Consider the following 144,179-nt stretch of genomic DNA (forward strand, 5'->3'; position numbering starts at 1 on the left):
ATTTCAGAAGGTAGCCAATGATATAGGTCTAATAATTGTTTTGGTTTAATTTCATGTACTAAAACAATTTAAATAGTTTAAAAAAATATAAAAAATGATAAAAGGCGTCACGGTGGCGCAGTGAGTAGCACGATCGCCTCACAGCAAGAAGTGTTCTCTCCATGTTTGTGTGGGTTTCAAAGACGTGGTACAGGTGAATTGAGTAAGCTAAACTGTCTGTCGTGTATGTGTGTGAACGAGTGTGTATGTGTTTCCTAGTGATGGGTTGCAGTTGGAAGGACATCCGCTGCGTGAAACATTTGCTGGATAAGTTGGCTGTTCATTCCGCTGTGGCAACCCCAGTTTAATAAAGGGACTGAGCTAAAAAGAAAATGAATGAATGAATGAAAATGATAAAACAATTACTAAATCTTAAAAAGGATTTTAAAAACAAATGTTTTTCATGTAAATGACTGGCCTAAATATACCAATTCATCACTATAAATAATGTTATATTCACTCCACATATTGTTTCAATGTAAATAGATTCTCACTTTATTATTTTTGTAATAAACCTACAAATGCTAAATTGTAATATTATTGTAAATTAACTATACATTTTTAATTATATATTTAAATATATGTATATACAGTGCTCAGCATTTATAAGTACACCCCTCACAAATATTTTATATTCATATTTTTAATAGGAAGCTCTACAATATTATATTTGTGCATATACATTATATTAGTCAGTACTGAAGCCAAATCTGGAACTTATCTGACAAAATTACTCACGATCACAGTCCAAAAACGAGTACACCCAAATTTATATGTTATAGAAAAATATGAAATACAAATGAAAAAAAAAGGACAAATCAAGAGAAGCAAAGAAATTGAATTTTTTGTAGGTAGTAATTTATTTTTGCAATAATTTGCTTGAATTTAATTGTATTATCTTTCAATTTCTAAATATTTTTGGTGACTAAAATATAATTTTAATAAATATACCTGTTTAATAAATCTGTTTTGTTTAAATGCACCCAAATACATTCACTATATTGAATGAGAATTCACTGAGAAATGGATCAAAATATTCATTTTCATTTTCAAAATGGGCTGTACTTAATTATGCTGAACACTGTATCTAAATGTAAACCGTAAACCTGTGCTTTACACATTTACAGTGAAATAAAGCAACACCAAGTAAAAAAACCTATAGAGAAGCATTATACACACTACTGAGGGAGCTATACGAGGACAACAAAGCTCAGCAGGTGCTGCGTGTGCCAAACCACATGTGGCCAGTAACATAAGGAGTCTGACAGACGGGTGACAGCAGATGCCTCTGATTGGATAAGAGCCAAGTAGAGTGCATTGCCATGGTAATACCGAAACGTTTCACCTAGTTAGAACTGTGTCAAGAGGTGTCAATGAATTCCTCACACCCCAGACAGAAATGAAGATGTGTCACCAGAGTCTTCCTCATCAGCCAGTCTGCAGGATTTACCACAGGAGACTCCAGGATGATTCCAGTTATTCATGTTCAAGTGTTAACTTGAAATAAAACAACTGTTAACTAAAATAATCTAAAGGTGTCTTTAAATGTATGGATTTTCCTGTTTTTAAGGGATAGTTCAGCCAAAATATACCATCTGTCATTTACACACCTTTCACTAGTTCCAAATGTGTTTTGTTTCTTGCTTCTTTTAAACACAAAAGAAGATATTCTGAAGAATGTTTTGAATGTAGGCCAGAGCCGGCCCTCCCTATAAACGAACTAAGCGACTGCTTAAGCTCCCGCAGCTAGGGGGCCCCCCACAATCCGCTAGTTGTCCGAGCCGTTTCCTTGCTGAAATCGTTTTATTTGTATTTTACAAATGATCTTCATCGCTTTAATACTTAAATAGTTAAACCTTTACACTGAAAAGAAAAAAAAACATAAAATGTTTTCGCACGAAGGTCATGTGATCAACAGGAAGCTCGCACCATCTCATTTTTCATATGGGTTCTGTGTTCTCATGGTTTAGGTTTTTCTTTCAAGTTAACCTGTAAGACCAGCTGGTCAGAGAGAAGGCGAATCTGTGCACAGACACAGCCATGGCCTTTGTTTTATTGCCTGCCCCATTATATACTTGATTTATTTTACATATTGGACCACGAAAATGAAACAAATCTAACGTTATTCTTCAGCTGGAGAAAAACTGAGGGAAAAAATGGTGATGAGAAGAGACAAAATCAATGATAATGCTAAAGACATAACCTAGTGGACATTTAGGAAAATATATAATTACAGATTAATAAACATCATTTACTTGTAAGAAATATTTTATTTGTTCTCGGTTTTAAGGACCTGGTTATTTAAACTTAGTCTAAAACACATTTTACTGAAATGCAATGACGTAAAGTGTCTTTCACTGACATATTTTGCACACTGGTAATATTTTTCCTGAGACGTGTTTATAAAGGTTATGTCCTAATTGAATTAATCACAGTTTAACTAAGCTCTGGACCCTGCATCTCAAAAATCTAATTCGACACTAATTCTTTTATATTTGAATTCTTTATATATATATATAATCATATATTATATATATATATATAATCATATATATATATATATATATATATATATATACACACACACACACAAGGAGACTGAAGGGAATAATACACTTTGTTCGGGTTTAACCCAGTATTTGTTGCTTCCCTTTTCTTATATGTATTTTATAAAAAAATTTTGTTCAAATTTAGGCCTACTTATTTGCTTATTGATTTTATTATATTATTTATGAATCAATCTTTGCATTGTATAATGCTAAATGCCCAGTTGGTGGAATGAACTCCCTAACTACATCAGAACAGCAGAGTCACTTGCTGTCTTCAAGAAACGACTAAAAACGCAACTGTTTAGTCTCCACTTTCCTTCCTAATCTGCAACTGCCTCCCTGGCTATACCACTGTGCCCTCTTTCTCTCTCTCTCTCTCAAAAAAAAATAAAAAAAATAAAAAAAATAAAATAAAAAAATTCTACTAATGTTTTGCTCTTAGACTTTTACACACCTGAAACTTGTCTATAGCGCTTGTTCACTGCTGCTCTTATAGTTGTGTAAATTGCTTCCTTGTCCTCATTTGTAAGTCGCTTTGGATAAAAGCGTCTGCTAAATGACTAAATGTAAATGTAAATGTAAATGTTATGTTGTTGTTGTTTTTTTGTATATTTTCTTACTAAGTAATGCATTTTCACTTTTGGCTAATTATTGTTCACTGTCATTTCATTGCTGGGTTTTTGCTTTTGGATTTTCTATAATTATATTATATTAATATTATAATTATATGATTTTGCTAAATTAATAGAATAAGCTTTAAACACTCCAGAAGAATGTAAAGTAGGAATCACTGGTCCCTTTATTAAAGATTGTTTAATCCTTCATTTAGGAAGCTGGTAGTTGACAAAACTAGTGCTGTTTTAAAATGTCCAAGTCATTCAGACAGTTATTAAGTAGAAGAAATCAGGCTTTACTTTTCTGTTTGATTGATTGTAATAAGCAATAAAATCATTATGGCACGTTTAGCAATGGCAATACTCCACTATTTAGAGAAAGAGAGTGCCTCAAAATTATCCAGCTTAGAGCCCCCAAATGTACAGGGCCGGCCCTGATGTAGGCACTGACTTCCATGTATATTTTTCCACTACTATGGAAGTCAAGACTGATTGATTCTTCAACGTATCTTCTTTTGTTTTCAAAAGAAAAAGAATTAGGTGAGTAAATTTCCTTTCAAGTGCTTGCAACAAAACAAATCCATGGCCACCTAGAGTGTCTATTAAAGCCTGATTTTATTGTGCACAATTTAATGTGGGAAAATCAAAAAGGTGTGATGTTTACATTGTGTCTGTACCAATTCGGATCAAAGTTTATTTATAAAGTACTTTCTAAGAAACAACAAGTGTTCATCAATGTGCTGCCGTGAGTTTGATAAAATCCCCAGAACATAAAAAACATTCTGAAATATTATGAAATAGTATAAATCACAATGAAATGAATGATTACAGTATATTAAAGTCTACACAAAATCAAAATTCCCATTTTGTTTTGCAAGTACACATTGTTAATCTTAAGTTCATTGCACACCGAGTCTGGCATAAAAATACTTGGACCAGGTTTGATTTTTAACATTTTTTCACATCTGTAGAAAGCATTTTGAAAGGCGTTTAATGTGCACATTATGACAAACAAAGTGTGTAATATAAAGAAAGAATGATGTGGATGGTTGAGAACCACTGCTGTAGCCTATACTGTATGCTGGTTTCAGTGCCAGGCGAACACCTTTACTGTATGGCAAGCGCAAGCATGTGCCTACTACAGGTGCCTTCAAGCATTTTGCTTAGATCTAGCTGTTACTCAAGTGACCACACAGACTTACTATAACTCAATATAAATGAAATGGATGGGTTGTTATTTAAATGTTATTTTAAAAAAATCACCCCCCTCACAGTTGTCATGAAGGGTAATATTAGCTATATGCACCAAAACCATCTTTTGTACCAGGCTGTAAACATGTTTTTATCAGCTGTAAAAATGGGCAATTTATCATAGCAGTCAGTGAACATCTGGAGTTCCTGGAGCCAGCTCCCAAAGGTGAGTCGATGAATTGCAGTTTCTTATGTTATGCCAGTCTCTGTTCAGGATTTGTTTATGGAAATTTATGTTTTGTGGCTGCAATTTTACAAAGTATCAAACTGCCACTGATTTATTGAAATAAACTTTGAATTTCAGGATAATCCCGCATAGATCTTTGATAAGGTGCTAAACTCTACTTCCTCTCCACGCATTGAATTGGATGAGATAAATGGATAAATTTCCTCTTTCTTTCAAAAACAAAAGGGAAAAAAAATGCTTGAAATAAATCTGCAATAGGCATCAGATTGTGTGTGACAGGTAATCTTTAAAATATAAACATTTTTTGGAAGGACAGTCCTTCTCGGATGTCAGTTTGCCGGATTGAGTGAAAAATGCTTAGCCAAGACCCACCAAACATTTGCTTTGAGTGAGAAAAGGAACACAAAAATAAAAACCTGCCCCTACTCAATATTTCATTTCAGTTAGAAGTACGTCATCATACTGGAGTCACCATACATGCCTTTAGCAATGGACTTTAAAACTGACTGCGTCAAACAAGCATTAGCACACGATCTCAAGCAGAGTTTCACTTCTGCAAAGATGTGTTCCTGTTTACTGTTTGAGAAAGCATTTACTGCAGTTATCCAGCTTAAAATAGTCTTTAAGACAACTATCAAGAATGACTAAAAAAACCAGCTTAGACCAGCTAGAAAACAGTTCTGATGTTTAAAAAAACCCACAGCAACCATCTTAAACAGGTCAGACGTGAATGAAGATGGAAATGAATTTGTTGATTTTAGTTTTTAAATCTTCATTTAAAGAATTCAGATGCAAAAACATCTAAGTGCCGTCTGAATTTCCATTGAAAACGAACATTTATTCAACCTCCTATGTTTATGTTGATATATTTCACTTTAAAGACCAGGAAAAGGCCTTATTCTTTGCCATAAAAGTGATATTACAGAACATACACACAGGAGCCTGATGAAAATGCTCATTTTAGAGCACAATTTCACATGGCATTTAGAGGTTTTTGCATCTAAACTCTTTATTTATTTATTTAGAAAAAGAAAATAATTGGATTACACTTGATGAGATAATAGAAGATATGTAGGTGAAGAATTTTTGCAATCGGAGGCCCTTATTTCTTAATTTTTTATTCAATTTAATTTAATTATTTAGTTTTTATGCGTATGTGCGTATTTGTGTCTATATAAATACGTGTGCATATATACAGCAGGTATATATTGTTTATTTATTTGTTTTTATTTTCTTTGATATTTTAGTTTTCTCCTTTTTAATCTGTTGTCTACTGAATATGTGTGTATGAGAACATTTATGCTGTAAGTGTGTTTCAGCAAGGTGTGCACAAGAATGTTATGCTTTAGGGCAGTTATGTTTTTGACACTTAATAATTTATTTATGCCTTATTATTATTATTATTTTATTATTCACTTTTTTGAATGCCCATCATAATCCTGTCCTTGGGCAACCGGACTTAGAACAAAACAGAATCATGTGTGTTTTGTAACTAATAGTTTTTTTGTTATAAAGAGTTAAATTCAATGACTGAAAGCAAATCCTCATTTATCAGCATGCCGTACTAAGATATAAGACTTATTATGCAATAATCTCTTTTATAAGGGGTTTAAAGACAATTGTGTGGCATCAGTATATAAATATAGTCAGCCTCTGACAGTAAAAAATAATTAATTCTCTTTTTTATATTCACACTTCATAAAAACAGTCTGTATTCTGAAATGATTGATATTTCAAAGACTTATAAAACATTATTTGTGGGGTATTTTGAGCTGAAACTTCAAACTTTTTTGTATAAAGGTCCAAAAGCCGAATATCATTGAGAGCTGTGGGCCGATGGTAAATATACCAAACTATACCACATTGAAGTTGTCATGGGTAATTTCCTAATTTATTAGGAAACATTGCTTCAATCATATTAACTAATGCAGTATAACATTTAAAATGATAACTTACTGCAATAAAAGCATAAACAATCACATTTATAACACAGTGGAGTTCAATGCTGAATACAGCAGTCAAGCTGAATCTGTTTTTGCCTTGATTTGTCCTCAATCTGTCGGGTGACAGTATGTATATTAAAATTAAATCTGATTAATTTACATCATTTAATGTAAACATTTCATTCCGGTTAGCTTTTATTTTCAATACTTTTATTGCATTCTTTCCAGATAATAACCAAACTCATAAATGTATATGAAAAAGTCCTTTCAGCAAAGAGATCACATCAAATATATGGCAACAAAAACAAGAAAACTGTAGAAGTCTTAAATTAATCCCTCCCATCTTCCACCCCTCCCTATTTTCTGAGGCCTTCAATAAAGACGCAAAGATGAATCAAGACACAGATAAATAAATGATAAGCCAATTGAAAAAATAATAAATAAATAATTAAGTATTCAATTAATAAATAAAAAGATATAATAAATATATGGGTAAATATAGAAGAAGTAAATGTAAAGTAAATACTAAAAGTCTCTCTTTTTCCCTTTTGAAATTCTAGTCAGCAGGTCCTGAAATGTTAAGGTTCTCAATGACAGACAGTATGGGACTTCAGTAAGTTCAGTGATCCTTTAAAACAATGTCTCAGTTTTTCAAGATAGATGCAGTGTAGAACCTCTTTAATCCAGTGTTCTAATGATGGAGGGGACACATGTTTCCATTTGAGGAGAATTGCATGCCTGTGAAGCAAGGTGGTAAAGGCAGCGTGTTGATGTTTGTGTAGTTGGGGTTGGAAGATAAACGAAAAGGGCAGTCAGAGGGTCAGGAGTGATGATTAGGGCTTGAGAGGAATTTTAAAAATATTAGACCAGCAGCTTGTTAATTTTGAACATGACCAAAACATGTGAAGGTAATCGGCCGGTGACTGCTTACATCTGTTTCAGGCATCGCTTCTGTCCGGAGATATTCTAGAAAGTTTGGAATTAGTGAAATGGATCCTATGTAGTACTTTACATTGTAATAGAGTGTGTCTGGGACAAATAGATGAAGAGTGAACTAATCTGAGAATGTCCTTCCATTGGTCCTCTGAAATCTCAATACCCAGATCTTGCTCCCATGTTTGTTTAAGTAAACCAATTGTAGATGGAAGCAAAGTAGTTATTCTAATATAAATTGTAGATATCAGTCGTCTTTGACTTGGATTTAGCTTAAGAATTTGACCAAACTCTGATTTGGAAAATGGGGGAACGGTTTTTGAACAAAAAGTCTCTCTTGAAAAAAACAGAAAAGATGGTTATTAGGGGAGAACAAATTTTGTTTATAGGAGTGAAAAGGAGGAAAAAAACATTGTTATCATACAAATCGTTTAAAGTGGATAGACCTTTCATACACCCAGTATCAAAAACAGGATTTAATATAGAGGCAGGAAATAAATGGTTATTGGAAATTTGCATATGAATTGAGGCACTATGAAGACCAACATGTTTTCTAAACTGCTGCCAGATTTTCATAGTGTTAATAACTATTGGGCTGCTTGATTCAGTTAGCGTTTAACAATAAAACAAACAAACAAAAGGGTTACATTAGATTTGAAATGACAATCTCTAAACCATCTCCATCATATTTCCTCTCTCATATAGGATTGTGGGCCAAATCAAAGGTTACCATGAGACATCAGAGACTTATTTTACACCATGTAAAAAGGGGCATGATAGGTTCTCTTTAAAACTTTAAAGCTTAGTGAAAAATTACAATAAATAATAGGCAATAATATTGAGCGCATAACAGCGGGGGCAGCTATTGGAGTCTTATTGGCTCCAGACTTCCAGTCGCATTAACTTCCATTGATTTTTTTGTCATAACAAACAGCTTGTTATGTTGCTTGGTGTAGCAATCTGCCATTTTTTATTATGTTATTTTTATGTATAGCCATAAACAGACAGCAAGTAGTTTGATCAGCTTTCACTGCTATGCAGATGATACTCAATTATATATTTCAACTAAACCTGACGAGACGTCTAATCTGTCCAAGCTAACTGAGTGTATTAAAGATGTTAAAGACTGGATGACCAACAATTATCTTCTCTTAAACTCAGACAAAACAGAATTATTACTTATTGGGCCTAAATCCTGTACACAGCAGATCTCACAACTCGATCTACAATTAGAGGGATACAAAGTTAGCGTTAGTTCTACTATAAAAGATCTGGGTGTCATATTAGACAGCAATTTAACTTTTAAAAATCATATTTCCCATGTCACAAAAACTGCTTTCTTTCATCTGAGAAATATAGCTAAGTTACGAAGTATGCTATCCATCTCAGATGCAGAAAAGCTAGTCCATGCTTTTATGACTTCTAGGCTGGACTACTGTAATGCTCTGTTTGCTGGCTGCCCAGCATCCTCTATTAACAAACTTCAATTAGTACAAAATGCAGCTGCCAGAGTTCTAACCAGGTCTAGAAAATTTGATCACATCACCCCAATTTTATCCTCCTTACACTGGCTGCCTGTTAAGTTTCGTATTGAATTTAAAATATTGCTTCTTACATATAAAGCTCTAAATAATCTAGCTCCTGCTTATCTAACCAATCTTCTGTCTCGCTACAATCCAACTCGCTCTTTAAGATCTCAAAACTCAGGACTTCTGGTAGTACCTCGAATAGCAAAGTCGAGTAAAGGAGGTCGAGCCTTCTCATTTATAGCTCCTAAACTCTGGAATAGCCTTCCTGATAACGTCCGAGGCTCAGACACACTCTCCCAATTCAAAACTAGATTAAAGACCTATCTGTTCAGTAAAGCATACACTTAGTGCACCACTTAGGGGGCTTCCACACAGGTTATGCATCTTGCTGATATACACTGTGAACATCAGCTACGCTAATTATTTTCTTTATTCTCCATTTCCACCTGGGGATACTCTTCCCGAGGCCCTCAGACTATGCAGAGTCACTGATTCGATCCAAGACCAACGACGAGATGATCCCAAGGTTTCCATATCCTGGACCTGGCCGAATCCTGAACAACTACTGCGATGGTCATGGAAGAGTGGAGAACATGAGACTGTTTCCTATGACGCTCCAGAGACAGACGAGTCTTCGCTGAGGCCAGCTTCCAGCCTCCGCCACTGAGACTGCAGCTCTGCACAAGACGTTTGGCCAGCGGAGAAATTAAAATGGTCGTGCCCAACTGAGCCTGGTTTCTCTCAAGGTTTTTTTTCTTCACTTCCGCCTTTAGTGAAGTTTTTTTTCCCTCTCCGCTGTCGCCACTGGCTTGCATGGTTCAGGATCTGTAGAGCCGCGCATCGTTGGATTTGCTCTTCAGTGTTTGGACTCTCAGTAGTGATTATTAAACCACACTGAACTGAGCTAAACTGAACTGAACTTAAACACTACAAACTTAACTACACTGTTCCTATTTACTGTGACCTTTTATGTGAAGCTGCTTTGACACAATCTACATTGTATAAGCGCTATACAAATAAAGGTGAATTGAATTGAATTGAATTGACCGTTTAATGCCGTTTGTTATTCCTATTGATTTCCCCATAGAAGCACTTCCGCATTGCAGAATAAGGTAAATAATAATGTACTCATTTACAGAACTTCACCACCAAAACTGGCACAAGAAGGGTTTCCATGGTGACTTGCATGGGAAGGGATGCGTTGGTGATAGCAAGCAATAATTAATCTCAAGGGTCTAGCAGGGGCGAGCCCCACAGCTGTTGAGCCAGTCCATATGCTCACATAATACACTATAGTGAGGAGGAATGATGGGGGGACAGAAACACGCACTTAAAGGAACAGTACCCCTCAAAAATGAAAAATCACTATTAATTTAGAACCCGTAAGTGACTTTTTTTTCTTGAGCAGAACGTTAAAAAGACGTTTTTAGCTTAAATGGTGATACAAAAACGTGTCAAGTGTCTAATGAAGTGAAATGATCAATTATAAACATTATTTACAAAGTTATTAGCTTTAATTTACATCCTTAGCAAAAATATTAACAGTAAGTCTACCAAATTTTCCACATTAGAGGTTGTTGCATTTATATTAATGCATGAAAAATACAATTCTGGAAATCTGGAAAGGTCCAATCTAGACACATTGACTAAGCAATGACCACTGGATTACAAAATTGAGCGTTAATATAAAAATTGGTGGTATTTACTATTTAATTAGTGCTATTTGCTATATAATTGGTGCTATTTGCTATATAATTGCTGCTATGTGCTATATAATTGGTGCTATTTGCTATATAATTGGTGCTATTTGCTATATAATTGGTGCTATGTGCTATATAATTGGTGTTGTTTGCTATATTATTGGTGCTATTTGCTATATTATTGATGCTATTTGCTATAACATTGGTGCTATTTGCTATATTATTGGTGCTATTTGCTATAACATTGGTGCTATTTGCTATATTATTGGTGCTATTTGTTACATTATTGATGCTGTTTGCTATATTATTGGTGCTATTTGCTATATAAACTACATTAATTTTATTAAAAACATTATAAAGCAAAAACAGAGAATGGTAAACAAATGATAAATTAGAGATAACTGAAACTAAACAAACACTTTCTCCTCCTCAGTTAACCATATAAGGAGTGAACTCACCGGAGCGTTCTGATTTGCTGATGCAAACTGAGAGGGCGGAGTCACAAGGGACCTGATGTCCATGCTAGCACACATGTCATATGCTTCATGTATTCATGTATTTTTCATCCCTCTGTCCTTGCATATCTAATATAAAATGGGGGATAATATGTATGAGTATCAGGAAACAAGCACTTTTGAGAAATGCTGCATACAGTTGAAGTCAGAGTTATTAGCCCCCCTGAATTATTAGCTCCCCCTGTTTATTTACCCCCCCAGTTTCTGTATAACGGAAAGATTTTTTCAACACATTTCTAAACATGATAGTTTTAATAACTCATCTCTAATAACTGATTTCTTTTATCTTTGCCATGATGACAGTAAATAATATTTGACTAGATATTTTTCAAGACACTTCTATGCAGCTTAAAGTGACATTTAAAGGCATAACTAGGTTAATTAGGTTAACTAGGCAGGATAAAAAAATATGGGCTAATAATTTTGACCTTAAAATGTTTTATTAAAAATTTAAAACTGCTTTTATTATAGCTGAAATAAAACAAATGACTTTCTCCAGACGAAAAAATATTATCAAACATACTGTGAAAATTTCCTTGCTCTGTTACACATCATTTGGGAAATATTGAAAAAATAAATAAATAAAAAAAATCAAAGGATGGCCAATAATTCTGACTTCAAATGTATATTGCTTCACTCACAACACTACAAATGACCCTTATCATAGTAAGAATTGAGAAGATTTAAACATCTAAGTTTAGCGTGTGCATGATGATGATGCATCAGCCAATGTTTTGTAACGGAACATAAATAGAAATATTTGCTAATAGAAACATTAGCTGCTTTAGGACAAAATGTGAAATGTTAAAGGAGCGGAAAGATGCACTCCACTTCCTCTTTTTGCATAAATGTAGAAAAGACACTTTTTCAATTTCGTATTAATATTTATGCACTTTCTACAAATTCATTAATGGAAAGAGCTAAGTCAACTGTTCAATTAAATCTTCTTTTAATAATAATTTAATATCCAAGCACAAACCCAAGAGATTGATTTGATAAATTTATTCTCTGACTTAAATCCAGGGATATGAATATTTACATGCAAATTTAATGATTTTACTCAATTACCCTGTATATGAAAGAGAAGATTCATGAAATTCTAATAATTCTTAAGTTAAAAGATCTATAGATGATAAGCTATTTATTTAAAAATAGACATTACTGTTTTTTAATTATTTGACAAACAAAATTAAAAGAAAAAAAAGAGATGTTGATATTCAGATTATTTACAAAATCAGAAATACTAATAGACTTTTTTGAACTGTCTCCAGTTAAGAGAAAGAGAAATAAAGGTGGGAGTTATCTTACCCTATAATAAAAGTCAGGCAGACTGATGGTATGTGTATGTGAGAAGGCTGGGTCAGCATTCAATATCTGACTGCAGAATCTAACAGAATAACTCCAGCACCACTTCTGGGACCCGCAATGCCCTGTTGACCAATAACATAAACAAATGTTTATAATGTCAGTTCTGTTGAGTGTGAGTGTTGGTAAAGCTACAGGAAAAAGTAGCTAAAATGAACAATATAAGACAGCTAAAATGAGTTTACGTTAAGGCAATGTATTGCTTCAAATCTGGCATCAAATCCGGCAAATTTAACAAATTCCAAGTTAACATAACATAAAATGTAAATAACGATTAGCCTACATGCTCTTTGCACCCTGAAGGCCTTATACAACAGTACCACAGATCAGCAGTGATACACAAAACGCACCTTTCTACTTCCGTGTATCTGTATCATCAGGTATCTGTATCCAAGGAAGTCTCTGTATCCCTGCATGTGTATGCGATGCAGGTCAGGAAATGTAAATTCCGTGCTACTTCTTTAGTTGCTCTTTTTTCTGTTCTGAACGAGATGGTTCAAAATGACAAGAATCGATGCTTAAGTGACGTTCGTCAAAAGCATGTAGGTTTATAGTAGAAATGTAGAAAAAACAAATTTTTTAATTAGTCGATTATTTAGGCTATATAATCTGTTTTACTATAAGTATAAGGTTAAAAATTATGGAATGTAACATAATTATGGTTCATTTGAGGTTACACAACTTATATAGTTTGCATAATTAAGTGATTCATTTGGATCAGGCATTGTTTTAAACAACAGATAGACTAATGTACGTTATCAACTTGTCCTCATGAAAACTGTGGTAGATTGTGTCAACAAAACAGGGTAAAGTCGCTACTGACTTTATGATTTAAAAATGTGCAAAGCTGCTTGTAAGAGTGGTTAAATCCCTACGCCATTGTGTTTCTGTATCATCACTTCAACCTGTTTTAAAATCTGTTTTAAGATGATAAAACATTTTGTGATTTTGAGGGGAAAAAACCTGTAGCCTACAAAGTTGTGTATGTTTAGCAAGACTGAAAGACGTTTAGCGCCATCTTGTGGATTTTGTGCACTAAAAGAGTCAAGTTATGAAATAACCAGCTAAAACCAGTTTGGTTTTAGTTGGTCATCTACCAGACTGACCAGCTAAGACCAGCCTGGAAATAGCCAAAATCCCTCTAAAACCAGGCTGGTCAACCAGCTAAAACCAGCCACGCTGCTTTTTTTTTAGCAGGGTGTGCACCAGACAGACTATGCTTTAGGGGCCGTTTTGGATATTTATTTATTTTGGATTTTTATTAGAACATTGAGCAACTGCTTTTAAATGCCTGCCATCATCCTGTCCTGGGGCAAACAAACTTGGAACAAAAGGGAATCACCGTATGAAACTTGCTCAGTCAGCAAGGCTAGTCTGCATTCTTTGAGGTATTTAAATGAACTCCATCACGACCCGAAGTCTTTTTTGGTAAGTATAAGTGGTGGCTTCAAGATATTTGTTAGAACTTGTCCCATAATAATGTCTTGGATGCTATTGGTTAGCAGGTTCACCTTTTAACTGCTCACAGCTATAAATCTTGAAAAAAATAAAGCGCAAGGGATTGCAACGACATTATTTCAATAGACAGACTTTGAGTAATATAAAGCTACAGTACAGCTGTATTTTAAATATAAACCTGACCAAGAGATTGAAACTTAAGAAACTACGATCAGAAAAAAAATAGTGAGATCATGAAAAATAATCCTTACAAAGAAATACATTTGCTAAAAATCCATCTTAGAGCCTTCTCACTTTCCCATAATCATTTGTTTTCATTCCAACCACATAAACGTAATGCCAAAGATGTCACTTTCAGTCCATTAAATGCGTGAAAGCACATTTCAATCAAGCGGAACATGTCATGATCAAACCACAGATAATGTCTAAAGCATGTTTGGATTTGTCAGTGTGTGAACTTCAGTTTCATATTCTTTAAAATCTCTCGAGACACTAAAACAGCTGAAAGTATTAAAACTTTGACACACCGATAAATAATTTTTAAGCATGTAGCTAATATCCAAAAGAAAAACATCAGAGAGAAAAAAAAACTAAGCCAAAACTAAAACTTGGGGTTAAAATATTGCGCAACTAAAAACGACCAGACTTGCAATACTTGAGATGTTGCTCAGAAGCTTTCCGGTAACTGTTCAATCCCTCCCCATGCAGTCTCCTCTCCCACCCTTCACATCATCAGCTCATGCATATAAATATAGTAAGAGACAAAAAGCAGGATCTGCTCTCAGATCTCCGTCTCTCCTCCAGCATGTTCACACGGCTGCTCTCTCTCTGGGTGACTGGGGCTTTGCTGATGCCCCTGATCTGGGGTAAGTACGAAACCACCCCCCTTAACCTGTCACCGAACTGGAGGACTTACACTGTCTGTACTTGTCTTCTACACAGCAAAATAGGTCTTGGATAAGGGTTTCCCTTAGTGATGTTTAAACTTTATTTGTTTTTCATTCTGAATGGTTTTGCTTTAAGCCTGAGCACTTGGGTTTATTTAGTAAAAACAAAAAAGTAGGCAAATGAAAAAATGGCAGAATGTTTTTACGCTGTTTCTCTTGGCAGTTTGAGGAAGAAAAATTGTGATGGTTGTGAAAATTGTGAAACTGTCTGACGCTAACATTTAAGGAAATAAAATTGATCTGGTTCAATTTTTTTATTGACAGTAGGAATAAAATAAGAATCTATTTTGATTGCAGACTGAAAAGTGAAAATAGGCTAAAAACTTTTGCATTGTTGCAGATAATTCTTGGCATAAATGCAGTTATTTTTAACTTTATATCCATCAAAGAATCCTGAAAACAGCATCACGGGTTTCTCCCCAAAAAATCTTAAGTAGCTCAACGGTTTTTACCATGTTCAAAGGTTTCTTGAGCAAGAAATTAGCAAATGATTTCTGAGAGATCATGTGACAGTGGAGTAATGATGCTGATAATTCAGCTTTTCTATCACAATAATCAGGGTATCCACGGGGTCTTAAAAAGTCTTAAAATGTTTTGAATGTAAAAAACAAACTAAATTCACTGAAATATTGTGTTGTAGGTCTTAATTTTCCTATGTCCATGTAAAGCTACCTAATCAGGCCAACACCTATCCAATCAGACATTCCATCTCAATAAAAGTTTTAACATAAGTTTATTTATTAACTCTATTTACCAATGTGGCTTGATTATCTTCCTTACAATAACATTTTAATGTTCTAACTGGGCCATTATAAAAAAATCCTTGGTGTTTAGAGTATGAAACTTGTAGAAACCCTGATAATAAATTATATTTCAGACCCGCATGGGGTCAGGTGGTTCGAAAGACCCACTGACAAAGGTCCAGAATTTGTCATTTGTCACAAGTTCATTTGTCCTATTTTGACTGCTATGCCATTATGAATTGTGAAATAACCATTGAAGAAGGCTTTAAGACCAAGCAGAATCCTCTTTTGGCTGTTGCTTTAGCATGACTGAGGAAAGCTGAATATGCTGGCCAATTTGTGTTTGCCTAATAAATGACAATAGGCTAGATTTTAATTTAAAACTTGAACAGCATCTTTTTTTTCTCATAATATAATACATTTTTATTTGAAAACGAAGTATTATTTTCATGTTTTTGTTTTCTTAAATCTTTAGGAAATGTTTTTGGTACATCAAAAGTGTGGTTGATCATCATCCTACATGTTAATCCAGCAAAAAACAGTGCTTAGAAAGTATTTAAACCTCAAATAAATAGAAAATGCAAAAAAAGTCCACATTTGAAGGAAAAAGAACCATCCCTTTCACCAGGCTGGCTACGGGCTTTCCTGCACTTTCAAAAATACTTGAAGACAGAAATCAGTCACTTTAAATTTGAATAATATTTCTGAATATTACAACTTTTGAACAAATTATTTCCACCTTGGTGAGAATTTAAAACATCTTGGTAACACTTTATAATAACTGCACATGATAAATCATTTATCAAGCATTAACAAATAGTTTATTCATAATTTATTTTTTAAGCATTAACTCTACATTAGTAAGCAGTTTATAACTACAGCTACAAATGTTGTATTCCTGACATATTTTAATATATTTAAATAAATTATGCATTATTTACAAACTATTTGTATTTAAGAGTAGTAACTTGAATACAAATGATTTGTAAATTTGTAAATTAATTTAGTGGTAAAAAAGTATGAAAACACCTTAATTGAGCATTTGTAGCAGCATTTGTAGCTGTAGTTAGTAATGTTTATTAATGTAGGGTTAATTCTTAAAAAATAATGAATTACTATTTGCTAATGCTAAGTAAATGGTTTATAGTGTGCAGTCATTATCAACAGCACTTTATAAATAAATATAAAATATGATTACTTTTATGTACTACCGTTCGGTATCTAAATGTTGATGCCTGTCTGAGGGGTAACAAAAATAATCCAGTATTGGGCCTTATCTGTGGTGGGGGGCATGACTGACATTGTTCACATAGATGGCATTTGCCGGGAAATTCCACTGCAATATTGCAAACACTATCTTCATCCTGAAGAATCACGCAAGAATTTGAGAACGCTTGAACCCTGTTCCTGGCACATCCAAAATAGAAGTGCAGCCAATATGCCAACAGCAATCATATGATGGCCAAGCATAACAAATATGATGTTTAAAGGTGCAGCAACCTTACAAATGACAACTACAGCATTTATTTCTCAACCTCATGTTGTTCTAAAACTATATGACTTTAATAGTTTGCGATTCTGTTTATTTACACTTTCAAAGTGCATTATGGGACCTTGATTAATGGCATGAAAATTCTGTCATCATTCACTCCTCCTTTATTTGGCTGTTGAAGTTACTTTATTCTGTTGTACACAAAAGAAGATATTTTGAAAAATGCTGAAAAACCTGCAAATGACTTCCATATTATTAATTTTACTTCTATGGAAGTGCTTAGGTTACAGGTTTCTAACATCATTCAGAATAACTTATATAGTATTCAACAGAAAAAATAAACTTATAAAGGGTTGGAACCACTCGTGAAGCTTCAAGTCCTCGTGAACTGGAAGCTGCGACCGTTATCCTTTTCGTAATGTGACGCTGTTCCTAGAGAAACGGAGATTTAAAGAGCATACAGTGGGCGTGACTTGTTTTTTATATCGTGACCTGATTGGACGTTGTGAAGTAGGCATTTAATTCAGAAAGATCGGAAAAGAGGTTTTGGAATAGTTATTACAACCTTACAGACACTTCCTGCTCACCATTTCTGTTTGTTGTCAAAACTGGAGCAGCGTTAGCCATGCTCATTACCTCAAAATCAAGTAATCTGATCAATGAACTGAAAACAAGCAGGAAGTGCATTTTCAGATTTCAATTTTAGATTAGAAGGGCAAACTATTATTATTTTTTAATGACATGCACAGATGAATTGTTCACCACAAAACTAGCCATGTGAGCTAAAAAAAAATCATGATTAGTTTTGGTTGCTTGGGGACTTTAAGGGAGAGTAAATATTTTGGCGAGCTTCCTATTTAAACTGCAGAAAAAATATAAATAACATATTATTCCCCACTGTCATATAGCACACAGTGAAGAACCAAAGAGAACACTTCAGTTTTCTACATTTTGTGGTCACAGTTCTCCGAACAGGAGTAAAAGAGCAGTTTTTAAGCATATTTCATGAGTTATACATGTATTCTGAAACGGACTGATCTGAAAAAGAACACTGATTAAAAGTAGACTGCTAAAACTTTTTAAAGCTTAAACTGCTTATAGATGTTAATCTGGCACCTGATGGTAAATTTCGTAATTACATCTAACCATTTTTAACCAAACTTTCCAGTTTTTACTGACTTAGCAAGCTGTGTAAATTTCTAAAGAGATGGAAACCCAGCAGGTTGTTCAGATGAAGGTCAAAGAGAGACCTTTTCAGCCATGCACAGCAAGAGAAACTGGTCATTACTAATCTGTAACTTCTAAAATATTTTATCTTTACAATGACACAAACTCAAGTCTACCAAACAGATTAATGACCAAACCTCATCAACAGAACAATAAGAATCAAAAGACTATACTAACCCTTGCTGAGGAAAATGGTTCAAAAATCTCTTTAGTGATTAGAGCAAGTTACATTTATTTGGGTCTAATGTTCACACATATGATGATCTGTGGTGTAAAGTAACAAATTACAAATACTTAAACTACTATAATGAGTAGTTTTCTCAGGAATTGTTATTTACAAAGCAGTTTTAAAAATGTGTACTTTTACTTTCCATTAAGTACATTTTTAGTGCTGTATTGGTACTTTTACTCCATTACTTTCCTTCAACCTGCAGTCCCTTCTTTATTTTTTCTTGTCTATGGGGATTAGAAAAATCTGTCCTGATCAGTCCAGATTCCTGTCCAATCAAATCGCACATAGAAGGTAAATCGCACCATAATGAACTACCTCAAGCCATGGGCGACTTATAATTGCAGCAAACTGAATGCATTAAACGTGTCCAAGAAGATGTCAAAAATCTTTACATGCATTGACCCAGAGACTGATTAGATAGACGTCACTGATGAGAAGATGACAGGTGTTTACTGTATGATGACCGAAATGGCCTTAAACAACCAGCAGGCACAAGACGTCAACATGATTGACATTGTACCTCAACGGGGACGTTGCATTTTGTTAGGAAATGAAAATCAGTTTGACGTCAGAACTCAACGTCAAGTATCAATGTCTAACATCCAACCTAAAATCAGCCAAATATCAATCTAATGATGTTACAGCTTGACATTGTGTAGACGTTACCAATATGACATCTATCAGACGTTGGATTTTGGTTGCCATACCTGACGAATAAATGTCAGTTTTTGACGTCAATATGATATAAGATGTTGGCTTGATGTTGGATTTTAGTCACTTTCAAACACAACCTAAAAATAAAGTAAATACAGGGTTCATACACATTTTTACTACTAAAATTCCATGACTTTTCCAAGACTTTTCCAGAACTTTGAAGTACATTTTCATGATGTAATGTTTCATGTAATGTCTACATATACATGGTAAATAATAAGAAAAACAATGACGTTCAAATTTATTACATATCATATCATAGAACATGCAACAATCTATTCTGTTTAAATTTGTTTTTATATCTTTGTAAAATTGATTTTGATAATGCTTACACAGCACTAACAATGTGAGAGCAAGTTTTTGGCCAAGGACAGAAAAGTAGAGACAACCAACCTATATTCAAGTTAGGGCTGCACAATATATCGTTTCAGCATCGATAACAGAATGTGTGCACCCGCAATAGTCACATCGCAGTATATGCAATGTTGGGATTATAGTTTATTATAGAGTTCAATCATAATGAAGTAAAAGTTTATCATCTGCATGCATTTTTAAAAAGATAGTTCACCCAAAAATTACTTACATTTTCATTACACCCTTCACTTGTTTCAAACATTTATGAGTTTTCTTTTTTTTAAATGAACACAAAAAGGTTATAATTATTTATAACTTCTATAGTATTGAAACAAGTGAAGTGTGAGTAAATAGTGAGTAATTTTAATCTTTGAGTAAACTGTGCCTTTAAGGCCCGTGGACTGTGTGAACATTTCAATATTTCAAATTTTAAAACATCCGGCCACAAGAAATGTTTTTTAACTTTAATAAAGATTAAATAATATACACTGAAGACTATGCAGTGTTGATTATTCAACATCTGTACCCGAATAGTGAATACCTGAAAACTATCATTCACTTTTATCTTTACTATATTTTTTTATCCATGCTTGAAATTGTCTTGTTATATATTATTCGAGATTCACTCTCCTACAAAATCCACACAATCAATCCAAATAAACCTGTTAAATCATCTGGTGAAATTGTATTCACATCGCAATATATATCACAGAAATACAAAATACCGTAATGTTCGATTTTTCCAATATCGTGCAGCCCTAATTCAACTATACAGATATTTGTTCAACTAATTTCCATGACTTTTCCAAAACTTTGTGGGTTTTTCTGCTTTTCCAAAACTTTTCCAGGCCTGAAAAATGCCATGTCAAAATTCCATGACTTTTCCAGGTTTTCCAACACCGTATGAACTCTGCAAATATCAACGTCAGTTGACGTTATTAGTGATCAAAATAACATTGTCCTTGAACACTGGCTAGACATTGAATTTTGAATTTAAATGCATCAGCTTTTTACAGCGTAAGACTCACTACTCTTGAGTACTTTTAAAAGGTCTACTAGGTCTAATGCTTTGAGTAATATTAACAACAGATACTTTTCTCTACACAAACATGCACAAACAAAATGCGCATACAAATAAGTAGATGGAAACATAGGAAATGAGCCCGTCACACAGCAAACTAAAATTGTATTGGAATTATTGTCTGGAATTCCATACGTGTTCAATATAAAATTCAGGAGAGGATGTTAAATGTCAAAACAACACTTGAAATACTGAAATGGCAGCCCAGAGTCCTGATCTAAACCTGATTGAAAATCCTTGGCAACAGTCTTATCGCTTCCACTTCTTTTCTATTTGCTGTAACCTTTAAGAAATCTTAGTTGCAATCTATCTCCATACAGCAATCATTTCTGTTGTCTATTATTTAATGATTTTTCCACAACAAGATTTTATTGACGATTTTGTAAAACACTGTTCTATATACACACACTGGCCATTTTATTAGGTACACCTGTCCAACTGTTCGTTAATGCAAATTTCTAATCAGCCAGTTACATGACAGCAACATTTAGGCATGTAGATATGGTCAAGACGTTCTGCTGCAGTTCAAACAGAGCATCAGAAGGGGAAGAAAGGTGATTTAAGTGACTTTGAACTTGGCATGGTTGTTGGTGCCAGACGGGCTGGTCTGAGTATTTCAGAAACTGCTGATCTACTGGGATTTTCACACACAACCATCTCTAGGGTTTACAGAGAATGGTCCGAAAAAGAGAAGATATCCAGTGAGCGGCAGTTCTGTGAGCACAAATGCCTTGTTGATTCCAGAGGTCAGAGGAGAATGGCCAGACTGGTTCAAGCTGATAGAAAGGCAATAGTAACTCAAATAACCACTCGTTACAACCGAGGTATGCAGAGGAGCATCTCTGAATGCACAAGATGTAAAACCTTGAGGCAGATGGGCTACAGCAGCAGAAGACCACACCGGGTGCCCTGTGAGCTAAGAACAGGAAACTGAGACTACAATTCACACAGGCTCACCAATTTTGGATAATAGAAGATTGGAAAAATGTTGCCTGGTCTGACGAGTCTCAATTTCTGCTGAGACATTCGGATGGTAGGGTCAGAATTTAGCGTCAACAACATGAAAGCATGGATCCATCCTGCTGTGTATCAATGGTTCAGGCTGCTGCTGGTGGTGTAATGGTGTGGGGGATATTTTCTTGGCACACTTTGGGCCCATTAGTACCAATTGAGCATCGTGTCAACACCACAGCCTACCTGAATATTGTTGCTGACCATGTCAATCCTTTTATGATCACAGTGTACCCATCATCTGACGGCTACTTCCAGCAGGATAACACGTCATATCAATGCGTGAATCATCTCAGACTGGTTTCTTATACATGACAATGAGTTCACTGTTCTCAAATGGCCTCCACAGTCACCAGAGCTCAATCCAAAAGATCACCTTTGGGATGTAGTGGAACAAGAGATTCATCATGGATGTGCAGCTGACAAATCTGCAGCAACTGCATGATGCAATCATGTCAATATGGATCAAAATCTCTGAGGAATATTTCCAGTACCTTGTTGAATCGATGCCACGAAGGATTAAGGCAGTTCTGAAGGCAAAAAGGGGGTCCAACCTGGTACTAGTAAGGTGTACCTAATAAAGTGGCCAGTGAGTACTTAAATACCTTAAAAAATACTCAAAATCCTTAACAGTTTAAAGAAAGTAGATTACTGTATATCTAAACAAAGGAATAAATAAATGGTTGATCTCAACTGTCTATTATTTACAGTGCTTGGGAGAAGTTTTATCAATTAAATGAATAAAAAAACAAATGATGAAGGGCTAAGTGAAAATAATATGAGTTTGGAGCAACATGAGGGTGAGTCAGTTAAGACAGACAGATTAAATAAACAGAGTTTTGCAATGCCTGTTCTTGCAGTATATTACAGCGCCCGTGATTTAACCAAGAAAACATGAAGAAACATATCCCCGCTGGTTTCATCTTACACTCAACAAACTATAGCCCAAGGTAGCGAGTCTCAATAACAAAAGGAAAGTAAAAGGGAGGGAGATAAGGATGAGTGCTTAATCTTCTTTAAGGTAAGAGCACATCTATATCGTGTTTCTGCCTGTTGTAAAATGCCATCAAGAGTCTTCCAAAATGAGTTTCCAAGGCCAGTTTCATTTGTTACTGGTGGGACAGATGGTATTCAGATGTCTTCTCTGGAACCCTGTGAAGGTCTCACTACAATAAAACCCATTCAAGTAAGATAGTATTTGTCCTTCCCCGAATATTGGACTTTGTGTAGCAAAGTGTTCTCATAGCTTGAAATGCAACAGGAAATAAAAACACATTTTTGATTGATTTATTGTAGTGTGTGTTTGAGGATGATCGAATTGGAAACAGCTTGCAATGACATGCTCAAGTGATGCTTTTATAAGGTAAAATGGAAAAGTACAATATAAATAAAAGACTGCTCACGTTAGAAGACTACAAGAGTGCATTAGTATCGAGAAAAGTCCATACAAGTTTCATCTAATGTGTTTACACTGGTTCAGTTTGTTTAATCCACACTAAAAAAGAAAGATACATTTATTGCTGGTTTACTTACAGTGAAGTTCACGCTGTCATTTTTAAAACTGAACCCTCGTGACTTAGATTTTTAAACACTTATGATGTACATTTTGTACTGAACTGACAGAGCATCCTAAACAATGCTGTGTACTGAGCTAAACACAATCCAAGTTATGTGTACAATGTATATTTTATCAGTTAAGAGCTTTATCAAATGTGTAAATGAGTTGAAATTCCTCTGTCATTACACAAAGAAAGATCTGCTGCATTTCTGATGCCTGATTTGAACTGTAATGGGCTACATCACGATTAAAAAGGGGATGCTTGAACATTATATCCTTTGCATGATTGCATCTCATGATAATGTCTTAATTTTGGATAGTTTAGATTTTTGGTTTGTGTGTTCATATTTAACTCAAACTGCACTATAGTAAGTTCTGAAATTGGGACCCATCTTTTCAGAGGTCTTGGCAGTCTTGTATAGTACACACCGAAGTTTGATGGCAGCAAATGACCCACACTAACAGAGCAATCCCACTGGTTTTAAATCAAACCAAACCTGACAAGTTTGAACAAACCCTATAAGGCTGAAAGTGGGGTAAAATCCTGTAAAACACAGAGTTCTCAGACTGCTGCTTGGAAATCTGTCCTCTGGGTGTTTTGTTATCTGTCTCTTATTCTCCCACTGAGCATTCAGTATATCATTCTTTGGAATGAACATAGAATCGTTTGAACACAAGCCCAGGGTAGAGGAATGAGAACTTTTCCATTCTTGGCTGAAGCTGAAGATGATATCAACACAGCGAATAATAGCTTTTCAACAGCCAAACAGATTTAATTAAGAAAAACATCATGCATTCATTATTTTGATTTCATGGATATCAGAATATTTGCTTTTCATTGCTCAATCTGGGAATTCTGCATTTAAACACGTTTAAGCAATATTTAGAATAATTCGAAAGCTAACTTGAAATTTCCCAGAGAAGTGTAGCCAAGGCAAAGATCAGAGGCGAATCCACAAGTTTTTTTAGAGAGCACATGGAGGTAAACGGGTGCAAAGGGGAACTCAACACACACACAAAACAGGACCATAATGAGACCATCAGGGAGGTTGGTCTGGTGGCCAAGGCTAGACTGGCTGTGTGGAACTGGCAGGACAGGAGGATAGGCAGGAGCACAGAGCCAAGACAGAGCTGGCAGGATGCATAACCAGGGTGGAGCCAACTGAAAGCCAAGATTGGGTCCATCATGACTGAGCTGGTGGCCCTAATGACCAATTCAGCAGGACTGAGGACTAGGACTCTAGTTTGATGCAGGATCAGGGACAGGCTTTAGCATGATGTCAGGATGTGGGACAGGTTCTGGTGTGGTGTCAGGATCTGGTGCAATCTCTGGCTGGGTGTCAGGATCTGGGATAAGTTCTGGCATGGTGCCAGGCTCTGGGACAGGCTCTAGTTTGGTGTCAGAATGTGGGACAGGTTCTGGTATGGCGTCAGGATCTGAGACAGGTTCTGGTATGGTGTCAGGCTCTGGTATGGCATCAGAATCTGCGACAGACTCTAGTTTGGTGTCAGAATGTGGGATAGGTTCTGGTGTAGTGTCAGGATCTGAGACAGGTTCTGCCATGGTGTCTGGCTCTGGGACAGGCTCTGGTGTGGTGTAGGGATCTGGGACAGGCTCTGGTTTGGTGTCAGAATATGGAACAGGTTCTGGTGTGGTGTCAGGATCTGGTGCAATCTCTGGTATGGTGTCAGGATCTGAGGCAGATTCTGGCATGGTGTCGGGATCTGGGACAGGCTCTAGTTTAGTATCAGAATGTGGGACAGGTTCTGGTGTAGTGTCAGGATCTGGGGCAATCTCTGGTATGGTGACAGGCTCTGGGACAGGCTCTTGTATGGTGCTAGGATCTGAGACAGGTTCTGCCATGGTGTCAGGCTCTGGTATGGTGTCAGAATTTGGGACAGGCTCTAGTTTGGTGTCAGAATGTGGGACAGGTTCTGGTGTTGTGTCAGGATCTAGAGCAATCTCTGGTATGGTGTCAGGATCTGAGACAGATTCTGGCATGGTTTTGGGATCTGGGACAAGTTCTGCAATGGTGTCAGGCTCTGGTATATTGTCAGAATCTGGGACAGGCTCTAGTTTGGTGTCAAATTGTGGGACAGGTTATGGTGTGGTGTCTGGATCTAGGACAGGTTCTGACATGGTTTGAGGCTCTGGGACAAGCTCTGGTATGGTGTCGGTATCTGAAACAGGCTCTGGTTTGGTGTCCGAATGTGGGTTAGGTCCTGGTTTGGTGTCAGGATCTGAGGCAATCTCTGGCATGGTGTCAGGATGTGGGACAGGTTCTGGCAAAGTGTCAGGATTTGGGACAGACTCAAGTTAAGTGTCAGGATGTGGGACAGGTTCTGGCATGGTGTCAGGATTTGGGACAGGCTCTAGTTTAGTGTCAGGATGTGGGACAGGTTCTGGTGTGATGTCAGGAACTGGGACAACCTTGTGCATGGTGTCATTATCTGGGACAGGCTCTGGGATGATGTCAGGAAGTGATGCTTGAGACAGGTCTCTTTGATTTAGCATCTTTAAGTGGCGTGATTGGTGACCATGCTGAGGCTAAACTCTGAAGTGGCAGCCATCTTGGATGCTGACACTGTACTGGTGGCCCTCTTGGATGCTGACACTGTACAGGTGGCCATCTTGGATGCTGGCACTGTACTGGTGGCATCTTGGGTGATGATACTATGCAGGTGGCCATGTTGGATGGTGACATTAGGCTGGACTGGGGAGCAGCAGGTAGGATTACAGGTGAGGCGATCATTAATTGTGGTGTGGTGTTGTCAAAGTGTGTGTTGCTATTGAATTTTGCTGATTTGACCAAGGGAGAAGGAGTACCCAATATCCTGAAAGATAAAGTCCAAACACTCACAAATTAACCCTTAAGTCAATTCAATTCAATTCAATTCAATTCAATTCAATTCACCTTTATTTGTATAGCGCTTATACAATGTAGATTGTGTCAAAGCAGCTTCACATAAAAGGACTAACACAGGTTGTCTTTAGTAGTTCATTGAGTCCGTGGCAGAAGAAATTGCTCAGTGCAAAGTCTGGGAGTTCTGAATGCTATGCACTGTTCAAAGCTATATTCAAGCATAATCCTTGACGTAGAAGGACAAGGCATACTACAGGGTCCTCGGCGGTCAGTTGTACTGCAACAAATGGTGCAGGCAAAACAAAAATGTCAGCTGGATCTACATGCGGTTTAAAGGTTTAAAATAAACCAAACAATGGGTACAAACAGGAACATGAAACCAAACACAATCTACAAACATTCAATTACTGACCATAAAGACATAAACGGACAGCCTTTTATACATAAGGCAAACAGTGACACACTGGGGCAATTAACAGTGGTAACCAAGGAAACTAACGAGGGTGTGTCACAGAGAGAGCACACAGAGGTGGAAAGAAGCAAAGCAGGAAACTAGGACAATGACAGGTGTCTAATGTGTATTTTGCATTGACTTTAAACATTTATTAAAACTTTAGACTTTAAAAGTCCCCCTTAAGTGTTATTATAGAATTTTTTATTGTAAATCTAAAAACATTAAACAAACTTAACTTACTATATAAATTTTAATCTTTATTTCTGCTACTTGTCAATAACTTGATGTATAAAAAATAAAATCTATGCAGACATTTAAAAAAATGTCATTTAAATAAATGACAAAACATACAAATATAAAAACATACAAATTGAGTAAAAACAATCAATAACAGATTAATGTTAAATGGTCAACTTTGCTTTATTGACTAGTTAAATGTACAGTTGAGGTCAAAATTATTAGCCCCCTTAAATTATTAGCCCCCTTGTTTATTTTTTCCCCCAATTTCTGTTTAATGGAGAGAAGATTTTTAACACATTTCTAAACATAATAGTTTTAATAACTCATTTCTAATACCTGATTTATTTGATCTTTGTCATGATAACAGTAAATAATATTTGACTAGATATTTTTCAAGACACTTCTATACAGCTTAAAGTGACATTTAAAGGCTTAACTAGGTTAATTAGGTTAACTAGGCAGGTTAGGGTAATTAGGCAAGTTATTGTATGATGATGGTTTGTTCTGTAGACTATCGAATAAAAATATAGCCTAAAGGGGCTAATAATTTTGACCTTAAAATGTTTTTTAACAAATTTAAAACTGCTTTTATTCTAGCTGAAATAAAACAAAGACTTTCTTCAGAAGAAAAAAATATTATCAGACTTACTGTTATATTTTCCTTGCTCTGTTAAAAATCATTTAGTAAATATTTAAAAAAAAGAAATAAATCGAAAGGGGCTAATAATTTTGACTTCAACTGTACATTATCCCTTACACCTATGATTAATGTTCTGGAAAAAAAAATCTGGAAGACATTTCAAAGTATTAAAAGCTTTTTTTGACTGACACTTCGCACACTTTAAAATCAGTGAAAAAAACGTTTTTTTGTCCTTTCAGTTAACGCATCTAGCAGTGAAGATTATGAAGATGTGACACCAACACCGGATTACGACTACAATATCACACTCGACTACTATTTGTACAGTAAGTTACATTACAAGTCTTGAGTTCTGATGTGCAATTGTAAGCTCTTCTGATGCTATTTTTAATACAATCTGAAACTGAGTACCTATGATGAGATACACAAATGGATGGTTTGACAAACAATGTTGGACAGAGGCAAACTATACCACAGAGCTGAGGAATGATTCGGGCTGATGAATATCATATAGGCAAATATTTTCTTGGATACTCAACTAAAGTAATTTCATATCACTTCAGCAAATTATTTCTGTTATTTTAAATGTTCTTAAAACAAATAATTTTCACATTTTCCCCTCAAATGTTGGAAATGATCTATGAGCAAGCCTGTGTTTCTCTTTCACAAATACACACAAACAGAACAAAAAAAAAGAAATACAACAACAGAACTTTACACTAGGTAATCATAGTAAAAGCTGAATAATCAACACCTCAGCTCTGCATTATTTTCTAATAATTCAGTGGCTTGTCGCAAAATCTTCCTCACATGTATGAACTTTGAAAATGGTTTGATTTCTTTCATAAGCAATAGATATGTCAATTACTTTTATATTTAAAATATTTCTATTCAGATTTTTCATATCCTTATTATTTAATTTTATTATTTCACTACTTACATTTTACATTGAGATGTAATGAATTATTACCAAGAAAAAATCCTTGATTGTTTATGCAGTAAATCAAGCACTTTCAGATTCTGATTTAATACTGTCTGGCTTCAGTTTTGTGGTTCAGCCAATCTAGATGGATAAAATGCATAAGGTTACCAAATGACCAAAAAAAGGTCATAAATGATATGTGTATTAGTATTAAATACATGAATATTAAGTTTATTACATTTTTAAATGCTTCTAATCTTTTTTACTTTATTTCAGATGGCAGTGAAACATCAAAAATTAACTATGACGTTTTTGTGGTTCTCCACGATACTAAAAATCAAGGGAATACGGTACAGTGGTTTGAACTCTCTATTAATCTTCTCTCTCATTTTTCTAGAAGCCTAATGAACTGCTTTCTTCTGTGTTTTGTGCTTGTGATAACTGATATGAATCAAAGTTAATTGACTGTGACTGTCATCACATAATAGTGAGAAAATGAATCATTAATCTACATAAACACATAAAAGGAAGGACGACAGACACCAAGGTTTACTAAAACAAAATGGGTTTGTATAAAATGAAGATCTCTTGAACAAGCAAGCATCTGATGGCTCTGTTTCAGCTCAAACGCTGCAGGCCAAATAGGATATCAAGTAGCGAACCGTCTATGAAAACACTGACAGAAAATTGCTGTCTTTTTAGGTTTTAACGCCAGGACACAGACACTATGTGATATTAGCAGGATTGATGGTGATGAAGATTTGCCAACAAATATAATAACGACATCAACAATGGACCTAACAACGGTGAGACGAAGCAATCAGTCACACACTTTAAACTGGCACTCTTTCTTTTCAACATGCACAGGCTAGTAGACTGATAACAGCTCACATGTGTGCTTTGAATAGTTTTTGCACTACTTAGTTTGTCCACCAAGTGTCAACACTGAACCAAGCTTTTATTTCACAGTCAGGGTTAAACAGGGTTGCCAAGTTTGCAGCACAAGCTTTTTTTTGTTTGTTGGAATAAGGGTTTGACATATTGCACGAATTACATTATGATGGTTGTGTTAAAATAATTTCCTCTATCAAATATATGTTCTACCAATGAAGTGCAGACACACATACATATACATACTATATATACATATACATACTATATACATACTATATATATATATATATATATACACACACACACACACACACACACTCTGCGGCCACTTTATTAGGTACACCTGTCCAACTGCTCGTTAACGCAAATTTCTAATAAGCCAATCACATGAGAGAACTCAATGCATTTAGGCATGTAGACATGGCCAAGACGATCTGCTGCTGTTCATCAAAATGGGAAAGAAAGGTGATTTAAGTGACTATGAACGTGCCATGGTTGTTGGTGCCAGACAGGCTGGTCTGAGTATTTCAGAAACTGCTGATCTACAAGGATTTTCACGCACAACCATCTCTAGTGTTTACAGAGAATGGTCAGAAAAAGAGAAAATATGCAGTGAGCTGCAGTTCTGTGAATGCAAATGCCTTGTTGATGCCAGAGGTCAGAGGAGAATGGCCAATCTGGTTCGAGGCGATAACAACAGATAACAACAGTAACTCAAATAACCACTCGTTACAACCGAAGTACGCAGAAGAGCACATGCACGGTTCCACACAATTTATTCACGTTGTCCCAGCATAAATCAATCAAGTTAACTTAACAAATTTTAGTGGACTGAACATAAAACAATTAAGTTGTCCTCCAAAAAAATACATACATAAAGAACAAAAAAGATTTGAAATGCAAAAACAAAATGTACTTAAAGGGGAATTTGACTGTTCATTCAATATCACCCCGGATGTTCATTATTTTCTAATATTTTAATGGTGTGTTGTGATTTCAGTCATAAACAATAATTAAATAAATAACCTTTAAACACCTTAATATTTAAAGTTATAAAATATCTCAAGAGACATGTTGTTTCAGCTCCTTTTAAATGAGTAGTTTTAACAAGCAGCAAAAAAATTAGTGTTTGCAGACTTTCTTGCAATTCTGACGATTTTACAAAAATTTTTATATATTTATTATATTTTACTCTAATTAAATGATTTGACAGAATTCAGTTTGACAGCTTGCCATTTTTACTTTATAACTTGCACTTCTATTAAAAAATCTGAGAAGTTTTAAGTTTATATCTACCAAAATTATGATTTTTTCATTATTAATCAGAATTGTTTTTCAAAACTGATATATATATTTATATCCAGTGTTGAGGGAAACGCATTACAAGTAACACAAGTTACATAATAATATTACTTTTCAAAGTAACGAGTAAAGTAACGCATTACTTTTAAAAAATAAGTAATAACATTTGAGTTTACTTTTTTGGAAATGTAACAAGAGCTACTTTACTTTTAGTTCTGTAAGAGATCAAGCCTCAGCCAGGTAACAAAAAGTAACTCAAAAGTAACGTAACGCATTACATACCAAAAAAAGGAACTAAGTAATGCAACTAGTAACTTTTTTGAGTAACTTTTTTACAATAACTCAATATTGTTATGCATCACTTTCAAAAGTAACTTTTCCCAGCACTGTGTATATCTTGCTCTGTTTGTAAATTTGTCAGTCTGACTGATTGCTTTTCTAAGAAAAATAAACGTCATCATTTCAGATTGATTGTGTGTTTATTTTAAAATTCTAAGGTGGAAACAAGCATCCACAGTTTACACCTTGTGGACAAAATACTACCAAACTAATCCAAAGTGCACAAAGTACACTAAATAAACAGTTTAATAGAAATTATTTGTTTACATACAAGTCAATATTACCCTACAGCGGTCAACATTCAAAGTGAATCAAATTTTTTTTCACCAAAAACACCTATTCTGACCTTAAAACTGTTTTTCATCCACTTCAAATGTTGACTACTGCATGCAAGTCTATATAGTCACAGCTATAACATACATTGCACTATAATATATGCTCTTACAACATCATAATAGTCAAGAAAGCTTCTTTTCTCAGTGTGAGAATAATTACTTATCATGTTGTATGTCGTATCTTGTGTTTGCCGTTACAGTTTAAACATGCTGCTGATGTCATCTAAGAGAAGAGACCAGAATATCCTGTCATTATCTGCACACAGTGACATCAATACTGACATTTCCACAGAATTAATAAGAAAAAAACTTTCTAAAGATATATGTGTTGCTGAATGTATTTTTGAACTGAAACATATCAAATGATATCAAGCTGTTTAACATGCTTTATATGGTCTATCAATTATGCAAGTAGGGCTGCACAATATTGAAAAAAAGGAAAATAACACTTTATACTGTAATCAACATTTGAATTTTTGCTTTTCTGCCTAAAATGTTGACTACTAAAGTCTTTATTATAGAAATGATTAAATACAATTGATCTTTGTTAATTATATATATATATTTTAACAAATGATATCATTGTAAGTGAATTCAATGGGCTATGCACAGCTAGTGTTTTTCAGCCAATGGCCTGCGGAGCCCTGGGGCTGGCTGACTGAAATTAACAGTCTGTGTGCATCTACCCCATTGAAATCACACATAATTCTAGACTTTAAAAAAAAAAACCTTTCATGCTTTTGGGGTTAAACTTTGTTCTGAACTGTGTTTTCTGGTTAATTTCAATCCCAACTTGACATTGTAGATCCTGCGATGTGACTATTGCACATTCGCACATTGCAATATAGATGCTGAAACGATATATTGTGCAGCCCTATATCCAAGTAAACATTAACTGAAGAGCTTGTCTGAAAAATGTAACCTATGTTTTCACACTTTTCATGCTTTTGCAAAAAGAAATAAAGCACAACCTTTTTAATAATTGCTTTCAGATTACATGTCAGCAACTTTATATTCTGTGTATTTTTATTTTTAAATGTATGAATTTAAAAACTTGCAATAACATGCTTATATCTTGAAATTTAAATATTTGAATGTATGATATAGGGGAAAAAAAGCCAAGATTTTGAGATATAAAACAGAATTCTGAGTAAAAAGAAAAACAATTAAGATATTTAGATAAAGTCCAAACCCCGAGCAACTCTGTTTTAAACATTTATTCTTTCTTTACACGTTCAATAATAATAATACTAAAAATTGAGCTTTTTTTTTGACAAATTTAACCATATTAATGCTTTCATGCAATTGCAAGATGAGTTAAAGTAAATGTTTTTAATTATTGCTTTCATAATTATGCATTAACATTTCATCAACTAATGGCACTAATGTAATAATTTTAAGATGAATAAAAAAAATAGTGAGCATAAACAGTGGTGTATATTTTAATTACATTAGTAATGTTAGATAAATATTCATGAAAAATATATAAATTCATTAATTTTCCTTCTGCTTAGTCCCTTTATTCATCAGGGGTCGCCACAGTGTAATGAACCACCAACTTATCCTGCATATGTTTTACACAACGGATGCACTTTCAGCTGTAACCCAGCACTCCATACACTACGGCCAATTTAGTTTATTCAATTCACCTGTATCGCATGTCTTTGCACTATTGGGGAAACCAGAGCACCCGGAGGAAACCGCACGTGAACATGAGGAGAACATGCACACAGAAATTCCAACTGACCCAGCCGGGACTCGAACCAACGACCTTCTTGCTTTGAGGCGACAGTGTTAACCACTGACCCACCGTGTCACCCAAAATATATAAATTGAAATTATTATGCGGAGTTTAATAAGCAAATCTAAATGTCTGACCCCTGACCTTTTAACAGATGGGTTTGTAGTCAGACATGCTGCTTTAATTAGCATGCATGATCAATAACACTGGTCTCATTTACTGAGAGAGAAGTCCCAGGACTCCAGCAACATCCTCATTAAGCATCAGTCAGCCTGCGGCGCACACATGCACAAACACCACTGACACTTTCCTCAGCAATTCACTCTCAATGCCCACCTTGCATCTCAGGTCAATAACTGACCTGAGAACAGCACATCAATCAAGCTGAAGTGGAAACAGATGAAATGTCATCCAGATGTATTAGAAGAGGATTGCATTCTTAATCACTACACTATGCATTTCGAAAAAAAAACCTATACAAAAAAACTAAACAAAAAAACAACCAACAACAATTATATTTTACACGTTTTTTTAACAGTAATGCAGAAAGCAAGAGATGTTTAGTAAATTTTATACATATACTCACCAGTTACTTTATTAGGTACACCTGTCCAACTGCTCGTTAACGCAAATTTCACATGAACCAATCACATGACAGCAACTCAATGCATTTAGGCATGTAGACATGATCAAGACGATCTGCTGCTGTTCAAACCGAGCATCAGAATGGGGAAGAAAGGTGATTTAATTGACATTGAACTTGGCATGGTTGTTGGTGCCAGACGGGCTGGTCTGAGTATTTCAGAAACTGCTGATCTACTAGGATTTTCTTGCACAACCATTTCTAGGGTTTACAGAGAATGGTCAAAAAAAGAGAAAATATCCAGTGAGTGGCAGTTCTGTGGGCACAAATGCCTTGTTGATTCCAGAGGTCAGAGGAGAATGGCCAGACTGGTTTGAGCTAATAAGCAACAGTAACTCAAATACCCACTTGTTACAATCAAGGTATGCAGAAGAGCATCTCTGAACACACAACACGGCGAACCTTGAGGCAGATGGGCTACAGCAGCAGAGACCACACCGGGTGCCACTCCTGTCAGCTAAGAACAGGAAACCAAGGCTACAATTCACACAGGCTCACCAAAATTGGACAATACAAGATTGGAAAAACGTTACCTGGTCTAATGAGTCTTGATTTCTGCTATGACATTTGGATGGTAGGGTTAGAATATGGCGTCAACAACATGAAAGCATGGATCTATCTTGCCTTGTATGAACGGTTCAGGCTGGTGGTGGTGGTGTAATGGTGTGGGGGATATTTTCTTGGCACACTTTCAACCCATTAGTACCAAATGAGCATCGTGTCAACGCCACAGCCTACCTGAGTATTGTTGCTGACCATGTCCATCCCTTTATGACCACAGTGTACCCATCTTCTGATGGCTACTTCCAGCAGGATAACGTGCCATGTCAAAGCGTGAATCATCTCAGACTGGTTTCTTAAACATAATAATAAGTTCACTGTACTCAAACGGCCTCCACAGTCACCAGAGCTCAATCCAATAGAGCACCTTTGGGATGTGGTGGAACAAGAGGCAAAAGGGGGTCCAACGTGATTCTAGTAAGGTGTACCTAAAAAAGTGGCCAGTGAGTGTATTTAGAATGAGTAAAATCTTACTACTGTAGCTTACTAAAGTCATCTAAGCATTCTAGATATTATAAAAGTAAGATTAATATTCTCACTAAAAAGTGATTTTTCGTAGATTATTTTAATACAGCAAAGATTATTGTATAAATTTCATGTTTTAAATTTACACTACAAATTAAGCACGCTAATTTGTGTTTATTTTACAGTTACACAGTTAATAAAAACAACTGTCATTTCATTTGCGCAGCCTCTTGTGTGCACACATTGATTGCATGACATTGCAGCTTGCCATTATCAATGACAGAGAACCAAACAAACATGCATTGACAAGCTGCTGCTTGATTGAAATGCTCAGTTGTACAGAACACAGTAAGTAATGATTTAAAATAATCAGGATTTCAAATGATTTTCCAAAACACAACAGCCCAAGAATGCACAGCAGAGAGTAGACCACGACATTTTATGCAGATTGTAGAGGAGAACATAATCTATAGTAGAGGTGTGAACCTATACTGCTGTCACGGTTCGGTTCGGTTCGAATTATCATGCCATCAATTCGGTTCAATTCGATATTTCAGTGCATCTACGATGCTTTCCATACACATTGTTGTATTTTGCGGGGTGGCTATAACAAGCTTTCTGTATAAACACACACACGGACACACAGCACCACACACATTCACATACATAAACAAACATAGACAGCACTAAACACACACACACACACACACGCGCTTGCTTGCTTGCTCGCTCGGGAGCGATTTTGTGAGAATGCCCACTCCTGTTAAAATTACAACAGAGTTACCGACCGCTCCCTCGCTTTATTCAGAAATTTATTCCCACGCCGCATGAAATCTGGTGGGTGACTGCATTTTTTTTTTTTGCCTAACTTTGCTAATGCACTGCAAAAATGATTTTTTACTTTAATATTTACTTAACAGTCAACTAGTCAAAATATCTAAAAATTATTAAATCAAGAAGCATTTTTAGACAAGCAAAAAATATTGTCTTTTAAGAAATAATATGTAAAAATTTTATTTCTTTTTTAATTAAATTTTCTTTTTACAATTTTATGTAAAAAAAATAGTTTTTTCTTAAAACAAGCTAAATAATCTGCCATTGGGGTAAGCAAAATAATTTTATGTCAAAGTGAAAACAAATTTATTTTGCTTGCCCCTTTGGCTGATTATTTGGCTTGTTTTAAAGAAAAACTCACCTAATTATGACTAATCATTTCTGAAAATAAGAAACTATTTTTTTCTTGTCTAGAAAATGCTTCTTGATTTAAGAATTTTAGGATATTTGGACTAAAAACAAACTCTTAAGAAAGAGTTTATTTTAATTTTTTGCAGTGCCAAGAGATTACATAGCCTTTTATCACGATCCCCAGCGATCTAACCATCTTAAATAGCTAGAGAACATTCACATTCACACGAACCACAAACCTGCCTCAATATGAACTACAAGTCCTGTCATGCAACAGACACACACACCTGCTCCAAGTCTCCATTGATTACACTCCCACAGCTGATGCTGCTCATGGACTGATTACACTTCATATATATACGGCTTACTTTGACACTCTCATTGCCAAGTCTTGTTAGGTTAATACCCTGTAAAATTACAAAGCGTTTCCTAGTTTCCACGTGTTCCGACTCTTGCTTTGTTTTAGCATTCACCCTGTCTGCCGCCAGTACTGACCATCTGCCTTCGGATTGCCTTGTTTGCGCATGTTGTTGATCATTGCCTCTTTGACTACGATTTGGAATAAAACCTGCAAAAGGATCCTTACTCCGTTGTCCCTCTATGGTTACAGCTATACATTTACGGTTTCATTCATAGATGGTCTGGATTGACCACTAGGACTTCCAAAATATATATTTTTCAATTTGATTTATTATTAAAACTTTTCAAATATTTATTTATTGAACATTCTTTCATCCTAAATGAAGATTGTTGATGGAGGCAAGTTAACAAAAATCGACGAATCATTATTTTGACAAGCAAATGAACCCAAGAAAAGGGAAACTAAGAAAATCTCTAAATGCTAATAGACCATGAAAACTTGTATCATTTTAATAGCTAGCCATCAAGTTGCTAAGCAGCTCATCTAATAAATCTGTTTAACCTTGTGTGCTCATGGGGACATTTTCATCCACTCTGGTAAGATTTTCAGTCTTAATTTGGCCAGCAAAATTCTTTCTTTGTTTCAGCAAAATGAACAGATTTTTGGTGACAAATCTTATTTTGACACATATTTTAGGAAAATGCTTTGAAAATTAAAGAAAATCCAATACAAACTGGGCAAATTGACTACCCTTTCATTATGTTGGTGGCTGTTTTTGCCCCATTGACTTCTATCATAATGACACACTATACTCTTTATAGAAGGCAGAATCGAAGCTTTTTTTGCACTGCAACTGATGATCAACAGTAAAAATTATACATTTGACCTCTTCCCAATAGGGAAAAACACCAACAATCAACAATGCATGATGATAAGCTGTCATGGCTTTGCAAAAAAAAAAAAAAACCCTTGTAATAACAGTCAATGGGGCAAAAACTGCCACCAATATAACGAAAGGGTATGGTTAGGCCCACACAGAATATGTGTGCGCAGAATTCCGCAGATTTTTAGCCCATCATTAATTCTGTTTATTTACTTCAGTAAATGTGTGTAAATCTATATTTATTCAGTTTTAAAAATGAATTACAGTAATATTATTGACTAATATGAAAATGTTCATCTGATTTATGTACAATGCAGTTTGTACAGTAATATTTTGTGTCTTTTAGTAGATATATTATATGAGAGACTTGCTTTGTTTACCAAATAAAGTTAATCTAATTGGATTTGCATTTTAAACATTAAATAAAAGTTAAAAAGATATTAATTTTTATTTCACATATTAAGGTTTTAGTTATGATACTCCCAAAATAATTCCACAGAAATCCAGATTTTTACCAAAATTCTCAGCAGAAATAACAAAAAATGTCCGCAGATTCCGTCTGGCCCTAGGTACGGTTACAAAATGGTTAAAAAAAAACAGTGCCGGAAGCAATTCAGTGTGATTTGTCAAATATAATAATTTAGTCATTTCTACACCACAGCTCTTTTCATAAAAATAGTTAAAGGAAAAAAAAAAAACAGAACGGCTCTCGGATGCCCCCTGAGGTGTGTGAAATCTCTCCATTCATGCGCGAGTTGATGGATGAGAGGCGTGATCTCATCGTATATTCAGTTGAGGAGATTCAGTGGAGACCGCAGAGCTCACGATCACAGACCACACACAGACACAACACTCTCCGCCTTTAGCTCAGATGCTCGCTGGATAAAGGATGAAATCAGTGTTAAAGAGCTGCTGGTGTTCTCAGCTCTGGATGCAGCAGATGATTGTGAAGCGCACACTGACTGCTGCGTGCCACGGAGCTATGATGTTTGTTCCCAGTGCGCGAGGTTAATATCAGCACTGATTGAAGATGCCGAGGTTCCAGCTTTCAAACAGCACCAGTGTGCCAAATCACAATTATGAATGGAGCTACGAATACTACGACGATGAAGAGCCTGTGTCTTTTGAAGGACTAAAAGCACATCGATGTAAGTCTCTTATTTGTTTTGTTTGCTGCTGCATTAAGTGGGCTTTATTAGAGCTTGCTGTGTTTTCTCAATCTTTTTGGTGACTGAGATCCTACAAAAATGCATGCTTAGAAATAGATTGGTGTTTAATGGGTAATTAATCTAATAAAAGTTTATGGATATAAAAATGTTTTGTAAGCATATTTAAATTACATATCCTTTAATATAGGTTATATTATTTACAGGATATCTTTTTAATCTTGCAAATTAAAATAATGTATTGAATATGTTGTGTGTATATACATTCTGGGGTATGAATAATTTCAGGCTTGATTGAACCCATCATACAGTGGAGGACAGAATTATTAAAACCCCCTGAATTATTAGCCCCCCTGTTTGTTTTTTTCCCCAATTTCTGTTTAACGGAGAGAAGATTTTTTTCAATACATTTCTAAACAAAATAGTTTAAATAACTCATCTATAATAACTGATTTATTTGATCTTTGTCTAAGACACTTCTATACAGCTTAAAGGGACATTTAAAGGCTTAACTAGGTTAATTAAGTTAACTAGGCAGGTTATGGTAATTAGGCAAGTTATTGTATAACGATGGTTTGTACTCTAGACTATTGAATAAAAATGTTGAACATAATTTGGGAAATATTTAAAAAAGAAAATCAAAGGGGGGCTAATATTTCTGACTTTAACTGTGTGTGTATATATATATATATATATATATATATATATACACATATACACATACACACAGCTTAAAGGGACATTTAAAGGCTTAACTAGGTTAATTAAGTTAGGCAGGTTAGGGTAATTAGACAAGTTATTGTATAATGATGGTTAAAGGGGCTAATAGCTTAAAGGCGCTAATAATTTTGTCCATAAAATGGTTTTTTAAAATTAAAAACTACTTTCTAGTCGAAATAAAACAAATATGCCTTTCTCCAAAAGAAAAAATATTATCAGACATACTGTGAAAATTTCCTTGCTCTGTTAAACATCATTTCAAAGGGGGTTTAATAATTCTGTATTTCTACTGTATTTATATATAACACACTGAAATTTCATAATAAATAAAACAGAAATGTCATGATAAAATACATTTTTATAATAAAAAGTAGACATATATGTATACATTAGGACTGCACAATATTAAAAAAATCTAGTATTTCGGTATTTTTTATTTTGCAATATACATTGACATATGAATACAATTTCAGCAGATAACTTAATATCTCTATTTGGCAAGAATTATAATGTTTAGGATGATTCTGTAGCGGGAGTGAATCAATAAAATCTAGTAAACAATCTATAAACCTTTGGGGGTCCCCCGACACATTTTTTTTGTTGTCTGGGCTATTTGCAGTGCATTTCTGTAGTTGCATGTGTAGTCAGTATTTTCATGCACATGTTTAGTCAGAGATTGATGAATTAATGTTTATTATTTGCATCTCTAAAAAAAAATGATAAACAATCTATAAACTTTTTTGGGGTCCCCCGACACATTTTCGATGTGGGCTGTGCTATTATCAGAGCATTTCTGTATTTGCACATGTTGTGAGTATTTTCATGCATAACGATCTATAAATACAATCAAGAAAAAGATACAATTGAAATAAAGTGTTTTATCAATTGCCGAGTCAAACAGTATTCAAGTACAGCAATTAAATTATGAAAATAAAAACAATTCAACAAAATTGATCGTTGTTAAAGTCACAAATGGTACGATTAATTATGCCTGAATGCTTTAAAGGTCATTTTACAATCATAGGCATCAAAAACACATGCAAATGATGAACTGTAATACAAACTCAACATCGCATATCCATATCAGATGCTGAAATTATATTTTGTGCAGCCTTAATATACATAATTACATCATAATCATAATTATTGATTCTGTTACAAGTAATTACAGAGTAATTTTATCATTTTTATTAGTTAAATAATAATTACTGCATATTAATAGGAATCCAATATTACTATTAATAATTTAATATAATTCCTTCATCTCTTTTCAAGTAATTTGGGAGGTATCAATAATAAAATATACATTTTACTAACATAAATATTAATTTTAAATAGCTTTAAAGTCATTTTGGGGTAATGCGACTAAAGGGAGCAAACAAGAAAGGGCTGAATTCTAGATGTCAGCATTCATTAGCACTTCTCCATTTCTTTCCTCCTGCAGATTCCATTGTGATCGGCTTCTGGGTGGGTCTTGCCGTTTTTGTTATCTTTATGTTTTTTGTTCTGACTCTGCTGACCAAAACAGGAGCCCCACACCCAGAGTAAGTATTTCTTTCCCCCACAATAAACTGTAAGCTTTGTGTGTCAGACTTGGTTGCGAGGACAGAACAGAACAAACAGAAGCAGAGGCAGAGTAAACTCCCGATGGAGTCATTTCTCTCTCTCACATCTGCACCACAAGCACGACATACTAAACCGAGTCAGCTTTTCTGTTTCCCACTGCCTGCGCTTTGGCCACCTTGTAGCCTCATTATCCTTTGCTTCAGAGAGCACTGTGTGTGTGCGTGTGTTTGCGGGCTCCCTGTCTCATTAGCTCTGTGCTAGGCCAGTGTTGTAACGGTTTCTCAGACCAACAAAGATTCTTTTCAGCAAACTTTGATTAAACCGGCAACGCTCTGAAACTCGATCCAATTAGCATGAATCTGACAACTAAAACCTTCAAACATACAGTATAGAACTGTTTTAATCAAATCTATTCTCTCATTCGCTCCATGTTTATTAATATACACAAATGCACCATTATGCATGTACACACACACACTCACACAGACATGGCAATTATCTCCGTCTGTGTGTTCTGGTAGCGAACTGCAATTTATTTAAAAGCAAATTACAGTTTGTTTCACTGCACCACATAATCCAACTAGCAACACTTCTAACAGCAGCCTCGTTTTCCCAGGTGGTCCCCCATCCAGGTATTGACCAGATTCAACCCTGCTTAGCTTGTCTCAGATTCTCTGTACTGATTTACCAGGTTTGCTGTGTGACAGGGTCTCGTTGACCTGCATGAAAATTCTGGCTGATTGGGCAAAGGATGCAGGAAATGAAGTGCATGTTGCAGAAAGAGCTTCTGAGAAACATCTACATCCACTCACATTACAGCTCAGCTCCTGCTGCATTTACTTGTTATTATCTGTGTTTTGTCCTGTCACTGTCATGCTGTTGCACTGTGGAAGCTACTGTCATGAAAACATATTCCTCCATATACCCTGGACCAAATAAATAAGCTTTCCTTAAACGTATAAAGGATTTTTGTCCAAGACACATCTACACTCGCTGGCCACTTTATTAGGTACACCTTACTAGTACCAGGTTGGACCCCCTTTTGCCTTCAAAACTGCCTTAATCCTTTGTGGAATATAAGGTACTAGAAATATTCCATAGAGTTTAGGTCCTTATTGACATGATAGCATCACGCAGTTTGAGCAGACTTGTCAGCTGCACATCCGATGTGAATCTCCCGTTCCACTACATCCCAAAAGTACTCTATTGGATTGAGCTCTGGTGACTGTGGAGGACATTTGAGTACAGTAAACTCAATGTCATGTTTAAGAAACCAGTCTGAGATGATTTGCGCTTTATGGCATGGCACATTATACTGCTGGAAGTAGCCATCAGAAGATGGGTACATTATGGTCTTCTGCATACCTCGGTTGTAACGAGTGGTTATTTGAGTTACTGTTGCCTTTCTATCAGCTCGAACCAGTCTGTCCTTTCTACTCTGACCTCTGGCATCAACAATGCATTTGTGCCAACAGAACTGCCGCTCACTGAATATTTTCTCTTTTTTGGACCATTCTCTGAAAACTCTAGAGATGGTTGTGCATGAAAATCCCAGTAGATCAGTAGTTTCTGAAATACTTAGACCAGCCTGTCTGGCACCAACAACCATGCCACGTTCAAAGTCACTTAAATCACCTTTCCTCCCCATTCTGATGCTCGATAGGAAGATAAGTTTTACATTGTTAAAAGATTATTTATTATGGAGATAATGACATAAATGATCAAAAACATACATTTGTTGACTTTTGGTCCAAATTGATTGAGTAAAATGTCTCATCTAAAGCAGGGATTTTCAACCTTTTGCAAACTGGGTCCCCCAAACCTGGTTCATTGCAGTTGGGTCCCCCAACTTCTTGAGGAGAAATCAAACAAATGAGCGCCATTTTCTAAAGTCTAGAAAAGCGCAGCACACACAAATAAACTAAACTGACATACTGCAGTTACATTTCAAAATGTGGCGTTTTTATATTTGCAACACTGAATACAGTTCAGCAACATACATCACACGACCTGACAACCAAGAGAGCTGACAATTGACCATCACCTCACGATTGAAAATGTGACACTGATTTCATATGACAGTTCAACAAACAAGTTAATAATGTTAAGCCACTTATATTTTTGATGAAATAGTGACTGTTTTGGTCTATTTAAGCATCGAAAATAGATTCGATGAACATACCTGTCAACATTGGGATGTGTATACATTAGCAGCAAATACATTAGCAAACAGTTCAGCTTATTAAAATTAATAGCTATTATAATGGAATAGATCAAGCAGTTTCTTCATTGTATAACTTACACATTCTGATTAAAGAGCAACGAATGAATCTCTCATTTATTTAGATTTTTTGTTTGATTACATGAAATAACAGGTGTCACTTCAAAAATGCACACGTTATAATGAAAGCTTTCGATTGCTTTCCTAACTTTTTCTGCTCATTTAGGATGAAATTAGTTGTGTTTGAAAAAACCCCACCAAGATCGACATCTTTAGATGTTATTATTATTAATTATGTGTACATGTCTGTTTAAATACGCACCCAAAACCCAGACTTTCGCTTCGCTTCAAATCATGTGTACAGAATCCGTTTGGGAAACAGCGTCTGTTTATTACTATGGAGCATGTCAGCTGACAGTCAGGCACCGCTATAGGACTGTTTTAAGGATTGCACAGAAGGGGCGACAGCACCTGTAATCAAAAGGAAAGGAAATCCCGCCGTTTTTATATTTATTTCAAAGTAATTTCATGCCTAAACAAAGCCAAAGCACTGAACAGACTCACATTTAAGAGCAAGGGGCGGCCCCTGGTGGTTCAGCGGTATGGGTTGCATATAATGAGGCTCTTTAATGCTTATTTGCCACCCTTCAGAGAAAGAAAAATACCTTTACAGGATGATAGCAGGATAGAACTGTAAAATAATGGAGAATCCCGGGAAAAACGGGAGGGTTGACAGGTATGCCGATGAATCCGAACAAAGAACACAAATTTAGAAAAAAAAAAAATAATAAAATTTCATTTTTTTTCCTTCCATACTGTGGCCTACTTTTCTTTCCCTGATAAGGGAATTTAATTTAGATAAATTGCTGTAAAAAAAGTCAAACAGCTATTGTAAATGGGATCTTGCTGATCTCGCAATAATTTACAAAAAAAGTATATTTAAAAAACAAAAGTTTTATTAAGATGGATTGTTGGCGACTGGATGGATGTCAGTCCGATTGGGTGGCTTTACTTGGACAGAGGAAAATTAAGACCTGTTTAAAATTATTTAAGACCCAAAAGACAATATTTCAGTGAATTTAAGACTTTTTAAGGCCTAAAAATTTGTTTTTGAAATTTAAGACATTTTAAGTCCCCGTGGGCACCCTGTATCAAAAATAAAAATAGAAATTGGTGTGTTAGGAGAAGCAACAATTGACCTTTTTTCTTAGATAATAAATTGCGCCTCAGAAGACTATAATGAAAAGCAATGAACAGCAAATAAACAACATTTGGAGGTGTGAGACCATTTTTTGGGTGTGCAATCGTTTAAGACAGCTCTAGAAGGGAATAATACCAAATCACCTTGAAGAAGGACTTTCGCTAAGGGTTCTTAGAATGACCAAGATATATTAGAACATCCAATAATACCGTCCCACCGCACCCATACTTATCACATGGTCTGTGAAACAAAATCACATGACTTTTTTGATGCGCATGCTTGAATAGTTCGGTAAATGTGTTTTCATCAGTTTATGCACGTTTTATTTCATGAGTAGATCCTACTCAGTTGTGTGTACATTTTATGCACATTTTGAAATGTATGCACAACAAAAAAGTATTTTATGTGATATTCCAAAATGTGCATAAAATAGGTGGAAGGAAACTACAGAGAAGCTGCTTCACTCAGACTTTAAGTCCATCAAATCTGTTTGATGTGCTTTTTAGACTAGGATAAAATACTGCAGCATGCTAAGATTTGAAAAGGCTTTTAATATATATATATATATATATATATATATATATATATATATATATATATATATATATATATGAATTTAAATGTATCAAACAAACACATATAAACAAACTTAATTCATCCAATTTCTCTATCAGCTGACCAAAATTCACCTAAAAGCTAATCCATGCCCAATAATGCCCTCTTTCTACATTCAAATCTATTGAATAAATAATTTAAAGGGCGTTTATTGTTTATTGCATATAATTACACTCAGTTATAATAGTCAAGCACTATTAGTCCCCAGGCTCTTTTCAAACAGAGCAGTGAGGAAGCTGAGGGGCCGGACTGACAGTCTGTTTAGTGCTCTTTTAATTAAACTGCTCTGTAGATGTGAGTCATCCATTAACACAGCATAGCAGAAACCTCTTACACGCCAGATCGTTGAAAAGAGGAATATGTGCTCGCACAAACACACAGATTGGTGATAGAATATAAGATGAGGGTGCACCCACGCTTCAAGGCATCCTTGGATGTTTTAAAAAAAGGGAATAAACCTGCTTATGAGGCTTGTGCTGCATCCCAATTCACATACTAGAAGTCAGACTGTAAATAGTATTCAAAAAACAATTAGTATGCCCCAAATCGTAGTATGTTTAAGTGAGTATTCCAAAGGTTAAACCATTAAAGAAATCAATTGCACATTCTAATGACTAATATTGGCCAAAACACAATGCACACTGGATGTGACTTACATTGGATCTACAATATTAAACTACTTTGCAAAAACGTACAAGTATTAAAAAAACTACAAACATGGTGTATAGGCAAGACTGATGGTCAAGTGGACAGGGTTTGGTGGTTTGCATGATCAATGATTCATATCTAACATAATGAAAATATTTATTTTGTTTTCTGCAGCAATGAAAATTATACAACTTTATAAACTTCACCAGCATAACTTTATGTCTTACTAAAAAGATGTGTTTTTTTAAAAACACTTTATGATGATATTTTTGGTCGTTAGCTTTTGAATGCACAATTATGCAAACATGCAGCAATTTCTCTGAAAGACCAACAAACAAATACCAGACTAATGTACAGCCTCGTCTCCAATATGCTAAGAAATTAATTATAAAAGCTACGTTAACCCTTGTGTACTGTTCAAATTGACTACCCTTTGATTATGTTGATGGCTGTTTTTGACCCATTGACTTCCATTATAACAAATTGTTTTGATTGCAAAGCCATGACAGCATATAATCATGCACTCTTGATTGGTTTTTCCTGTTGGGAAGAGGTCAAATTTGTAATTTTTACTGTTGATTAGGCATGGGCTGGTATAAGATTCTGAGGGTATAATAACCTAGGATAAAAATTTCCACGGTATTGTGATTTCTGCTCTACAATATATTCTTTTTAAATGTCTGGGTAAAAAACGAAAACTTTTTTCCCTTTTGAACACCATTTATTTTATTTTGAGAAACATTTAAAGATTTTTGGAACAGTACACATGTCCGTCTTCGTTAGTTTAAAAAAACACACATTTCTTTACAATTTAAAATGGCATCTTTGGAGATATTTTCTGCTGGAGATACTGTTGTCCTAAAAAAAATAATAATAATAAAAAAAAAAAACTTACACATACCTTAAGAACGGTATTAAAGAAAATTTTGATGGTTTTCAAACCTTGACTTTTCTAAACCGTGGTATACCTTGAAAACGGTTATCGTTCCATGCCTACTGTTAATCATTAGATTTCACCATTAACCCTTTAGATAGGCTTAAAACAATATTGCCTACAATAATTTTCCAGCAACAGACAAACTATGTGTACACCTTTTTGACTGTGTAATTGTCTATCTGTGCCTACATGTGTGTATAGTGTTTTTCTTAATACATTTATTGTCTTTCACATATTTATTGTCTCTTAAGTTAGTCACATTGCTTATCATATATTGTTTTTTTATTGTTTGTTTTGGAGTATGTTGTTGTATTTTACACTGTTGTTCTATTTTGCACTGCCAGCACCCAAGCTTTTCACCCATCATAGTACACATTCTGCTGATGATGTGACAATAAAAGTGATTTGATTTGATTAGATAGGCCTGTGCAAAAACATTTCTGGCTTTTATATTGAGTTATAAGGAGTAAAACAGGAGATTATAGTGTGTGTGTGTGTGTGTGTGTGTGTGTGTGTGCGTGTGCATAAATACACTTAACGTCTGTGTGTTTACTATGTTCTGAGAGCTGAGGTGCTTAATTTTGATTTTCTCAAACATTTCAAGGTAAGTGGGCAAAGGTCTCTCTTAGGCTACATTCACACTGCAGGCAAATGTGGCCCAATTTTTTTTTGGCCACATGCGACTCAGATCTGTTTTTGTCTTGACAGTGTGAACAGCCCAAACAGCATGGAATCTGATCTTTTTAATACAGATCTGTGCCACTTTCATATGTGGTATTAAATCAGACACAGATCTGATGTTTTGCAATTCAACCGCAGTATGAACATTACATTTTTATTTTTTTTTAAAGTTCCCAGGTTCTGCAGATTGCAATGTCCCGAATTTTCATTGCCAATCTTAAGCCAATTGTAATAGTTTTGTTTTTGGTTCAATTTGGAATTTACCCAACCAATCGCAGAGCCCAGGGGACCAAAGTGAGTGCTCCAACTTGGACCCCCCTGGTCCTGCAGTGTGAACGGTTATGTAGAATTTCATGTGACTTTTACATAATCTTCGATCGACATGCGACATCATTCTGTGCTGCAAACATAGTCTACTTCTTAGCAGCATTGTAAAATAGCACACAGGGCAATTACTTTACCACAGAAAGAAAAAAAAGGGCAGGTGCTCAAGCACCCTGACCCCTGTTTTGCTAGTGTCTCTTGTTTATAACGAAGTAAAATGAAATAACTCTCCAAACCGAGATAAACAAACTCCGCCTTCAAAGTTCAGTCTGCGGCTGCTCATTAACCCTTGATGAGTTCACTACACCAGAGAAATACGCGCCCCAGGGTTATCATAAATCACAAATGATCAGTGTTTTCAATAACAAGAGACTTGTTTTAGGTTTCAAATGGCGAAATACACATTAGTAGTAGCAGAACAACCCTTTAAAGTTCATGAAATGCAACATGGTTGTCTGTGAAAAACGCAATAATCATGTTAAGCTTAATAAGACAACGTGTTTACTTCATACAGTATACACATTGTGTGCATAATTAGACATTCGTAATTGTACTTTTATACAATATTGGCCACATTTATAACAACATGAACAGCTATGCAAAACAATCAGATCTGAGAAAAAAATCAGATTGAGCTTTACGCCTCACAGTGTGAACATAGCCTTACACTCTCTCTCTCTCGCACGCACACACGCACGCACACACACTATATTCCATAAAAAAGCTAGAAACTTTTAAGCTTTTTTGCATTGTAACTGATGATTAACAGTAAAAAATGTAGTTTATAAAGAAAGTCAATGGTGCAAAAAACTGTCACCAAAAATCAATCCATTTGCTTAAAAAAAAACAGAAACTTGTGGCAAAATTAAGCCTCAAAATCATCCTAGAGTGGATAAAAACCTCCACAACAGCACACAAGGGTTAAGAATGTGACAAAATGTTTGACAGGGCATGAGCTAAGCAACCGAACCCTCCATTAATGACAAAGTAATTTGTCCCAAAGCTTCTGTTACACACACAAAAGTATGCACATTTCCGTCACTAACAACTACATATTTCTATGGCCTAGTATAAGTAGGTGAATTGGAACACAGCATTAAAGTTCATTATCTCTGTTTTAATCCTGCAGGGCAGCCGAGCCTTACGAGAAGCGGATGCGCCTGACCAGCTGTGCTGACGGTTTAGGCCGCCAACGTGAAACAGATGGCCGAACGGGTCTCTCTCGCCCACTGCTGGAGGAGTCGCGCTCTCTTTTTCACTGTTACATTAATGAAGAAGAGCGAGAAGGAGGCAGAGCCGCCACTGATGCTGGCGCTCTCACCCATGGACGCTCAGGCATTGGCAACTCCAGAGGCCAAGTGGAAGAGGTTGGCCTAGTTGTCCAAAACATGGTCCTTGAGAGCAGGGCAGAACGGGAGGCAGCACTCCTGGCACATTTTAACATTCCCAATTTCGTGAACTCAGAACTGAACTCCGCACTGGGGGATGAAGATTTACTACTGGGCGATCCACCAATTATAATGGAGGAGGCCCGTCCACGCTGTACTCATCATATCATTGATTAAAACTTATCATTGATGCCTTTAATCACTCATTACGGCTTCATCACTCAGCCTATGTTCTCTGAAAGTGGAGTGTGATGCACAATCTTGAAGGCTGAGCTACTTTCTGACTCTGGTGAGGCCATGATGTCAGTTTGAAAAATCAAAAACATTCTGCGAATGTGTTGTTGACAGCATGTTGAAAGACTGTTGGGAAGCCTACTGTAAGGAGTCAGAAACAAAGACACATTTAAAGAAGAAAAACAACAAAATCCATGCAAGGACAGCTCTAGGAAGGCATTCCAGCAGATTGCAATGTCTTACAATGTCATTACCATTGAGAGAATGATAAAAAAAAATATCTCTTCAAGTGCGATTGGAAGATGCTTTATGCAGCTTTGTACTTATGTAGCCTAATGGCAAAAAATTGCAGCAATTTGGTATTGCACTGCCTGGTTCTCTGGGCTTGTTTTTGTGAGCAAATGCCTGAGTAGAAAATAGCTCTCTGTCTGCACCTGTCAGCTGAATCAGTGGCTTTCTGCTGGAAATCTGCAGCATACATGCATACTAAGTCTCTGTGGTTGTATGAACACAGCTGGCTGAGCTGCTGGAGCAATTCAGCACTATACCTCTGTCTCTTGTTTTATTGAACGCCTATATGCCAATAAAATTCAGCGCAAAGCTTCCTGTGGTGCATCGGCAAAAATGTTTGCATAACAAATCCCTAAACCACAAGCAATACCTCAAAATCAGCACGCTTGGTATTACTTTTATCTGAATTTCCATTTTCAGCTGACATATTCAGCGGGTGACTTTTTGACTTGAATCAGAGAGTTGCTACCTAGCAACTACTCAGAAAACCTCAGTGACTACCTCAGGTGATTTTTTTGTCATTAGAATGCACTATTTATCTCTACATAAAAATAGAAATGTTGTTTAAAAAGATGTTGTATTCTACAGTGTAGAATTAGTTAGCTAGTTAACTTTACTTGTCCCCGTAGGGAAATTTCATTTGCAGCATACACTCCAGAAACATCTGACATTTCACATTTGGCATTTATATTAATAAGTCATATAAAAACATGGTAAATGTATCCCTACTCTAAATACTGTAAATATCCAGTCTACTGGCCATCAACTGCTACTGAAAGAGGAGGAATTTAAAAACGTAATTGCTTGAGGTATAAATGATCATTTTGTCCTATTTCTTACACATCTGAGACCACGATATCAATGACCTAATGGTAACAATTGGAAGATGTATGATAAAGGATGTACAGGTATGTGCCATAAAATTAGAATATTGAGATAAAGTCCATTTACTTTAATAACTTATTTCAAAAAGTGAAACTTTTGTGTTTTATTATTTCAATACACACAAAGGGAAATATTTTAGGCCTTCATTTGATTTAATTTTGAATGATTATGGATTAAAGATGAAAAAAAAAAAAACACAAATCCAGTACTTCACAAAATTAGAATATCATGACAAAGTTATACATTATCGGCTCCTGGTGTCTCAATCTAGTCCCCTAATTAAAGCAAAGCCTTGAAATTGTCTCAGTCTGGCTGAGTACGTTTCAGAATCATGGTGAAACTGCTGACTTGACGGTTGTGCAGAAGACCATCATTGGAACCCTCCATTAGGAGAAAAAGTCTCAAAAGGCAATTGTAAAAGCAACGGGATGCTCACAGAGTGCGGTATCTAAGTATATTAGTAGATGTTAAGCGGAAGGGAAAAATGTGGCTAGAAAAGGTGCACAAGAATGATCGCAGCCTTAAGAGGATTGTCGTGCAAGGGCGACTAAGGCTGGTGTCAGAGTATCAACAACCACCACATACAGACATCTGCATGATATACAGCTGTAAAATTCCATGTCAAGCCACTGCCGAACCAAAAACGTTAGAAGCATTTTTGATGGGCTAAAGAGAAAAAGAACTGGTCTGTTGCCCAGTGTCTCAAGTCCTCTTTTCAGATGAAAGCTAATTTGATATTGAATTGTGAAATTAAGATCAAAGAGTCTGGAGGAAAAGTGGAGAAACACAAAAGTCAAGCTGCTTAAAGTCCAGTGTGAAGTTTCCACAGTCAGTGATGGTTTGAAAAGCCATATGCTGGTGTGGGTCATATGCTGGTGTGGGTCCATTGTTTTTTATCAAGCCCACAGTCAACGCAACTCTATACCAGGACACTTTAGAGCACTTCATGCTTTCTGCTGACGACAAGCTTTTTGGAGGCGATGATTTTCCAGAAACAGAATTTGATTATTTTCCAGCAGGACTTGGGACCAGCACACAGTGCCAAAGCTACCAGTAACTGGTTTAAGGACCACGGTATCCTTGTTCTTAGTTGGCGAGGAAACTCACCTGACCCCATTAATAATCTAGGGGCTATTGTCAAGAGGAAGAGGAGGAAACAGAGACTCCGAATTGCGGACTAGCTGAAGGCTTATATCAAAGAAACTTGGGCTACCATAACACCTCAACTGCGTCAAAGGCTAATCACCTCCATGCCACACTGCCTTGATGCTGTAATTAGTGGCCTGACAAAGTACTGAGGACATAATACTGTACATTAACACACTTTTCAGTAGGCCAACACAGGTTTAAGATTTTTTTATTAGTCACATGAAATATTCAAATTTTGTGAAATACTGGATTTGAGTGTTATTTCATCTGCTAATATTTGCTATATTTACATATTAGCATATATATTTGAAAACATATGATTTGATTTGCACCTTCTAATTGGTTCAATTTTCCTATTATCAAGTAAACTTCCCCTTTTAAATGTTTTTTTATACTCTATGACCTCTAAGCAAATGTATCCCGGGTGCCCAATCTCCTCATAAAGCCAGCGTATCAGCGCGCTGCTACATTGAAAACATATGATTTGATTTGCACCTTCTAATTGGTTTTCGGGATATAGCGGCTTTTGCTGACGAAGGCAAGTGGCATTTAGTGGCGTTTAGCAGCTTTTGCCATCAAACTTCTATTTCTGAATGCGCTGATGCTGGGATTTGAATGATTAAAAGCAAATCTATTTGTTGATAGTGTACTACGTGCATAAAGCATTCACTCAATGTCATTATCTCATTTTTGCCGGAAGTAGCGTTTAGCGGCTTTTGCATCTGAACTCGTCAGTGTGTGAATGGAAAATATTTTTTTTATATAATTTTAAATATTAGCATATACAGGTATTAGCAATATTAGCATATATTTGCGAATATGAATGGAAAATAGATTTTTATTCAATTAAAAAAATAATTAAAAAAAATAATTAAAAAAAATCCCAAAATGCAAAACAAATTAGGTGTTTTTTGAAATAAACTTGAAATGTTTTTTTACTTCTATTTTAACAAATTCTGTGCAGTAAAAGACATGCAAACACTGCAAAATATTTTGCTTTAAACTCTACTGACTGACTTCTCCCCTGTACAATTTCACATGAGAAATTAAACTATTTTCCACAAATTGAAATAATAAAAAAAAGATGTAACTTTTGCTATTTTATTTAAATATTTTTCATCAGTTTCACTTTCATTGAGCAACATCGAGCAAGAAATCTTGTCATGATTTAATCGTGCGAGTTCTCATTACACAATATCTCGTCACACAGCTAGGGCTCTATAAGTCTAAAGCGAATAGAGCAACAGAACTAAATGCATATCCGAATCTACTTTTGCTATTTTATGGAAGGAAAAATACACTCTGCGCCCCAGCACATGGTCTAACAGGGTTGTGCCTATTCTCTTAATAAGTTATAGGTATGTTTTGAGCATGACGTGCATTAAATCAATCAGAGTCTCATCTCCCATTCCCTTTAAGAGTCAGCTGCATCACTCCATGGTGCATTTGCCATTTACATGGCGGACTTTGTAAGTGGAAAAACGTTTCACTAGCGAGAAAACAGTAAACAGACCATCTGCAGTGCGAGGATAAAGAACCAGCCTTCTCCATTCAGCCTCTATACTTTCTCTTAATTTTACTTTTACTTTACTCCTTTACTTTTGTGATATAAGGAAACGATGGAAACTCACTCCACTGAAGACATCCATTAACCTACATATTTCATTTTGTTTGTTAAGCACAAAGATTTGTTTCAAAACGATTTCTAAATTCAGTTCTAATTTTCAGCAAACGAATAAATGAACAACAATAATGAAGTGTGGTCAAAAAACTGAGTTATTTCCAAACACACGTCCTATTCTTATGACCCTTATGGTGATGCATATGTCTCCAAAACCCGACAGGCAAAGAAATTTAAACTTGTTTATTTATTTGTAATATAAATATTATATTATTAAACAAAAAAGCATGGAGGCATGAAGAAGGCGTGGAGGCAGTGGTTTTAATATTTATGTAGAAAATAATAATTTTTGTAACATTTTAATTTGTAAATTTTTTTTCATATGTAAAGATATTTGTGTATTGTTGTACATCCAGTGTGTATTAAGGAATGTGTACGTGTTCAAACCCACATACTCGCATAACTAAAGCGCTCTAGGCTGGACTTTAGACCAGCTTTTGGGATGGTCAATGGCACAGTCTATTTCAGTTCCTCAAAACAGCAACGCGCCAACAATGCGCGTTAACACACCTCTATGTTAGACCAGAATGCCCATGAGTCCACAAAGCAGCACAAATGGATTTGCTTTTTAAACAATGTGGTGCAAATCGTGAAAACAAGGGTTGCGCTGGTCTGAAAATAGCAACAAATCACACCAAACACGCCTTGGGTGTATGGGTGTATGATAGGGCCCCTAATGTTTTAACATTTAAAAATGCAATATGTTAAAATTATAAATTCTATTATTAACTATTGACAAGATATAAACAAGCTTGCCAAATTCTAATAGACGTGACTTTTGAGGTATACTAAATGACAATTATACATTGAAGCTGGCAGACAGATAATTAATCATTTAAATAGGTGACAGTTAAGGTCAGTTCTGAACAGACATCAAATCTCACACTAGCTGCAGCTTAGAACATTATCAGTTCTATGATTGAGTCATCAAAAGCTTAATTTATTTAGCGATTATGCAAGCTTCAGTTTTGAAAGGCAACAATTTTCCTTTTATCAAGTAAACTTCCCCTTTTAAATGTTTTTTTTATACTCTATGACCTCTAAGCAAATGTATCCCGGGTGCCCAATTAAATTATATATTGCCAGGACCCTTGGTGTTTATAAACAGTGCTGCATGCTGATCAGCTCCTAATAATCATCACGCAACCCAGCAGCTCCATCTCCAGCCACTTACGCAAGTTATGTTCTTTTAGTAGCTCATTAGCATTCAAACCGTGTCCTCTGATTCCAGCGTTAAGGCAAGTAATAAATCGTGACGTCTGCGGTATTGTTGTGCAAATGTACATTTGGGCTGAGATTTGGAGATCAGCACTTTATGTGGGTGGTGCATCAACAATCATTCTAGCTTTGTTTGCGCTACAGGATGTTGTAAAAGCAACCAAGCAGAAAGAAAGACAAATTGTGCAAACATTAATTAACTTTAATACAAAATCCCAGTTACTAACACCAAATGCTTTGTATTTGATGTTGCTTACCCTGCATGTTTCTTTGCAATAATTAAATAATCTATATAAAAAAATGAATATTATAAATACACCCCCCCCTCCCTACTCCCACACATCAATGATTCCAGTTTTTTTCAGGATCGGAGTGGCAGGTATGTGTGTGTGTTAGTGGATGTGTGTTCTGGCATGGGTATGACTACCCCCTGTCTCTGAAGCTCTCGAAGGATGTCCAGTATTGAGTCCAGCTCCATTCTGAAAGCCTCCAGCTCTTTGGCTCTTCCTTGAGCGAGTTTCCTCCAGCGGTCCACCTCACCCTGCTGCTCCTGTTCCACCACCCGCCGCGTGTCTGCAATTACCTGCATCAGAACGCCATCTAACATCAGTGTTCTCAATCACAGCACAGTGCAATGATGTCCAGATCCATTGCAAACAACTATGTGCTGCACAGGAACACATAACTAGATGACTTACACCAGTCTTTCAGTACAGTAATGACAAACAATAATGCCACTGCACATCAAGAAATTATATTAAGAAATCTGTCTATCAATCTATCCATCTTTTTTTTCCAATGAACACAAAAGAAAATATTTAGAAAAATGTTGTATACCGGTAGCCATTAGCTAAGTTTCCGTCCATTTTGGCATTAAAAAACATTTGATGGAAATGCCAAGATGCACATAAATTTTGAAAATGCACATAAAAAACATCTGCGCATAACTGAGTAGTATAAACTTTTTATTTGATAAGAAAAAATGTGCATAAACTACAATGGAAACACTTTTACCGAACAAATTCCCGTATGTGCATTAAAAAAGTCATGTGATTTTGTTATCAGAGATCATGTGATGATAAAAATGTGTGAGAATGGATAAACCAGCAGGCTGAGCACATTGTAAAACATCTGAAATGTTGTTTTGGTCATTCTAAAAGCCATAACCATTTCAGTATTAGTGTTATTATATTATTCATTACCTCCAGAACTGTCAAGAGTGTCTGTGCTTTGCGTCTCATGGCTTCAAACGCCACCACATATTCATTGTGTGTCGGCATTTGTCTTCTGAGGCACAAGTAATTTATTAAATAAGGAAAAGATTCACGTCGCTGCTTCTATCAGAGTAAATTCTGTTTTTAAATTTGATATTTGGCACCAGTAAATCAGGAAGTGACGATTTTGTTCTCTTTGACTCATTGGATGGAAACGATGCTTTATTCGCACATTTGTTATCCGATATTCTAGATTTGCGCATACATTAAATTTGCATCTTTGAATGGAAACATAGCTAGTGACATATATATTAGGAACAAAATTGCTATAAAGTAAACGGCTATTGGTTACCAGCTTTTTTTTTTTTCAAAATATCTTTTCGGTTTATTTAAATGAAAGTCAAATACATATATGTTTAGTATAAGTATTAGTATAAACATGTTTAGAATTTTTCTTTCTTTCTTTTAACTGACATTGTTCCTTTAACCCAAAGAAAAATCTTTTAGTCTTTGCTTTTTCATCTGATGCTTTTTAAAATTACAATAAATTGAATGCATTCTTGCTTATGAACAACTTGTTAAAGGAATAGTTCTCCCAAAAATAACTTTTCTTTATAATTTACTCACACTCAAGTGTTCTAAACGTTTATGAATTTCTTTCTTCTATTTAACCCAAAACAAAATATTCTGAAGAATGTTAGATAAAAAGCAGCCATTGACTTCCAGAGAAGGAACAAAAATGTCTGTTTTTAATCAATATTCCTCAGTATATCTTCCTTTGATTTTAACAGAAGAAAGAACATCATACTTTTTCCACCGGCCTTATCTCTGAAAATATATGAACAGAAGTTTGTAAGCTGTGTCTATTGCATGCAAAGCGCCTGATTGCCATTCACTGGAAAAGTATTCATGGTACATCTCAGCCACTCTGGATTAAGGAAATTACTTCTTGTATAGTAATGGAAAGACTAACTTAAACTAAAATTGTGCATATTTTACAAAATTTGGGACTTCTTCTATTGTTTTTTTTTCAGATGAGAATGAACTGTCTGTTGAGTACCACCAAATAATGTGATCATACTTCAAGTGTTTAATGATAGTTGACTGTGTTAATACATGAATTATGTTCATGACGACTTATTTTAATATATGCATCTGTTTCATTGGAATGCTTACACTACCTGACAAAAGTCTTGTCATCTATCCAGGTTTTAGAAACAACAAATAATAACTTGACTTCTAGTTGATTATTTGGTATCAGAAATGGCTTATATGAAATGCAAAGGCCTCTAGATTACGCTTAATTTACCAAAATAAAATATGATCATGCCTTAATTTTAATTATTTAATTAGGACAGTAACGTCTGACTTTGCTTGGGCAAAAGTCTTGTTGCTTAACAGAAATAATGTACAGTATAGAATATAAAGTCAAGGTGCCGTGGAAAAAGAATTAATATTGTGTCTGACTGCCATGAGCTTGGAGGACTGCATTCATACATCTCTGGAATGACTCAAATAACACAGTAATAAAGTCATCTGAAATGGCAAAAAAAGCGTTCTTGCAGGACTCCCAGAGTTCATCAGGATTTTTTGCCTTCATTTTTAATGCTTCCTCCATCTTACCCCAGACATGCTCAATAATGTTCATTCTGGTGAGTGGGCTGGCCAATCCGGGAGCACCTTGACCTTCTTTGCTTTCAGGAACTTTGATGTGGAGGCTGAAGTATGAGCGCTATCCTGCTGAAAAACTTGACCTCTCCAGTGGTTTGTAATGTAATGAGCAGCACATTGTCTTGATACCTCAGGCTGTTGATGTTGTCAACCGCCTTGCAGATCTCTCGCACACCCCATAGTGAATGTAACCCCAAACCATGATTTTTCCTTCACCAAACTTGACTGATATCTGTGAGAATCTTGGGTCTGTGTGGGTTCTAATAGGTCTTCTGCAGTATTGGTGATGATTGGGATGCAGTTCAACAGACAATTCATCAGAAAAATCTACCTTCTGCCACTTTTCCAAATGATCAACTAGAAATCAAGTTATTATTTGTTGCTCTAACAATTAACGACAAGACTTTTGTCAGGTAGTGTATATGCTGAACTGTTATTGTCTTAATGTATTTTACAAAATTGCCCTTTTTATTCTATTATTATTTTATTATTAGATTAGATTCAATTTATTGTCATCAAACATGTACAAGTACAAGGCAACGAAATATTATATATATTTTTTGCATATGTGTATATGTTTTTATGCTCTGTCGGGGATAGGGTGGGTGTACTTTGGTTGGTGTTTGGTTACTAATACAGTATATTTGTATCACATTTTTTTCTTAATATTTTGAAACAGTAAAAAGTATCTGCAGTAGAAATAACGTCAGAAAAGTTTAGAACCTCTTGAGTGTGAGTAAACAACGAGGAAATGTTCATTTTTGGGTGACCTATCCCCTTGTAACTATAAACAAATCTTTCTGGCTAAATACTTTTGCACAGTATAGCATGTTTAGGAGAATGTGTGGGTGTTTTACCTGCTGAAGTTGTTTCTCTCGTTGACTGTATCGGAACTCCATGGACTGAATCTTTTGCTCTAGGCTAGTGAAGTGCTTTAGTTCAGGACTGTGGGCTTCTTTGGCCTCGTTCAGCTCTTCCAGAAGCTTAGACAGCTATTGACACATAAAAACAAAAACAAGAAAAGCAGAAAGCAAATGAAAAACCTTGTGTTTACAGAAGCTGAAATCACTAAACCTCACTAAAGTCAGACTCTACCTGATTCTGCAGGGTCTCCTCCCGGAGCTTTGTCACAGCCAGAGCTTCTTTGGTTCCCTGCAGCTCCTTTACTTGTCCTTGTAAATGTTGTACTATGATCTGAATAGTGAAATAAAATGGATTCAGGATTCAAAGTGATTCAAGATGCAGTCAAATTATATCAGTTCTTTCCTGGGGGAAACAAACCAATGTCTTTAGTGTTTGTAGTGTCAAGGTGAGATACTATACTGTGTCAATTGATGCACACAGACATGTAAACAGACATGTTGAAGAGTTCATTAGTTTAAGTGCAGACCTCTTGTGTGTTGAGTTGACTGGTGAGTTCAGCCACTCTGGAGGAGGAATGCTCAAGGGCATGACGAGCCAGAAGATGCTCAATCTCTTTACGATGCTCAGCCTTGACTGAAGTGAGCTGCTCAGCATTCTGCTCTTCAATCCTGAAACATCATGGTATAAATGAAGTATAGAAATTATGTAAATCCTACAGTTCTTCTCAATTTATTTGACGTTTGATTAAATATGGATGTTTTCAAATTAATTTTATTTCCTTCTTAAATGATAATAATAATATATTTAATACATAATTATATTCTACACATACAGTTGAAGTCAGAATTATTAGCTCATTTTTGAATTTTTTTTCTTTTTTAAATATTTCCCAAATGATGTTTAACAGAGCAAGGACATTTTCACAGAATGTCTGATAATATTTTTTCTTCTGGAGAAAGTCTTTTTTGTTTTATTTCGACAAGAAAAAAAGAATTAAATTTTTGTAAGAACCATTTTAAGGTCAAAATTATTAAACCCTTTAAGCTATATAGTTTTTTGATAGTCTACAGAACAAACCATTGTTATACAATAACTTGCCTAATTACCCTAACCTGCCTAGTTAACCTAATTAACCTAGTTAAGCCTTTAAATGTCACTTTAAGCTGCATAGAAGTGTCTTGAAAAATATCTAGTCAAATATCTAGTAAAATATTATGTACTGACATCATGGAAAAGATAAAACAAATCATTTATTAAAAAAATTATGTTTAGAAATGGGTTGGAAAAAAATGTTTTCTCTGTTAAACAGAAATTGGGAAAAAAATAAACAAGGGCGCTAATAATTTTGACTTCAACTAACTATAGCAAAATGTTGAACATTTTAGAATATACATTAATAATTTTGATATATTATTATATAACAACAAATATGCATAATAAAAATATACATTATGACATATTTTAAACTATATAATGAATAACTGATTTTCCACATATAATATTTACTGAATATTTATATTCTACACACAATCATATCTAATTGGTTTGACATTATATAATATACATTCAACATTTCATTACATAACAAACATTCATACATTCAGCATTCATATAATAAATATTCATATAATAAATATATTCAAATATGAAATAAACAGAAAAAATATAAAGAGGCTTATTGTCTTTATATCACCCCAATATGACTGTGGACACACTATACCTACAAACAGTTCTGTCCAAACAGCTTACAAAAGATGAAAAGATTTTCATCATAGGTGCCCTTTAATGTAAGAATTTCAATAAAGATTAGTTTTAAAATGTACATTTGAAAATGTATTCGTAAACATAAATCATGGTTAATAATTTGTCCATATTTTTGTTGTACTTCATTTAATTTAAATACCATTTAGTTTTCCATATAAGATGATTTTTCAAATAACAGTGGTTAAATTTCTTCATGTAAAACAGGATTTCTTTTGCTTTTCATTTTGAGCTTGACAAGCCCAAATGCCAAATGAGATTGTCTTTCTGTAGCAGGGCTTTATAGATTTTTACCATAGGTTTACCTGAGGAGCTGATTCTGTGCATGCGTGACTGCAGCCTGCAGTGAAACCTTCTCCTGTTCTCTCTGTACTTCCAACTGCTCTAATTTAGTTCTCAAACTATCATTCTCCAGCTGCACCTCAGAGATGTGTGATCCTGAGAATGCTCCGGGATGATAATCTTTCTCATCTTGGGTCGGAGGGAAAGTTTCCACTTTGGGTTTTTTGGTCTCTTTGGCTGTGCCCAAATGTCGCTTGGGCTCATTGTTGGCCCTTTCAAGACCAGGACCTGACAGCATGGTTCTCCTCTCCCTCTGCAGACGTTCTACAGTGCGGCTCAGCTCCTGAATGCTGCGGCTCTTACAGTTCAGCTCTTGGGTGAGTCTCTCGATGCGGGCTGCTTGTGCTGCCTCTGCGTGAAGCTGGTGGCGTGAGGGGCTGCGGGTAGGCTTGTCTGTTTGTGTTGAAGCCTGGGCCTGGCGGAGCTGTTCTTGCAGAGAGTCCACCTCTGCCTGGAGGATGCTCACTTGCTTCTGATAGACCTCCTTCACTTCCTCCAGCTCTGCTTTTAATGCCTGAGTGTGGGATTCAGTCAGCTCTGATGAGATGGCTGGATAGTTGTGGCTCTTCTCAGACAAACGCTGCTCTAAATCTGAGATCTGCTGTTCATACTGAAGCTGAAGAAGAGAAAAACTCATATTATATGCAAACATAATTGTATAACGTAATTTACATTTATATAGCTAAAAGGGATAGTCCAGCCAGAAATGTTATTTACTCACCCTCAAGTGGTTCTAAACCTGTTTGAGTTTCTTTTTATTGTTGAATGCAAAAGAAGATCATTTGATGATTGTTAGAAACTGGTAGCCATTGACTTACATAGTATGAAAAACAAGTCAATGGTTACAGGTTCCCAACATATTTTAAAATAACTTATTTTGTGTTCAACAGAAGAAAGAAACTCATACAGATTTTGGAGTAAGTGGAAGGCTTAGTAATTGGAGGCATGATTTTCATTGTTGGGTGCGTTATATATTATGCGAGTTGTTTTTTTGGATTATCAATTTCTTTTAAAAAATACATTAGATTGAAACCTATTTAAGATTCTTTTCATGAGAAAATCGAAACAAAATCTCCACGTTTTCAAGCTACAACCTCCAAATCAGACCTTCAAGATGTTCTGACTAGGTACTTACATTTCTTGTAAAATTAACAAAAATATTTAAGGAATTTTAGGTATAGTCATTAAATATAGAGCATTTAATATACAGTACACCCTTCACAAATCTATCCTTTAAATAAATATTTTATAGGAAGCTATACAATATTACATTTGTCCATATACATTAGATTAGTCAGCACTAAAGCCAAATCTGGAGTTTATCTAACAAAATAACTTTCGATAACGGTCCAAAAGCTAATACACACAAATTTATGTACAAATTTTAATAAAGAGGAAAAATCGAGAGAAGCAACTTGAAAAATGTAGTTGAAATTTTGTCAGTTGTATTTTTTTTGCGATATTTAGCTTCAATTTAATTGTATTTTCTTTCAATTTCTAAATATGTTCGGGGACTAAAATATTATTTAAATAAATATGTCTGTTTAACAAATCTGTTTTGTTTAAATGCACCTAAATACATTGCCTATATTTACAGAGAAATGGATAAAAATATTCATTTTCATGATGAGGTGTACCTAATTATGCTGAGCACTGTACATCCCCTCAGTTCAAGACCTTTCGGCATCATTACTATCTATCTAGTACATGTCAGCCCTAGCATCTAGCTTAAAACATACAAATCCATGCAAACAATTTGCTAAACAATACATTCATGAAATATTAAACATGCTAATTAAAGTTAATAAACTTTTTTTTGATTGTAAAATCATGAAACATGAAGTTATTTTGACCTTTGAAGTCTACTCACATACTTTATTTTATGAGTTAACTTCTCAATGAATCCAACTTAAGCCCCTGCCAGATCACACGAATTTGTTATGATTTCGGCACGATTTCCTTGACATAGGGTGTCGTGGTGATTCGTAAACAACAAATGGCACACGATTCAATCGTTTCTCCTCGTGTAATGTGGCATAGATCACAACAAACGATACTATGCCTGCGATGCCTCACGACACCATCTCAGAAAGTCTAACATGTTTAATTTTTTCTCATTCTTCACGATGAGTTCTGTCATGTTGTTGACACTGTGCAATAGGAACACATGATTTCTCGGTTATCTCAGCGGGTGCTGCTGTTAATGCGCCGGTCAGGTAATCAAAAAATAGGCTGCATATTTATTTATGGTTGGGTTACGGGTGGATAAGATCAATCATTGGTTATGCAATGTTTAACTACCTTTTCTAAAACATTAAAGTGTTTTAAGCAATTTTATCTGACAGACTGGCACAAATATGCAGACATCTCTCACAACGAGTTTCTGAGTTCTCTCATCCTTCCAACAAGAGTTTTTTCCTCCGAGGTAATTTGGGAACATGTTCAGTGCAGCGAATACATTGTAAAAGCATTTCTTGCTTATACTAATTTGTCATTAATAGTGAAAACTATTGATTGGATGATTTGCTTTGCTCTGTGGAAAATAAGGATTTAATCAGTGCTTCACTGTTATTGTTGTATCACAAACCTCAGTAATATATTTGCTAATTTTTTAATATGTCTTTATTTTAAAGATTATGTGTTGAGCATCTGATTTTTCCTTGCTGCTGCTGTGATTTCATTTTCACTTTCACTTCACTTAATATTAAAAAGGAATCATAAGTTTGAATTGTATGTTCTTCGAAAACTGAACTCTTTCTCTGTAGAAAAACGCATACTGAGAACTTTTTATACCACCTATATCGAGAGTTTATTAAGCTTTTCCTTTTTATGCTGGTTCTCTTCACTTTCCGTTAGAGAGAAAAATCGACTACAAAATTTAGTCAAGACTTGCTCCAAGATTATTGGTCTACCTCTGAGGAGTCTAGCAGAGTTACATGAATAGCAAGTATTAAGGAAAACTCAAAGTGTGATAAGAGATGACTCCCATCCTCTAAAGCCTTTTTTGTTCTGTTGCCCTCTGGAAGAAGGTTAAGAAGCATTAAATGCTCTTCCTACAGATATAAATTTACATTTGTTCCAGAGGCAGTAAGGCTTTACAACATTACATTTTAGCAAGTTTTAAATTTACATTTCTAATACATGTGTTTATCCAAGGTTTTTCTTTTTTCTTTTCTTTTTTTTAACTATTTATGAAATTATATATGAAGCATGCTGGATTGTTATTGTTTTTGTTTTGTTTTTTAACACTGTTTGTAAGCGATTTGTCTGTGTTTGTTGAATCATGAAAAGCTATTACCCTAATCTAATTGCCCCTGGTGGGATTAATAAAGTTGTTAAACTTAAACTGATCCTATCCATGTCATAAGCAATGCCTTTAAAAATGTAGCTATTAGTTGTCAGCTAGCATCAGTGTTTATCGAGAATGTAATAAGATAAAAAAAAATTTAATCGAGATAAGAAATATCGCTATAGCAACACTTGTGACTGCTTTGGGAAATAATGCTTGTCTCAGACATCACAGGATGACTGATCGTGAAGGAACGTGTAGTCTGGCACATTTGTTACCCACGACAAGTCAAGATTTTATGAAGAAAAAATAAATAAATAAAAATTGCATAATCTTACATAGTGACTATCGTAACCGACAATACAAATCGATAGATCTGACCAGGGCTTTACTGACTCAAGAGTCTAAATAACACAGTCTTTAGCTAACTTAAAGAGATCAGAGTCTTTTTCGAATAATGAACCCTGAAAAATTGTTTTAGTTTTCACAAAAATATTTATACGAAGCAGCAAAACTGCTTTCTACTTTTATAAAATAAACGCTTTTATGAAGACTGCACTAATGACAAACTAATGTTGAAATCCAGCTTTGCTAGTAATATTTCAAAATACATTGTGTATTTTTTAATCAAAGAAAATTCGACCTTGGTGAACTTACTTTCGAATTAATATTTTTATCCATTACTTGGAATCAGCATCCCTTTCTAAATTCAAGTTGTGTAGAACACAGCAGGGTTTAGAAATAAATGAAATGATACCACTCAGACTGCATATTACAAGCTCTGTGCACTTAAGAATATAAATAGAAACCTTATTTTCTCAGCAAACTTATTTTCTGGAAACAGATCGATCCAGCTGTAAGCTCTGGTAAATAACATGCTTAGAAAAACAGACAACTACTTTATATTGCTTTTCCCCATACTAAATAAGAACAGAAACACTGTGAACACCGAAACCAGCTCTATCAGGTTCCAGCAGTACAAACTAGTTTAATAATTGGTTTTTAGTCCTTATATGCAAATTTATAAATATGTAATCTGTATATGAAATGAGTACTTTGATTCTGTGATACTGTTGTTCCATTGTTCGAAGGCTGCGTTTGGCTGCTTCATCACGGCCCTCCAGCTCTGCCTCCAGTCGATGAACACGTCTCTCTAACAAAGCCGCTGTTTGAGAGGACTGAGCAGGAGGACGGGCATCCAGTCGATCTTCTTCAACCCCGGTAGACGCAGCCGCCAAAATAAGAGCTGGCAGGGAGTTTGGATGCCTGCGTTTCAAGAGTTCTTCCTTCTGTTTGAGCTGAGAGAAGAAATGTGAACATGAGTGATACAGTAGATGGACTGCAAAAAATGCTTTACTTAAGTTTTTTTTTTGTCTCATTTCAAGTCCAAATATCTAAAAATCCTTAAATCAAGAAGAATTCTAGACAAGCCAAAAATATTATCTTGTTTTCAGAAATAATTAGCCAAAATTAAGCAAACTTTTCCATAAAACAAGCAAAGCAATTTGCCAATGGCGTAAGCAAAATAATCTGTTTTTTTTATTTGTTTTGACATAAGATTATTTTGACTATTTTAGATTATTTTATATTTTTCAATTAGAAACAATTAGAAAAAAAAATAAGTACAAAGAGTTTTTGCAGTGTGAAACAGAATTTAAAAACCTTTCATTTCTGATGCATTCTCAAATAAATATTACAAGTCAGTTCATCCTATTTTTATTTTCATACATATAAATGGCAGTAAAAAGAAACTAAAAAAAGACAAAAAACATCTAAACATCAGTGCTTCCCACAGGTTTACTTGCAGTGGTAGCCAGATTGAAACACACCTTTTACCCATGGCACATGGTTACCTGCATGTGACAAAAAAGTGATTTTTAACAATATTTTTTTATGACACTTTTTCTTTTCATTGGGTTGAAGTTCAAAAAAAAGACTGTTGAAATAAAAAATAAATCCACTATTTGTTTTACTTTTATTTTATTCAAGAGCCATGTGCACCCACAGAAAGGTAAAATCTGCTGCTGACATTTTGTACAGTATTTCCAACGCATCTTAGGTATGTATAAAATATGTGATACAGTTCAATTATTAGCCCCTCTGTTTAATTTTTCCTCCAATTTCTGTTTAATGGAGAGATTTTTTCAACACGTTTCTAAACATAATAGTTTTAATAACTCATTTCGAATAACTGATTTATTTTATCTTTGCCATGATGACAGTAAATAATATTTTACTAGATATTTTTCAAGACACTTCTATACAGCTTAAAGTAACATTTAAAGGCTTAACTAGGTTAATTAGGTTAACTAGGCAGGATAGGGTAATTAGGCAAGTTATTGTATAATGATGGTTTGTTCTGTAGACTATCGAAAAAATATATAGCTGAAAGGGGCTAATAATTATGACCTTAAAATGGATTTAAAAAAATGTAAAACTGCTGCCGAAATAAAACAAATAAGACTTTCTCCAGAAGAAAAAATATTATCAGACATACTGTGAACATTTCCTTGCTCTGTTAAACATCATTTGGGAATTATTTAAAAAAGAAAAAAAAATTCAAAAGGCATCATCACATTAATAAAATATACAGCAAATGAAAAATAAATGACATAAAGGAATAAAAACAGACAATATCTCTAAAAATTATAATAATTACTGGAATAAAAAGTGTATTATTTAAATAAGGCAAATGAGTTAATTAACCATTTCTAACGGTGTACATATATTTTGCAGTCATTTTGTCCTCTGCGTATTTAGAAAAGTTTATTTGAGTAGTTTAGAAAAAAAAAAAAAACGATTATGTAATGTTTCTCTCGCTCTTGTGTATGCACTGTCAGCTGCGAAGCCAAGTGAAAGTAAATCAGGTTTAAAATAAAAATGTAATGCAAAAATGCAAACAATTAACCAACAAATTATGACTTTAGAAAGCAGAACCAAAAGCCCAATCCCGGACATTTTAGGAGATTTAGAAACCCGGGCCAGATGCATCTTTTAAGTGCCAAAAAGCCACGTCTCTGTGGGTCTCTGCAGAGCATGTGAGATTGTCTGTGAGAATGTTGACAGTTCTCGCGCATACACAACAAGTAGTCGTAAACGGTAAAAGATAGTAAATGATAATAGTAAATAAATTTCACCAAATAAACTTGGCCGGCCGTTAATATACCTGGGCGGCCCTCCCAAGTAAAGTCTATGTGTGGGAAGCACTGAACATACATACAAGCGCCATAAACGTTTTTACCTTAAAGTAGAAAGCATATGGCTTTATTTAATGTCGTATTTCTATGAATCTGTCTTTTTCCTGAGTAAAGAGGTCTGAGCTGCCACTATATTACTTTCATGAATGCAGAGTCATGAACAGACCATGGTCAGGATTTTTATTAAATAATACAGGTCTGGTCAATTTGTATTTCCCAGTACCCTATTGAATACCCCAGAACACCACTGAAAATATATGGCATGATGTTTTGCATGGGACTGTGATATTGCTATTGTAACTAATTACTAGCTGCACAACATATCGTTTCCGTATCAGTATCACAGTGTTATCATTCATAATAGTCACATCACAGGAAAAGCAATGATAAGTTAAGATTATAATTGATCATTTATATCGGTTTTTGAGGACTGTGACTGTATGTGGATTTTAAAAGCATTCAGGCATTAGAAATTGTATGGTTTGTAACTTTAATTATGATGAATTTTATTGAATCATTTATAAAATGAAGACTGTGCAGTATTATTTTACATTTGATTATTCAATTACTGTATCTGAATAGTGGTGGACTCCTCGGGAAACAATGAAACACTGTTTATTTCATTTGTATCTTTTTCTTTATGGCATTTATCTATGCTTATTAAATTTTTTGCAGATGCACTCGCATACAGCACTATCCCTATCAATCTAAAATAATAATTTATTTCCAAATTTATATTGGCTTGACAAAAATAGCCTGAATTCTTTCACGTACAGTATGTAACATTGCGCGGATTAGACCTTTTCTATCACGGCCTGATGTGGATAGGCTTATCCATGCCTTTATCACATCACGTCTTGATTTCTGTAACTCACTCTTTGGGGGGCTACCAACAAGCTCTCTCAGACGTTTATAGTATATTCAAAATTCCACTGCACGGGTTTTGACACACATTTCCTCACACCACCATATCACTCCTGTACTTTAGCAACACAGTAAACCACCCTGCTGGTGATAAAAGCATGAACAAGTCCTCACTGGAAACAAAGCATCTAATTCTTGCAATGTTCAGCCATGTTGTAAACTAAAGACCATGGGTGGTTGAGTTTTTTTTGCACAGTGCGCCTAAGCTATGGAATGGTCTATCCATCAGCATCAGTAATGCCGCTTCTCTGGACTGTTTTAAGAAACTTTTCAAGACTCACCTTTTTACTGTTGCTTTTAACTTAGATTGATTATTTTTGTCAATTTAATCATTCAATTTTATTGTTCTTATTCTTATTGGTCTTATTGTGGTGTTTTTACTGTTTTTTTATGGTTTTGCTTTCTTACTGTTTGCTTTGCCTTGTAAAATGTATTATAATTATTAGTAGTAGTATCTGGTAAATAGTCATATCACAATATATAAATCACAGAAAAACAAATATTGCAATGTCAGATTTGTCCAGTATCGTGCAACCCTACTATTCACTGTCATAATATAAATCAGGGATTCTCAACTGGTGGGCCGCAGCCCACAAGTGGGTCTCAGCGATCCTACAGGTGGGTTGCGAGACAGCTTAAAATTAACTCTCAATAATCTAGTATAATTTTTGGATTTCATTATTAATATGCTATATTAAAATGATCAAAGTAACGCACTTTCTCCAGTCCTCTGATTGATTACTTTAAACTCGATGCAAAAACAGCCTCAACCAGTACACGCAAGTCTGTTCATTCACAATCTACGAATGAAGTGAAAGTCTCTCTTTGTGCATTATTGTGTTAACTACTCAGTATATCCGCATAGTTGTCATGTGAGTGCTTTATAACGGACGCATGCCCATACAGGAGGATCTAGCGAGGTTTAATGGTGTTTCTGCTATAGAATGTAAAAAAAACTTGCATATGAGCTTCAGACGCGCTCTAACAGAGCTGTTCACTGTTCTTGTCAGCGACCTCCCAATTAAATCCAGCTGCAAATTCAACCGGCATCAGATCAACGCATTTAAATTTAAAGAGCCCATATTATACATGAAATAGGGTCATATTTAGGTTGTAAGGGTCTCCAACAACAGTCTAATATGCATGCAAGGTCATAAAACACTTTTATGGTCTTATAATCTGCATTTATTTTTACCTAATTATCCCAACGACTCCCATATGAATCGTTCAGCGATTCATTTGTTCCCAACCCCCTCCTCAGCGCGAAGCTAATCTGCGCTGATTGGACCGATGACAGCCTGCTGCGATTGGTCGACAGTGACAGGCTTCAGCACGAGACAGAGTGAAATGCCCAGCTGGTAATCAACTATATAAAAGTAGTCACAGTGCACACGCGCTTCATAGTGTAAGGCTTTTTTCACACACACACACACAACCCTCCTCAGAAGAACTGGGGGAAGCGACGCGAGTCTCTCTCTCTCTCTCTCTCTCTCTCACACACACACACACACACAAAACGCTCCTCAGAAAAACTAGGGAAAGCGACGCGAGTCTCTCTCTCTCTCTCTCTCTCTCTCTCTCTCTCTCTCTCTCACACACACACACACACACAACGCTCCTCAGAAGAACTAGGGAAAGCGACGCGAGTCTCCTAGCCTCTCCCTCTCCCTCTCTCACACACACACACAACGCTCCTCAGAAGAACTAGGGAAAGCGACGCGAGTCTCCTAGCCTCTCCCTCTCCCTCTCTTACACACACACACAACGCTCCTCAGAAGAACTAGGGAAAGCGGCGCGAGTCTCTCTCTCTCTCTCTCTCTCTCTCACACACAACGCTCCTCAGAAAAACTAGGGAAAGCGACGCGTCTCTCTCTCTCTCTCTCTCTCTCTCACACACACACACACACACACACACACACACAACGCTCCTCAGAAGAACTAGGGAAAGCGACGCGAGTCTCCTAGCCTCTCCCTCTCCCTCTCTCACACACACACACAACGCTCCTCAGAAGAACTAGGGAAAGCGACGCGAGTCTCCTAGCCTCTCCCTCTCCCTCTCTTACACACACACACAACGCTCCTCAGAAGAACTAGGGAAAGCGGCGCGAGTCTCTCTCTCTCTCTCTCTCTCTCTCACACACAACGCTCCTCAGAAAAACTAGGGAAAGCGACGCGAGTCTCTCTCTCTCTCTCTCTCTCTCTCACACACACACACACACACACACACACAACGCTCCTCAGAACTAGGGAAAGCGACGCGAGTCTCCTGTCTCCTAGCTTACGATCGCCATAGCAACGACAAACGGCAGTGGAACGCGAGCTCACAAAAGCCTTTAACGTTAAATCCGTAAACAAAGCGGCACGCGTCGCGTTTTTAACGTGGCTTACATGTGATAAGAGAATATAAAGAGTAACCGCGTGTACTGTACCAGGTTAACAAGTAACAAAACACAATAAATACATAATTTGCAAGCTAGAGTAAACGAGGCAACAATTTTAATCGCACTTACTTACACTAGTGAATAAACCTCAACCACTGACTCTTCACAGTTTCATCTTTGGGTAGAGACTGTCAATATTATCCATCTGAGCACAGCGTGACTTCATTGGACCGGCGGCGTCTGTGTGTGTGTGTCTAGTGTTTTTTCTGTGTTAGTGGGCGGGGCCGCAGGTTTCAAATCTCCCTGGTTTGCGCGCGTAACTACTGGCGAGGCTTGTGTTTCGTGGCTGCGTCATCGCGAAACACCTAATGACTCGTTATCAAGACGACTCGTTTGAAGCACTATGAGTCGACTCTTTTATAGATGAATCAATAGTTTTAAACTCTGTACACTTACAGATTTAAGCCTTAGCTGGATATTTCACTTCACCTAGAGCTGTGTTACACACTACATGGAAGGGCATTTTCAAAAACCCATAATATGGGCTCTTTAAATACAAATATTCTGTTCATCAATACATCATAATACATCAGGTATAATACATCAGGCCCCGAAGTGAAAAAGGTTGAGAACCCCTGATTGAAATAAGCATTAGAACAACACCAAGATAAGCAAATAATTAGTGAATATTTTAGTTTTAAGTTAACTTTTTGGTGAACTGAAGGGTTTGTGAAATGTACTAAGCCAGAGTTGAAGCTATATGAACAACAAAACTCAAAAAGAAAAAATATGCAAAAGCTATTAAATTTATTTGTCCAGATGCACAAAAAATAAAATAAAAGGATTTTATAATAAAGAGGAGGTTGCAAAACTGACTATCCAGACAGATGGCCTGCTGCTCACAGACACGGCTGAATAATTCTGGCTCTCAGGTAATCGAGCCCAAAAAAAGAACGTGGCTTGAATTCAGCTGCATTCAGCTGCTCTGTGTTTCACGGAAACCTGGCTGAACGACACCATACCGGACAACGCGCTTCACCTACCGGGCTATCAGCTGTTCAGAGCGGATCGCGACGAAGAATCAACGCGGAAATCACGCGGTGGCGGGACGTGCTTTTACATCAATGAAAGGTGGTGTACAGATGTAACAGTTTTAAAGAAGATGTGCTGTCCAGATCTCGAAGCACTGTTTATTAACTGTAAGCCTTTTTACTCCCCGCGCGAGTTTTGCTCGTTCATCCTCGTCAGTGTTTACATTCCTCCGCTCGCGCACGCGAGTCTGGCGATACAGAAACTAGCCGATCAGATCACGGTAATAGAGCAACAACATCCGGACTCTGTTTTAATCATTCTCGGGGATTTTAACAAAGCAAAACTGTCCCGTGAACTGCCAAAATATAGACAGCATGTGACATGTCCCACAAGAGACAGAAATATACTGGATCACTGCTATACCACAATAAAGGATGCATACCGCTCCGTCCAACGAGCAGCTTTGGGACACTCTGACCATTGTTTGATTCATCTCATTCCAACCTACAGGCAGAAACTGAAAACAGCCAAACCTGTATTAAGATCTGTGAAAAGATGGACTAACGAAACAGAGCGGGATCTACAAGCCTGTTTCGACCTCACTGACTGGAGTGTTTTTGAAGCTGCTGCAAACGATCTGGATGAGCTCACAGAGACTGTAACATCTTATATCAGTTTCTGTGAAGACATGTGCATTCCTACCAGGACTCAACTCACATACAACAATGACAAACCATGGTTCACTGTAAAACTCAGACAGCTACGTCAGGCCAAGGAGGTTGCTTACAGGAATGGGGATAGGGCCTTGTATAAGCAGGCCAAATACACACTGGAAAAGGAGATCAGAGTCGCAAAAAGGAACTATTCTGAGAAACTAAGGAGTCAGTTCTCTTCCAGCGACTCAGCATCCGTGTGGAAAAGTCTGAAAAACATCACAAACTACAAGACACCATCCCCCAGCACTGTAGACAATGAACGACTTGCAAACGACCTGAATGAGTTTTACTGCCGGTTTGAGAAAACCCCCCACACCCACTCTGAACTGCTCTTCACACCACCATTAACCCCTCCACCACCCCCCGCCCCCTTCATACCTGCCCTACAGTTCAGTGAAGAGGAGGTGCGCCAGGTCTTCCAGAAACAGAAGAGGAAAAAAGCACCAGGCCCAGATTTTATAACACCAGCCTGTTTAAAATCCTGTGCTGACCAACTGGCCCCCATCTTCACCCTGATCTTCAACAGATCACTGGAGCTGTGTGAAGTGCCCTCCTGCCTCAAACGCTCCACCATCATCCCCATCCCAAAGAAACCCAAACTTACAGGACTAAATGACTACAGACCGGTGGCGCTAACATCTGTGGTCATGAAGTCTTTTGAAAAACTGGTGCTGGCCCACCTGAAGGACATCACTGAACCCTCACTGGACTCTCTTCAGTTTGCCTACAGAGCAAACAGGTCTGTGGATGATGCAGTAAATATGGGACTGCATTATGCTCTGCAACACCTAGACAGACCAGGGACCTATGTGAGGATCTTGTTTGTTGACTTCAGCTCGGCGTTTAACACTATCATCCCAAAACTTCTCCTGCCCAAATTAACTCAGCTCTCTGTGCCCACCTCTGTCTGTCAGTGGATCAACAGCTTCCTAACGGACAGGCAGCAGCTGGTGAAGCTGGGAAAATTCTCATCTAGTATCCGTACAATCAGCACTGGCGCCCCCCAGGGGTGTGTCCTCTCCCCACTGCTCTTCTCCCTGTACACGAATGACTGCACTTCAAAAGACTCCTCTGTGAAGCTCCTGAAGTTTGCAGACGACACCACACTTATCGGCCTCATCCAGGACGGTGACGAGTCTGCTTACAGACAGGAGGTTAAGGAGTTGGCTGTCTGGTGTAGCCACAACAACCTGGAGCTCAACACGCTCAAAACAGTGGAGATGATAGTGGACTTCAGGAGAAACCCCCCTGCTCTCCCCCCACTGAGCATCATGGACAGCATTGTGGCAGCAGTGGAGTCATTCAGGTTCCTGGGCACCACCATCTCTCAGGACCTGAAGTGGGACACTCACATTGACTCCATTGTCAAAAAAGCTCAACAGAGGCTGTACTTTCTTCGTCAGCTGAGGAAGTTTAACCTCCCAAAGGAGCTGCTGAAACAGTTCTACACCTCCATCATTGAATCAGTCATCTGCACATCAATAACTGTCTGGTTTAGCTCAGCTACTAAATACGACCTCCAAAGACTACATCGAATAGTACGGACTGCTGAGCGAATCATTGGTACAACGCTTCCTACTCCCCAAGAACTGTACTTATCAAGAGCGAGCAGAAGGGCTGCCAAAATCACTCTGGACCCCTCACACCCAGCACACTGCCTCTTTGAACTGTTACCTTCTGGTCGACGCTACAGAGCACCGCGCACCAGAACAGCCCGACACAGAAACAGTTTCTTCCCTCAGGCAATCCATCTCATGAACACTTGATGATAATAATTGTGGAGCCAACATCACTACTTGCCATACAGTTTTATACACATATACACTTATTTAACAACACACTTTACATGCCAATTTGCACATAACAGCTGCACATATAACGTTGTATATAGTAATAAACATGTACATACACTTGTCAATCTGTATATTTGCACTCACTACTTACTTCTATTTTTTAAAATATATTTATTATCTGTTTTTTGTCCTGTCTCTGTAATCCTGTTGCACTGTAGAAGCTTTGTCACGAAAACAAATTCCTCGTATGTGTGAACATACCTGGCAATAAAGCTCTTTCTGATTCTGATTCTCTTTCTGAATAAGCTGTACTTGCAGCAACAAAGCTATGCGGAGAGAGAGAGAGAGCGAGAGAGAGAGAGAGAGAGAGAGAGCGAGAGAGACAGAGAGAGTGAGAGCATGTCATTGTGACTGACCTGTCGCTCCAGGTCTTGAATTCTTTTGGTTTCAAACGCTCTTTCTTTTGCCTTTCTTTGTTGCTCATTGGCCCTCCTGCTAACCTCCATTTTTAGCTTTTCCACCTGCTCTGTGAGCTTTTGAGTCTCAGCGGTGGCGGCACGGAGTCTGGCTGCATCTTTGTCCAGTAGTTCCTGGTTCTCAGCGTACCACTGCAGTCTCTTCTTCAGCTCTGTGACCTCCTCTATATGTTTGTCATGGAGCAGTTTCAATTCGAAACCTTTATCACCTGACAGAAGAAGCCGCATGGTTATTGCTGCTAAGATTAGAACTGGGCCGAATATGGATATTTCAATTAGAAGGCAAAGCAAGGCAAGTGTATTTATATAGCACATTTCATACACAATGGTAATTCAAAGCGCTTTACATAAACAAGAATAAAAAAAACATAAAATGCAAGTATAAGAAATTAAAAACAACAAAAAATAAAAATGATTAATAACAGATTAAAATGTGTTAAAACCAGTTTTAAAGGAATGAAAAATAAGAAAAACCATGTAATAATCCGATCTGTCACAGCACATTGCTCATTCAGTAAAAGCACAGCTAAACAGATGTGTTTTAAGTCTTGATTTGAACGTGTCTAATACTGGAGCACATCTGATCGTTTCTGGAAGCTGATACTAGCAGCGGGGGGCAGTAGCTGAAGGCGGATTCACCAAACTTTGACTGAACTCTTGGAATTTCTAATTTACTTGATCCTAAAGATATGAGTGATCTGTTAGGTTTGTATTCAGTGAGCATATCTGTAAAGTATTGAGGTCCTAGGCCATTTAGTGATTTATAGACAAGTAATGATACCTTAAAATCTATTCTGAATGTAACTGGGAGCCAGTGTAAAGACCTGAGGACAGGTGTGATAAAAGCACAATATGTACGATTTCTTTCATTGAAATCTCTCTAAACCACAAGAACGATTGTTGCGTTCGCAAGTCTGTGTGTGTCTCTGTTCTCCTGTGGGCTCTCTCTCTCTCTCCCTCCCACTCTTTCCCTTATCACAGGTCCCACCCTATTTACGATTGCTGGAGTGACATTGGGCCTCTTTTAAAAGTGGAATGGTCGTGGAGAGCAGAGAGGGAGTGGGATGGTTGGATGTTTGGAGTTGTTCTTCAAAATTATAACTACTAGCGATACTTGTGGATTGTGTATTCCTGTGTTGTGTGTGTAAATTTGGGTTTCTTGCCGTTGTTATCCTTCCAGTGTAATGATCTCAGCTGACAGAGATTTATGTATAAAGTGTACTGACATATCCATGCAGTGCAGTCCTTCTCATATACATTAGAGGAGCAAAGAAACAAATGAGCATGAAAAATAGTCTAAGAAACATCTAATAGACATCTAAACATAGAAAGTTTGGCTAAACCAAGGCTAAACTGAGGCCTTTTTAATTGATTTATCACTGAAAAACCAAGAACAGTTTAAAAATAGCTTAAAACTAGACTTGTCGACAAAAATGACACGACTGAATAACTACACAACACGTGAAGCCTAACCAATCTGTGTGTTTAATAATTAGTGTCCTTTTGGGCTATTCTTATATCTCCATTGAACTCAAATTTTAGCCAAGCTATCGATGTTTAGACAACTATTAAACACAAAATTGCTTGGTGGATAGAGCTTGCGGAGTCAATGAAATGATGTGAAATAGAAACAGATATCTTTGTGTCACATACATCATAGCTGGGCTTCTAATAGGTATAAATGCCTCGCTTTTTGATCTGGGAGGCAATTTTGGTAAAATTCACTGACTGGGTGGCTTGAACGTTTTATTGATGGACTATTATGTACACTAGTAGATGAGTAAAATGTACACTGTGGCATTTCTAGTGATAATATGTATTCACAAAATCTAACTGAGCATCAAATCAGGAAATCAAATTGGGACATCTGAATCAATACTTAGCTCTCTTAAAGATGACAATTATAAGGTGAAAATAGACTCTAACACTTTTATATTCCAAGTGCTCACCTGATGTACACACAGCCTGAACTTTAGCAATATCCCTCTCTTTCCTCATCATCTCCAGATCTACATGCAGGGCTTGTTTCTCCTGCTTCAGCCTGCGGATCTCTTCCTGCAGCCGCTCTTCCTTTTTCTAAACACACAGACCTCGGATCTTAAATTCTGTCTACGTAGGCAGTTTGCTGGGTTTTGGAGGAGAGTTACTGTTTACTTACTTGTGCAGCGTGTACCTGACTTGTCAACTCTGCAATGTTGAAGCTTTGGTCAGCAATGCTTCTCTCTCTGATGGATCTTTGAATGTTATTTGTGTTCATCCGGTCCCTGGAATATTCAGTGCTTTTATATCAGCTGCAGCAGAGAACAGCATGAGCAGTACAAACCTGCTGTGATATGTATTATGACACATTGAGAGCACTGACCTAGTGAAGGAGAGCTCAGTGAGAAGTCTCTGGTTCTCCATGAACAAAGCCTCCTCGTTCTGTTTGCTTTGAGCCTGGAGTGCTTTCATTTGCAGATACAGCTTCTCGTTCTCCTGTTAAAAGCAGCGGAAATAGGTTTCAGACATGTTTTGCTCTGGGAGTTTTTGCAGCATATGAATACTAATGACTCAAATGCAAATATGTTCAGTGCGAGCATTAGAATGAAATGTAGTTCCAGATAAAAATTAATTGGATTTGGTTTTATGGAAAGGGCATGAGTACTTTGGTAATTATAGGAAATGTGAAAAGTAATTACCAACGTTATTACAAATTCAGAGTCATAATAGTGTCAATTTAAAAGAACTCCGTTTAATTACGTATGTATTATTATGCTGAAATCTTGAAAATGATCTAAAAAATAGGACAAGATTAGATAAGAAAGATAAGAAAAATAAGATCTTTAAAAATATGATGATATGTACTAAGACTATCTATCTATCTATCTATCTATCTATCTATCTATCTATCTATCTATCTATCTATCTATCTATCTATCTATCTATCTATCTATCTATCCATCTATCCATCTATCTATCTATCTATCCATCCATCCATCCGTCTGTCTATGTCTTTCTTGTGTTGGACCATTTTGTGTTGTGCCGCGCAGTACAACAGCACTGCGTGTGGTCACATTTATTCACTCGCACATTCTCAATAGCCACATCTGTTTCTTTCTATCCATCCATCCATCCATCCATCCATCCATCCATCCATCCATCCATCCATCCATCTGTCTGTCTATGTCTTTCTTGTGTTGGACCATTTTGTGTTGTGCCGCGCAGTACAACAGCACTGCGTGTGGTCACATTTATTCAATCGCACATTCTCAATAGCCACATCTGTTTCTTTCTATCTATCTATCTATCCATCCATCCATCCATCCATCCATCCATCCATCCGTCCATCCATCCGTCCGTCCATCCGTCCGTCCATCCATTCATCCATCCATCCATCCATCCATCCATCCGTCTATCTAATGAAGGCATTTCTAATATGATGCTTGATAATGAGGAAAAATAGAGGGCTAAAGAATACAAATAATATTCAAAGATGATCTCCAATGAAATAAAAAACAAAAAACATTTTTGCAAGACACAAATGAACAACTGTTAACACCATCTGCACAAAAAAATCATCCATATTCCCTATAGTTAAAAAAAAGTATATTCTCCCCCTATTCTTTATTCCACTAGAGCTGTAAACAAGTTAAGAACATTTACTATCCACACCTCAAGACTAAGCCTGCAACTAATTTTGCTTGGCCAACTATAAAATGAACATTGTTCCATACTTTCCTTGGAACATTTACAGCCATGAAGATTTTTATTTGACAAAACTAAAGCCCAATCCTTTAATAATTAATAATAAGCATTTAAACAATCTAAAAGTGGCACCAATGTTGAACATTCAGCAAAAACATGAAAAACTTTATGACTGCCACAAAAATAATAGGAGGGCAAAACATTCAAATTAATTTTGGAAAAAAACATTTGTAGCTAACACACAATGCAATATTCTCTACTGTAGATCACCTGAACATTTTGGCTTTTTGACTGATCAGAAACATTTTTTCTCTCCATTTTTATCTTTGAGAGAGACTCACCTGATGGTAACCCTGAATCAGAGTCTCTTGTTCTTTCATCTCTTTTTCTATGAGCTTAAGTTTCTCTTCAGTCACGGGATCTGAAGCTTCACCAAAACTCCACTTCCGTCTGTTATTGGCCTCTTCAGCACGGTGCAACTGCAAATACAGCAATTAACAGTAATTGACTGGAACTGCCTGATCAGACTTTAGATTAAACATTTTTAGGTGCATTAAAAAAAAGTGCCGCAGGGAAAGAGTTTTTTGTATAATAGCGTATTTAAAGCTATTCTTTGACATTGACATGTTGTTATATTTTATGTAACCGTTGCATAAGCCTTTCAACAGAGTGGGCAGAGACATGCTGTCCTCCTTTAGTCAATTTTGAATAGCTTTAGTATGTTCACTTTATTAAGCCAGCTCATTTAAATGGATTCTTATAATGAAATGCTTGCAAAACAAAAACTCCCTTGAATAATGAATAATGATAATAATGTGTTTGTGTAACTACTGCTTTTGTTGCACCATGAAATTAAATCTTTAGTTAGAGGTAAGCATGGCTACTTATCATAGCCGATTCAAAATGGCAGGTACTTGTCATAAAAATAAATAATTGACCAAGATTAAAGGAATTGTTTAGCCCAAAATGTACTCGCCTTTCACTTTTTCAAAACACATTTAAGTTTCTTCTTCTGTTGAACACAAGATAAGGTATTTTGAAGAAATTATTCCCATTGACTTCCATAGTATTTTTTCCTACTATGGAAGTCAATGAGTATCATCTTCAGCATTTTTCAAAATATCTAATTTTGTGATGATCATAATAAAACGTTGAGGTAATTTAGATTTTTTTGGGGGTGAACTATCCCTTTAAGTGTCAAACAAAGGGGGGGAAAAAAGACATTCTCCAGATTTTGAGAAACAATTTCATCATTTCTTTGAAGTTTGGCAAGCTGGCAAAAACATTTAGAGCAATGTCAATTTAAAGTGAACACAGAGCCTATTGGGATATCTGAGCCATAACAGAAAAATCACTAAAGACAGTCAAATATAGAGCACTCACACAATACACTGCAACATTAAAAAAGGGCACTTTCTTTAGCTCAAACATTGGAGCGATGCACTAGCAAAGCTAAATGTTGTGGGTTTGATCCACAGGAAATGCATCCACTGATTAAATACAGCTTTGGATAAACCATGTGCCTCTTAAAACTTAATAGGAAGACATAATAATGGTTATTGTACACCTGCTTAAAGTTAAAGTGCACAATGATTATAGTTATCTTAAATAATAAAATAATCACAAGTATGTGGTTATTTAATGATTTGAAAAGGTCTAATGGTGTGTTTTAGTAGCACCCGGCAGCCTGTAAAGAGCGGGTTGAGTCATCACCACCATTATGACCTTAACCCAGGTTGCTTCAGGCTGGAAAAAATAGGCCATGGAAATAGGTATTCTTAAATCCAGCTGTCCCAGGAACATGTTTATGGAACCATTCGGAACAATACTATGTATGAGCCATGGTCACAAATTCTGCCTTGGTCGTTTGGTGCAAGCTATTCTGCAGTAAATTGTTAAATAGAATGAAATTTACTACAAAATTTGATAAATAGTTAAACTGAATGAAACATCCTTGCCCTTTTCATTGGTTTATGTTCATGTTCTGTTACATACAGAGTTTTTTTTTCATTTGCCAGTGCAACAAAAGACATGTTCAAATGAATTCTAAGCATTGGATTACTTTTTTTAAAGCCTTCAAATAAATACCAAAAATAAAAACCTTACAAAACCCACCTGTACTGAGGTCACCTTTCATCATTGCTACGAATATCAAACAGCATCCTATATTAATGCATAGGCAAAGCAGCTATAGAAAAAAACACATCAGCCATAAACGTTATGAATACCTAACCAAACCTTCACCTAAAGATTGTCCTTTTTACCAAACACTTGAGTAGTAATTCTTAAAACATACAACTTCCCATATAGTGATACTAGAGGAGAACTGTAAGGCGGCTGAAGGTTTTCTATTGATTTATATAAGTACCTCATACGTGCTTTACGGCTGAATAAACAGGGTATGAAAATAGATGAACTTGAGTGTATTCTATTCCTCAGTCAGAAGCAATTCATCATGAAGAGGTAGATGTAGAGCAGGTCAGTTTCCCTGAACGTTTTACATGGTACGAACACACAAAATGAGTCATTGGTGATTTAGAGCCATAGCAAAACAATCCTCTGGAGAACAAAACCTTTCTTTCAGAAAACGTCTCTGAAAATATCTTTTAATCCCTTAACTGTCACCCCACTTTTTGAGTTCACACTTGACAATGATAAATGATATGCATATTGTGTATATTATGTCAAGATATCTTCAGGTTTCGATTAAAATTGTCCTGAAATACATCATATCTGTGCCATGATGACAGTTGATACATTGACAGTTGATGGTACTTGCAAAAGTGCCTTATAGTGATGTTAAATAAATACAATAAAAATTGCAGTACATTACATTGCTGCTAGATGGCGCCACTAGCAAGAGCACATTAAGTCAAAACTTATTTCAAGTGAAAGTCGTCATCCTGCATATTAGCAGTGGACACGCATTATAGGACTACATATTTCAAATGCTAAATAAATACAATAAAAAACTGCAGTACATAATACTGCCGCTAGATGGCACCACTAGCATGTATGCCTCAAGTCACAAGTTAAATGACGTTAAATAAATACAATAAAAATTGCATATTGGTAAGTGACACACATTTTAGGACTACATATTTGAAATGTTGAATAAATACAATAAAAAAAACTACAGTACAAAACAGACTGCTATTAGATGGCGCCACTAGCAAGTGCGCCTCATGTCAAAAGTGAAAGTCGTCATCCTGCATCTTGGTAGCAAACACACATTATAGGACTACATATTTGAAATGTTAAATAAATACAATAAAAAAACAGCAGTACATAACACACCTCTGCCCGATGGCACAACTAGCAAGTGCGCCTCATGTCAAGTCAAATTATGTTAAATACAATAAAATAATTCACAGTACAAAACACACTGCCGCTAGATGGCGCCACTAACAAGTGTGCTTCATGTCAAAAACCCGCGCGACCAGGCACGGGAATACATTTCTGAATAAAGCGCGGGAGTGGTCGGTAACTGGTGTAATTTTGGACGGGAGCGGTCTAACAATATCACTCCAGACTCCCGAGCGAGCGAGCGAGCGCGCGTATGTATGTGTGTGAATGAGAGAGCGTGATGCTGTGCTTAGCTCGATTGTTGCTGTCTATGTGTGTGTGTGTGTGTGTGTGTGTGTGTGTGTGTGTCTGTGTGTGCGCTAATGAGAGAGAGAGCTTTGTGCTGTCTGTGTGTGTGTGAATGAGAGAGAGCGTGATGCTGTCTATGTGTGTGTCACTTGCTTGGTGCTTATGTGTGTGTGTTTAAACAGACAGCTTGTTATAAGCTGTCTGGAATCTGTATAGCTGGGTGGTTTTCGGTTTTGTTCTCCCCTCTCCCGTTAACGAGAATGGGCGCGGCGGGTAGAAAACGGGGCGGGTCGGGCAGCGGGACAACAAATGCTGAATATTAGCGGGAGCGGTCGGGTTCGGGTTAAAACCTGGTGGGAGCGGGATTCAAAATTTTGTCTCGCGCAAATCTCTAGTAGAGGACACACATTATAGGACTACATATTTGAAATGTTAAATAAATACAACAAAAGACTGCAGTACATAACAGACTGCTGCTAGATTGCACCATTAGCAAGTATACCTCAAGTCAAAGGTTAAATGATGTTAAACAAATACAATAAAAAAATGTAAGTACATAACACTGCAACTAGATGGCACCACTAGCAAGTCATCATCCTGCATATTGGTAGTGGACACACATTATTTGACTACATATTTGAATAGTTGATTAAAATAAAAAAAACTGCAGTACATAAACTGCCACTAGATGGTGCCTCATGTCAAAAGTGACTTCAAAATTGAATGTCATCATCCTGCATATTAGCAGTGGACACACTTTGTAGGACTACATATTTTCATTGTACTATACTGTATACACAGTGGATCCAACAGACATAAGAAAATAAGGTACAATGACATCACTAAATGCTGAATGAAGCAGTAATTAAGTGAACTCTTAGGCAGCTTGAACACCGAATTCCTCAGAAAAATGTATGCCATGATCATATAAATTTAACACTTGCTAAATTTGACGCTAATCTACTGTGATTGGTCCGATGACCCTGTTGCGATTGGTCGACTTCTTTCAGCGAGAGACGGAAAGAAACGCCCACCATGGCTTATCAACATTGTTGAAGTAGCCGGTGCAGAGCAGAGTATGTGTGAGCCCAATGCAGTTAAACACTAACATATTGCTCTATTTTTGACCATAAGTAAAAACAACAACACATTCAGTATTAATCCACACAGTGGCAAAAGTAGAACTATTTTGAACAAGGACCACAGCATGCATGTAGAAGCTGATGGTGGCCATAGCAACAACAAACGGCAGGAAATCGCGAGCTCACAACACATTTAAATCAGCAAATAAAGCGGCACATGTCGTGTTTTCAACAGGGTTATAGACATATGTGAATATAAAGAGTTAACCATACAGTGCAAGTCACGTGGAGCAATTACAAGTAAAAATACACAATTAAAAACATATTTAGCAAGCTAGAAGAAAAACAAGGATGCAATCACAGCTTGTGATCTAGAGAATCAGAGAAACTGGTCCATATGAACTGTGTACTGGCAAAAGTTCCTGTCAAGGTCTGACAAAGTCCCATAAAAATTTTTATCAAATAGTCTTTGCTGCTCCTTCCTTTAACAATTGACTAGTGAATTCCCTATTGCAGGACAGGTTATTGTATTAATCACCAGAATATTGCCTCATTAACATTCACTCATCTTCAATAATGATTAATTCCACATTCCGTTTGAAGGGAAAGGCGCGTTCACGTTTAACCGGATCCGAACAGGCAGAAGATTCGGACAAATGACAAATCATTTAAACGACTCTGAGTCGACTCTTTAAAAAAAAAATAATAAATAAAAATCAATAGTATTAAGCACAATGCACTTTGAAGTTTAAACCTCAGCTGGATGTTTTCATTCACTTAGTGCTGTGTTACACACTGCATGGAAGGTCGTTTTTAAAAAACCATAGTAGGGGTTCTTTAAAAATAGGGCATACCACAAGCATAGGTTTTGATTTACTTCCTTTTACTAGCCGGGATTTAAAAAGTAAATTTTCTGAGCACTGATCCCATTCTGCTTGCCATTTGTTAAGAATATAGTCTTTCATTAATGCCTTTAAATTTGAAGGTGGGATTTTGTGTCAGTAATTATTCATTTTTGGGTGATCTATCCCTTTTTAATTCATGAAAAAGCGATTCTAGAAAAAGAAAAACTTTTTAAAAATGTATGGAAACCCTGCCACATTCCTCAAAAAAAAGAAAAAAAGACATTTAAAGAGGTTAGAAATTATTAAAATGTGAGGGTGAGTGAATGAGGGAACTATAATTTTCATAGCTAAACGAGAGGTCACCTTGCTCTGTAAGACGTAGTTCTCCTGTCTCAGGGCCGTCAGCTCTTGCTTGTGCTGCTCTCGTAACTGGTCTTCCCTTAGACTGAGCTCTCTCTCTTTCTTGGCAAGCTGCAGACGGAGACGCTCCAGCGATGCGTGCACCGGACTACCATCCATCTTCTCTTGCATCCCCTCATGCTGACAGACAAACAGAGCAGGAGTTTAATGAGCTGGACAATTTGATCCATTGATTGATTTCAGTCCCAGTCAACTCACCGCTGTCATTGCTTCAGATGTGATCTTGTTTGATTGGAGAGGACCTTTATCCTGAAGACTGCTGGCTTCAACCTGATGCTGTAGGAACGTAGCAAAAGACTGCACAGATTCTACCAATTCACTGCTTAGCTTTAAACTCGTGTCTAAACCTGTTCAAAACAAAAAAAAAAAAAGACAAAGCAAGCAGAGTCGGCAATGAAATTACAAGGAATATTGACATTTTATATTAAAAAAAGTAACATTTTTAGGACCCCTGACATTTTTGCAGAATCTTTTTTGCCTATTATTTTTATTACAATAAAGATTCAGATTATCTTATTTCTAAGTTCCAATTTACGGTAATATGATTTTTTTTTTTTAATTTACACTCTAATGAAACCATAATTATCTATTTTTCTCTTTTGGTAAATACTAGTACATTAGCCGAGAGAGCTAAAGACAATGCAATTTAAAAAAATAATTAATTAAATCATTTGTTCATTTGTTTGAAAGCAAACTAACTGCAAATCCAAATTTCCAAAGGAAAACAAATTAAGAAAACACACTAGGTTTTCTCACAACACATGTACGGAACACAATGGATATGTTTCAAGGAGACCCAAAAACATGAAGGACTCAGCTGGGATATGCTTATTTTGCCATGCTCATAGAAGTTGCAGGTGATTGTTGAAAGGTGAGAGTTTTTTTTTGTTGTTGTTTATTTTAACATCCTGATTACATGATTCCCTTTTGTATATTATTAGTCTTCATAACCTAAATTGTCGGGTTGGTCACTTGGTTTGGTTTTGGAACATTTCCATTGTGTTCTGTGCTAGTTGCATGTGTTGTGAGAGAATTCAGTGTGTTTTCTTAAAGGTGCAGTAGGTGATTGTCTTCAGAAACTTGTCTTTTTTTTGTTGTGCTTGTTGAAAATCTCTTCACATTCCACTAGTACATGTCATGATTAAAATACATGATCTAAATATATTTATATGTATTTTTATATTCTGGGTAAGGCATAAGACTAAAAAAAAAAAAGTTCATTAAATTAAATATCGTCAGGCCGATTTTTCCCATAATTCTAATAAGTAGCTTAAACTGTCGGTCGGCAAATGCAGATTTGAACTGCTGCGCACCTGTTCAAGCAGATCCGTTGTTTGTGCGTACACGCGCTCTAGTCAAGAGAGAGAGCATGAGCGATAAAAACATGCTGAATCAAAAATCCCGAATCAATACTGGAGTTACTTTTGCACGCTGGAGGAAGGATGATGCCATGGCTGAAGTATTTATTTCCGACAGGTAATATTATGTTTTAAAACTGTTTTTAGCCTCAAGCAAAGCTTATGAAGATGTTGTTACAAATGGGTTATATGCACGCAAGTGTTGTTCAGCCACTGAAATCTTCCAGCGATAGACTGATGTGACTATTTTCAGTTTCATAAGGAACCTTTTACAGTATTGATAATGTAGATTTTTATTTAGTTTCATAACAAAACTTCAGTAAACAGTGCTACTCCACCTAGCCTGCTTTACTGATGTGAAGTTGGTTTTATATTCACATTGGTTCATTTTTGAACAATGAGAGCCTATGACACACTGCCTATATCGTTTACCATGCTACTCTCAATATTCGGTCTGAAATAGCATGCAAGTATGGCATAGTAATAAGTGTAATTCTTGCACGCCGCCAGCCAAACACAGAACAGTCGCTGTAGCACAACACATGAGAAAGGGTTCCGCTGTCATCTTTAAGGTGTGCGCGCTCGTGTTTCAGAAGGTGTGGCTTTGGACGGCAGGGGAGGGACTGTGTTTCAGAGATTTATGCTTACCAGATAGCATTGTGCCAGATCACCTACTGCACCTTTAATGTGTTGAGTTGTGGGAATTTGCAACTGTTATGCAATGTATGCTGTTAAACCAATGAGGATTTTTTCATAATTTTCTGATGCTGTTTTGTAATTGCATGCGTTTTCTTAAATTGCAGCCATCATATGACTGCCTTATAAAATTTTATTAGAATCAAAATGATATCTGAATGAAAAATAAATTAATAAATTGCAGGGTGGCGCAGTGGGTAGCACGTTCGCCTCACAGCAAGAAGGTTGCTGGTTCGAGCCTCGGCTGGGTCAGTTGGCGTTTCTGTGTGGAGTTTGCATGTTCTCCCCGTGTTCGCGTGGGTTTCCTCCGAGTGCTCCAGTTTCCCCCACAAGTCCAAAGACATGCCGTATAGGTGAATTGGGTAGACTAAATTGTCCATAGTGTATGTGTGTAAATGAGTGTGTATGAATGTTTCCCAGTGATTGGTTGCAGCTGGAAGGGCACCCGCTGCATAAAACATATCCTGGATAAGTTGGCGGATCATTCCGCTGTGGCGACCCCAGATTAATAAAGGGACTAAGCTGAAAAGAAAATGAATGAATGAATGAAACTTATAAATGAAAATGATCTTCTTTTTCTCGTTTGGAAAATACTTATATTTGTGAAAGGTGGTTGAATCGATTGACATAAATATTTAATAGAATAAAACCTTAATCTGAATAAAAGATAAATTAAATTAAATTATAAATAAAAATTAGTCTCTTTTTCTCTTTTGGTAAATACTTACATAGTGAACTGTGATTGAACTGATTGATATATAACATTTCCTTACAATCAAAATGATATCTGAATGAAAGATATATTAAAAAATTAAATAAATTATAAATGAAAATTATCCTCTTTTGGTACATATTTCTATTCAAGAGTTTACACTTAGCTGATGATTGATTATAAAGCTTGTTTGGCATGCTGCCCCAAGAGAGAGCCCTAAACTCATAAGATCTTCGAGCCCGGGGCTCCCTCCCGTTTGCAAGGCGAGAGGGGAGTTTGAGCTCATTTAGATCTCGAGATCTCCCCTTCTGTAGTAGCTAATGAACAGATAGTGATTGCTCTTATGAGATAACTACTTACTAGGAGCATGTCTATGGTGCTGATTTGGATTAGTCAACTAACTTATGTTGCATGTTTTTGGATGGTGGGAGGAAACCTGAGAACCCGGGGGAAACCCACGTGAGCACGGGGAGAACATGTAAACTCCACAAAGAAACGTCAGCTGGCTTGGTAAGGACTAGAACGAGTGACGTTCTTGCTGTGAGGCAACAGTGCTAACCACTGGGCCACCGTGCCACTTATCTAGGAAAGGAGTAGGAGTAGGGGTGGAAGGGGGGATTTTTCAAAATGAAGATGGCTGTTATATGGAACTTAGTGTAATTAATGTGGCTTAGGAATCGTCTGATTGGTGAATCATATATTGAATAATGCAGGACCAGGCGCAAGCAATCACAAGCACGTGATCCTCTCGAAATCACTTTATTAATAAACTTCATTTTGTGAACTGTGATTGAACTGATTGACATATAAACATTTATTAGAATCAAAATGATATCTGAATGACAGATATATTAATAAATTAAATAAATTATTAATTACAATATTGAAAAGTAAGCTAAATATACTTTTCTATCTGTCCATTTTGCAGATAAATATGACGTCACTTGAAGTTTTTGTGGAAGTAAACCCAAGTACCTTTGACTGTGTGTGTTTGGTTGAGGTTTTGAGTTTTTTTAAAAGTCTGGTTCTGAGCTTTCCTTTGTGTTGGAGGAGATGGAGGTTTAGCTGCTTGACCAGCTCTGCTGGGTGCAGGCGCTCTGTGTAATGGCCTGCTCTCAGGTTTTTTAAGCCTTGCCGAAGGAACCGGAGCTTTTCTAGAGGAAGCAGATGTAAATACATTGCTTCTGGCAGGAACCTGAGACACACAAGTTGATAATGCATTATTCATAAATGTGACTATCACAATCATGTGAATAAATAAGAGAAATTATGTCTCATTTACTTGAATATGCGCCTCTATCTTTCACAGGATTTACACAGGAAATTCATGACCTATAATAGCAGTCTCTAACCTGGCGCTTCTTGGGTTTTAAAGGTGGAGGTTCCTGAGAGGAGGTGTCCTGCTCCTTCATCAGTCTTCTGATCTCCTCAGATATGCTCTTCTGAGTGAACTTAAAGGAATCTGGATGTTCTCCTCCTGTAAGGCCAGCTGTATTATCTCCTCCATAGCCTTCATTAGCTGAACTGAAAGGGCTCTCATCTGAAGATATCCTTAATGGACTTTGATTGTCTCTGCTCCTGGGCACAGCCTCACTGTAAGAGGAATACGTCTTCTAGAGCTGCTTTAATGAGAACATATGACTCATATTCTGGGAAGGTGAACTCACGTTATGGGCTGGAGAGAAAAGCCACGGGTGAATCCGCTGTCTGGTCCGATGGGCCGCATCAGTTCCTCAGCAGTGGGTAAATCTGCATTACATAAATTAAATTCTGGTCATAAGAATTGCAGAGTCATGTTTTTACTTGTAAGCTTTAAACTTGATATGCATGGCTGTGTCTCTGGGCTTTGGCAGTGATCGACAAGCTGTCTCTTACACTGAAGTACTGCTCAGATCGAATACAATCTGTCTTAGTAAACACAGAGTCATTTATCATAGATTTGGATCGCCACCACCCATGGTGAATTTGCAACCAGCGGTTTGTTCAGGGGTCATTTGAACTTAAAGAGATCACCTAAAAATGAACATTTCCTCAGCATTTCTTCAAGGTCAAGTGGTTCTAAATGTTGATGAATTTCTTTCTTCAGTTGAATACAAAACAAAATATACTGATAGGGCTGTACTATTTTCTGCTTAAAGGGCACCTAGTTGACCCCTTTTTAAAGATTTTATATTAGTATTATGGTTCTTTTGAGTGTGCCAGTTTAGGTTCAGTTCAAAACACAATTCAGATTGTTTTATTTTTAATGTGTTAAAAATTGTCATTTTGGGGGCGTGTACACTGGTCGCTGTTTTAGGGGTGTGTTGCTTCACATGAACATTAGTTTCGACTTCCCGCCCAACTTAACAAGGGGGTGGAGCCAAGAGCTCCCTCTGCTTTGTGTTTGGCAACAGACAGGCAGACAGAGAGAAGCCACGTGAGTGAGAAGACCAGCATTCAGCCGTACATGTATGACTCAAAATCATTTGTGTCTTTGTATAGTTTTACAGCCAACTATGTGCTAGTTTAAAGTTCCGAGCTTGTACATCGAGACTAATAACCACGCACACTGAATTAACTTTGACTGAGGCACCGGATGCGCTGCTCAGAGCTGCGACATGGCACACCAGATGCGCACATTGGCATGTTATTTAAAATTAAACTTCAGATGGCGCTCTGTGGCGTGGCAGAAATATGAACCGTGTCCTGAGTGGTGGCTGGGCGCTGCGGATAGCCGCCGACCTGAGGCACCGTTATGTGTACCCTGATAGAAACTTTTGTTTATAATTATAAAATGCATGGTGCTGCGTGGAGCGATGCTGCGCGTTGCTGAGCAGCGCTTCTGGTGTGCGACCTGCAGGCAAGTTCGTTATTTTATTACCAATAGAGGTAATAAAATATTGTGAGGCATGTGGCATGAGGCATATGAGGCAACGCACTCGCACTTTTCAGCTTTACCTAGTTAAGATGACAGAGAGCTTCTGTGACCACGAGAAATGCAAACGGCTGAAGTTTAAGGAAGACGCAATGAAAAGTACACGTTTGCAAACTCAAAATTCATAACTTTACAATGCGATATAATCATGTAAACGATGTGCGAGGTTTGGGTTTCACTTTCACAAGCTGTTGTGACTTTGAGGAAAAAAAGCCCACTCACAGGTGAGTGGGCTTGACAAACCACCTGTAGAAACTCTCTCTCCCTCTCTGAAAAAAGAAAAAAAAATACCCCTCCCTCCTTACTCTAGCACTAAATTCTCTGAGCACAAATACACTCACCTGCCACTTTATTAGGTATACCTTACTAGTACCAGGTTGGACCCCCTTTTGCTTTCAGAACTGCCTTAATCCTTTGTGGCATAGATTCAACAAGGTACTGAAAATATTCCTCAGAGATTTTGGTCGATATTGAGATGATAGCATCACACAGTTGCTGCAGATTGCTACACAAAGGTGCTCTATTGGATTAAGTTCTGGTGACTGTGGGGGCCTTTTGAGTACAGTGAACTCATTGTCATATTCAATAAACCAGTCTGAAGATGGGTACAATGTGGTCATGAAGGGATGGACATGGTCAGCAACATCGTTGACACAATGCTCAATTGGTACTAATGGGCCCAACGTGTGCCAAGAAAATATCCCCCACACCATTTTATCACCATTACCAGCCTGAAGCAGATTGTCCTGAACATGTCTACATGCCTAAACGAATTGAGTTGCTGCCATGTGATTGACTGATTAGAAACTTTCATAACCGAGCAGTTGGACAGGTGTACCTAATAAAGTGGCCGGTGAGTGTACTTCCTTTGTATAATTAGCACATCTTGTGTGCATTGCCTCTTCTTGTTGAATCGCTGATTTCCTCCTCAATTGTAAGTCACTTTGGACAAAATCATCTGCTAAATGACTAAATTTAAATGTTATTAGATATCATGAATAAATACCAAATAATCAAACAATACTCATTTAAAAATACCTGAACTTAACTTAATTTACCCATTGAGGCATTTCAACACAAGCGAAATTTACAAGAAACATCTGACACAACGTTTTAGTCCATCACCCACTACCAATCTGTTTCAGTCAAGTTAAAACAGCAGTCAGTGTTACACGACCGTCCCAAATCGAGCTGTTTAAAGTCAGCTAACAGGACTTGCGCCGCAAACAAAGAACTTGGTAACCACCTCACGTTCTTCACTTTAATGTTTAACTGAAAGCATTTGCAGGGAAAAAAGCTGCAAATCAAAATGTCTGGAGTGCAGGCATGCCCACAGTGACTGGCAGAAACCAGCCATGTGTCGAGTCTGACCTGACTCCACGGTGGACGCAGGCTGGAGTGTAGAGAGCGAAAGAGGAGTCTTGCCAGCCTCGACTTGTCCATCTTCACACACTCCTGCTGAGCCGCTGATCTGCCTGTATGCCTCCTGCAGCGCCTCCATCTCACTCCCTCCACTCTGACCATACGACTGCACTTCAAACATACGGAGGAGAAAAGGTGTAACATTAACTGCCTGATGTTTTCCTTCACAACATACTGTAGGTTTAAACAAACCAACTGCTTCTCATACCTGCAGGTTCCAGTGCTGGCGTGTCTGTTTGTTTGCTTTCTGGACATTTTTCTCTTGCAACTGCCAAACTGGGAACTGCCGGAGCCAGTGCTCCATCCGTGGAATTTAGAGAGTCATGTAATGACACTGGGACATAAGAAGAGCATTTCAGCTTCATCTAAACATTTGCTGCATTATATGTGGAAATTTGCAGTGTTGTATACCTTTGGCCAGCATCCCGAGTCTTTCAGGTTTCTAAATCAAAGAGGAGCAGAAATTGTGGTTTAAAATTAGGGGCTATTAGATTTCGCAACAAAAATTATTCATTTTAACCCTTGTGTACTGTTTAAATTGACTACCCTTTCATTAGTTTAGGGCCTGTTTTTGCCCCACAGATTTCCATTATATCAACATTTTTTGATTGTAAATCCATGACACCATATAATCATGCACTCTTGATTGTTGGTGGTTATCCCTGTTTATATGGAGTTCAATGGAGTAAAACAGCAAATGTATGACGCATAAATACACTTAATGTTTCCTATGTTGTAAGAGCTGAGCTGCTTATTTTTTCAAACATATCAATGTGGGCAAAGTTCTCTCTCACACATGCCCCCACACATACCATACACATATACACCATATATACTTCATTTAACCATATACTTTTTATCCAGAAACAAAGCTTTTTTTTGTGCTGCAACTAATGATCAACAGTAAAAATTTGTAAATTTACCTCTTCCCAACAGGGAACACCAGGAACAATCTAGAATGCATGATTATTTGGTGTCATGGATTAGCAATCAAAAAATGTCATTATAATGGAAGTCAATGGTGCAAAAACAGCCACCAACATAACAAAAGGGTAGTAAATTTGCCCAGAGTACATTGTTAAATTTTTAAAAAATTTAAAGCATTTTCCCAAAATGTGTGTCAAAATAAGATTTATCAGCAAAAATCATTCCATTTTCTGAAACACAGCAATAATTGTGGCCATATTAAGACTTAAAATTACCCCAGAGTGGATGAAAACATCCCCAACAGCACATGAGAGTTAAGAAAAAAATGTGAATAAGTTGTGATGTGAACAAAAAATAAACAAATAAACTAGCATATAAATCATTAAGAGAAACTCATTCACTCATCTGGGGTCGCCACAGCGGAATATCCAGCATATGTTTTACACAGCGGATGCCCTTCCAGCTGCAACCCATCACTGGGAAACATCCATACACACTCATTCACACACATGCACTACGGACAATTAAGCATAACCAATTCACCTGTCCCGCATGTCTTTGGAGTTGTGGGGGAAACCGGAGCACTCGGAGGAAGCCCACATGAACACGAGGAGAACATACAAACTCCACACAGAAATGCCAACTGACCCAGCAGAGACTCAAACTAGTGACCTTCTTGCTGTGAGGTGAACATGCTACCCACTGTGCCACCGTGCAGCCCATTTAGAGAAACTAACACTTTAAAATAAAGTTTGGGTAATGTATTTATTAACATAAACAAACAATGAACAATACAGTTATTACAGTATTTACTCATCTTGTTAATGTTAGTTAATGAAAATAAAGTCATTAATTGCTTTTTCATATTAAATCACTGTGCATTAATGTTAACAAGCACAACTTGGGGTTTTAATAATTCATTAGTTGATGTATTGTTCAATAGTAAAAGTATTGTTTATTCTTAGATTATGTTAGTAAAGACATTAACTAATGGAACTGTATTGTAAAGTGTGGCCCTAAAGCCAAGTATCTTAGATGCAAATAGGCATTTGTTTGAATATTTTCAGCTTTCAGCCAAGTCTGTTTTTTCTCTCTCTCCTTAATTCAGTGCATAATAAAAATAAATATAATGCATAATTAATTTATTCAATAAAACGTCTCCAAGGTGACTGCTGTGATGTGGCTGACCCAATGCAAAATGAAATTACGTTTTCTCTTCAACCAAACCAAAACAGACTGTCCTTTTGTAAATACATTTGTAAAAAATGATGTAAATAAATAATAAATGAATAAGAATACTAGGGAAAAAAGTATTTTTAAAATATTGCTGAAATTTACTTTTACTTACACAGCATATATACAGGAGGCAGAGAGGGAAACTCAATACTTTTAAAGACTCTTTTCATACATTAAGACTTCATCATCACTTTGGGTGTCAATAGGTACCATTGGTGACATTTTAACTTGCAGTATATTTACTAAATACCGATTGTAAGAAACTAATCCTCAACTAAAGCATTATTAACTGACTGAATAAAAATGCCAAGCCAGCAGGTGTTGTCTATTGAACAGCAGCAATAACAGTGTTTCCTTGGTTATTGCAGTAAACAAAGCAGCGTAATGTCAAATCTAGCAGGATTTTATCAATTTCATAAACTACACAGCATTATTATATTTGCAAGGTAAATTTAGGAAAACATTAGCATACAACTATACTTTGTATAATCAAAAACAATACACAATTAAATACCTTGTAAAATAGCACTTAAGACTTTTTAATAATTCTTAAGGGCCTTAAATCTCTCTAAATTGATTTATCAGCTTTTAATACTTAACACCTCCCAGACAACCTGTTACACATAATTCACACAAGAAAAATGGAACAAAAGACATGTAGAGAGTTGTCCCAGGAATGTGACTATTACCAAAGACTATAGAATACACAAGACATGTCACTCGTATAGTTTTGAATGGGGAAAAGTGTAACGGTCAATTTGGTGAATGAAGCCCTGCCTACTAGTACAGGAGCCAATCATTGATCGCTATAGACTGACATTTCTCCGGGGGATGTGTGCTTTTACGACAGATTGGTGTTCAACAAATGAAACAAGCACATACTTGCTTCACAGACATGAAAAAATATATCCACATAAAGTACTTTTAAATGAACCAAGTGCACTTGAAAACAAAGTTTTTTGGTTTTGTAATCTGTATCAAACGAATGCAAAGTACAGTCCGCCCTGTCAAACGCACATCGCATGACATCAACTACTTGAATGCCCACAATCTTGTAAACAAAGGGTCGCTGGCATTTCTGGAGGAGATTCAACATCAAGACCAAGCTGTGAATTACTTCAGAAGTGCAGCACGATCAGACGATTATTATCCAGAGGATGATAGAATAGAAAAGCCTAGATGTGGGCTACTTATCTGCCCTCAGATCCCCTCGTGTGCGAAATCTGGGTGCCATTCTGGGAGTCATTGAAAATAGACAAACATACCAGTTTGGTTCTTGGCACCAGTTTTTAATCGACTCCACTTGCTGTCTAAAGTCTAACATACTGCACTTAACTGTGGCATCTCAAATTCACAAATTTCTTGCCTTCAGTTGGTCCTGCTGTTAGATTTATTTGTAATAGTAGGAAACATGACCACATTAACCGGCTTTTAAAGGGCCTCCTTAAAGTGCTTTAACTGGTATATAAATACCTTCATATTCTAGCCCCAACCCATCTCTCAGAGCTGTTGCATTTTTTACATACCCATAAGATCTCTTAGATCAAGTGATCAAAATCTTCTTTTAGTTCTTCAGTCCAGACTGAAACGTAGAGGGAACAGAGCTTTCTCTCTAGCGGGTCCGTGGTTATGGAACACCTTGTCCTTTGACATTAGAATGGCTCCATCACTGTCTATTTTTAAATCACTCCTAAAAATGTACATATTTAGTTTGGCTTTTTAATATTATTTTAATAGTTCTTTCTACTGCTACTTTTTTTAACTTATTCAGTTGTTTCTTTTGGCTTATTTTATGTTTGGCTGTTTTTAAATGTGCTCTATAAATAAATGAACTTGAACAGATGAGTTTGGTGTCGTGATCTCGTTCCTTTCGAGTGCGCATGCGCATTAGCTTGGGCAACCTGAAAAAAATGCAGATTTTGTTTGATTCGAACATTTAGAAACGAAAGTTATGAGACAGTTTTTGTATAAGTTTACTGGTGATTCCAAATATGTAACGTAATCGTAAGCTTGGCAAACAGTTTTGAAGAATTTGATGTTTCCCCATTCAGACAGACTGCCCGAGCATATTGCCCGAGAGGTGTTTCAAAGATGGCCACCGAGTGAAATGACTTGCCTTTTTTTGGATTTGCTATTACCAGCAGTCAAGCACATTTAAAAAAATTTATAGCAAATTTGTCACAAATAAAAGATTCTACTTTAATTATTCAGTACTCACTAAACATAATACTTAATATTAACTGTCTATCTCTCAGTCTGTATCTCCAGTAATAAAAAAATGCATATTGTCTCCATGCACTGCTAAATAACCAGTTATTAAATTCAGACAGGGCTCTTATTACAGGCTTAAGGTGCATTAAAGATTTATATCCACCTTCTCTTGAGGCTCCTCGTCACTTTTGTCACTCGCCTCTTCCTCAAAATCTTCACTATATGCAGGAGAAGCTGACAGAAAAGCAACATACAAGTGCTTTATTGCTTCAGAAAGCAATAACAAAACATCTCTTTCAAATCATATTCTCTCTGCTCTGTGCTTACCAGCGGTGTCTTTATTCATTCTCTGTTCCTCCTCAATTGTCGAATCCATCTCTTCTCTCCTGAAAAGAACACAGAGAAAGTACATTTATAGAAGGATAATATGCAAACGCCCCTTCACAAACAGCATCTTCGGAATTCATTATTTCAGCCTTTTCTCATTTTATTCAGGTACCTCAGTGGGCTGGTTGGGGCGGATGGCTCCTGTTCTTGATTTAATCTGGAGTAGTCAATGGAGGATGAGGATACTTTCTTTAGATTAGATAGAAATCTAGCATCATCATCATCATCATCATCATCCTCATTCAACATATCCATCCCTCGAGCCCTGGCACTAGGTATCACCAAAGAATCTGTAAAAAAGCAATTACAGATAGTGCCGGTCAGGCAAACAAAGTGCTGGTGGATGTTATGAGGTCAGAAAGAGGATAGATTCTGACCTTCAGGCTCAAGACTGTCTCTGCTAAGGATTACTTGGTCTCGGTTCCCTTCATCCTCCAAGAAAAGCTCCTTCGGCTGCTCTTCATCCACTTCTTTGATGGATGGAGTCTTCCTCAGAGACTTCAAGAAGGACCTTCCGGTCGATGACATCCCTGCATATCAAGGAAACATGTTTCAAGTATTAATTAGACCACTTTTATAAGTATATAGTCTGTGTGTATGTGTTTTCTTCCTTTCCAACTAAAGCAAATCATCAAGAGCAAATTTTTCACGTCAAGAACAAATAAATAGAAATGAAATAAATAAATAGCAGGAACTCTGCAATATGTGGATGTTGGAGAATTTCAAAAATGACAATTCATATCAAGGAATACAGATAACATCTTTAAAAATGACAACTATTCCTACTCTTTAGACAAAAGGGCTGTTTAAACCAAGGACGAAAACTCTGATTTATTGATAGAATTCTTTCTCCCAGTTTATGGATGTTTTGTTGATGGGAGATTTTAAAGCAGCAGAAAATAAAACTTAAACATAATCTCCTTCCTTATTATGATAAACAGATTGGTCTTAGAGTATTAATAAGCTTATAGTTGTCAGCCTGGCTGTGAATGGCCTTAGGCTTAATAATGAATATATTGACTTATCGCACAACACACAGACGGGACCTCAATCATTGTTGGTGATGCTATATATATATTTGTCATACATAAAAACCAATGTCAACAACATTTTAACTGATTGTGCATCTCATTCAAACTCAATTGGAGTTGTCAGAGTTAGAGATGCAACGATTACAGATTTTGGTTCTACGATTCTAGTCTGTGGAATAGTCAAGGTTTCACGGTTATCACGATTATTATTCATTGATTTTAAAACCCTACTGGTTTAGAAAAATCACATGAAAACTCTTTATATTTCAAAGTGTTATTTAAATAAAAAAAATGTCTGTAAACAATAATAAAATAAAATACTACTATTAATACTAATACTAATATATATATATGTGTGTGTGTGTGTGTGTGTGTGTGTGTGTGTGTGTGTGTGTGTGTGTGTGTGTGTGTGTGTGTGTGTGTGTGTGTGTGTGTGTGTGTGTGTGTGTGTGTGAGAAAAAAAGTTTTGGCATTTAAACAGAAGTAATGATTTTACACTGAAAATAAATGACAGAACAACAAATAAATAAAATAGTATTTGTCTAATGCAAATCTAAGATACATATTAGCTAAGTATTTCCCTTTTAAAGAGAACAAATGTAGTCAAAAGCTGCTGAACCTCTGTCTGAAAGGAATTATTGTAAATGTATTACAATATTGTTTACGAACTTGTGTGCATAAAAGATGCGATATGTGAATGGTCCTTAGTTAATAGCCTCAGCCATATTAATCCAGTGTGAGTGTGTATTATTAGCCTCAATGTACAAGCTCAGAACTTAAAACTAGCACAGAGTTGGGTATAACTTTGTTTGGTTGCAGTGCAGAACAAAAAGGTGTTGAGAAACCTTTTCGATTAATTAACTGTGACGAATTAAATAGCGGTTAATAGTGAAATCGGTTAATCGTTGCATCCCTAGTCAGAGTCAGTATGGTTAAAAAAAAAAAAAAAACAGTAAAACTATAAATTACTACAGCATATTTTCATGAGGGTGCCTAACAACTGAAAATAGATCTGGTAGCAGATGTGGCCTGACACTTTAAAAGTATAAAATGACGTTAAACATGTAACTTTCTTTCTAGCTCTTGTTACCTTGCATGTTTTTATTAACAGTTATTATTATTATTGATTTGTTTAAGACACGTTTTTACGTTTTTATTCCAATGCCTAATTATTAAATAGTTAGAATTACTTTAATTATATGAAATATTTGTGAATTCTTATTCGTACATTAATATGCATTTTTTGAAAGCGTGTACTTGCATTATCATGCTATATTATATTGTCATTCTGGCATTACACACAGTAAAAAAATGTTACTAACTTAATTCTTTTGTTGAATAAACAACTCATTTTAGTCATCTCGACTTTCATCAATCAAACAGAATAAACATATTAAGTTAAACTTGAAATGAAGCTGAAACCTGATTAACTTATTAAAAAGTTAAAGTAATATAAAAGCATTTGTTTTCATGACTTTTTGTCATTTGCAACACAATCTCACGGCAATTCGTAACTTTTTGATTTAGTGGCTAATTCGTATGAATTCGTACGATCTAATTCCTACAATTTAGTACGATTTGCTCATCCCCCAATGACGGTTGGGTTTATGAATTAGCCACTAAACTGACAAATAGTAAAATACTTACGCTTTCTCGTGAGATCAGGCTGTCATATCACGTTTTACAGTGTACACTGTAAAAATCTTGCTGCCTTAATATTTTAGTTTAATTAAAAATATAAATTTTTGTCTGATTGATGCAAGTTGAGATGACTAGAACAATTATTTTAGTAATTTGATTCAAGTAAAAAAAAAAAATAGTATTTTAACTTATTTAAAGCAACATAAAAAGTTTGTTTTCATAACATTTTGATATATCATGCTTTACAGTTTTAGATATCTACAATATTCTATATTGTACATTTTAGCACCGTTAGTTTGTCCCCGAAAAATAAATAAAAAAATGAAATTAATAATAATAAAAAAAAAGACAAACAATTAAAAAAAAAATAGTTTACTCTTCCTCAGTCCATTAAAAGCGTATAGGTGACTTTTTTTCTTCAACAGAACATTGAAGAGTTTTTTTGTTAGCTGATTTTGTGGTCTTTGACGAGTCCTAAAATATAAGTCAATGGTTACTGGCATCAAAAATGTATATCCAAACTGAATATATACGTGACTCCTGTTTGGACATAAACTCACACAAGACACTATTTACGATAAAGAAGGAGGATGACTGTGTTATTGATCATAAAAAAATGGAAGACATGCTTATTCTGGATGTTGCAACCCATATAAAATACATATCTGTGCCTACATACACATCACACAACAGGAAGCTTGTACTTCAGACTGCTGTGAATGTGTTCAAGTGATAAGCATTTAATACTGTAATACACACAGACTGATAAATGATTGTCAACGTATCATCAGGAGCCACAGGTATAAACACGGTTTTGCCTTTATGTTTTATTTCTCCCTCACCGATTGTAGATGGCTTTTGTAAATGGTTATCTGCAAATGTTCTTCTCTGAGTGACCTATCGCTTTGAAGCTACTGTTTTGATTATATATTATTATACTGGTCCTCTGTGTGGAACATTATCATTCTGAGCTGCACACATTCAATTAACTAGACATCAGAGAAATTACTAACTGGCACAGCACATTTTCTTCAAAACGGGCAATATACCAAGGATTTGTTTACGCCAAAACTGTACTGAAAACATGGCTGCTTTAATCACATATTACCACAACAACATATCTGCTCTGTTGCGATTAATTTGGCATATAATTATGGATTAATGTAAAATAATCTAGATTTTGACAACTAAAATGGTAGCACAATAGTTTTCAATTGCCTTCATATAAAGTGATAGAAAATATTAAAATAATATTTGGTAGTTTTACTGTATTGTTTATTCACTTTGAAGTTAAGTGTTCAAGAAAAACATGATCTGTGTTTTGTTCTGTAAACTACTGATCACATTTATTCTGAAATTACAACGGAAATGTTGTCAATTAGAGCGCAAAATATGTATTCTTTTCATCAATAATCATGAATTTATATTACAACAAACAAAACCATTTGTTGTTTTGATAAATAGTCATTTTCTGCATTCAGACATTTGATAGATTTTCTGACAGATTTTACTCAAATCTTGTAAAGGTTTAATTACACACCTTGTAAATTTAGTACATCCAGAGAAATTGATAATTTAACGCCTGATTCACACGGGGGTTTAGCGTTAACGCTTGACAGGGGGCGTTTCTGAAGTTAGGGCTGACGCAATTTATGAAAATAATCAGCAAAAGGCCACTGTCTGAGCTGGTGTATTTGCATACAGCGATCTGATTGGCTGACGCTTCCGTCGGCGCTTAAAAAGTTGAGCAAGTCCCAACTTCTGCAGCGAGCAACGCCTCTGAAGCAGCACCGACGGATCCACAATGCAGTTCGGCAACGCCTGACATAACCCATTCAAAGTGAATGGGAAGCTTTGAAGCTGACAACACATGTGAATGGGCGTAAGTGGTCTTTTAAAGGCACAGTATGCAATTTTGCCAGTAGAGGGTGCATATTCACAACAAACAAAGGCACATGTTAATGACTTTTATTATGCCACTGTCAAACCTTTCCAGTTCTTCTGCTCAAAGTGTTACCACATACTAAAAATATTTTAGGGTTCTCTGATAATGCTACTCAGTGCATTCTAATAAAACATACAACATATTAAAGCATATTTGGTGTTTATCTGTTTTCTATAAAACCAATTTGGAAATCAAGGGTAGGTTACGTCATCAGAATGGCGACACACAAAACACAGTGTCACTAGTTAAAATTGCTGCTTTCTCTGGATTTTAATAATAATTTACATTAGGAATAATATTAGTGCATAATGCCTCATTCACACTATCAGTGACTTTGTAGCTACCTGTCGCTCTGGGTGGCGACCTGCTGCAAACGCAGATCTGTTTAGGTCTACACAGCATGAATACAACCGGCCTCGGAGAAAGCTGAGAGAGGATCGGTGCTCTTATTGGCTGTCGCTCAAGAAAGTCGCTCTTCATTTGCATAAAATTGAAGGATTCTCAACTTTGTTGCGTGCTTGACACGCCCACCTGGTCGCCAACAGTCGCTGTCGCTTGCGCAGGTGAAGGTCGCCAAAGTTGCTTGCTCTCCATTGAAATGCACAGTCACTTGTCGATTTGCCACTGCGTGTCGCTCGTAGTGTGAATAAGACTTAAGTCAGCAAAACATATAACACAGTTCTAGTGGTTTTTGAATATTTCGATTTTAAAAAATGTACATACCGTACCTTTAGTTTTCATTGATATCAGTATGAATAATATATATATTTTTTTATGTTTATCGTTTAATGTTTATTGTCTTTTTAAAAAAACTAATTTCATATTTATTTATTTTGTGTTGTCACTTTATGTACACTGGAAGCTTCTGTAGCCAAAACAAATTTCTTGTGTGTGTGAAGCACATTTGGCAATAAAACTGATTCTGATTAACCAAATAATATTTAAAAAAATATTAAATAATGTATTTTGTGTGCTGAATCTTTACCATCTTCATCAGACAACCCATTAAAATCAGTGTAAACGGGGCTCTTCTGTTCTGGAGCATTGGAGGAGTTTTCAGAAGCTGGAATTGAGTCTTCCTCTGAGACCCTTTGCTCGTCTACACAGTCACTATGTTCAGGTGACTGCATCTTCTCATTTACTTCTTCATGTTCTGGAGAATCGGGACTCTCCTGTTTGTTTGTGTTTTGGGATGGTCTGCCATTGGCCAGCTCACTCACCCTATCAAGAGCTTTAACTACGAGGTTTAGGGGTGGGTTTACTAGGGACTACAGTGCATAAGGGTGATGGACAAAGAAAGAAACAGCATGAAACAAAGTAAAATAGACTTAAAAATTCATACAGGGCTCAGCAAATGAAAGAGACAACTAATCTATTGAATGTTTTGGAAAACAGGCCACGACTGACTACCAACTGGATTGGGAAAACACTCCAGGATTTTTTAAAAACACACTGGATTTTTTATTGGAGAGAATACATCAAGAGAAAATAGTTGGTATATAAGTCACATTTTATCATTTAAATTCATTGAGAATTCTCAACAGAAAAAAAAATATCAATATTTAAAATGAGCTGAATCAACACAATTTGATTCAACACAAGTTTTCTTTCTGGGACTTAATTGTTTTAAGTTCAACCCACTTCAATTTATAAAAATGATTAAGTTAACTTAATTGATTTGTGTTGGAATGACAAAGGAATTGAGATGTGAGGAAAATATGCTACGAATACTCACCAAGGCTATTTTAGCAAACAGAAACTAAAAGACTAAAACTATTGGTCAAAAATAATTTTTATTAACAAAAAAAAAAAACAAAAAAAAATAAAACACTCAAATTGAATGAAAAACTAAACAAATTAAACTAACGACAATCATTGAAAAATGAACTAATATAAAATAGTAATTAACAGAAATAATAATAGTTTTCACAATGAATAAGCCTTTAGATGACTCTTTTACAGCTAAACAAGTGCAAGATTAAATATTACAGAAACATCTTCTCAATGCAATCATAAAATGTGTCCTCTTTTCTTCATTTGCCAAAATAAAGTAAACTAGGCATGTTTAACTACATACATGACCTTTAATATGAAGATGCTTGCCTTAATTCATCATGATTTTTACATGTATTCCTTTAAATTGCATTTGTTTGGTTTTGGCTTCAGTGTCTGCTCAAACAATTACTCTATTTTTATTACTCAGAGGTTTGCACTAGAGTTCAATATAAGCTGTGCTAACATTAAACTTTGCTTTGGTTAACACTGGACGTGTTCAGTTAAATCAGATAAACTACAGGGTGATTAAAAAAAAATGACACAACTTTCGGGTTGATGTCACTGGAGTGTCTGGAGGGGGTCATGTTGAATATCTATGAACTTGTTTTCAACTGAAAAAAAAAAACACTTTGTTAAGTACACTTCACATTGCTTAATTACCCAAGGTTCCATCATGTTTCTTTGATTAAATAGAGATTTTTAAAGTTGTGGTATTCTTTTTAAATCACCCTGTATAATTGCTAAAACTAAACATAAAAGCAAAGTAGAAATGTGTTCACAAAATAAAATCTAAAGTAAAACTTACAAAATTAATGAAATGAACACCAAATAAACATAAACGGAAATGACATTAAAACTAAACTGAAATTTACAGCAAATTTTTAAATAGAATTGAAATACAAACTAAATGTAAAACTGCAAAACTATAATAACCTTGATCCTCACATCTCTCTCATTCAGCATTAACTCAAATATGTATGTTTTGGAATCTAAACAATTATTTATTATAAATGTCACTTTGAAATGGTCACAGCACATTCCAGATGATAATAAAATGTGACTTATATTCCAGTAAAAAAATGGCTGGGTAACACTTTAGAATAACGGTCCATTAGTTAATGTATTTAATAACTAAGTATGAATAATCTTGTAAAGCATTTATTAATCAAAGTTCAACATTTACTAATGCATTGTTAAAATCCAAAGCTGTGCTTGTTTACATTAATTAATACATTGTGAGTTAACATGGACTAACATTATTTAACTTAACATTAATGTTAACGAAGATTAATAATGAAATAAATATATTACTAATAGTTTGTTCATGTTAGTAAATACATTCATTAACATTAACTAATAAATCATTATTTTTAAACTGTTACCAATGGCGGATACGATGGTGGCCGAGAGAGCTTAACGCGCTGCAATAAGAAAACATATGCAATTACAAAAAACACCAGCAAATTAAGAAACGATCTTCATTAATATTTGACAGCACACGTGTTGCAAATTCTCACAACACAAACAACTGAAGGAACACACAGCAAATTAGTCACAACACAAACAACTTAAGGAACACACAGCAAATTGGTCACAACACAAACAACTGAAGGAACACACAGCAAATTGGTCACAACACAAACAACTGAAGGAACACACAGCAAATTGGTCACAACACAAACAACTGAAGAAACACACAGCAAATTGGTCACAACACAAACAACTGAAGGAACACACAGCAAATTGGTCACAACACAAACAACTGAAGGAACACACAGCAAATTGGCCACAACACAAACAACTGAAGGAACACACAGCAAATTGGTCACAACACAAACAACTGAAGAAACACACAGCAAATTGGTCACAACACAAACAACTGAAGAAACGCGCAGCAAATTGGTCAACACAAACAACTGAAGGAACACAGCAAATTGGTCAACACAAACAACTGAAGGAACACAGCAAATTGGTCAACACAAACAATTGAAGAAACGCGCAGCAAATTGGTCACAACACAAACAACTGAAGAAACGCGCAGCAAATTGGTCTACACAAACAACTGAAGGAACACACAGCAAATAAGTCACAACACAAACAACTGAAGAAACGCACAGCAAATTGGTCAACACAAACAACTGAAGAAACGCGCAGCAAATTGGTCACAACACAAACAACTAAAAAACACGCAGCAAATTGGTCAACACAAACAGCTTAAAGAAACGTGCTGCAAATTGGTCACAACACTTGCAAATATCTACTTAACGCAACAGAAAGGGGACCCAAAACCATTACGCACCCTGCTGAGATATGGATGTGTTATTATGTCATGTAATCAGGATATTAAAATAAACGAAAAACAACTCACCTTTCAAAGACCACCAATCACTTCACTGAGCAACAGTCACGGCAAAATAACACATCCACATCTTGGCAGGGTCCGTCATGTTTTTGGGTCCCCTTGAAACATTTCCGTTGTGTTATGTGGATATTTGCAAGTGTTGTGACCAATTTGCTGTGCGTTTCTTCAGTTGTTTGTGTTGTGACCAATTTGCTGCGCGTTTCTTCAGCTGTTTGTGTTGTGACCAATTTGCTGCGCGTTTCTTCAGTTGTTTGTGTTGTGACCAATTTGCTGCGCGTTTCTTCAGCTGTTTGTGTTGTGACCAATTGCTCCGCGTTTCTTCAGTTGTTTGTGTTGTGACCAATTTGCTGCGCGTTTCTTCAGCTGTTTGTGTTGTGACCAATTGCTCCGCGTTTCTTCAGCGGTTTACATTGTGACCAATTTACTGCAAGTTTCTTCAGTTGTTTGTGTGGTGAGAATTTGCAACAGGTGTGCTGTCAAATTGATGAAGATCGTTGCTTTATTTGCTGGTGTTTTTTGTCATTGCATGTGCTTTCTTAAATTGCAGTGCGTTAAGCTCTCTCGGCCATCGTAGGATACCATGGATTTACACACATTTCCACAAAAACTACCCAAGTGCTACTGTGGTAAAAGTGAAGTGTGTAGTTCCGTAATGTTGCAATTCTTCAGGAAACCAAAGTTTTAAAACACTGATTATCCGCAAATCTATTCAGAACAGAATTCACACACTTAACCTTCAGGTAGACGACTGAATAATGACTGAGATGTACCCAGAGTAAGGCTTTCTCTCTGTCTGGATTCCACCCGGGGGTCCGCAGCTTGAGGCTTTTTAATTTTAGCAAAACGACATTTAGTGGACTTTTCTGCAAGAGTGATGAGAAAAGAAAAAAAAGCAGAATAAAAAGAGAGAGACAGCACGCCAAGACGGAGAAATCACTACAGCTTGATGGATAAACGTGAAATTGGACAAATGACATAATAAGTGGTTGCTGCACGGCAGACGTTTTCAATCCATAGAAATGCGGAGCAGTAATAACAGTAAATGACACGTCTCTTTGAACAGCACCTCAGAAGTTTAACGAACAGTGGACAAAAAGCTCCATTCTGGGAAATGGAAATATTGCACCTGGGCTTGCACACACAATGTTCTGCAAAGAAAAGAGATTTCACAAACACTCAGAGTCAACATACGATCAGTGAAGATCTGCCTTTGTATGAAGCTCTATTATAATAAATGAAGAATATACATCATGGGTAATTATTACGGTTCAGAAATGTAAAGTTGGTTATATTTTTTGTGTTTTTAAATCTCTATACGCTTATTAAACTCTTTTGTTGAATCAAAATTACAGTAAACCGGTATTATGAAAATGTATCATAATTATCCCAAATAAATTAATTATAAATATTTATATATGTCGACATTCATCTCCGATTACAATTCAGTAATATGCTGATTTGGCGTTCAAGAAACATTTCATTAAATGGCTTTTATTATGCATTATAAAAGGTCATATTGTGGTTTTGGTTGTCTCCAACAACAGGCTGATATGCATGAAAGGTCAAAAAACACTTTCATTGTCTTAATTTAACTGCTAAATGATACCTGCAAAATTATCCCTAGTCATATTGCATTACATTATGGTCACAAACCTCTTTTTTTTTATATATTTTTTTTAGGGGTTTTTCACCTTTAATTTGGATAAGATAGTGGAGATTATAGACTGGAAAGTATTGAGAGCAGAGAGAGGGGAAGAGTCCGCAAAGGACCTCGAGCCGAGAATCGAACTCGGGTTGCCGTGAGCACCATGGTGCTATATGTCTGCGCACTTAACCACTAGGCTATTAGCGCCGACTGTCACAAGCTTCTTCAACCACATTGAAGCCTATTGACTCGATATAAAATAAATAAACGAATGAATAAATATAAACAAGCAATTAAAATAAGGGACTTAAATCCTATGCGACGGCATCATTGTGAGGTTTCATGTGAAAATAACCTTTTTAGTTTTGATAGTTTTATTAATCTTAAATTGTTTTTTAAAATGTTTAAATAATCATGTACCAATGCAGTTTGATCTAATCAGTAGGCATCAGACTTATCACAGAGTCACATGAGCAACTGCTTTGTTTTGTACCAAAGTGTAAGACCTCCTTTAGTCAATCTGTTTTCTCTGTTAAGGGAACCAAATAGTGAAATGATTTACCTGTTAGCCTAAAATTAGAAAGTGATATAAATGTTTTAGTAGTGTTCTTAAAAAGTGGTTAAAAACAAAACAGCAGTGTTTGCACAAATAGTTTACTATTAGTTTGTTTGATCGTGCCGCCTTTTCTTTTGTCTTACATCAATTTTATGTAAAGAATTATAATGTTGTGTGTATGTATCTATTTTGTTTTCATTTTATGTCAAGCCTCTCGTGGACAGGTGTTGACAATTAGCAAGTCTGCTAAAATGCATTTGGATGTCCAGTGTAATTGTGATGTTCATGACAAATAAATAAATACATAGATAAAAATAAACAAATAAATAATTATAATATGCATTTATTTTTACCTAATTATCCCAACGACTCCCATTCGATTTATTTGTTCCCAAACCCCTCCCTTGTGTGATGCTAATCTGCACTGATTGGTCCGATGACCCAGTCTGTTGTGACTGGTCGACTAGGTTCAGTGCGAGACCGAGAGAAAGGCCCACCATGGTTATGAAATAGCCAAAGTGCAGAGTATATGTGTGAGTGCGGCATGCATTAAGCAATGCAGTAAAAACAACGACACACATTCAATATTAATTCACACAGTAGCAAAAGTTGAACTATTTTAAAAACTCTGCCATGGGTGTGAGGAACAGCTGATGGTGGCAATAGCAACGATAAATGACAGGGCATCGCGAGCTCATAAATGCATTTAAATAAGTACAGGAAGCAGCACATCGCCTTTACGTTTTACCGAATCTGGCAGTTCATATTTGGCGATGTGTCGTATCGACGTCAATACGGGCAGGCAAAAGATCTGAACACAAAACGAATCATTTATTCGACTCTGAGTCGACTCTTTCCTTGAATAATTTTTTAAACATGATGCACTTTCAGATTTAAACCATAGCTGGATGTTTTCATTCACTTAGAGCTGTGTTAGACATTGCATAGAAGGTCATTCTCAAAAACCCATATTAGGGGCTCTTTAATATTTTGTGTGATAATGAATTAATTTGTACAATTTATTTAGCATTAAACATTACTTTATTGCCACTTGTACAATTTAATACATGCTTGTTAAGCATATTAAATTCTTTATATATATATATATATATATATATATATATATATATATATATATATATATATATATATATATATATATATATATATATATACTGTATATATATATCCAGCTATGTATATTCACCAGATAGATGATGCTGAAAGATATTGAGTGTTTTTATGCAAAAATCTATTTATAAGGGGCTTGAACACAGTTGTGTCACAAGAGTCTGTAAATATAACCTATTTCTAATAGTAAAATGTACACTTGATACAAACAGTCTGCAGAAACACTTAGATTGACATTCCTCCTTTTTACATGTCATCAAGGGGGAAAAAGACATCCCAATTAGTGACAATTTCTCTCTGATTAGCATAGCAGGTTAGTCTTGTTTTTGAATCTGCCACTATGCTGACACTTAGGCATTTGTAGCTCCACCCTCTATTGAAAAATAGGACAATCTTATTTGAATGTAAAGTGACATTCACCAAAATGGCAAAATTTGGAGCAAAAAGGAGAATTAAAAGGGAAAATGGTGAGTTTCATGTTATAAAACATTATTTGTGGGGTATTTTAAGCTAAAACTTCACATACACAATCTAGGCACATCAGAGACGCATTTTACATCTTGTAAAAAGGGGCATAATACTGTACGTCCACTTTAAAATATTTATTGTGATTAATGCACTTGTAATGTTCAATGTTGGGTAAAGTTACTTTTAAAAGTAATACAGTACAATCTTAAGTCGTTTTTAATAGATATTTTAAAAGTAACTAAATGGGTTAGTTGTTTTGAAGCAAAATAATGGGAAAGTATATTTATTTTTATTATTAAGATTAACATAGGCTTGAGATTGTAATACCTCAGGGGTATGAAGAATTTTGGGCTTGACTGTGTGTATGTATTTATGCATGTATGTATATATACACTTTTAAAAGTAACTTTACCCAACATTTGTGATATCCAATAGACATTCTACTATATTCAGTGAGAGGTATAAACAGTCATTGATTCATTCACTCATTTTTCTACTGCTTAGTCCCTTTATTCATCATTTAAGATTCTTAATTGTAAGTCGATTTGGATACAAGCATTTACTTAATGACTAAATGCAAAGTCAGTTTCATTCAAGCAAACGCAAAGGCACAGGGAAACACAATTTCCCAAAAGCAAAGCAAGTACTTAGTAGAGTTTAATGAGAAAATGTCAACTCCTCAACAGCAGAAGTAATTATCCTGTCTAGATGATTAACACAAGGTAAAAAAAAAAAGGAAAACAAAAACATGTTTAATCACATCTTATCCAACAACCATCAGTTATATCTAGGATGATCTACTGAACAAAAGAACACCAATCTAAGACAACAATTCAACTATCACAATCTAATATATTCAGAAAAACAATTTTTAATCAAATAATGTACTGATCAGCTACAGATCTGAATCATGAATGTGACTAAGAAAAAAAGCCAGTGATAATATGGCTGCATTACAAGCATCACTGATCGCTGATGACGCATCTGATCTCAATGCTGAACTGATTTTTTGAACATTTATTTTGGCCAATACTTGGTGTTTGCTGCCCTCAAGTGGGCAAATGCCTAAACTACGATAATAATGTTTGAAAGCAAAACCTAGTTAAAGAATTAGTTTACCCAAAAATAAAAATGAAGTTAATTACTCACCCTTACAAGTCCAGCGTTCCCACTCTACGCCAAATGTCAAATTCTCTGACTTTTCCCTGATGATTTTCACTGAATAAAAAGGTGTTTTTCCATGACCTACTCAACTTATTTTTACATAAAAGTGCAACTATTACTTCCAGCCTCAATAACTTTCATTCCTTTTAAGCAAAACAAAACAACTTCTGCTGCTTTATGATGTAAAAAGAAACTATATTTATATATTTGATTGCCATTTGACAATAGGGAAAAAATTGGCACAAAAATAGACTATAACAATACATGAAAAAATAAATAAAACAAAACAACATGGTTCAGGAAAAATTACATTTTGATAAAATGACCAACAAAAATCCATGATACTCCACAACTTTGACCAAAAAATAAATAAATCTTCCTAACTTTCAATGTCTAGAAAACACCTTTTATAAATTCCATGATAAACTCCATGAATAATGCATGAATAATCTTGATAACTACTTTTTTGTTTTTGTCAATCTTGATTGTTCACCTCAGTAATTATGACACAGATCAGCGTTGTTACAAGGCTGAAACACTCTGGTCTAAAAATTCATTATTTATTCGGTTTAGTCCCTGATTGAACAGGGGTCGCCACAGCAGACTGAACAATTTTCAAACTCATTCTAACAAACAGAGCGCTGTACAGCCAAGCAATAGAAGAGCTTCATACAGTATGTAGGGAGAGTATTTGCCTATATGTGCTTATTTGTATCAAACTTGAATAAACCATCTTGCAGAAAGGCACAGTAGTGGAGATCTCCAGCATTTTAACCTCAAACCCAGACCAGAGATTTAAGCCAAGCTGTCTTTTGATTCAGGCCACACCAGCACTCACCTGTTCTCTCTTCACTGTCATCATCATTATCATCATCTTGCCACCACGGCACAGACGCTGAGGCCTTCTTCACTGGCCTGACCGGTGCTTTTCCCAAGCTGTCAAGGACACTAGGACGTTTAGAGCTGGTGCCCAGATCAACAGAGTCATCAGAGACTGACTGAAATATAGCACAAAAACATGACGTTTACCGGTTGTGCTGGGCTTAACAACAGCATCCAGTCAATAGAAGGAAAAACAGACAACAACGACCACAGACTGAAGACTTTTTTTAGGTCAAGAGAAAATATTTGACATGAAATCTATATAATAATACCTTTTATGCCTTTCAAAGGACTCAATGACATCTTACAGTATATACTAATCACATCATAAAAACACAAGGAGTGAAAAGCAACAGACTAGGCATAGGACGATAATGGTTTCAAGATATACTACGGTTTGGAATAGTCAAGGTTTTAAAACAGTCTACATTTTCTGCTATACCGTTCCTAAGGTATAGGTAAGAGTTTTTATTTACGTTTTTTTAGGATAACAGTATCTCCAGCAGAAAAGATATCCAAAGGTGCCATTTTAAATGGTAAAAAAATCTGTGTTTTTGAAACTAATGAAGACAGCAAAAGTCGCCAATGATTCGTTTGAATTATTAAGTCTGACATGTTTACTGCTCTAGAATATTTTAAATGTTTCTCAAAACAAAGTATATTGTGTTCAAAGGGGAAAAAAGTTGTAGTTTTTTTTACCCAGATATTTAAAAAGAATATATTTTAGAGGCGCAATCACAATATCGCAAAACCGTGATATTTTTATTCAAGGTTATAATACCGTCTGAATCTTATACCGGCCCATGCCTACAACAGACAGCATATTAAACCAGCAAATCTTTAAAAGCAATCCTGAACAAAAAGGTTTTTATCTGAGATTTAAAAATGGAGATAGTGTCCATTTGGCAAATGTGCAAAGGCAGGAAGTTCCAAAACTCTGGTGCTGAACAATTAAAAGCCCTGCCACCAAATTAATTGTAAAGTTTGGAACAGATAACAATTCAGCAGAAGATAATCTCAGTGTGCACAAATAAAGAAGATCAAACAGATAGTGAGGTGCCAAATTATGAGGATACTAACTGAATTCATCAGTTAGTATCCTCAGTTCCTTAAATTTAAAACTGTTAATAAAGGGGATGTTGATGTGACTGTGATGAATATTTCTGAAACATGTTGAAGAGCTCTATACATTTTCATTATGCACTTTCTGTCAGTGAAAACATTGGAAATATATATTTTTGGACTGTGAATTAAATCAATATTTTGGGGAACTAACAAATCACAGATGATTTTATTCAATTTTTTTAAAACATCCTAAAACTTATGATGAATTGAACAATTCTGAACTAGGGTTGCAAAGGGATTTTTAAAGAATGAGCCAAACAAACCTCTATATATATCAATATTTGAGGAAACATAGGAGAGCAAGAGAAGCACCAACTTCTCAAAGGCTTGAGAAATAGAGGTAAGGTTGGTTTTATATTTGGGTGTTCGGACATTCTGCTTAATAATATAATTTCAGAAAAGTATTCTTTGCAAATTTTTAATTGGGAAATCATATTAGCAGTCATTGACTATCAAAGTACAACCATGTTTACAATTAGATAGTGTTGAAGTTGTTTTGTAGTCATACTTACATGCTAATTCTGATTGAATATTCAAATTAGCGTGGTAAACAATATAGAGACAGTTAAATAAACGAATGTGCGAATATAAAACCAACTTTACCTTCAATGATTGAGAATAATAAATAGTAAACACAAGACTGTCAAGAGTAAGGTTACCTCTTTCAAGAACTGCTCAAACTGTTGATCCAGCTCCTCTTTTGTCAGTCTATGAGCCATAATTCACTGACACGCTGCGAGACAAACATATCAGATTTAGACCAATCCTGTAACGTTACATTATATAAGCAATGTTATTAAGCATTATAACGTTCAGAAAAGACTGTGATATGAACTAACTTACGTTTTAAAAACATTTAAATTCTAAAAGAAAAAACGTGTGGGGGAGACAAAGACGTCTGCATGTGCTGCATATTAAACAGACTAATGTTTGATTTACTAAAGAAAAGGAAGTTACACGGGATGATGTTTATGTTGTTGATCTGTGATTGGGTTTCGTTATTAGCTCGCTAACTCGTCATGGTAACAGAAAGAAACGTTCAACCTGTTAGTCAAAGTGAAAGTAAATCAATAAGCTACTAACTCACCAATACAGAAACCGCTGGTAAATGTAACGTCATCTGCAGTTAATTCTTTAATATTCACATTATTATTACTTAGTTTCCCGCTACTATAACCGGGGGATTACTGAAAGCTTATTGGCCGTATTACATCACATGGCTCCGAACATTTGATTGGGCGGCTTAGTTCCGTATTTGTGGGTTGCCATGTTGGTGAAATGCACTCTTTTCTAAAAAATATCCAGCTGTGCTTGTTAGGGGCGTATGCTTTCCTAGATATTTTTCAAAACAGTTTCTTCATTTACTATTATTATTATTTTCAATAATCTGCTATTTTCAAATAAAAAATATAGGTGTTTTATATGTGTATATCCCCCCTGCAATACATAATTCCATTTCTAAATGCTACAATCCAAAAATGTTTAGACCTATATTCGGGCCTAACACAAACATTACCAGTTAACTTAATTTTTAAATAACATTTTATATGATTAAATAATTAAAAAATTAGTTTTTTTAAAGCCACAAAACCGCATGCTCATTATTTCAATAAAAATAGGAAGTACATCGTTATTATTATTCATACATTTTATCATTTATAAATAAGATTTTGTTGTTTTCATTTATTTATATGTATTCTATTGTTTAAAGTAAATATCACTACACTGCTACTGAACTGTAGGTTATTTCTCAATAATTTTAACTTAAGTTTATAATGAATTTAAATAATAATATGTTTTATTATTTTATTATATATGGAAACAAAGAGAATAAATAAATGTAAACCCTAAAAAATTTTTTTATATATATCTATCTATCTATCTATCTATCTATCTATCTATCTATCTATCTATCTATCTATCTATCTATATATATATATATATATATATATATATATATATATATATAATTATTTTTCTTTAAATAAAACACCCACACAACATGCCATTAATTAACATTAATTATAGGGCACTCATTGACCCCCCTGCCGCCCCCCAAAGCCCCTGAAGACATTCTTCAGAAGAAAAAATATTATCAGACATACTGTGAAAATGTCCTTGCTCTGTTAAACATGATTTAGGAAATATAAAAAAAAATAATAATAATTAAATGGGGAGCTTATAATTCTGACTTCAACTGTATTTCTTCGCACAATAAATGGGTAATTCATGCCAAAGCCCCTTTCAATGTAGCCTATACACCAGTGTTTCCCAACCCTGTTCCTGGAGGCACACCAATGTTACACGTAAGGGAGACATCCAAAATGTGTGCCTCTAGGAACAGGGTTGGGAAACACTGGAATACACTATGCAAATCTTCTTTTGATACTGTAAGGCTTGAAGCTTACGCTGCTATTCTGAACCAATAATCGGAAACAGAAAGCAGTTGAAGGATGGTGTGTTTAAATCAATTATTTATCTGACTTCATTATAATTAATCTGACTTCATTAAAGTTGTTATCATCATTGATAAAGAGAAATAATCCTAACGCCTTAAAGCAGGCAAAGTTGTTTATTAAGTTACAGACAGTAGAATGAAACAAACTAACATACTGTATAAAGAAACAGCTGTAACATATGAACTGCTTTGTAACAAAGACAGTGAAACTGTGTGCGGGAGAAGCAGAGTAAATGCCATTCTCCCAGATCAACAGTTACCTTTCCTTATTATACCCTGAGCAAAGCATTGTCAAACATGAGTGAAAGCCAAACCTCAAAACCAGCTGAACATGAGCAAAGTTGACGAGATAAAGTGGGGGAGAAGGACATTAACATACTCTCAACAATAGTAAACATTGTATATTGAAATACAATCAATCAATGTCTCTGTTGATTTCATCACTACAACGCTTAAGTCATAAACTGTCAAATGACACCAAACATGACACAGTTATATGAAGGAAGATCACAAGCAGATTAATCGTGTTTGGTGAAAAGCACATGATTACTGTAAGCAAATGGCAAAGATGTGCATTGGGGTTATGATGAACTTTGCCATGCCGGGAGGACCCATCCAATGCTTGGAATGTCTCAGTAGTCCTTCATTAGCATAGAGGAATAGTATATAATATTTTCTCATCTTACAATATCGCACTGACCATAAATCATCTAGAGGAGTATAAATCAGTTACTTTAACCTAGTTTGCCATGCAAATCTATGGCTACAAAATTTGCAAATAACATAGCAAATAGCAGTGTCCCTTAACAGCAACTATCTGACAAAATTAATCATATGTTGTATGAAGATACAGTTCACCCAAAAAATTCAAAATTTTTCATATTCAGCTTTAAGGGGTTCCAAACCGCATGAGTTCGATGTAACTGTTGAAAACAAAATGACATATTTTGAATAATGTTGTAAATCAGCTGCACTACCAATGACCAGAGCCAGACTCTTATGACTTATGTCTATTTCTGTGCTGAAGCTTGTTAAACAAATTTATGGATTTATGCAGAACGATAATGAGAGTATAAGAGCTTAAACCTTATTAACGCATAAAATAAAAAAAAGAAAAGAAAAAACGTCTCAACTTTAATTCATTTAAGGTTTACAGTGCATATCCAATTAGAACCACTTGTTTGGTAAACAAAGCTGGTCTTTTGTATAGTACATGCACTAAAATAAATAGAAAAATATTACTTTACAAATTGTAGATAAATCTTCTAAACATTTGCATAATATTACTTTAATGAATATAAAACTGAATAAATATATATATTTACACCCATTTTTACAGAAGTAAATAGATTGAATTGTGGGCTCGAAAATCTGCAGATATCTATAACACTAAAATAAAATACTACAGAAGTGCTGGTTACTGGTTTCCAACATTCTTCAAAGTATCTTATTTTGTCTTCAACAAAAAAGAACAAAGAAACTCATTTGGTTTAAAACAAGTAGAGTAAATGATGACATAAATTTCAATGTTTGGTGAACTATAGCTGAATGAAATCGTAAAAGCATTATTTGGCTTGTCATTTGTGTAGCATTAGCCCCCTGATGGGCGCCTGAACGGGACAATCAGCAAAAATGCCGCTGGAAAAACTGGAAAAAAAGGTCATCTGAAAGCATGGTTTGTGCTCGTCTTGGTCTAGATTACTCTAAATGAATTTTAATCGTGACCCGGGTGTCATCGGATCTCCATCTGACTCTGTCTCAATGAGATAAGTGAATGAGTGATTAGGACGTGAGTTCTTCCCTCCTCCCTCGTTTCTCATGTAAATGCACCAAACACCCTTATATGCCTTAATGAAGCCAGTGTCCTCTGCTGTCCGCTTGACATTGGCACACCGGACAGGATAACCCTGCTCATCCGCCCTCGATGAAATTCATATTCATGCAGGGGCCTGTTAATATTTTGGTGGGGTGGGCTTTTCATGAGGGAGGGGCTCCATTACAGATAATTGGAGTGACCTTCAGTTGTATTTCAGCGTCATACGGTACACTGACTTTGACTGTCCTCTCACAAACTTGAAAAAGCCACACGGAATGCATTTCATCAGGCTCAGCTTTTTTAGAGATTGCAAAGGATGCGAGTTTAATTTGTCAGGGAACTTTAAATAAATGCACTGGATTGATAAAAGCATTTGCCCCCACATGCTGTTAAGTAGTGGGGTTCTTCTCAATATTTACATTAAATCTGTCTCACTAAGATATTATTTTGTGTAATTGTTGAGTGATTGTAAATAACAGCAGAATATTATCATATCTAGTTTTTGTTCACCATAGTGAACTGTCACTTCGGTTTGACTTCAGTTAACAGCGAGACTTCAGCTATATCAGTCCAAAGTTGTGTACAAAAACATACAATCCGATGTAAGTGAAGTCATCTTTTACTATTGAACTGTATTGTTGTTAAATAGAGAAAACTATTCACTTTTATTCTAAATATTGTGTCTCTTTCTTAAAACCAAAAAAAGACCAAAAAAAGGTGTGAAGCACCAAAAAAGGGCCCATATTAAAGTTAATTGAAATATTTACTCTAATACTAGAATATCCCTTTAACTACCCCTCCAAGATAAAGTGTTTGACCCCTTAACTCCTAATGTCACTAGTTAACACACTCAAATAATTTTTTTAACACATCCCATAATTTCTAAAATATCAACCTCTACAAAATGGTTAATATGTTGGTTTATGGTAAAAGTACTGTAATTAATACAAATACTATGAAAAATCTGAAAATATGAAGTGTAAGACCTATTTATTGAAAAAAAATATTCAAAATATATTTTTTTTATATTATTTTTTGAAGTATGCCATAAAATATTTCAGATTCTCATTTAACACGTTTTTTACAATAAAACCAAAATCAAATGTGGTAAAGCAACAGGATTATGTTTGTTCGATTTTTTGTAAAGCAGCAATGCTGTGTGTGTAAACCATTATTTAAAACAGTCATTCTTTATATTATTTTGACAGTCATTATTAAAACAGTAAAAACATGGTCAACCGTTTGGTAGAGCGGCAGTCAAAGAGATATTAATAAGGTTACTGTTATTAACTATGATTTTTTTTAAGTACTTTTTTACAAGAAAGGCTAGAATTTTTATTTATATATTTATTTTTTTTAAATGTCCAAATTCTGACTGAGTAGAAGTTGTGCTGGCTAGTTTGTTATTTGCGTAATAAATAACAATTGACTACAATTTTTAATTTAAAACGTTAACAGGTTCTTTTTTTTTTCTAATGATATATGATGTAATACATTTGTATTTTTAAAAAAATATCTATTTTTTTGTTAGATATCTTTACTCTTAATTTTTAGGAAATATTTTTAGTCCATCAAACAATGTGAATATGATCCAGCAAAAAAATATAAAATAGTACTTGAAATGTCACTAAAATGCAATATTTAAACTAAATAATAGCAGAATATCAAATACCTCATTACTTCAACTTAAAGTAAGAGTAAGTTCACAGTACTCATATAGATTTTTTTTTTTTTTAACTCAGATGGTTGCAATCGGTTTCCTCAAACGATTTGAGTTGCCTTATTGAGTTTTACAGTACTCAGTTGGTTTGAGTTCTCTTTATTTATTGGGTTTTACTGTGCTCAAATTGCTTCGTTTATTCAAATGGATTAAGTTCACAGTACTCATTAGGATTAGTTTTTGAACTTAAATGGTTTGTTGTAATTGGTTTCCTCAGATGGTTTGAGTTACCTTAACTTTTTGGGTTTTACAGTGCATATATATTGTTTGCAATAATGTGGCTATGAACCGGCAACTTATTCAGCATATGTTTTACACAGTAGATGCCCTTCCAGCTGCAACCCAGTACTGGGAAACACCCATACTCATTCACATTCACACACACACAGTACACTACGACCAATTTAGTTTATTCAATTCACCTATAGCGCACGTCTTTGGACTGTGGGGGAAACCGGAGCACCTGGAGAAAACAAACGCGAACATGAGGAGCACATGCAAACTCTACATAGAAATGCTAACCGACCCAGTTGGGACCCGAACTAGCGACCTTCTTGCTGTGAGGCGACAGTGCTAACCACAAAGCCACTTTGCTGCCCCATATAAAATATTTTCTTCTGATAATAATTCATTTTCTGGTCATTTTCTGGTCTCCTTCTAATTTTTTTTAAGTGCATATAGGAATGTACGTAGGTTTCTCTTTAAATGTGGCTCAAACAGAGTGAGAAGTGGTGAAGAAAAATGATCCTGCACGTGTGAGAAGAGATGAAGTCCATTAGACACTAAGGCTGGCAGTCTCTCAGACATCATCTCCTTCACTTGTGCTCTTCTCCTGGCCGATCAATTACTACTGCCTCCTGAAACACTTTGGCGAGGGACACTCGAGCCTGGCAGTCCCGCTTCATCATCAGCTTTCTGGGCTCGTTGCCTCAGGCCCATTTCTGCCACTGAGAGGCGGAGAAGAAGCTGTTTATGATGCTGTGAGTGGAGACTTTGGCTATTGAGATGTGTATGTGTGTGTGTGCTCCTGACATGGCACTAAGGTCAATGGTGCACACACACATAAAGACACACATATACACATACACACTTGTTTGCACAACTATCTTGTGAAGACATTTATTGACACTAATGTGCACCTTCTGTAAAGCTGCTTTGAAAAAAATAGCTATTGTGAAAACGCGCTATGAATTGAACTATGTAATATCAGGCCCTATAAAACCAAGTCATAACCCTCACATAGCTCTTCAAAGGGGTGCCAGAAAGTGAGGACTGGCCAAATGTCCTCAATTTACTCTCGTAACCTTCATTCTGATTATCCAAAATTCCAAAAGCCGCTTACAATGATAGTTGTACAAGTGCTAATGCCATACAAACATGCATAGTCCCCACTACAGTGTATTAAATTGCTAGGAGAAGGCTAGTATTAAACATTTATGATTCTATTGTATATCTATTCATACAACAGTTCTGCCTGGTTCTTGAATCTGATTGGCTGATAGCCATGCAATATTCTGCAAATAACAGCACTTATACAGCCTCTTCACCCTTTATCCTTGTGTTTTACTCCACATTCAACAACAAGTAGAGGACACTCTACAGTTTGACAAATATTGCTGCTGTGGGACAACAATGTACTTTTGAGGCTTTTTAAGGTGAGAATGTAGTTGTTTAGTTTGCAACAATGCAGTTTATGTTTAAGGATAGTGCCTACTTTTAAATATTTATCACTTGCCACCGCCATCAGCCTGTCATACTGAACAGGGCACAGAAAGTGACATTCTGCCACAAGAAGGCGACAGAGATGAGATAATAAGTCCTTGGAGGGAGAAAAACAGTATTTTCTCTTGTAAGGTTCAAACTACAGCTGAACAAAGTATTATAAATCAGGTAAGTGACATTTTAAGTCAATTTCTCTCTTTTGTATGTTGTAGTGCTGTATGTATACCACAGAAGCTGGAAGTGTTTGCACTGCTTTGGCTTTTTATTAATTAATTATTGTTAATTAATTTTTTAGTTAATTATTGTGATTATTATGTGATTATATTGTGAATTATTGTGATCCTGATTGCAACAGAGAAATACTGGGAAATCTCTGTAGACTGAGGGCATTTCATGCCGCTCAGCCTTATAATCTTAAAATGTGAACAAAAATTACCCTTTTTGTCATCACTTTAGACATTACACCAGAGAATCATTCAAATACTAGCTCTAATGCCCCATTCACACGAAGTGTCAGCCTCAATGCTTCCTATTCACTTTGAATGGGTGACGTCAGGCGTTGCCGAACTACATTGTGGATCCATCGGCACCACTTCAGAGGCTTTACTCGTGGCAGAAGTTGGGACTTGCTAAACTTTTCAAGAGCCGACAGCGTCAGTCAATCAAATCGCTATATGCAAATACACCAGCTCAGGCAGTGGCCTATTGCTGACTAATTTCATTGGCTGATGCTGCTATGACGAACGCGTCAGCCCCAACTTCAGACATGCCCCCTGTCAAGCGTTGACGCTGAAGCCCCATGTGAATGTGATGTTTGTGAACTGGCAATGGTTTCTGCTGTTCTGACATCAGCTGCTGATGTGAATGAAGGGCGGAAGAAAGTTCTAGGGTTTTTTAGACTCTGTGTTTGATTTTCTTTTTTATACATACAGTCATGCCGCCGAACTGTTGTATGAATGCAATAGTACACTCGTAGCAGTGCGATATGGCTGTATATCAGCACTGCGGCCTTGAGCCAATGCATGCCTCCCACCAGTGCCGATACAGTCATATCGCACTGCTAGTCATGTGATATTGCTTATATATAATGTATGTACTTTAAATGTATTTATTTATTTTTTAATGAAAAATTTTAATTTAATTAAAATAAAAATACATTTGAAGTACATTTAAATATATAAGACATATTAATATAATTCATTTAAAAATCGATAAAATAAGTAAATAAATATAAGTAAATAAATATTTCCAAATAATATTTTAGATATATTTACAGTAGCCTAACTGATTTTTCATAGTATAAACAGAGTCTATACAAGATATATAGATACCTATAACATTTTAGGATGATGGACTCTTGCAGGGACCACAAAAATACAACAATCCTACATAACAATATACATATATAATAACAATACAAACAAACAATACAAACAAATAAATAAACACATAAATCTATGAAGTCAAAATTATTAGTTAGAAATCTATTTTAGATTTCTTCAACACATTTCTACACATAATAGTTTTAATAACTCATTTCTAATAACTGATTTAATTAAAAAAAAAAAAAATTTAAATCAAAGGGGAGCTAAAAATTTTGACTTCAACTGTACATAAATAAAACAAAAAATCAATCAGTAATTATGTAATTTGCAACAAAAGTTTTCTACATATAGTATGTATGCATGTAGCATTAATACTCCATTTGTCATGTTGGCTTTGCCTATGTGTTTAGTGTGATTATGTGAACTATGAAAGAAATCCATGGGCTGTGACTTAATGGGATAGTAACGTCCACATCCATAATCTTCCAAAAGGGGGCAGGATTGCTCCATCCAAGCGTTCTGACCACTAAAAACTGTCACACTTGGCTTGTGTTCATCTTTCTGCCCTTCTCTATCTGTGGGATTTAGGTGTAATCCCCTGAGCATACAAACCTGCCCTCCAAACCCCTCCTTAACTGACCAAAGCCCATTGATCACTGAGTATATCTGTCTCAAGACCACTACAAAGGCGTCCCAACTCCTGTCAAAACAGAAAACTGACGCGCAATATTCAATATTGCTCATTAGCTTCACAGAATCGCTTCATCTCTCTGAGGACCCTTCACCTAAAACACTGTCTCCAGGGCTTTATCCTGCCCTTGGCGTTCAGACGGCACATTACGACATCTCCTCATTGACCAACTCAACGTCCCATCATCCTCCGGTTAAGAGTGCGGCCTGCCTGACTGCGCGAGGGAGGAACTCTGGAGAGGCACAGACACACCGCTCTTCAGAGGAGGAGAGGCACATTAATCATCCCAAGACATCTGTTCTTTCTGCTGCTTTAGAATTCTGTCAAAGCACTCCCGACTCCCCCCTCTAGAAAAAAAATGGGAGAAAAAGAGAAAGGTGGCGTAAAAAAAAAGATTTTAAAAAATTGTCATCTCTCTGTCCTCGACAGTCTGAGTGAAACATTAGATCAGAGACTATGATCTTTGCGTCTCATTAAATTCCAATTCTTTTTTTTACGAGATATAGGCTCTAGTGGGCGTTTAGAGGTGGATTCAAATTATTAGTTGGAAATTAATGCATTTATAACTTATTGTGAATTCAAAAAAGTTAAAGTTACCTCCAAAATTTCATCCAAATGTGTCTGGATATGCATTTGGAATATGGCACTCCTCATGGACTTCCATTCATGCAAATGCAACACAATGGAAACGCAAGATCATGCGACAAGTGTTTGAAAGTTCAAGCTTGGTAAACTCTGACCTGCGAAACTGCATCACGTGGTTTGGGCAATTCTATTAGATTGGGCAAAACATGACCTATCTGTACAGAAATGTGAGCGATTGCTACATATTTTAAAGTAGGCCTACACGTGAAATCAAACTGACCAAATGGATTTAGTTACTGTAGCTCACATTGTTTTGCGGTAAACAGTTCATCTGTGCATGTCATTAAAAAAATAGTTTGACCTTGTAATCTAAAACTGAAATCTGAAAATGCACTTCATGTCTGTTTCTGTTAAATTCTCAGATTACGTCTGTCTGAGGCATTGGGCGTGGCTAACATACTTAACCACGCCCCTCCAACTGACAGTGCTATGACAACAGAAACGGCGAGGAGGAGGTGTCTGTTAGGCCATGCTCACACTGAGATTTCAGCCACGATTTGGTTATCTGAGATTAATTTGGGAAGTCCTAAAAGATTCCTAAAATACTAGGCTAAAATCTGTGATCTTTGGTTTGACAGCCACTTAACGGCTGTTGTGATTAGATTTTCATTCCAATGAAGTTCTGGCAGTGTCAGAAGATTTCATACACTTTCCTGCGGTGTGACAACACTTGTGATGAGCATCAATCCAAGAACCAATAGGAGCGCAAAATCTGTTGATGCAATTCACACAACAATTCAAATGTCAAAAGTTTTTTCCTCCTGACTTCATAATTGAGGTGTGTTGTGTGCAAAATTGTCGCTACAAACTTTTTACGTTTGCTGTGAAATTCATTCCAGAACGCAGGACATTGAAATTGTCATGAATGGATGACGTCAAACTCTGGGGTTTTCTTCCATGTTTAGTCCATCTTCATTGTTGTTCAGTCTGATATTATGACAACTGAGATCTTAGTGTGACATAGGAGCCATGTTCCTGCAGTCTGACATGCTACAATTGTTTAGGATTATATATATATAAAGAAATCGCAATGTGAGCCGGCGTTTAGGTTGTAACAAAGTCACTTTATGGAACTTTTTCCAATATTTCTGAATAAAATGCCTAATTTACAACATCCAATCAGCTTGCAGTAGAAAAAACAAGCCACGTCATAATACGAAAAAAAAAGTTTGCAGCTTCCAATTCATGCAGATTTTAATGTCTAATCAATGTTTTATCCTGCTCCGTTTTGCAAGTTAAAGTCCACATGACCTGGGCGTTGCTGAGGCTTTTATTTCAGTATGTTGATGTACCACAAGCTTTGAATGTTATCACTCGATTGAATGGACGTTACCAGTGGTTAGCAGCTGATAGACATTGACCAGTAGGGGTCTTCTGCGCCTACTGGCATGCTGTTATCATCCATTCACATGGTTAATAAGCTATACTATTAAAAACTCCAGATCCAGATCTGTTTTCACATTGCTGTGACGGTAGGGTTTAAGGTTTGGGTAGGGGTAGACATTAATAAAATACAAGTAATGGGAAATTTATTAAATAATATATATATATATATATATATATATATATATATATATATATATATATATATATATATATATATATATATCTATATATATATATATATATATATATATATATATATATATATATATATATATATATATGTATATATAATTCTTTTTAACTTCCGATCGCAGCTGTATGTGAAGTATAGCTGATTAACCATGTGGATGGATGATAACAGCCTTCTGAGCCTACCAGAATGCCCTTACTGGCCCATATCTATCAGCTGATAACCACTGATAACGGCCATTTAATCGAGTGATAACATTCGAATCAGCTGGATGTACTTCCACCTGAAACAGAATATTAAGGCGGGAGCTCTCTTTTTCCACATTATTTACTTGTAGCAAACTAATGGTAAGGGGAGTGAATAATAATATTGTGGCTGAAACTCTCAAACTGATTACTCCAAACCCAGAAGCAAATGAGCTTACCATCACTTGTTTCTCATGCGATACTTCATGGTGATTTAAACCCAGCTAAATGTTCAGAGCACTGAAGTTCAGAGCACCACAAATGTGTCACCTTGAGAATTTCTTAATTTGTACGTGTGACACAGGAAATCATGGCCCCTTTACACATTTTGTTGCTAAACATGACAAATATTTCTGCATATTGTGACAAGTATTTAAGTGTTTTCTGCAAATTTAATGTACTCTGGTACTTCATACACACAGAACAACAGTCCTGTTCCATCACTGCAATATATTTATGTCAGCCTAATAACAACACTGATACAGTTGAATGTCAGATAATGATAAAACAGAATAATTCAATAAATGTAAGGAAATTATGCATGTCATGCTAGTAAAAGTCGAAAAAGAAGAATGTGAGTTTATTGTCTTGTGGTAATATATTTTATATTACTGTAGACACTGATGAGCTTTTTTTGACACCAAGGGCCCTATCATACTCCCAGCACAATAAAGACGCAAGACCTGTTTGCCCCGACGTGTTGCTATTTTCAGACCAACGCAACCTTAATTTTCCAGTTTTCCCACCACGTTGTTTAAATAGCAAATCCATTTGCGCCGCTTTGTGGACTCATGGGTGATTCGAGGGGGGGGTATTTGGGTTCAAAAGACCGACCCCTGACTGGCAAAAGTACAGAATTTGTCTAATTCATAAGCTCATTTGTCCTATTTTAATTGCTATGCCATCATAAATTGTGAAAATAACCCATCAGATCCTCTGTTGTTCTCGTGACTGCAGCTAATCAGTTTTGATCAATGCAAACAGTTAGTTTTCATGAATCCAACATTCAGCTGTGCAAGAAAACACACAATCTGACATAAGAGAAGTCATCTTTCACTATTGACCTACTGGAATTGTTTTTAAATAGAAATTTTTTTACAAGTAACTTTTTTTTTTAAATCTTGAACCTTATTCTTGAAATAAAAATGACCAATAAAAAGCTGTGAAGCACCAAAAGCGACCTGTATTAAAATTAATTTAAATACTAATTTGGCTAAATGTTGTTATTGATGAATATTCAAATGTACTGTTTTTTAGGAGATGCTGAAAAAATCATGAAGCTCTACAATATTATTATTGTTTTAATTTCTTATTATTCAAATAAATTTAGATTAAACAATCTGACTGAGGAAAGTTGAAAATGTGCTGGCCAGTTTGTTTTTGCCTAATAAATAGCAATAGGCTACAGTTTAAAACTTTAACAGATTTTTATTTTTTTCTAATGCTTTAAATTGATGTAATACATTTGTATTATAAAAATAAGTATTTATTCATATTTCTTTATTCTAAATCTTTAGAAAATATTTTGGTACATCAAAAAGTGTGGTTATAATGACCATCCAGCAAACGAATCCAGCTAAAAGTAGTGCTTAAAATGTCACCAAAATGCAGCATTTAAATCTCATGATTAAATAGAAAATGAGGCGAATAACTGCAAAAAATGTCTACTTTTTGATAAAAACAAGAACCACCCCTTTCAGCAGGCTGGCTACAGGCCTGCCATTATTAACATTTTCAAATACTGAATTGCAAACTTTTAACCTTTTGTCTTGCTACAATCCAAACCTCTCTTTAAGATTTTAAAACTGTCTGGTAGTACCCAGAATAGCAAAGTCCTCTAAAGGAGGTCAAGCCTTCTCATATTTGGCTCCTAAGCTCTGGAATAGCCTTCTTGATAATGTCATAGACTCAGACACACTCTCTCAGTTCAAAACATGATTAAATGAATGAACATACTGAATTGCAAACTTGTGGTGTTCATTCTTAACATGTTTACACTTTTGTCCTGTGATCAACATGCAGTACATTTGAATGCTCCACCAGTGAATATGATGTTGTTCATGAAAAGTGTTGGCATTGAGACATTTGTTCTGTAGGAGAATAAATAGAACGCTTCCAGTGGAGAAATGTAAGCATTTTATGTGGGGTTTGAACTATTTTATATTCACAGATTGAATGCATTTGCATAGAAAGTCACAATGAACACTATCATCTTTCTAGTCATCATCTGTCACAGTCTGTGGCTTTTACACTCGTTTATATACAGAGGCAGATGTTTACATTATGCAGAAATTATGGATAATGTTTTATTGTCAGACGTCTTCTATTTTTAGATTTGCATTGATAAGCAGAATTAATGAATGAAACCCTTAACCCTTCTTCGAGCAGTGATTTTAATCATGAGAATTACATTAGAAATAAAGGTGAACTGTGCAAGTTTTCCACCACTACATTTAACAAATGGAATAATGAATGTTGGCATGAAAACTCCAATATCTGCTGTTGGTTGAGCTAGTGTTGGTGTGTCTGGTTTGGTTGCTCCAATAACAGAGCAATGTCTTGACATCATCACACTGCTTTCACCTTTCAACCATCAACCAACAAATATTTTACTTGTAGTCTTGGCAAACGGTCAATCAAAACAATGAAATTCTATTTATATTTATTCTGTTTATAATCTGTCTGATTCTGATTGGCTGGCAGATGTGCAAAACGCTCACTTCAGCAATTAGAAATGCCCATGGCATACCATTATTATGTCTCCTGATTTTGGTTTTCTTTTTCAAATATTTCCTAAATGATGTTTAACAGAGCAAGGAAATATTTTCACACAGTATTTTCAACACAATCTCACGGCAATTCGTAACTTTTTGATTTAGTGGCTAATTCGTATGAATGCATATGATCTAATTCGTTCCATTTAGTACGATTTGCTCATCCCCCAATGGCGGTTGGGTTTAGGGGTGTGGTTAGGTGCCACGCCTCCTTTTTAAAATCGTACAATTTCGTACGACTGAACTCATATGAATTCATACGAATTAGCCACTAAACTGACAAAACGTAAAATACTTACGTTTTCTTGTGAAATCAGGCTGGAATTTTCTATAACAATTTTTTTCTTCTGGATAAAGTCTTGTTTGTTTTATTTTTGCTAGAATAAAACTTGCCCAGTTAACTTAATTAACCTAGTTAGTCTTTAAATGACACTTTAAGCTGAATACTAGTATGTTGAAAAACATCTAGTAAAATATTGTGATGGCATGTACTGTCATCATGGCAAAGGTAACAGAAATCAGTTATTAGAAATTAGTTATTAAAACTATCATCTTTAGAAATGTGTTGAAAAAAATCTTTCTATTAAACAGAATTTGGGGGAAATAATATACAGGGGGGTTCATAATCCAGGAGGGCTAATAAGACTTCTACTGTATATCAAACACACAACCACTGGTGATTATTTGTTTGCATTTAAAAATCTGTTGATTATCCCGTATGTATAAAACGTGTTTTAAACCTGTGGTCAGGTTTACTGCTGTTTAACATATTTTCATAGGTCAAATCCAGTAAATTTCAACAGGAACCGAATCATATGAGGTTAAAAGATTTCCTTGTGTACACAGCTAGTTCGTCTCAGAGATGCATTCAAATTGTAGGATTGTATTCCAGTATTTTGAGCATCGCAAACATTGCTTACTACAGTATTTTGACTGCTGGTGTAACTGGGCTCTGCCATCTAAAATAGAGATCCTGACTGTCCCATGAATCAAAATAGAACTATCTATTCAACTATCTATTATTTTTATAGAATCTAGCTTGTTAAAAGATACACAGTTGAAGTCAGAATTATTAGCCCTCCTAGATTATTAGCCCCCCTATATAATTTTTTTTCAATACATTTCTAAACATTGTAGTTTTAATAACCCATTTCTAATAACTGATTTAATTTATCTTTACCATGATGACAGTACATAATATTTTACTAGATATACTAGTATTCAGCTTAAAGTGTCATTTAAAGGTTTAACAATAGGTTAATAGGCAAGTTAGGGTAATTAGTGAAATTATTGTATAACAATAGTTTGTTCTGAAGACAGACAAAAAATATTGCTAATAAGAGGGCTAATAATATTGACATTAAAATGTTTTTAAAAAATTTAAAACTGCTTTTATTCTAGCCAAAATAAAACAAATGAGAATGAAAATATTGTAGAAAAAACTGTGAAAAACTTCTTGCTCTGTTAAAAATAATTTGACAAATATTTATAAGAAACAAAATTCACAGGTGGGCTAATAATTTTGACTTCATCAGTATATTATTTAACTAACTATTTTGAATGTAGCAATTCACCTGTTAAAAGCAGGAATGCTCACAAGACTTATTACGGGGCATGTGATGGAGATTGTAAACGAGAAGTAGAGAAAATGTCTAGTTTTACTTCTAAGTTTGTCTACATTTATGACAACCTGAAAGTGCAAAAGGCATCTGCTGTGAGGAAAAGAGGAAGCAAATGTGGTAATACTGTGATTTACGGTATATATTTCTGCGTGTCACTTATGTTTTGAGAGATTAATTGTTGAAATCTTAAGTAATAACCGAGAGAGGCTTTTAAATGAAAAGAGATTTTATTCATGTTCAGGTTCAGCTTCACAATGGCATAGTACTTTCTCACAAATGACACTGTTAATTTTCTAATAGATTCTATAAAAAAAAAAATTCTAATCATTTTTTGTATATGTTATAATTTAACAAACTGTTATACCTCTTTTTAGTTCATTTAAATTCATCATTATTGCTAATGCTTTTTTCTATAGAATGTAAAAATGTAAATTGTGTCAAAGCAGCTTAACACGGATGAAGTTCTATAGTGAATTGAAACTGCTTCAGTCCAGTTTTCACAGTTGAAGTTTATTTTAGTTCAGTTCAGTGTAATTTAAACGTCACTGCTGAAATTGAAACACAGAAGAGCAACTCCACACACTCTACTACTACATACTTTTTAACAAATATAATTTTGTGGCTTACCATATCTCATTTTTGTTGGGAAATGATGTAGACCTGACTCCAGTATGCTTTTTCCTAACATGTTCTCCTAACATGTATGCTTTTTCCTAACATCCAAAATGATTTTTCTAACATGTCACTCTCAATGCAAAAAAAAAAAAAAAAAAAAAATACTCTTAGCTGCCAAGAAAATGTTGGTCTGCTGTTGGAACCCTCCTCATATAATAGGTAAATGTCAGTGAGGCCTATCTTTGCTGGAAATTATTTGTATGGAATTTTCAATAGTGTGCATACATGGAGCTCAGTCAAAAACTGTTAAGTCCTACAATATAACTTTTGATAGTCAAATCTTTTGTCTCTACCTTCTAATGTTCAGCTTTTCTGTTTGTATGTACTTTTACTCATGATGTAGTTATTTATTTGTACGCCTTTTAACTTCTACTCTTTATGTGGTTTAACAATATTCTTGTTTTTTTACAGCAATGTTTTAATTTCTGCCAACATAGAATAAGTCTACCTGGGTGGGGATTCGGTGTTGTTTTACGATAAAGTCAAATGCTGTATTCTTTCTATATTAAATAAAAACTGCAATAGTTATACAAATAATATATATATATATATATATATATATATATATATATATATATATATATATATATATATATATATATATATATATATATATACACACATAGGTAGGTAGGTAGGTAGGTAGGTAGGTAGGTAGGTAGGTAGGTAGATAGGTAGATAGGTAGATAGGTAGATAGGTAGATAGATAGATAGATAGATAGATAGATAGATAGATAGATAGATAGATAGATAGATAGATAGATAGATAGATAGATAGATAGATAGATAGATATAGATACACACAATTAATTTCTGCCAACATAGAATAAGTCTACCTGGGTGGGGATTCGGTGTTGTTTTACGATAAAGTCAAATGCTGTATTCTTTCTATATTAAATAAAAACTGCAATAGTTATACAAATAATATATATATATATATATATATATATATATATATATATATATATATATATATAGATAGATGGATGGATGGATGGATGGATGGATGGATGGATGGATAGATAGATATAGATACACACACACCTTCAACAGACACTTAACTGACTATAAGAAACTTTGCAAGTACATGTCAATTTACATTAACCCTAACAGTCAACTTTTAATCCATTAAGAATTAGTTGACAAGTAAATGCAATGTAATTTAAATTCAACAAAATGTGTTAAAGGGACCATTAAAATAAAGTGGTATAAAAAGTCGACTCAACCTAAATTTGTAAGGCAACTTGCTGCAAAGCTTTTTTGAGTTGACCTAAATTGAGTCAAGTGCAGTACTTGAGTTGAAAGTTAAGTCAACTCAAAAAAGCTCTGCAACAAGTTGACTTAATGATGGTTGGTAGACAATCAAAAAATAATATTGCTTAAGGGGGCTAATAATTTTGACTTTAAAATGTTTTTAATTTTTAACTGCTTTTATTCTAGCCAAAATAAAACAAATAAGACTTTTCCAGAAGAAAAAATATTATACGAAATACTTAAAAAAATTCCTTGCTCCGTTAAACAGCATTTGAAACAACAACAACAGCAACAAAAAAAAAATACAAAAAAAAAAAAAAAAACAGGAGGGCGAATAATTTGACGTCAATACTTTTTATTCCAGCCAAACTAAAAGAAATAAGATTTTTCTGGAAGGAAATTGATTCATAAATACAGTGAAAAAAATTCCTTGCTCGGTTAATCAACACTGAGATGTTTTGCATGTCACATAGATATGTTTTGATAGATTTCAATGTTTTGATGCGATCTCAGTTCATCGATGAGTGAGACCCCTAAACGAAAAGTTCTGCGGGGATTATAGTGCTCTGATATGTAGATCTCTTCAATTTGATTCTTGTTCTGGTTGAGCTTCACAAGGACTCTGTCCATGTTGCTCCGTTTATCATGTGGATTATAGTACTTCCTCACTTCATAGGGGAGATCCTCAGAGTGCCGGTAGTTCAGGTTTCCTATGGTGAAGTATTTATACGTGTGTTTGTCCTTCAATGGAGGGAGCAGATACCCTTTATCATAAAACACATGGAACCCAAACTCTCCAGTTACGGGATTACAGAGAGCCATCATGTTATTGTCGATGCAGTCTTTCACATACCACTTCAGAAGAGCGAGTCCGTGTCGAGGCGGTGGAAATCCAAAGCCAGACTCTTTCAGCTCCTCTTCAGTGTTTAATGTTTTAGTTGCCAGGACCAGGAGGACTAGCAAAAGGCTGAGATGTTTAATCATTGCTGTTTAGAGTCTGTTGGGAGAAGGAGACAGCAATTTAATATCAAAGTGTGGCTGGAAAAGATGACAATAATCCTTACAGTTAATATAAAATCAAAATAACTTTTTTATTGCATTTTCCTGGTGTTATCCACATGGATATTGAATAGACACATTCTTATTAATTTCTTAAGAGAAAGAGAGGGAGAGAGAAACTCTATGGCTTTCATATAGTCAAAATTCATTGTCCATCAAGGATATTTTATATTTTACTGGACCGCAATTTTCTCTTCTTTGTAAGAATAATAAAAAAAAAGAATTAAAAACAAATTAGATTTATTCAATTTTAGAATTTTTTTTTCATTTTAATTAAATAAATACATAAATAAATAAATAAATAAATAAATAAATAAATAAATAAATGTACCTTTCTTTAACCATAAATCTCAGAAGCTGGCATGGTGTTAAATAGAGTAAAAAAAATTCAATTTAAAAACAATAATCAATAGATAAAAATCAATATAAAAAATTAAATAAAGATATTTATATTCAAAACCAAAAATTCAAAATCAATTCAAAAATTTAAGTGCAATAACAAAAAATAATGCATTAAAAAAAAAAAAAGTTGTGACAGTCAATTTTAGGTACATCAATGCTTTTTGCTATTTTAGTATCTTAAAAAACAATTATTATTGTATTTAATAATAGTTTAAATTAATTTTAATATTTAGATGTTATGTTTTATTAAAATTTTTGTCTGAATTTTATAATTATTATGTTATTATGCTTTTGTTATCCATTTGTTATCATTTAAAATGTAATTGTAAGTAAAATGTAATAAAAAGTGTAGCTAGAAAAGATGATAATAATCCAAAAATAATTTATAATTTAATTTAATAATTTCAATAAAATTTTACTCCAAAACATAATAACTAAATAAATTAACTAATAAATAAATACATATATTGTGTATATAGGTGTATATATATATATATATATATATATATATATATATATATATATATATATATATATATATATATATATATATATATAATATAATAATATTAACAGTAATAATAATAAATTTATTATATTTTAATATATTTTATATTGTTTTAGGAGTTAAAATGTTATTAAAATTTGTAATTAAATTCAATATTTTTTTTTCCTCATTTCATTTAATTCTTCTATTTTCTTGACATCTACCATCAAGTACAAGTAAATAAAAAATGTAATAAATTCACATTACTGCAGTTACTGATCAATTAGAAAACACATTAAACTTAGACTTATAATATATGTAGTATCTGCTGTTCAGTCCTATTTTTAGAAATAACGAAATACTTAAATAGTCTCAATCCTTTGATAATGTAAACCCCACAGTTCTAAAGATTCTTCCCATTAATACTGTCAGCAATCTTTTCTCCATCAACTTATTTTTCCCATGCCATGAAATACACACATCTCAAACATGCGTTCCTGTCGGTACTGTTATATACAGTATATAGTCATAAATAATAACACTTCTATGAAACTCTTTCTGGCAGAATCAAACATCTGCGTCTCATTTACAGTTTTTGTAACCCGTGATAATCTATTTTTAAACAAAGAATAACAGCAAAAAATAGCACACTCTATTACGCAGTCTTCATGTTAATTTACCTGAATGAGTCAGTAGAACGTGGGTGAGGAACGTCTTGAGAAGGCTGAGGATATTTTGGGAGTTTAACTGCGTCCATACAGAGTCTTTTCAGAGTATGTGGACCTTTAGTTTGAGAGCTGAGTTTTCTGACTTGTTTTTTTTTTCCACACTATCTAAGAGGAAGTGGTTAAATACGTGAAGCCTACATGACAGATGCGTTCTGCCCTGTTGCCTGGTCTCAGTTCCGGATTATAAATTATCAAAATACATTCATCTTAATCCTAACAGCTCCGATTCAATTCAAAACATGACAGCTGTGAAATTAAAACACATAATATGCCGACTGAAAAGAGAAGAAACACATTTCTTTCTCCCTAGAGAAAAGCAAATGTGGCATGCGATAGCCTAGAGGTGATCTTTGAGAATATCTGCAGGTGGAAAGTACAGTTTCTGCTCTCAGATTATGTTCAGTTTCTTTGAGGCAAAGTCAGTTCACTCATTTCCGAAAATCCCCTCAGACTATATATTTCGGCCTTGAAATTGGTTTGAAAGAGCGAAGTGGGTTCGTGTATCATCCGTTCATTCAGGTATTCTATTTATTCTGGAAAACAAAACACCAGAAAAACAGTCAATATTTGTTTATTCTGTAGGCACAAAAAAAAAAAAACAAAAGTTCATCTGTTATCCTGTATTTAACTCTAAATGGAGAATTAAAACAAACACAAAACCAAAATGAGATTTCAACGTGTGGGCGGTCAATAGCTTTGAGGCTGTAGGACTTAAATCAAACTTTGCTTATCAACACATACATAAAACAGGTACATATAGACGAATTACCATGTTTGTAAACATTCAGGATGCGGAGCAGTGAGGCTGCATAAAAAAATGGGAGCGCTAACACTTACAGCGAGGGAATGACATCCGATGCTGTACAGAGTTTGTTGTTGTCTTGGAAATAAGGTATATTGATTACATTTTATATAAATTATATACATAATGCTTTCAGCGTATTATAACAGCTTGTCACTCAGTGATAAGCACAGTTATAGTCTGACAGGTCCATTTGCGATAGCATCTTCCCATTGGATATTCTTTAAGACCAAATGGCCAAGCATCCAGCCCCAAATATACAACTCATTGAAACTCCAAGTGATTTTACAAAAGAGAAGTCAAAGGCCTACAAGTCTTTAGATGCCTACAATTTTTTTCTGTGTGGTCATGTGGAATAAATAATGTTCCATGATTACCAGATTCAAAACTTTGTAGTGCTAAAAACTGAGGTTCTGCCTAGCCAAAGACAAGGAAAGAAGACGGAACTGTACAAGGCCTGGGTAATCATCAACAAGCAAAACAACTGCATTCTGACAGTGAACTGCACCTGTATGGCAGGGTATGTGAACTTATACATTTACATTTCATTTTAAACATTCAGTGTCCGCAGTTTAATTAACCATATTTAACTGTTTTTGCTGAAATCATTGCTGCAATCAAAAAGGAGTAATGTGTATGATTCAGCATAGCGTGAACTTACCTGATATGAAATGAGAACTGCAGAGTCGAGCATTTTTAATTAGGTTCTCACTCCATTTAGCTCCCTTTTGGCCAAAGACATCAGCAGTTGGCATTATAAGCAGTTTTGTGTACAGTAAAAGTTAAGTTTCCCTATTTTTTTTTTTTTTCAAATTTGGCATCCTACTGCACGACACGACATGTTTGCTATTGCAACCGGTATTTTTTTGCAACCGGGGACCCTTGTGACATAGGTTGGTAATTCCTCTATACACCTATAAATTACTTGCATATACACCTATACTATTGGATGTTCAAAACAATATATGAAACTTGTATACACCCACATACATACACACACGCACGCACGCACGCACAAAATACATGCAAACATTCCTATACACTGCATATACATAGCCTATATAAACTCGATCCTTGCATAAACACCCACATTAACACACGCACATACATAAACAAGCTGCATGCAAACCTACACCTCGCATATAGCCTACATATAAAACTTGATCTATGTGTATGCACCTACTCGTGCAAACATACAAACATACATACATTTTGTCCTAAATCAGGTTATTGCAAAGCTTATGAAATAGAAAGAATGTGATTAATATAGGTATTACATCTGTTAAATAATGAAAATATACTATATTAAACAATATAAAATAGTATATAAAAATGATATAAAATATGTAAGAAAGATTTTTGTTAAATCTTTTAATTTATTTAGGTGTATTACGTACACAAATATAAATGGACAGATAGGATGTCCAATATCTACGATTTTAAGGCTGATTTAAAGATTTAGAAACCCTTAAAGGACGTTCAAGTCAAAAGCAACCAGATACCAAAACTTTACTCAAACAACTAAAAAATTTTAGAATTTTAAAATTTTATAATGTTATTTATTTGATTCATTGTTCACTGTATTTTAAACATGTTAATTAATATTATTTAGATTGTTGTATATTTATTATTAAATTTTATTTAATTTTGCTACTTAACTCATTATTTTTATTTTTAAAAAGCATTTCTACAACCCAGACTTACTTTAAAAAAAATCCTTGTAACAATTTGCACAAATTTCAAGTAAATTTTACTATCTCATATCAGGTACAACTTGTCAATATCATGTCTCAATTTACTTATGCTTAACCCAACACTCCTTAATTAATAAAGTAGTGAATTGATTATATTTATTTAAATGAACCAAGTAATGTCAAGTTCTTGTTTTAGCAGAAGGAACATTGTTTTTATCAGTTTAAATAAACCTTCTAGTTACGAATTAGTACAATTAGTGTAACTTGGTTTAATTAAGACACACAGCTCCACTTGAAATGTGTTATTTCCTTTTATTCTAAGCAAATTAAACCCAAGAGCAAATTTACTTTAAAATCCCTACTGATCTCAGCCATAAAACAGCTTTGGCTTTCTAAGAGAAGCGTCAAACACTAATGCTGATAACAAAAACGCCAAGACCTAAAGCATGGGTGCTACTCCTCTGCAAGGTGGTAACCATAAGTCACTTTATTTTGATGGTCAGTTTGTTGAATTTAACTTACATTGCAACTAATTCTCATTATATTATAAGTTGACTGCTAGGCTAGGGTTGGGGTTAGGGTTAGTGTAAGTTGCCATGTACTTGCAAAGTTTCTTTCAGTCAGTTAAATGTCTGTTGAAGGAGCAGTATCAACAGATATAAAGCAGACAGTCTACTAATACTCAAATGGACAATCAAAATAAAGTGTTACCAACTTTAAAACTACTTACATTACTTTGAAAATTAAATTCTAACAACTTTTTCACGCAAATGTAAACATCTAATATTGCTTTTATTTTCAAAATATTTTCCTTTTGATTCAGTCCCTTGCAAAGCATGCTGGGAACTACATATCCATTGCGATATATCCATTATTAAAATTTAATTAATGTTGCTAGGTTTGTGACAATTAAAAAATATTTACAATATCACTATTTAACTCTTTCTACTCCTTTCATTTATTACATGAAGTAAATGTGTAAATATTAAATATTTACTTAACTTCTAGTTATCCTTGAAACTTAATACAATTTAAAAATTATGAGAATAAATTTATTAGACTTGACTTCGCCAAAAAGGCATTTCTTTCAATGTAGTACTGTTTTACAGCCCTAAAATCATAAAATCATACCCTGAAAAAAATCAATACATCAGATAGACTCCAATAACTCTAAAACATTATTTCTCAATTAAATTATACAATGTACAATGTAACTTTTGTTGCTTTTTTCCCTCAACAAATGCAATTTTGCCCATTTTGTGGCTTTTAGTCATTTTTTGTACATTTACATGATAACAATATACTGAAATTGAAAAACAAAACAAACAAAAAACAAACAGAATTATTTTTTATTTAATTATTTTTATTGTTTTAATTATGTTACGTAAAAAATGTTATGTACTTACCAAAACAGGGTCATGCCAGTAGCTTTTTGGTTTTGACTAACTAAACTATAGTTTACATGAAGACAATAATGGAAAAAAACATATAATCTGCATTCTGACATTCATAAGTTGGTAGTTTCAGGCCCCTCAAATGCCAAGGCTGCTAATTAAACATTTTTCATCTTTAGTTTAAAATATTGTTGTGTAAAACCCTATTTATTTTCTATGAAAACAACATTATTTTCTACATTAAAAAGTTTTACTGACTCAAAAATGAGACTTTTTCTCGAGTGTCCTAATAAATGCTTATTTCAACAACATTTTGCCATACTATATTAATGACATAAATAGCAAGTAACATCTTTATCATGTACCTTCAGGTGAGCAGAGAAAGTGTCGTGTACACATTTCCTGTAACATAAATGTCTTTTCTCTTTGCCGTTCGCTCATTGCAACTCACAGCATCATAGAAACCCTTCCTGACTTCATTACAAATAAATTATACTTTTAAATGATCCCAGCATGGCAAACAAGCCCAGCTTTTAGACGGAGGTATGAATAATAAAGAAAGGGAGTGAACCAGAGAGCAGGCATTAGCATTTCATTTCTACAGATTTAACACCAAATAAAGTTTCATTTTTCTGTGTTCATTTATTTCTTTTTTTCCACCTTCCTGCTTACATTGATGTGCGCATAAAAGCAGGCTGGGTTAATCTCCCAGGCAACGCGGGCGCTCTGGCTCTCGGGTAGTTTCTTTAATTCCTCTGGTGTGTGTATACACGACTTCAGGGTCACACCGTATTAGTTCCCCCTGCCTCTGGCTGCTATAAGCCATCCCGAGTATAAAGATCAGTTTCTTCCATTCCATGCCGAGTGTGACCTGAAGTTAACCAGCTGAGCTGTGCTGAAACCACTCACTGGAGTACAAACTGCCTCTACTATCAGCTGTTTATTTGTGTGTAAATATCTGAGTTGTTTTAGTAGTTGGCTTGTTAACTCATTCTCTTCCTTCAAGGAGATTTTGCAGCATTCTTCAATTAGTACAAAATGCTGCTGCCAGACTTTTCACTTAGAATCACTCCAGTTTTGGCTTTTGTAAACTGGTTTCCTGTAGAATTGAGGATTGATTTAAAGGTCCTGTTGATGGTTTCTAATGCTTTGCATGACATTTCCTCAAATTATTATTTATAGCTGAACTTTTAATAGGCCTATTTCACAAATATGGAGATCGAAACCAGAATAGAAAAGCATCGTCTCTGATCACCCATCCTCCGCTATGATCAGTGTTTATTAATAGAAGACTGTGAACAGATCAGTTTCCTATTAATCCTTTACCTGACAAAGCCAATATAGCAGATACTGCCTCTTTGCTCAAACATTTTTCAGAAATTTCTTATAGAGAGAAATTCATTATAGCAGGGAAAATAGTTGATATGTATATAATATACCTTTATATGTTTATAATGCATCCGTTTTTAAAATAATGACTCACAGGAAACTTGTTCACACTCTATTGTAATAAATGTCAATCTTACTGGCGGTTGGGCAACTGATAACAATGCATGCCTAAATATGTTCTGAATCACCATATTTGTGAAATAGGCCCTTCAAATCAAATGATTCTGTGAGCGCTAATGGCGCAAAAGCATTAAGGGCATGCCCGAATCCCCTTTTGCTATTTTAAAGATGTAAAAATACGCTCTGCATCCCGGCGCATGGTCTAACAGGGTTGTGCTTATTCTCTTAATGAGTTATGGGTGTGTTTTGAGCATAACATGCATCAAACCAATCAGAGTCTTATCTCCCATTCCCTTTAAGAGTCGCGTTATGGCGCATTTGCCATTTACATGGTGGACTCTGTAAGAAGAAAAACTGAATGCTTTTCTAGAGAAAAACAGTTAAACGGACCATCTGCGCAAGGATAAAGAATGAGCCTCCTCCATTCGGCATCTTTACTTTCCTCTTTACTCCTTTACTTTAGTGGATAAGGAAATGGTGTTGTACACACTCCACTGAAGAAGTTATGTCCAAACACACGTCCTATTCTTATGCCCCATATGGTGATGCATACGTCTCCAAAACCAGGTGGACAAATCTAAACTTGTTTTTATTAAAACAAATATAAATATGCATATAATATTTAATACTGCTAATAATAATAATAATAATAATAATAATAATAGTAATAATAATGATAATAATAATAACAATAACAACAACATTATACAAATGTAAATCGTCATGAATAAACTGAAAGAAAGGCATGGAGGCATGAAAAAGGCATGGGGGTGCTTTTTATATTTATGTAGAAATTTAATTTAATTTTTGTAACATTTTAATCCTTAAATTTTTTCATATGTAAAAATCGCTGTACATCCTGTGTGTATTAAGCAATTTGTAAGAGTTTGAACCTGCATAGGCACATAACTAACACGCTCTATGCTGGACTTTAGACCTGCTTTCAGTTGGTGAATGGTGCAGTCTATTTCAGTTCTTCAAAATAGCAACGCGCCAACAATGCGCCTTAACACACCTCTATTTTAGAACAGAACACCCATGAGTCCACAAAGTGGTGCAAATGGATTTGCTATTTAAATTAGGGTTGCGCTGGTCTGATAATAGCAACAAATTGCACCTTGTTCCTATAACATGCCAGTAATACAATCGCATTAGAGGTACAATAACAGACTATGCACTGTATCAACTTTAATTAATTAATAATTAAAAGCTTATAAAATGGTTCATGTTTACACCAATATGCTATTGGCTGATTAGTTTTAATAGTTAGTAGTTTAAATTGAGTTTAGTTTTATATGTTTTTCAAGAAAAAGTGACCAGTAAACTAAATATTTAAATCTACAAAACTGCATAATTAGAGAAATATTAATCAACGATTAATAATATGTTCAACACAAATGAGTGTAAATAATAATTTAGAATAATAATAAATAAAAATTTAGAAGTATACTCTTTTTAGATGATTGATTGGGCAATAATGTAAAAAAATATATATTTAACCAAAACTAAAATGGCTGTCATTACTTATTCAACTTTACATGTTCCCAAACTGCTGAACAGAAAAGAAAATATTTTGAAGAAATCTGCAACTATTGACTTCTATAGTATTTGTTTTTCCTATTATGGGTGTTTCTGGTTTTCAGCTTTCTTCAAAATATTCAACACAGAAGACTTGGAACCACTTGAGGGTGAGGAAATAGTGAGGTTATTCTTAACAACCCTTTTAATTGGCGCCTACAACTGGTTGTTTTTAAAACATTGACTTGAACAATTCTCTCTCTTTTTGAATCTGACCTTTTGTTGCATATTGCTAATACTTTTATTTAACCAGATGCTTTTTCATTATAAATTAATTGACTTGGAAAAACTTCAACCATTTTCCTTTGTTTGAACTCGCTTTTTTGTTCTCCCACTTTTAAAAGCGTGCAGATGTTCGCCCTTCTCCATCATCTGAAACAGCTGAAGGATGCTCAGTTAGCGAGAAATATAAAAGTTAGTTCAGACCATAGTGAAGCTGAAGAGTTTGATGCGGCGGTAATGAAGTGATATTAGGAAGACGTATGTTGTGCACTCAGCCACCTAATGTATTTCCAGCCAGCTACGCCTTCATCTGACGAAAAACGACGGAAGACTGAGCAGAGGCCACTTCATGTTGCACTTTTGCGAACGTATATTTATATCTCTGATGAATTGACAGCCGAGTCCCACCGAGGCACAATAGGAACACAAGCTGGTGGATCTTTTAGTGTCTGTCTGCGGGGGCTAGAGAGGCAGTAAAAACTCTCTCATAAGCGTGTTTGACACTTCTATCGCAGTGCTGCCAAACGCTCCGGGGTCCGCTTTATATTTTATCCTCTCACTGCAGTGTCAGCCTGCACGAGAAGGCACTTTTTAAATTGCTCTGCACACTCGATTTACACTGTGTTTCTCCCCAATGAAACGGGTCTCCATCAAGCTCACAGTAGACGCCATGTATAATCACTCTTACTTGTAGAGCCGCATCTTATGGATCTTGAAATCATTATAATATTGCATGGGTGTTTATGTAGAGGAAGTGATTGCAGGTGGTTGTAGTAATTACGAAATAGGTCTATGTGGATATACTGCAAAAAATGCTTTTCTTACTTAGTTTTTGTCTTGTTTCTAATCCAAATATCTCAAAATTCTGAAATCAAGAAGCATTTTCTAGACAAGCAAAAATATTATCTTGTTTTCAGGAACAATGAGTCAAAATTAAGGGAGTTTTTTCTTAAAACAAACAAAATATTCTGCCAATGGGGTGAGCAAAATAATCTTGTTTTCCATTTCAAATAAGTTTATTCTTCTTATCCCATTTGGCAGATTATTTTGCTTGTTTTATGGAAAAACTCTTAAATTTGACATAATATTTCTGAAAACAAGACGATATGTTTTGCTTGTCTAGAAAATGCTTCTTGATTTAAGAATTTTGAGATATTTGGATTAGAAACAAGGCAAAAACTCTATTTAATAAAAGCATTTTGCAGTGTATATTCTTAGTGCAAATCATTAGAAAATCTTGGGAATAGTCGGGTTGTAGTTTAGATTTGGAATAACTCATTTAAAGGCGCAGTATGTAGGTTTAACACCCATTGGTTGAACTAGGTATTGCATGCAATAGAAGGAATATTTTCCATATTAAAAAGAGTTTTTGTTCTAATCAACACCTTGCGTTAATATATTAGAAACAGCTTCTATTTTTTGCAGCTGAACAACAGGAAACTAATAGAGATCACCTCAGGTACACCTCATGTGGTTAATGTGCTTTAGTGTTAAATGCTAATAATGCAAGTTTGAATGCCATTTTACATGAAATTTATTGCCATACTACTGAAAGCAGCAGCAGATACTTTACCTCAGATCTTAAAAATAAAATAAACAGTTTGAAACTGAACTTTAGTACTGTGACTCATCGCAAGCCAACACATATCAGGGATTCAGCATGAGCATTTAAAAATGTTAAAGGTTTAGTATGTATTATTTAGATTATAAACCCATACCATTTTGTTGGAGTGCAGTAAGCGCACTATTCTGTGCTTCTGAATGGCTGTATTTAATTTCTGTCATGTTTTGTCTGGTGCAAACAGCCAGTCAGAATTCTTAGGTCCCCTTTGATTTTTTTTTCTTTTTTAATATTTCACAAATGTTCAACAGAGCAAGGACATTTTCACAGTATGTCTGATAATATTTTGTCTTCTGAAGAAAGTCTTATTTGTTTTATTTCGGCTAGAATAAAAGCAGTTTTTATTTTTTTCAAACCCATTTTAAGGTCAAAATTATTAGCCCCTTAAGCTATATATTTTTTTGATTGTTTACAGAACAAACCATCATTATACTATAACTTGCCTAATTACCCTAACCTGCCTATTTAACTTAATTAACCTAGCTAAGCCTTTAAATGTCACTTTAAGCTGTATAGTAGTGTCTTGAAAAATATCTAGTCAAAAATTATTTACTGTCATCATGGCAAAGATAAAATAAATCAGTTATTAGAAATGAGTTATTAAAACTATTATGTTTAGAAATGCATTGAAAAAAAAATCTCTCTATTAAACAGAAATTGGGGAAAAAAATAAACAGGGGGCTAATAATTCTGACTTAAACTGTATCTATTCTTCAGTAATCATTCAAGTATTCGGTCTGCACAATAAATCAAAAATGTGATTTATTAAAAGCTGCGATTGTACTGCACATCTTATCAGGGAAGCACGGCTCTGTGATCAGTAGTAAACTCCTCCAAATCTAGAGCACACTCTTGCGCAGAAACTGCAAATAGTGAATCAAACTGAGGATTTAAATGCTTTTATTCATTCAGTGTGACTAATATCTACACAACCAGTGTTCGTTTTGTTTGATCTTACGAAATGGGTATCATTAGATACTAACAGTGACCACATCAATTTGCAATTTTATTGCCAAAAAAAGATGAGACCAAAATGTAGTGAAGAAGATAAACAACAATATTTTTATTATACATTGCGGTGTTCCTTCATTATATCAAAGTATCATAACGTGTGCATTTATAGTTTACAGTCACGTTGTAATGAGTAAGAAATACTTTAGCTTGTGGCCCCTTTAAGAGCTGTGCGCTCCCACTGTATGTTGTCATGGTTGCACATGAGACTCGAGCCCTGCATATGTGTGGGTTATGTTGTTTACTCCTAAAAGTTATTTTCTTTTATTCAGTAATACTGTGCATGGCAATTGTTGTTTTGCAATAGACTTGTACACCCACGTTATGGAAAATAAAAGTGAACCAGGAATCATCAGGAAACTGAAATTTAGACTATTGAGTTCTTCACATAAAGAAGCTTGTTTCCAATCCTTAACTTCCTGTGCACCATTTTTCAATGAAAAGCTCAGTCAATAAAATCTGTGTTCTGATTTATTGAATTACAAGGGGGTTACCCCCCTAATTAACGCTTGATCCCCTCTGAAAAAAACATCAAAAGAAGAAATGGTCTGCCCTTTAATAGTTAAGAAATAGTTTGCTCTGATTTGTATCTTAAATAATATTACTAATTAAATAATATATAACATAAATATACATTTGACCACCCCTATAATGGTTTATACCATTAACAAAAATATTAATTTAGCAAATCAAATCTTTGGCAAATCTAGAGCACCAACAGACAGCATAAGTGTTCACTAAACATGTTTCTTGAAAAAAAATAGGCGTTTGTACTGTAGGTGTCCATAAAACTAGATGCATAGTTTGTATTTTATCATACACTTGCTCGCCTTGAAGGTTAAACATTAAAATAAAAAATACTTAAAGTCTTTCATGGTCATTCATTAATAGGTGCAGGAATGCAAACCAGTCACAGTTTATTTAATATCACAAATGTCATTGAGAACCACTCAATACCCCTCAAAACACTGAACACAAAAGTTTGATGAATAAATTAGATGTAATTGAATTAAATATATAACTTTGGTTTACTAAGGCATATTACCAAACATAACTGAAAAACTTGACCCCCAGATCATCAATGTGTAATTCGCACCCTGCCTGTACATACCAGTCATCCCCAAATGATCCCATTGGTACCCAAACCTTTGAACAAAACGAGTAGTTTTACCTTAAAGCCAATTCACATGGCACAGATGGCAAAAGACACTTTATTAGGTTTTGCCGGATCAGTGTGTTACCCCTGTCAGTGTCTGTTGGCATCTGTTGGAGCTTGTTTTTGCCACCAGAACATGCTGAATCAGCACTTGTGGCGTTGTAGAATGCCTGAGAGGTGTTGTGCTGTAATCCGGTGATTGTCTGCTTTTGTCCCCATCTGTCAGAACATTAAGAAATGGCCTTTAAAGAGCACCTATAATGAAAATCATATTTTTGAAGCTGGACAGAACTGCGTGTAGGTATAGTGTGTCCAAATCATATTGGGGTGATCTTTTTTTAATTTCCTGACTTTAAAATAGGTTCCAAATTTTTCCAATTTTGAGGCCAGTTGCAACGTGATGTAGGTGTGAGGTTTCCCCACCCTCTGAATTGATTGAAAGCCATGTCCGTAGTAATGCGTATAATCATATCAAAAAGACAGGACTTGCGCAAAACAACTTGGATTAAAAGATCTGTTCAGCTCGCTGTGATCATCAATCATCATTCAATATGATCAAGAATGAGTTTTACAAGTGTAAATTTTTTTTAAACACTGCATGTTTGTAATTAAAGTGATTTTACAGTCTTTATCATCACAGCCGCATGTCAGTACAATTATGAAAGAAGACGATTCAATCCCGGGTTTGTGGATGTTAAATCAGGTTTATTATGTACATTAACATAACGGATATCCATACAGAAGTGGATATTAACATGTATGCTGTCAAATTTGCAGTGCAGAAACTTTGTAACAACATTGTGTGTGACTCATCGTCGCAGAAAGGCTTGAATTAATTCCACAACAAATATTTCAAATAATCACTGGGAAAGTTCTTACTGTAGTATTTTTCACAAACATTAGGTGAGATCTGCTTCTTTGAT

General features: G+C 35.4%; 3 protein-coding genes across 3 annotated transcripts; 1 reads left to right on the plus strand and 2 right to left on the minus strand.

Annotated features, from left to right (window-relative positions):
• The first annotated feature begins 38,028 nt into the window (after positions 1-38,028).
• mrap2a (melanocortin 2 receptor accessory protein 2a) lies at positions 38,029-49,576 on the plus strand. The gene is made up of 3 exons (XM_056474612.1): positions 38,029-38,419; positions 40,602-40,701; positions 48,480-49,576. The coding sequence occupies exons 1-3, from the start codon at positions 38,302-38,304 to the stop codon at positions 48,913-48,915; spliced, it is 654 nt and encodes a 217-aa protein (XP_056330587.1). The 5' UTR covers positions 38,029-38,301; the 3' UTR covers positions 48,916-49,576.
• Positions 49,577-54,030: 4,454 nt separating this feature from the next.
• cep162 (centrosomal protein 162) lies at positions 54,031-112,258 on the minus strand. Its single transcript, XM_056475867.1, has 26 exons — positions 112,158-112,258; positions 111,730-111,803; positions 109,902-110,061; positions 95,722-95,874; positions 95,457-95,634; positions 95,285-95,343; positions 95,121-95,191; positions 90,995-91,025; positions 90,792-90,917; positions 90,533-90,694; positions 87,915-87,996; positions 87,600-87,840; positions 87,223-87,442; positions 83,680-83,828; positions 83,425-83,601; positions 77,882-78,019; positions 76,219-76,331; positions 76,015-76,120; positions 75,806-75,932; positions 73,797-74,065; positions 64,393-64,635; positions 60,012-60,664; positions 58,472-58,613; positions 58,177-58,275; positions 57,939-58,073; positions 54,031-54,779 (listed from the first exon to the last, which is right to left on the minus strand). Exons 2-26 carry the CDS (start codon positions 111,787-111,789, stop codon positions 54,558-54,560), a joined length of 4,116 nt encoding a protein of 1,371 aa, XP_056331842.1. The 5' UTR covers positions 111,790-111,803; positions 112,158-112,258; the 3' UTR covers positions 54,031-54,557.
• A 17,673-nt stretch (positions 112,259-129,931) lies between these two features.
• si:ch211-198c19.1 (uncharacterized protein LOC100151013 homolog) lies at positions 129,932-132,361 on the minus strand. The gene is made up of 2 exons (XM_056475955.1): positions 132,222-132,361; positions 129,932-130,590 (listed from the first exon to the last, which is right to left on the minus strand). Exon 2 carries the CDS (start codon positions 130,575-130,577, stop codon positions 130,059-130,061), a length of 519 nt encoding a protein of 172 aa, XP_056331930.1. The 5' UTR covers positions 130,578-130,590; positions 132,222-132,361; the 3' UTR covers positions 129,932-130,058.
• Between the last annotated feature and the right edge of the window lie 11,818 nt (positions 132,362-144,179).

This window comes from Danio aesculapii, chromosome 16 (genome assembly GCF_903798145.1).
Source record: "Danio aesculapii chromosome 16, fDanAes4.1, whole genome shotgun sequence".
Lineage (NCBI taxonomy): Eukaryota > Metazoa > Chordata > Actinopteri > Cypriniformes > Danionidae > Danio > Danio aesculapii.

Bases quoted from the DNA above. Each gene is read 5' to 3' on its own strand.
- mrap2a (XM_056474612.1), top strand. From the start codon at position 38,302: ATGCCGAGGTTCCAGCTTTCAAACAGCACCAGTGTGCCAAATCACAAT. The intron at 38,420-40,601 runs GTAAGTCTCTTA...TTCCTCCTGCAG, and splicing joins AGGACTAAAAGCACATCGAT to ATTCCATTGTGATCGGCTTC. The intron at 40,702-48,479 runs GTAAGTATTTCT...TTAATCCTGCAG, and splicing joins ACAGGAGCCCCACACCCAGA to GGCAGCCGAGCCTTACGAGA.
- cep162 (XM_056475867.1), bottom strand. From the start codon at position 111,789: ATGGCTCATAGACTGACAAAAGAGGAGCTGGATCAACAGTTTGAGCAG. The intron at 76,332-77,881 runs GTGAGTCTCTCT...TGCTTTTAACAG, and splicing joins TGATTCAGGGTTACCATCAG to GAGAACGAGAAGCTGTATCT. The intron at 74,066-75,805 runs GTGAGCACTTGG...TTCTTCTGTCAG, and splicing joins TCAGGCTGTGTGTACATCAG to GTGATAAAGGTTTCGAATTG.
- si:ch211-198c19.1 (XM_056475955.1), bottom strand. From the start codon at position 130,577: ATGATTAAACATCTCAGCCTTTTGCTAGTCCTCCTGGTCCTGGCAACT.